The sequence below is a fragment of the Equus quagga genome, chromosome 15, assembly GCF_021613505.1.
Source record: "Equus quagga isolate Etosha38 chromosome 15, UCLA_HA_Equagga_1.0, whole genome shotgun sequence".
In the NCBI taxonomy this organism is placed as follows: Eukaryota; Metazoa; Chordata; class Mammalia; order Perissodactyla; family Equidae; genus Equus; species Equus quagga.
Genome location: NC_060281.1, coordinates 23,552,125 through 23,691,000, shown reverse-complemented (window position 1 = coordinate 23,691,000; position 138,876 = coordinate 23,552,125). Strand labels below are relative to the sequence as shown.

The following is a 138,876-nucleotide window of genomic DNA, read 5'->3' as shown; positions in this document are numbered from 1 at the left end:
GTTAATAGGGTTTGGTTCTTTTACTCTTCTTCTGGATTCATCCATGGATAGGCAGGAGAGAGTCAGGGATGGAAGGTAACTTGGAGGCCAGGTGGTCTAAGCCCCTGGAAGAATTTCACCTTCACCTGCTTGATTGTGATTAGGGTCATACTTACTGGACACCAGACCCTTTGCCCAATTTGCCCAAGACTCCCCCAGGCCCTGCCTTCTTCTGCCCCTCCTCTCCAACTCACGTCCTGGAAGGTGTGCATGGTGACGATGATCTCATTGGTTAGCGCTGAGCAGTACTTGCTCTTATCGGCTACAAGGAGAAGAGAACATGGCAAGTGAGAGAGGGAAAAGCCTGGCATAAGAGAGTGGGAGAAGTGAAACGACTCTACAACAAGGCTTTGGAAAGCTGAAGAAGCTGGGCAGGGCACTCCTCCTTTCTCTCTACAAAGATCTGTTGTGGCTCCTCGCCGTTAAGAGGAGGTCTGCGTGCATGGCAGAATGAGGAGCTGCAGAGCCCCAGGGTGACGAGGAGAGGAGGAGAGGGCAGGCGGTGGACTCGGGGCTCCTGGACTACCTGTTTTTCTCCGGAAGCAGAAGGAACGGAAGGGGCACTTTCCATGCCAGATGTGGAGATGCGGAACCAGCTGGCAACTGCTGTCATCCACATTTTCCCAACCTGGGAGGGGGCAGAAAGCCAAGGGCCTCAGAGAGTAGGACCTTCTATGAGTGTTTAAAGAGGCCTCCTCTGTGGCAGGTGCCGAGCAGGGTGCTATGGGTGAGGTCGAGGAGAGAGCCAAGGCAGGAGTGTGTCTCATGTGGATGGGAGTCCCCAGAACCTGGACAGGGGACCTCACGAGTGGTCTTCCTTCTGCCACCACATACAGACCTCTCCTCCCCCCTCCACCACTCCCAGAAGCAGCCATGCTCATGTGCCCAGTCCAAAACCACACGATGGGAATCTAGGCCCCATTGGCAATTCCAGCAGCCCAGGCCACAAAGGAAAGCGGGCAGAGAAGACTAGGAGGACTCCTCAACACCAGCTCCATCCAGGAGGGACGATAAAACCCCGGCCCTTCCCTCCCTGCTCCTGGGGGTGCACTGCCACTCCTCCCCCCTGCCCCCTCGTATCACCCTGTCCTGCCGGGGAGGGGCCAGGGCAGAATGGGCCACAGGAGGAGGAAGTGGGCAGAGCCTGGGGGCTCCCGGAGGCAGCAGCAGAAGCCAGAGGGTCCCCCTGAAGCTGCTGCCTGCCCAGGAGTCTCAGAAGGAAACTTGAGATTCCCAGATTTCCACCCCCGGGACGGCCCAGACCCCTACTCCGGCGGGGCTCCCCACTGCCCCGCCCCCTCACCCTTGGAGATGTAGCTGAGCTTCAGGTACTGGTCCCCTCGGGCCCCCGTGAAGTCGAAGAGCTGGCAGGGCCCGCGCAGGCACCCGCCGTGGGGCTGCTCGTTGGTGATGGCCCAGCGCAGGGCGCAGGGCGTGTTGTTGAGAAAGTAGACGCGCACCTGCAGGTGCGACTGGCCCGGCTCCAGCGGCGAGCAGAACACGGCCAGCTGCAGCCATTTGCGGGCTTCCCGACCCATACGCGCCTCCGCCACGCAGGTGAAGAGGCTGCGGAGGGAGACGGTGGCACGAGCTAGCACGGGGAGGCTGGGACCCAGCTCATCTGCCACCCAGCTCCCGCCACCGCAGGGACCGCTGGGGGCCCTCCAAGGAGCCGAGGAGAGCAGTGCAGGGCGTGTATAGGGAGGAACTGAGGGGGAGGGGTGGAATGGTAGGTGGACAAAAAGTGAGTCACGTCACAGTGACCATCACCAAGTAGGGAGAAGAGCTAGCAAGTGTCCTCAGGCATGAGAGAGCGCGAAGGTGAGCTCAGGGCCATCATGCTTGGGAGGGGTCCCACACACTGCTCTGGTCAGTGGGTGGCCAGGAGACTGAGAGGCAGAAGGGCCTAAGATCCTAGAAAGACAGAGCTAAGGACAGACATGAGATGGGATGCCGTCTCGGAGAACTGGAGGGGACAACCTGCTCTAGATAGTTTGGAGACAGTCCTGAACAGAGATCACGGCAGGATACACTGTCCTGGACAGGGTTGGAGTGAGACAAGCTGCCACAGACACTAGGACACGAGGACCAGGAAAGGACACAGAAGGATAAGGGATTTGCAGGCCATCTGGGACTGATAAAGGGGCAGTTCCATACAGAGAGATGAGGATGAGGCAGACAGAGAGAAGAGGCGGGAAGGACAGGCAGACGGGCTCGTGCCTACCTGAAGTGGGAGATGTGGATGCGACACTCATCCTGGGAGGTGTATGCCCCCGGCTGCCCCAGGGGCCTCCAGTCCTTGGCATCGAGCAGGGCTGTGTCACTGCTGTAGGCGCGGGCATGGCTGCGCTGCTGGGCACAGTGTTTGAAGGTGAGGATGCAGGGCTTCAGAAATGAGGCCCCATGAGGGCCACATGCCACCACAGGGCTCACCAGCCCCTGGGCTCTGGACAATGACGGGGCATCCGACAGGTCCCACACCAGGATCAGTGACACCTGCTCCTGGCGGCCCACAGCCACAGCACCTGGGGAGAAGGAGCACCAAGATGGGCCTGGCGGGCCGGCACAGCCCTGCCGCAAGAGAGGCCAGGCCAGAGTGGGAGGGGTGGTGGGGCAGGAGCCAAGGAGAGAGGGGGCCTAGCAGGGCACACGGTGGGCAGAGTGGAAGGAGAGCAAGACGACTGCGAGCTGATTTGTGGTGTCACCCCCCCTTCCCTCCAGGGCTTCTGCTGGCCCATGCAGGGCCTGTGTGGATTTGCAAAAAGTGCTCTTCCTCCAGAAACTTTCCTTTCCTTTATTGTCATAACATACTGTTCATTAGAACAAGGCACTTTACTTCCACCTGCCAGGAAGTTGTCATAAAAATAAGCAATATATCCATCTTCGGAGTCAATAAAGTCATCCTAAAAATATAAACAATTTTCAAAAGAATGAAGATGTCTATGCATGATGCTCCCTGAAATGTGGTGCCCTTGTACAATGCACAACCTGAACAATTGTATGTGGAGAAGGGAGCTGGGCACTGTTACCTGGTGGGATGAACAGGGAGATGCCCATGTCCTGGAGAATCAGGCAGTCTCCGTGGTAATCCACCTCTTTAGCCGAAAACACCAACAGCTTGTGCATCACCTGACGGATGACGGTCTGGCCTTCTGTGGGCCTCTGCAGTTCCTGGTAGAAGGCATCTTTCTCTGAGGATGTGGCTGGTGGGCACTGCCCTGGGGACTCATGTTCTGGTAGGGGATCAGCATGGGACACTGGCCCCTCTTGGCTATCCGGCTTCCAGCAGGTCTGCAGCAGCCAGCGAGGACAGTGCCATCGAAGGCACTGGACCAGGAGGAGGACACTCGCCACCGGGACCCCCACCAGCAGTAGGAATTGGGCAGGTTGGAAGGAAGTCTCATGGGAGCACATCTGCCTGGTCAGTGGATGATGCCAGCTCCTCCGTGCCGCGTGCCAGCCAAGGCCGAGGGCCTGGGGGAAAAGAGGGTCAGTGCCAAGCGAAGCCTTTCAATGTCATGCAGGCCAAGTCTTGGCTTCCAAGCGGCTGCAATGACGGAGTGAATTGTCTTCATTCCAGCGCACCCCACGCTCCCCAGTCAGATCAATTCCTCTAACAGAACTTCCCCCCACCCCTCACTCAAGAACCTGCCATGGTTCCCCATGACCTAGCACATCAAATTAAACTCCCTTGAGGCAGAAAGAGCTTGGGTTTGGAGTTAGAGGATGTGAGTTCAAATGCTACCTTGGTCACTGTGGTTGAGTGAGCTTGTCATATTGCTTAATATGCCTCAGTTTCCTCATCTGTCAAAATACCTACATGTGCTGATATAGAAAATTCTTTAAGTGGAAAAGCAAGTCACAGAGAGCTAGACATCTTCTGATCCCATTAATGTAAATAACAAAACTATATACAAGTATAGATATATATATATATGAGTGTATATATGTAAATATAGAGAAAGTCTGGAGCAGTGCTATGCGATAGAAATACAATGTGAGCCACATATGTAATTTTAAATTTCCTAGTGGCCACATTAAAAAAGTAAAAAGAAACAGGAGAAATCAATTTTAATAATATAATTTATTTAACTTATATTCACAATATCATTTTGACAGATAATTGACATACTATTAATGAGATATTCTACATTTTTTTCCACACTAAGTCTTTGAAATCCGTGTATATTTTACACTCACGGCACCTTGCTATTGGGACTTGCTCTATTTCGAGTGCTCAGGAGCCACAAGCGCTAGTGATCCCTGTCTTGGACAGTGCAGGTCTGGAAAGATATACCCCAAATTATTCCCATTGGTCATTACTCAAAGGAGAAATTGAGAGGAGGGAGGGATGAATAAGGACTTTCCATTTTCTTAAACCCTTTTTGCTGCATTCTTTGGATTTTTCTCACTGAGTACGTATTTCACGTTAATTTTGCAATCCTTTTTAGAAGCGATTAAAAGCAAAAAAAAAAAAAAATTACCTCAGAGTGACTGAGGATGGCATGAGATCATGTGAAAAGCATTTGTAGATGATGAAACACTGTCCAAATATGTTTGTTTATTTATGCCCCTCCTTTTGCCAAAAAGGTCAGAAGGTAGCCCACTGAGATATGTGAAATACAACAGTAACAAAAGTTAAAAGTGGAAGTGAGTGAGAAAGAAAAACAAAGGTGGGGGCCTCCAGGGAGGCTGGAGTGAGCAGGGCGAAAGCACACGCTGGCTGCCTGCTCACCTGTTCACAGCCGGAGCCTCAGCTCAGGGCTGGGCCTCCTAGGGGCCTCCCTGAGCAGGTGCCAGCTCTTCCTAAGGCCCTCCAGAATCCACTGCCTCCCCTCCTGCTTTCTCTCTTCCTCCCTTAATTGCCAACACCCCACACTCTCCTCACCCCTCATTAATTCTAGCCTCTGGCTTTTGCTCCTGCTGTCCTCTGGTTCACCCTTCACCTGCTCTCCCCACCTGCCTCATCTCACCACCTGGACCCCCTCCCGCTCCATAGCACCTCCCGCTGGCTCACCAGCGCCTGACCGTCTCGCCCGTTGGAAATCTCTGACGCCCTTCCCACCATCCTGAGTAACTCTTAACCATGTGCTATCCTCCATGGTTTTCCCACTCAGATGAACACTTCCTGAGCACGAGCTGCGTACCAGGTACTGTGGGAAGTTCAGTCCTGCCAAAGATGACGTCTTATTCAGCTCTCAAGGAGCTTCTGGGGGAATGGGATGCATTCACTCCACAGCTGAGTTCTGGGAGGCACGACATCCTCCTTTAAGGTCCTTTGGGCTCCCCATGGTTGATTCATTAGGGTCTGCACTAGAAAAGCTTCTGGCATCCATTTCTCCTACCCCCTTCTCTCAAACCACCCAGCTGGAGCTGAGGCCTCGCCCAGCTCTTCCCTGCCCCCTTCCTTTTCCCGGGGCCCACGAAACCTAAGCCCCGCTCCTAGCTCCTCCCAGACAGAGCAGGAACTCCTCTGTATCTTCAGGATTGAGGGCTGGGGCAGGATGTGTTTCCTCCGCATCCTCATTGAAAATGTAGACAGGAGGGGAAAGTGTGGCATTGTTCCTTTGCCCTAAAATCCAGCCGCAGCCCGTGCAGCAGCTGCTTCAGCCAGGCCTCTTGCGGGGCACGCGAGTGAGGCAGGGGAACTGGCGATGCCCCAAATCTGGTGGAGTCGGGGTTGGAGCAGCAAGCTTCCCTTTGCGTCCCATCCATTCCTTTAGGTTCTTCCACATTAAAGATAATTGGAATTATAACTGTAATAATAATAACTAACATTTATGGAGCTTCTCTGTGCCCCTGACTCAAAGCATGCTATGTGGCCTGTCTCCCTTGAGCCTCACAACAGCCTTATGAGCGGGGTGTTATTTTTATCTACATTTCACAGATGAGGAAGGCAAGTTTTCTGCCCACACTGAGGACAGATGGGAGATTATTAAACTACTTCCCCTCTGAAGGCAGAAGGGAAGGATGAGCAGGGGTGATAAGGACTTCCAGAAACACTCCCTTTCTCTCCCTGCCCCTTCTTTTTCCCTAAGTCTCTTCCTTTCCACCCCAGATGAAATGAAGTTGGAAGAGAAAGAAAGAAAAATAAAGTAAAAATAAATAGAAGGAACTAAAGGCATGTCGTTGGTTCCACGGTGAGTGACGCCCCCACCTTCTGCCCACCATGGCACCAGCAGTAGGGGATGGACCAGCTACTGTGAGAGGGGACCTACTCTGTTTCTACAGCAACAACCTTCCCAGGGCCTCCAAAGACCAGGGTCCAAATCCCCTCCACCCCATTAGGCGGTGCAGCAGAGTCCCCTTGCCCAGCCCCCCAACCTGGAGCAGTTGGTATGTCTGCTCCCCAAAGTCCCCTGGGCGTCTTACGAGGATCCCTTTCATTACCTGGCCTGGAGCAGGTTAACTCCTCCCCCTGCTCAGCCCCCCGTTTTCCCAGGCTGACAGCTCTCCAGGCTGTCACTCCCTCCCCCCCTGGCCCCAGGAGCAGGGAGGGTCCCGAAGCCACAGCACAGCAACCACCTCAATGTGAACTGGAGCTTCCCAACCCCAAGCCTGACTCCTTATTACCCATGCCTCCAGTCTGTCTTGCCCTAGACCCCAGATCATCTGGGGAGCACTTCCCCAAGATGAGGGTCCTCTGGAATGCTGCCATTACCTGTCCCTAGGAAGTTGCCTCCGCCGACAGATCCAGGCTCTTGCTGCAAGGCTCTGCTCATATCCTTAGAGGAAACTCTCAACCTTTCTCCCATGTCACTGGTTCTCACCATGTCTACTGAACCCCTGATACATCTCCAGTTATTAAGAGACATAAAAAGTACCAGACTGGATAAATTCAATCCCAAGTCATGGGCAGCATTCATCAGCATAGTATACATTTCCACAGTGCAGAGACTCGTCTCCCTGGTCCTCACACCCACTGGACAACGGCCCTCCCCCAAGCCCCTTTTTCCCCTCCTCCTCCAGCAGAGGGTCTCCACACTCTGGCAAGCCCTGCTGAGCTGACCTGCCTCCTCCTTGAGCCCCAGGTGACCCCTGCAATAATTGCAATAATGCCCACCCTACCCCAGCTGCCCCAGGGGGTGCTCACCTTACCGTGGAGGTGTTCCTAGAGGCTGCTGGCTTGTCCAGGAACAGTAGTTCCTTCCCTGAGGAACGGAGAGGTCAGCCAGACCTCGTCGCCAGGCCAGCAGACAAGAGGAGGTGGGCGGAGCATCCGGACAGGAGTGGCCTGGTGCTTCCCGGCAGAGTCCTGCCTCCCAACCGCCCTAAAGAGGGGTGAGGGAGTCTGTACCTGTCTGTTGACAAAGTCCAGCCAAGGTGGGGGAGTAGCTGAAGATTCCAGAAGTCAGTGGACTTGCCAGTCTAGGTCTGGAAGGGAGGGGTCAGAGAGGGAGACAACCTGAATGCAGGTGCAGCCCCAGGTACAGGTGAAGCCCCTCCCTACAGTGCCCTCTGCTGGTGAGTGGCCGTCCCCAGCCAGAGGCTATTGAAATGGCAGAAGGGAAGAGGAGGGAGCCCTAAGGAGAGCTTCTCAAACTATAATGTGCACACGAACCACCTGATGGATCTTGTTAAAATGTGGGTTCTAGTCCCGTCAGTCTGGGGAGGGGCCTGACATTCTGCATCTCGAAGAAGCTCCCAGGTGATGCCAATGTGGCCGGTCCAGGGAGCTTAGAGGATCTCTCGCTCCACCCCTTCCTGCACAGAGATGACAGAGGAGGCGCTGAGAGGGTTAACGACTCTCAAGTTGAGGCAACATGGGGCATGGCGTGTACACACATCTGCTCCCTACTCAGTGCTCTTTCCACTGCCCACACTCAGAGGTGGCAGGGACACTGCCACCTGGGGGAGAGCTGAACTTCAGGCCCTTTGCCAGCCCAAGTTCTTCCTTAGAAACTCTGCCTAGGAAAGATGCTGCCACCAGAAGAAAAGCTTCCTGTGAAGAGGGATTTTTTTTTCCCAGCTGTTTGCTGCTGTATCCGCAGCTCCTTGCACAGCGTGATCCATAGTCAGTGTTCAGTACAGACTTGTTGAATGAATGAGCAGACCAGTTGAGAGAAAAGAGGATGCATTTTGGGTCCAGACTGCCAACACCAAACCCTGGTGACCCACCCCTTGGCTATGGAATCTTAGGCGAGTTCCTCACCCCTCTGTGCCTCCCTGCCCTTGTCTGTCAAAGGCAGATAATAATATCTACCTGTGAGGGGTAATCACTGTTATTATTGAACTAATAAATGTAAGGCGCTCACCACAACATGGGTGCTCCTAAGTGGTAACTATTATCACGTGATCTGGCCTCCTGCAGCTGAGGAACCACAGTGAACTCGCTCAGCGCCCCACGGCCCCAGTTACCATCGCCCATAGAAAATCAGTAACTGCCACTGCTTTCGTCCCAGTTAATGATTCTCTAGCCTTTTGTCCCTGACTGCAACCCCCTCCCAGAGCTCTGCTGCCTCCCCCGGGGTGGAAGCGAGAGGATGGGATAAACACCTGCCAGGGGCAGCCAGGTTGCCACAGTGGAGAGATGTGCAAAGGAATGGCAGAGAGCAGCCAACCTGAGAAGACCTCGTGCCCAGAGGATGAGCAAGGAAGAGGTGCTCAGAACTTGGAGAGGGAACGTGGGGGGAGGTGTCCGTCTTTGCTGGAGAAAGCTCTGAGTCACACAGGAGGCTGCCCTCTCCTCTGAGTCATAAAGTTCTAGGGGTTTGTGAAAGCTTCGTCAAGCTCAAGTTCCAAGCCAGGAAGGGCCATGCCAACTAGCAGGCTATGAGCAGGGGCTGTGTGCACGTATCATGAACTCATTTCCAAAGCTGGTCCTTGCCTCACTTGGGGACAATCCCAGCTGCAGGAAAGTTCTGGGGAAATCTGAAGCTCCCCAACACCCCTGTGGATACAAATCTGGTTCACGGGATGCAGAGACTACAGGCATCAGTAGCCGTGCAGCCTGGGGCTAAGCTGTCTCAGGAGACCCAGGTCTCACAGTGCCAAAATGTCAGCTGTTCCATCAGGGGCCCAAGGTCTAGCAGACCAGGGGACCCCTGCTGAGAGGGACCCCTCAGAGCCATGCAAGTAACGACCTGGACTCCCCAGCCAATGTCACCACCCTTGTCATTGGAGAAAGGCTGGGAGCTCCACCCTTCCCACTGTCCCCCACCCTCCTCTGCCTTCCACACTTTGTATATCATCGGGGACCCAGTCCGGGAGGTGTGCTGCCTGAGGTAAGGGGACACAGGCCTGGGAATAAGGGGGCAGTGGGAGTTGTGGAGTACAGGAGAAAAGAGGATGGGGTGAGGAGGGGGACCTCCCACACTGGACAGAAAAGTAGAAAACACAGAGAGGGAGACAGGAAGGCAGAAGATGGACAAATGGGTAGGAAGGAGCAGAAGAACATGAATGGAAAGATGCACAGGCAGGCAGGCTGGTCAGCCCTGTGCCTGGAACCTCCAGGACGTGGTCAGGGGCCCTGGACAGGAAAGGATGGAGTGGGCAGTCACTCCAGGACACTGAGAATAACCACACTTTTTTTTTTTACTTCCAATCCTGTCACTCATGGGGAGGAGGCTGAAATATCACGTGCAAATGAGAAGAGTGACATTGGGTGGGGATCTCAGTTAGAGGAGGGTCTGTGCATCATCCCACAAATGAATGACACACAAAGCAACACGTAAATGAGCATGGCAACTTTTTAATCAAAAACCAGGCAGTTGTTTCCTTGAGAAGTGAGGCCACAAGAAATCTAGGTGCTTGTGTTTGAGGCCCTGACCCTCTGGAAGTGGAGAGATGGAGGGGGAAGCTCCCCCAGCCCCTGTGATAAACAAGAGCTAAGTTTTCAGAGAAAGGAACCCACAGTGTCACTCGGCTGGGTTTGAAGTGGGACAGGAGCTGGGGCTGGGAGGGCCCATGGAGTCTGCCAGTCTGGTGTAGTGAGATAAGCCCGGGGCAGATGGGTTGGCCCATCCTTGACTAGAGAAGACCCCCAGGGATCTCTGGCTCCTGCCTTCTGAACATGGTCCTTCTAGGTTGGTTGTGTCAGCTTGGTTGAGTTCAGTCTAAGACACTGTCCCCGCCGAGGGCCTCCTCTGGGTCTGGCCAAGTGCCGCCTACTGTGGGAAACAGAGAAGACCGGTCACATCTGGACCTGAACTCCAGGAGTAAGATACTTGTTGGGGGAGGGGAGCCCTTCGCTCCAAAGTAGTTATCAATAGCGGACAGTCTCCTCCAAGTGCCAAATGAGTGGTGTGGAGGAAATAAGTGCACAGAAGCCAGAAAAAGGGGCAAGGTGGTGTGGGCTCAGAGGAGCAGGAAGGAGCTGGCCCAAGGAGGGGGATGGCCTCTGTGACTAGACCTCTGAGGGGCGCAGGCCAGGGAATAGTGTTGGGAGGAGGTGAGGACAGACGGTGACACACAGGGGAAGCCTCACCATTAGCATGTTCTCTGCCTCCCCAGATTCTGCCCCCTGGAGGAGGATGAGGCCTCAAGGGGCCATCCTTGTGGCCCTTCCCCAGGTGGGGCTCATTGTGGTCTGGCTGCTCGCCCATCATCAGATGTCTGGTTGGTGTGACAGCCCGAGGAAGCTCTCCTGGTGCCCGTCCTACAAAGTCTTGTTGCTTGTGTGGACAACTGTCTACTCCGTCAAGGGGTGAGCACCCGTTTCTCACGCCTGCCTGGGGTGCGAACAGTCCCCCTGAAGTACTGTGGCACACTGGACTCAAAAGGAACGGCACCCCATCTTGCCTCTTAGGGAGGATCCCCTCTGCGCCTGCCTTGGATGCCAGATAGCCCTCCTCTTCCACCCTCCCCAAGTCTCCTCGCCCCCCACCTCACCGTGCCGAACTCCTCCTGCCACCTCCCTGCTGACCTTCGAATGATGCCTAGACCCACTTGCCCCCATTTCGGCTCACAAGGGTTCCCTCTTAGTAACAAGAGTCCTTATGCCAGAGGGCTTCCTCCACTTGCTATGGAACGCCCTCTCTCTGAGTGTTTCTGCCACCATGTCTCTTCAGGTATGCCTCCTACCTGGTGTGGAAGGACCTGGGAGGGGGCTTCAGGCAGCCCCTGGCTCTGCCTCTCGGCCTCTATGCTGCGCAGCTCACCCTCAGCTGGACCGTCCTGACTCTCTTTTTTGTAGCCCACACCCCTGGTCTGGTAAGGCGCACAGGGCTCGGCAGTGGGAGTAGCAGAGGGAAGGTGAGACCAGCAGGCCCCCAGAAGCAGATAACACAGCAGGTCAACCAGGCGCAGGCAGGGAGCGGGTGGGCAGATGTCTCTGAGCCCCTGTGGAATGCACAGAGCCCCGGGAACTTGGCTCGCTGGGTCCCAAGCGCTGCAGAAAGGTCCAGCGCTGGTTCTCAGGGCAGCATGCCTGAACGCCCCGCGCTCTGCCCAGGCCCTCCTGCTCCTGCTGCTGCTCTACGGGCTGGTGGTGAGCACAGCACTGATCTGGCACCCCGTCAACAAGCTGGCCGCCCTGCTCCTGCTGCCCTACCTGGCCTGGCTCACCGTGACCGCGTCCATTGCCTACCGCCTGTGGAGGGAAAGCCTTTGTCCAGAGCACCAGCCTCAGCCCACGGGGGAGAAGAGCCACTGAGAGGCGGGAGGCTGGCCTCCCCTGTGGTAGGGATGGACGAGCCTCCAGGCCGGCTGTAGGGCTGGGGCAGGGAGAGCGGAGGAGGGGCAGGCGGCCAGGAACTGATGAGTCCTTGTAGGTGGCACATCTCAATGTGGCCACTGTCCTGGGAGCCCTGCTGCCAGTTTTCATTAGGTTTCAGAGAAATGGGAAAGAGGGAGGAAACTTATTTTACACTTAATATAAATTATTAAATCCTGTATCAGTAAATATTTAGTAATATCAATTAGCAAAATCCTGTTACTGACTTAAAGGGTGTGATGTGGAGTGTATGTGGATGATGTGATGTGCAGGGTTGCAGAGCAGGGAGAGAAGTGTCTGTCCGTGTATGCGCGTGTGCACTCATGGATGAATGTGTGAACGCATGTGCGGGGAGGGTGGGCACAGCATCTCCACTCCACTCACATACTCTCCCTAAACTGGCCAAAAAATTTAAGACTTACATTTTTAATTACCTGAAAAACAAAATATGTTGAAAAGTTACATAAAAGCCAAACAGAAAAGAAGATAAAAAAAAGAAAAGAAGATAAAGATAAAGTAAAAAAATCTTATAATGTCAAGTTTATATATTATGTATTATACCTGTTATATTAATTTATATATAATATATAGTATGGTTATATGATGCATTATATTATACATTACATATGTCATACGAAGACCTTATGAGATTATCTCTAAGTAAGATAATAGATCATTTTTTATTTTTGTTTCCATATCCTCATACTTTCAGTTTTTTACATCAATTAATTACTATTATAATAAAAAAAAAACTTGGAAAAAAAGAGATGTCAGCCTCGGGGTGGTGAGGAGTGAATTCAGTAGGAGCTGCGTGTCCAGGCTTCTCTCTTGCTTCTCTCCTTCTAAACCTTCTCATGGCTGTTTTGTTTTCATCTCTTCCCTCCTCTTATTTCAAAGCCATGATGGTAGCAAGGAGTGACTGTCCCTGGGGCTGCCTCTCCAAATCCTGGACAAAGCCTGCTGGAAGACCCGGACGCCTTGCGGTAGGGGGTCTCCCCCTACTGCATGATGGGATCACAGAGGGAGCTTTTAAAACTGTTGACCAGCCTCTCTAAGGACGGGCCTGGGCATCAGTGTTTTTAAAACTCCTCAGGGCCTCCTCATGGGCAGCCCCCTGAGAACCACTGCTGAGTGTGTACCAGAGCCATTTGGGAGCTCATTAAAAATGCATATTCCTCAACCCCGCCCAAGACCTATGAATCAGAAGCTTTGGGGTGGGCTCCAGGCGTCTTTAGATTTAACAAGCCGCCAGCACTTTTGTCAGCTGCTCACTAAAATCTGAGCGCTCTAGGCACGGATGGTCTCTCAGGGTCCTTTTCGCTTTGATGACCTATGGTGCTGTAAGCTGAGTTCTGGGGCTGGAACTAACTATGCCCTCTCAGGTGGGAGTAAGGACCACACGGTGGCGGGGGCGAGAAGCAGCTGCAGGACACTACAAAGGAGACTGGCTCTTTCTGGAGCTCATCAAGCGGGAGCAAGCAGGTGGGTCTGCATCCTCCCCTCGTCCTAAGGGCGCGCTCTGCCCAGCCAGGCAGGCAGGCACCTGCGCTCCTGGAGGGCACACACAGTGTCCCACCCACCTGTGTATCCCCACCCACTGCACACAGCAGGGCACAGTAGATGTTCACACATCTTTGCCGATTGATTGACTGAATAAATGAACACATTGTCCCATTGAAAGAAAATGATGACCAGCATCCCACCAACACCTGCACCCTGCTCTGGACCAACTGAAAAAACCTCTCTTCAGGAGAAGGAAGGGCATTAGTAGTTTTTGAAACTTCTCAGGTGGTTCTAATGTGCAGCCAGATTGAGAACAGCAGCCGTAGGGCAGTGCTTCCCAAAGTGTGGCCCGTGACCTCCTGGGGCACTTGTCGAAGGCCTGGACTCCAGGCCTGCTCCAGGCCCACGGGATCAGCTCATCTAGGGGCATGAGAGCCATGGGGTGCAGTGGCTTGCAGTTCTGGCCCTGGAGACAGACCAACCTGGGCATGGATACTTTCGTTTACTAATTGCTAACTGGGTGCAACTTACGTCACTGTCTGTGCTTCATTTTCCTCATCTGTAAAATGGGGACCTCATGGAATTGTTGGGAGGAATAAATGAGTAAAAAGGAGTCTGGCACAGAAGAAGTGCTTAAGAAATGTTAGCTGTTGTAGGAGGGGAGCCCTGGAGCAGCCTGTTCAAGAAGCAGGCAGGGTCCGAGTCACACTACAGTCAGAGCCCCGCCCTGCTCCAAGACCCCACAGTTCTTCCCAAACTCCCGAAGAGCCAGGAGAGCGGGGGCCTCCCTCCAGGTCTGTGGGCTAGCCTGACCAGCGCCACACGCACACAATGACTGGCTCTTTATCTTATATATTCATGTGGATTTTGTCTTCACCTCAATCAAATTATTGAAGGCTGCTTTTGGTTGAATGTATAACACCATTTATACATGTAACTGTTTTAAACGTATAAACATAACCCATAAATACTGACTAAGGATGGGCTTGGCAGCACACTGCACGGGTTCTTATCCCGGCTGCACTATCGCTGTGTGACCTTGGGCAAGTGAACACTCCAGAAGTATCTGTCATTATCATCATCATCTCATAAGGGCATTATAAATACTTTCTACCAATCTTATTCACCTTGCCAACTAATTCTAGAAGTTAAACTGACCCTCCAAGATGCACCGTGCCTGTCGTGTGACTTTGACCTCCCCAGGTGAACTGATGCCACGACCCAGGGGTCCAGATGCCTCTAGTTTTGGGTACTTGGCCCTAGAAGGAAGCTTGATTTGGGCAGTGCCCCAAGCCCTGGAATAGCATGACCGTCTGACATGGCCTGAGCCAAACCAAAGGGCTTCCTGGCTTTGTGCAGAAACAGCCGGAAAGGGCAGGATCCCAACCCTAAACTCTCATCCTCTGACCCCAAAATCATCCTTAAAATCCTCCTCTGCACCGGCTCCCTGGTCCCTGGACGGGAGCCTCTAATCCTGCCGTCTCCCCACCTGCCTGGGCCTCTTGGCCTTCCTCTGCCCCACCTCCTGGTCCTGAGCACACACTGCCTTCCGCTCTTGTTACCCAGGGTTGTGCCTAAATAGAGTCGGAGCTGCCTCCTGTCTTTGCCAGATATATCTCAGGATTCCACCATCCAAATCGCGGGTGTGCTTCTCTGCCCTTGGTCAGTGGTGTCTGGACACGATCTGCTCAGTGGGTCAGGGGAGAGAAAAGCTCTTCTCAGACTGTGCAGATCTCCCACCCAATGTCTGGAGAGGTGGGGAGTGGTGCCAGGTAAACAGCAACCCCAGGAGGCAGGATGTGTCGTTCTGCTGTATCCCAGTCCCTCCTCCTTCCTTTGCCAGTGTCTGCAGAATGGAGACATACAGGGGGACACGACAGGGCGGACAGATAGGGGTTTGGCCAGTGGATGAGGGCTAGTCGGCTGGCTGGGGCCGGGGAGCAGAGTGCAGGAAGTGTTTTCTCTGTGCATCTGTGGCCCCTCCTCCCTCTGGGCAGGGAGAGGTGAGGCCCCAGTGGAAGCCTACGACCCTTCTGCTTTAAGGATTTATTGCTGATCCTAATTAGTGGTGCATAAGTTACCCGTCCAAACAGAGCCTGGCTTTGATCGGAACCCCTCAGATCTGGACCTCCTTCTTTTATCCTCGGGGAGAGTCCACCAAGGGCCCTTCCCCCTCCCTAGCTTTCAAGGACCTTTCACCCACTTAGGCTCCCTCTTCCAGCGTCCAGGCCAGGAAAAGCCCTCTTTGTCACACCAGCAGCCTCAATCGTGTCTATTCAGCATCATTCGTCCTTCTAGCGTCCATATCGTCAAGGTCCCCCAGCCCAGCCAGACATTATCTGCTCCAGGGAGGACCAGAAAAGCTCCTATCCCCTCCACTGCCCCACCCAGCCCATTTCTCATTCGAAGGGCTAGAATTCTCCTCTCAAAAGTTGATTGTTAAGTTTATCACTTTCTCCCAGTAGGTTCTCTGGCCCTGCAAACACCCCTTCAAAAAGAAACGCTATTAGTCACCTAAAATCTCTGAGGTTTAGTTTCCATATCTTTCAAGTGAAGTCATGAACATTCATCTTGTTTGATTGTCATAATACAATAATGAATGTAAGGGGCCTAGCACATTCTCATTTACTGGTAACTATAATTGTTAGTTTAGCCATTAGTTTATATTACTAGTGCCTCTTGTGAGACAAGGCAATATAGCAAGTGAAAAAATCAAACCCTTGTACACATTTCAAAAAATCTGTGACTCTCTTAGGATAGCCTATGTATGTAAGTATGAACCTAGATACTCTATAGCCATTATTTAACTAAAGGTACTTTTCTTGGAATTTTTCCCTGTGCTTTGCAATATCTGTATTGTCATGCCATTACCAGAAATATCAGAAAACTCCATGAAAAAACAAAATATAATAGCGGTTAAGTGATGATAAAAATAAATTTTAGTTCATGCAGGTAAAAAACAAAAAAGAAAAAAGAAACACTATTAGTCACCTTAATGTGCCTGATTCTTATCGGATCATTTTCCTCAAAGACTCAAGTGTGCCAGCTGCGGGAGCTGGGCGGCACCAGGAGTGGCCGCTGGAACAGAGGACCGCAGCCACCAGGACTAAAGTCCGAGGTGTCGCCATTTTCCCCGGGCAGCATGCAAGTCGCCATTTTCCCCGGGGCAGCATGCAAGTCGAGCATTGCGTCCCGCACAGGAGAGGACTGAAAGCCTTGGCCTGCCCTGTGATTCTGGTGCCTTCTCCGATACCAGTCTCAGACTCTGGGAGGCCCCCAGCCCCCACCCCCCACCCAGCCAAGGCTCTGGACACCCCCGTGTTTATGTCAACAGAGCGGTTGCTGGAGGGTGCAGGCTCTCGCCCGCCAGGGGGTGTCTGGTGCCCGTGGCCTGTTGTTTGTGTACCTCGTCTCGGTAGTGACCGGGGGTGGGGACACCCAGGCTGGGTCTCTGGGGCAACGGGCTGTTGGGGTCCCAGCTGTTCCTGCACGTAAAGCGCCCACTCCATCGACGTGCTCCCGAGGTGTCTTCTTTCACAGAGCGAGAATTTAAACCTTCCCCTGGTGAGGTTTCTATTTTCCGCCAGCCCCCCGCCCGGCCTCTCCACTCCTTCCCAGGGAGGGCAGCTCGGCATCCGGCCATGCCTGACCCTGTCCCCTCCTCCTCAGCCACCTCCTACAAACCTCCGAAAGTTTTCTGAAATGACCATGGGAAATGGGACAGGGAGAGGCAGGCTGCAGTGTGTCCTGGGCCTAACCCAGCTCTGTCCAGCCACTGCCGCTTGACAGAAGGTGGCTGTGGCCTGCAGAGACAAATTGAGAGAATGCCCTTTGTGGTTTCTGTCCCCACTCACCAGATGGCTGGTGCCTCTATTCCTAAACACACACACACACCCCCTCATAGACCAGTTGCTTCCAGAGCTCCATCTCCTTGCAAGAACTTGCCCTCTAGTCCCCTTCTCTCCCCTCCTCCCTCAGAGCCTGGCCTCAGGGGTGCTGGCAGCAGTAGGGATTAGATGGTAAAGAGGTTGGAGCATGACTCTGGAAGCACACAGCTCTGCTCTCATTAGCTGTGTGACCTTGGGCAAGTCACTTAACCTCTCTAGTCTCAATTTCCTCACCAATAGAATAAGGATAATAGTACCCCCACATTCTTGTGAGCAGTAAGTTAATTTACACAAACTTGCTCGAGCAGCGTCAGGCCCCCAGTAAGGGCTGTGCTAGTGTCAACTCTCAATGAATTCCAGGCAGCATAACACATGGAGCTTGGAGGCTCACAGACCTGGGTTCAAATCCCAGCACCCCACTGACTCCTTGTGTGACCTTGAACTAAATACCTTATTTCCCATTTTCATCCTGTGCAGGAGGGGCATACTGATAGAAACTTACCCAGACGTGTTACCATGGGGAACACCTGCCCTAAAAAGAGGAGAGTGGCAGTGCAGGGGGAAGAGTCAGGCTCCCCGCACCTGATCCCTCAGATTAGCTGCTGCACTCTGGGGCCCGCCAGGGAAACTGGTCTGACTTGGAAAGGAGAGCCAGGGACCAAGCAGGAATTCAGGCCCCCAGGAGGTGCCATAAATAGCCAGAGCAGTCAGAGGGCCTCCGGGGATGGGGGGCCAGCAGGGGGAGGCTGGAAAGGAGCAGTGGAAAAGGAAGCTGTCAATCATTAGTCCAGGGGAAGGCCCAAGGCACTCTCCCAAGTGTCAAAGGAAAAACTAGACGGGGTGGAGGGAGTGAGGAGTCACCTCTTCAAAGAGGACCAGCCTGGGACCACCTCTGCACCATCTCCCAACATGACTCAGAGTCCGAAAATGTTCACTGCACTGTTCATTTCCACCCAGCGGGTCTGCAGGAGCCAGCCCTGCTTCCTCATTCTCATCCCTCTGACCAACCTGGAATAGAGAGCAATAGCTTGGCCTGTGTCACAGGTGGGAAACTGAGGCCCAGAGATGCTAAGTGATTTGGCCAAGATCATACAGTGAGTGAAGGGTTGAGATGGGGATATGAACATAGATTTTTTCCCCCTCCCAATGCAGGGTTATAGACAGCCAAAATATAAGAAGCTTCCTCAAGATGGAAGCCTTTCCTGTGGGAGAAGAGTGAATTAAAAGGATCCTCCTCCTTGCTTCTCCCCACCCCTGCAGACATTTTAGTTTTCTTCAGCTGACCCAAGCACATCACTTTAGCTGTGACCGGAAGCAGGAGAGGGACACGGTGATAGCGTGTTAGAGATGTCTTCATCAGAGCTGGCCGGGTGCAGCCCTGGAAATAAGGCCGACGTAGGCTCAGAAGACCTGGACTCAAACCCTCGCGTGAGCTTGTGCACAGCGCTTCGCCTTGCTGAGCCGCAGGCCCCTTACTTGGAAAAGGCGGCCAGTGTGAGACTGCTGTGAGGACTGACTGAGATAACGCACGCTCGAGTGCCTGAGGAATGCCCCAAAGGTCATAAAGACTGGGAGTCCCGGGGCAGGCAGCACCGCACTCATCTCTGTGTTCTTGCCTGGCACATAGGAGCCCTCGACAAACGTTGATCAAACAAAAGCATGACGTGAACTCTCTGCATTTAAATGCCGTGTGTTTGTGTGATGATGATAATAATAATACTGTCTGTTTGCTGCAGATCAGCTATCGCTGCCTTTTCTGTGTGGACACAGGCACTACTACCACCACCCTGTGTTACACCCCTGGAAAAATGCCTGAAGAAAACAATCTCTGGATAAGCATGCTCTTAGTAATACGCCCAATGGATAGGGTGACCATATAGTGTATTGTCTACACTAGGACACTTTGGGCAGTGAAAGGGGACGCTAGTAGTAATTTGGCCTGGACAGTAGGTATAAACTAAGACTGTCCCAGGTGAATCAAAATGCTTGGGCGTCTTACTCACGGGGCCCCGTGCTGCTCAGAACTCTCTGGAGGAGAGAGCCCCAAACCCTCCAAACCCTCTGACTCCTACCCTCTAGTCAGACCCGGAAGGGGAACCCTGCCTCCTCACCGCCCCACCCAATGCCACTGGGAGCTGTGTTCAGGCCAGGTCCCCAGTGTTCTTAGCTTCCTTGCTTTCAACCTGTAGGTGACTCTGACCCCACCCTTCCATTGCCCTGAGAATGTTCTAGAGTGTTTGCACTGCCCCAAACTTGAAAACTTGTGACTCCTGCTAAGCCATCATGGGAACTGGAAAAATCATCTGGCCATCTTTCAATGCTGTTCCAGCTCAAGGATTTTTCTAGGGGCACCAGTCATCTCTCATTAGGTTCAACAGGCTTCTAACTGGCCCCTCTGCTTCTGTTCTTTCCCACTTTTAGTCTATTCTCAACAAAGCAGCATAGGTGATCCTGTAAAAGTATAAATTGGACCATGTGTCTCATCTGTTCAAGGACAGTGGCTTCCCATATCACTCAGAGAAAAAGCCAAGGTCCTTGTAATGCCCATGAGGCCCCCACCTATTTAGCACTTGTTTATCGCTCTAGTCACACAGGTATCCTTGCTCGTTCCTCACATAGACCAGGGATGCCCCCACCTCAGGGCCTTTGCACTTGTTCTTCCTCTTCTTGGAACACCTTCCCCTTAGATAGCCACATGATTATTTCCCTCATCTCCTTCAGATCTTCTCCCAATTGTCACATTTTCAAAGTCCTTCCCCAGCCACCCTATAAAAACGTAACCCCATCCCTTGTCACTCTGTCCACTTTCCCTGCCTTTTCCCCTTAGCACTTAGCACCACCAAACATACCACATATATTTCTTATCCTGTTAGTTGTTCAACTCTCTCAAGCTCTGTGAGGCAGGGGTTTTCATTTGTTTTGTTCTTTGCCATTTCCCCGGTACCTGCAACAGCACCTGGCATATATCAGATGCTCAATAAATGTTTGTTGAATGAATAAAGGACTGACTGAGAGGCAACATAGCATGGTGGTTGAATGTTTGGCCTCTTGAGTAAAAAGGCCTGGGTTTTAATCCTGGCTCTGCCTCTTAGGGGCCTATGACCTTAAGCAAGGCCCTGAACCTTCCGTGAGCCTCAGTTTCCTTGCGTGTAACATGAGGATAATACACATTGTCCCCCAGGGCTGGTGAGAGCATTAAGTCCAATTCCACGTGTAAACCACTAAACCCACTGCCTGGCCTATTTCCAAAACTCAAAGCTTAGTAAATGACAGCATTGTTGCCATTGGAGGCTCCCAGTCGATTTGACACGGCATTATGTGTCTGTAACAGGCAAATCAGCATCCGCTCCCTTTGAGGAACAACTCCCAGTTTCTTTCTAGATCAGCAGTTCTGACCTGGGCCATCCCAGGACCCTCCTTTCCTGACCCCAAGTTTCCCCCACCAAACTGGCCTAGGTCTCTTTGCTGCCACCACCCGCTTCCAGCACAAGCCTCCTCCTGCTTAAACCTCTGAGAGGATGGCCGCCCTGGGCCCCTTCCACAACCCCCCAGTGGAGCTGGGAAAGTTGAGTGGGAAACAAAGGGGAGGATATACGATGAGGGAGGGGGAGAATATGAATATTGTGTGAGCTGGCGGGGGGGAGGGAGAGCAGGCCAAGATATCCCCATCTGCCAGCTTCCTGTCTTTGCCTACTGATAAATAGGGGATACTAATGGCCAGATTTTCCATTCCCCTCACCCCGCACCCACCCGTCACTCAATTAAAAAAAGATAGAGAGAGAGGGCTGGGGGGAGGGGCAGGAGGGCTCTGGTTATAAAGCCTGGGGCCCGGGGGTGAGCACAGTCAGCCTGGCCTGCCTGGTCCCCTTCCATCATCCCCGGGCAGATTTAGCTGCTGACAGCTGCTTGGGATTCTGCTGCCAGCCCCTGGCTCCAACATCCGCCTCTCCTTTCTCAGTGACTCCTGAGCCACAGCCTCCCCATGGCCCAGAAAGAAGAGTCCCCTGAGGCCGCTGCGCCCACCTCCCAGAACGGCGAGGATCTGGAGGACCTGGACGACCCCGAGAAGCTGAAGGAACTGATCGAGCTGCCACCCTTCGAGATCGTCACAGGGTGAGAGCCGGGTGTGGGCCAGGGTCCTCCTGCCTGGAAGAGTGTGCACTGGGGTGGGGCGGGCTGGGGAACTAGGAGGGCAGCAGCAGGGGTCACGGTCACAATCCTGCAGCCTTGAGAGTGCACAGGTGTGCAGGGTAGGGGCTGCAGGGGACCCGCAGTCTATCTCTTGGTTTCTCGGGGTGACACCCTGGACCCTCTAATCAAGGGAGGTAGGAGGAGCTCCATGGAGCTCAGAGCCTGAACCACCCCCCCACAGGCCCCCTGGTATTGGGACGTCAGCTGCCTTTCTGAGTAGAAGCTGTTTAGTCCCAGGGAGTTTGCTAAGAAGGTAGGATGACACTGATGCATTTAAATATGGCCCCAGTCAAAGGACCTCCCCCCTCAGCTCTCCTCTCTGCTTCTGTGTGGGCCTCTCCTCTGTCTCTATGTCTCACTCTTTCTTGAGAGCTTCTGTCTGGAGTAGAAGATCCTGAGACAGGGGAGACAGATCCCTCCTTTCCCACGGCGGAGTGAGAAGCAATGTTTTTCTTGTTGAATCTTTTCTGCATCTCCGCAGGGCCTGTCCACCTCCACCCCCACCCCCAGGGAAACAGAGAAGTTACAGTGCAGGTAACACAGGCCAGGGCCAGGAGCTTCTGGGCAGAGAAGGGGTTCCAACACCCTCAGCCACAGCCCGGAGGAGCCAGGACCCAGAGCGAAGGGTCTAGAGGCTCCAAAGAGGGGGGTACAAACAGGGGCCCTCTGTCTTGTCCAGATTATGTCATCTGCGGGCATGAAGCCAAGTAGCTTTCCTCCTCTTCCCTCTCTGTCCCCTGAGCAGAAGACCCTGCTAAGTTCCTGAGCAAAGAATAAGACGGGGATACGTGGGGCCACGTTTCCTTCTGGAGCCCCAAGTTTCTCTTCCTGGGAGTCTCCAGCAATGAGACAGGCAGAGTAGGGGCCACACCAGCAGAAACTTCTGGAAGAATGGAGGTGCGATGCCCTCAGGGGGCAGAAGGAGCCCTGGGTGGCAATTTGGACTGCTGTTCAAGCTTGGCAAGGGGTTTTCCAGTCCCAGCCTGTTTTTTCATTTGTAACATGAGGAAGTGACACTAGTTGATTCCTAAGATCCCTTGCAGCTCAGATACTTTAGGATTTCTAAGAGAACCTAAGAGAAAATGCATCCTAGTTCCTGAGGCAAGAGTTCAGGTAAGAGGCCCTGGCCCAAAGAGCTAATGCCACTTTTTTCGAAGGACTGAAGGAGCAGCAGGGCACAGATTAATATAGGCAGAGGGAGAGTGTAGGCCACCAGGCGAGGAAAGTCCTCGATTCCTTTTCTGACACCTAAGCGTGCTGGTCCAGGCTGCCCTTGGTCACACACACAGGCACGTGCACACACTCCACTCTGTGTCGTGATCTCCCCAGCACAGGGCAGGCCAGGTCCAGAACAGAGTTAGACTGTGGCTGTTGAGTTGAACAGGCCTTGGGGTCTCAGGGTGGTGGGTTTGAAAGGATAAAACCCCTGATGTCACTTAAATTTGTCCAGGGCTTTCTCACTACAGCATACTTTCACACAATGCTAGGAGAGGGAGACACATTATTGCCACACGACAGATGGGGAAGCTAAGTGACTCAATCAAGGAGATTGAGTGACTTGTCCAAGGCCACAGAACCGCTAAGTGGCAAGTCTTCTGACTCCAGCCAAGTGTCCTTTCCACTGGTCCCTTATTCACTCTGGGTCCCAGGTTTCCCACGCAGAGCTCCACCCATCTCCATCTACGAGGTAGCGAGGCTCAGAGGCTTCCCTGGCCCAAGGCTGAGAAATGAGGCACAGCGCGCAGCTTCCTGGGTGCTCTGAGAGCCGCTCTGGAGGGAGGTGGAGCCCTGAGTGTTTCCCAGCCACAAGTAACAGCTGTGGAGCTCTATCTCCTGGGCCCCTCCGGGTAAACAGACGGCTTAAAATAGCCCAGAGGTGCAGCAGTGTCTGTGCAGGGACAGGATGAGGGAAGAGCTTTCCTCCCCTTCTCCCTACTGATGCCCCAGAGGCAAAGGGGTCAGCTCCTCTCCCAGCTGGACCCTCCCAGGGGATGGGTCTATCCCCACTGCTCCTTCAGTTTGGGCCACAAACTACCAGAAGAGCTGGCAGCTTTCCAGGACACAGCGTGAGGCAAGGAGGGAGTCAGGCAGGAATAAGGAGAGAGACGCCCTGCTTGTTGTGATTCTGGTTTGAATAGGGCACTCAGGATAGAAAGCAGACCTAAGAACGTTAACAAAATAATGAAGTGGAAAGTGCTAGAAAAAGGTCTAAAACTGAGGTGGTGTGCCCAAGTCAGCTCACACTGGCTGAGTCGATTGTGTGCATCTCTTCCCAGCCCTGCATTCAGTGACTTCATGTTGGTTTCTTGAAATCTCTGTAGTGGGAGTGTTTACAGAAATCAACACAAGTTAGAAATCAGGGCTTTCTTCTTTCAGAAAGCTGGATGTTAAAACCAGCACATCGCTGAAAGAGAGAACCCTCTGAAAACAAGAGGAAGAGTAGAGAAGGTTTGGTAGTGCTTAAGACCAAGCTCTGTGGGGTGAGGTGTGAGGCCGGGAGAAGGCACCATCCATCACTACTAGGTTTAATTTCTTGAGTGTCGACCACTGCCCCAAACCTGAGAGGCTGATCACTCTTTCAGATGAGGAAACCAAGCCTCAGAGGGATGAGTAATTTGCCCAAAGTTAGTGGATGGAGTAGGGCGTGACCCCCAGGACTGTCTGACTCCAAATCACCACACTGTGTCTAAAAAAGCCATAAAGAGGAGTCTTTTTATATTCAACAAATATTTATTGAAAAGGGATAGTTTATTCACTGCCCGTTCTCCCCACTAGTATTTAACCTCCACGAGGACAGGGACTTTGCCTTTTAACTGCTTTATCTCTAGCGCCAAGAACAGTACCAGCTTCTAATAGGTACTCAAGAAATATTTGTTGAAGAACTGAACGAACTGATGAGGGAGCATGTTGGGCTCTCCACCAGGCCTCGGATAGGGAGTTAATGGGGGAGGGCCTCTTGAGGAGGGGCGTTCAGGATGTGTGGAGGGCCAGGAGCGCCAGGCTTAAAGGACCTTCGCTGGTCCCTGCTTCCTCTGAACCAGCAGCCACAGGAAAGCTCTGGGCACCAGAATCGTCGTCTCCTCATCCCTCCACCCCCGTGATGAGTGACTGCAGCTCTGCCTGGCAGGACCCCTCGATGAGTGTTTGTCTTTGTCTCTGGTGTGTTGTGTGTGCTTGTGCGTAAAGCTAAACCTGCTATCACGTTATCTCGGTTATCATGGAACAGAGATAAGTGGCACAGGCAGTGATTCTCTTTTCACCCACTTCTTTAGCTCCCAGTAGTTTACTTCAGCCACGTGAAGAACAGAAAAGAGGCAGGGTTCAGGGGAGAAGGGATGGGCAAGGAGTGAGGGACCTTCGACACCACTGTTAATGCCACAACCCCCTCACCCCTTGCCCTGGACCCTGGAGCGTGCTGGGGAGGAGTGCTCCATAAAGAATAGAAAAAAGCCACTGACTCTGGCCGCCTGGCCTCCACGGAGCGTTGTTGGAAGGTGTGAAGATGGTGCTTCCCAGGGAGAAGGGGTGGGCTCAGGGCTGGCCGCCAGCAGACTCCCTTCCAGAACTGCAAATCTGGAGCAAGCACTCAGCTCCAGGAAGTCTGGTTGATAGAACTCTCTGCTTATCCACACTCCTCCTTCTGGCTATGCCCACTCCTTAGCATCCACTTTGAAAGTGGTCTGAAAAAGGGAAAAGGAAGCTGAAACAGGCAATTCTGCCTCTTTCAAGCAGGTCATGAAAGGCCTAGAGAAGAAAGCTGGATCAGTCAACACTCAGTTCCCTGTGAGAAGATGTCCCATTCCATGGATTATTTTGGAGCAAATGTTTAATCTTAGATCAGCTTCTACTGTCCTCCAGTTGGCTTCCTTTCACTGTATACATGTATGCTTAGGAAATGCAAATGTTTCTTAATGTGAACAGGAGAAAAATACATATATGATTACATTTACTCACATCCCTTCTCCCTCCATCAAGCAGACCATCTTCTCAACTTTTAGATTTAGGATTCTTGGTTTCCTGCCAAGGGAATTGTGATGCCCAGCAGCCTGGCTCTGAGCAGATGAAGTGTGAATGACCTTGTTTGCAAAAAGTACAGGAATTGGTGCTTAAAGAGGTGCTGTCTAAGGCTAGGGGGAGGGAGTAGGAATAATGCTGTTGGTTTCTGTGCCTGTAGAAGTGACTGAGTCCAGGTGAAGAAATCTACCATTGGTATCTCTCTCCTGATCACCACTGCAACACACACACACACACACACACACACACACATTCCGCTTTAGCAGTAAAATATCTGCTGGGGTTGAGAGTAAAGGACTATAATATAAGTAAATATGTTACTCAGGTATATCATGCTACTAGAAAAAAAAAAAAAAAGATGATGTGATTATCCAGGATATTAATGTCACTATTTCCTTCCTTCCACTAGTGGTCATAACAGTGTTGACTGACTTTGTGATTCTGTAATATCACCAGAGATGGCCATGTTGTCTAGCTCCCTGGAGAAATTTCAGACTTCTACTACCTCTGTTCTCCTGGTTTCCCCCCAGGGCATGACTGTTTCAGCCTGTGGGAGTCCCAGAGAACCTCAATCAACCTTTACGCTCCTTCTAGAAAACCAAGAAGCCCATTGAGAAGCCAAGTAAGCTCAGTCTCTGAGCAAGCCTAAACGGAAGACTGGGAGCCTAGACCTTCCGTGACTTCCCTTTGCCCCTTGAAAGCACTTCCCTTCCCGAGGCAGTAGTCCAGAGGCCCTGCCGAGGGACGGAGCAGACCTTGGGGCTGCTGGCTGGAGGGGTTGGAAACTGATATTTATAGAGAGGTCAACTTTCTTTCTCTCCCTTGGGTTTCAGGTTTCTCTGGGTCCTCTCCTCTTGCCTAGGAAAGTGGAGGAGGGAAAAACATCAGAGCTTAAGAGGGGCTGAGAGAAGCAGCCGTCTCAGACCATCCAGCCAACTTGTGATTGCATGCTGGGCCAAATTCATACTCTTGTCTGGGCGGTACTTGGCAAGGTTGAAGCAATACTTTTGGAGGTTCCAGAAGGAAATCTGAGGGACCACATGGGCAGCTCTGGCTGAAGCCCCCAAGCCAACCAAGTAGCGATGAATACTTCCAAGGGTTCCACCTGAGAACCTATCACACAGGTAGCTCTGGATTGGACTTGGGGAGGGGGATGGTCTGGCCAAAGGTCTTAAAGAGCAAAATAGGGTTTGGGCAAGAAGGGTAAGCTCAAAAGCCACTTCAGGAGGTGAAGGTGCATTTAGCAACTGGGCAGAGTTCAGGAGTGGTCTGGTGGGGTGAGTTTTACTGGGCAGAGCTCACTATACGTGAATTCCCGGCAGGACTGAAAGAGGAGAAGGGAATCATCAGGCCATCCATTCTCCCAGAATGTTAAGTAAATAATAAACACATCCAACCAGGGACAGAGGGACTTAGAGAGCTAAATATAGTACCCAAAGGAATCCCAGGGCTGGGTCCTCAAACACATCCGTCTCCACAGTGGAAACTGAACTTGACAGCAAGGAGCATGGAAAGTTGGGTGGAAAAAACGTGGTGCTGGAGCGAGCAGAGGACTGCAGGGAGACAGCTCAAGTTTCCTCGACTCTCTGGCACCTGCTGCTTAGCCCTAAGGAGCCCAGGCCCTGGGACACCAGGGATTCCCCTGCAGCCCAGGGAGTTAGGTGACCTCTCTGGGGAGAGGGGAGGGGTGTAGAGAAGCGACAGCAGAGTTAATGGTTGCCATAGGGCATAGGGGCAGCCACGGAGATTACATTTTTAAAAAGAAAACATTCAGCCTCTGCAGCTGGTATTCAGCCCCTCCTCTCCTTCTGACATAGTCAATCTCTCCTGTGACAGCTTCCTCATTCTTCTTGGCCTTCAAACCTTCACATATCTTCCCTATTTTAGAAAAACACACATGTCCACATAAAGATAAAAACAACCTTCAACTGTGATGCCCTCCCTAGCACCTCTTCTTTTTTCTCTTCTTCTTATTACTACCAAGCTTTCCCAAAACCTGGCCTTTTTCTGCTGCTTTCGTTTCTTAATTATCCACCACCCCTTTGAAGCCACTGGGCATATTCATCACCAAGTCTGGTGTCCTCAGACACCAAGGGGGCTTTCTAAATTTTAGGCTTTTCCCCAGCTTCACTCTATCTGCTTAAAGCCACTGTTCCGGGCACATCATTTTATTGTGCCTTTCTTTACTTAAGAACATGTAACAATTCTCTTACCTCCTGAATCAAGGAGAACCTTTATCATATGTCCTCCACTCTACCTGCTCATTTTTAGCAGACTTCTAGTAGTCTCAGCTATCTTATCTTGTCTAGCTACAATCTAGCTGCTAGATTACAAGCATCTGGAGGGCAAAGGCCAAGTCTTTTACAATTTTGAAATGACTCAATACTATATACAAGCTAAATCATATCAAGATGCCCTTAGACAGTCTGACCTCAAAGATAAAGTTTCTTGGATAGTGATGTAACAACCCTTCTTTCAACTTGAGGGAAAAGACAGACCTGAGAAAAAGTCACTAGGAGAGCATGGGACTGCAAGTTGTAGGCCATTCCATATCTAAGATGCAATGTACATGAGTGACAAGGAGGAGAAATGAAAGCATCAAATGTTTTGCAAAATCTTGGTCTTGCTGTCATGAGAAATTTTACATGCTTGCTACTTGGTAAAATTACTATTTGCACAGTGCTTTTCAAACCTGGCCACATATTAGAATCATCTGGAGAGCTTTTGAAAAAAATGCTGATGCCTGCCCCCACCCCACATGTTCTGATTTAATTGGTTTGGTGTTGGGTGCAGGCATTGACGTGTGTGGAGTCTCTAGGTGTTTCTAACGTATAGCCAGGTTAAAGATTGACTGATTTAGAAATGTAGGAGTGTGTTGTGTGCTGGGAGTGATGGTGGAGTGTTTGGAGACCCTTCCCAATGGGGTGACCAGAATGCACACCTCACTAGAAATTCTCTCCTTTCCTCCAGATAAACCCTTCTGGATTCTTTCATGCCTTTTTGTCACTGGTGTTAGCGTAGGCAAGGCCCATTTTAATAGTAAGCATGAATATAGCTCTGAGGTACTGATCTTGGAGAGCTACCTACTCCAGGCTGGTCCTAGAAACAAGAACTCATCATTCTCCCTTCTTCCCTGTCCCTTTGTCTCCTTGACCCACAGGGAGCGGCTGCCTGTCAACTTCTTTAAGTTCCAGTTCCGGAATGTGGAGTACAGTTCTGGGAGGAACAAGACCTTCCTCTGCTACGTGGTTGAGGCGCAGAGCAAGGGAGGCCAAGTGCAGGCGTCCCGCGGCTACCTAGAGGACGAGCACGCCGCTGCCCACGCGGAGGAAGCCTTCTTCAACACCATCATGCCGGCCTTTGACCCGGCCCTGCGGTACAACGTCACCTGGTACGTGTCCTCCAGCCCTTGCGCGGCCTGCGCTGACCGCATTATCAAAACCCTCAGCAAGACCAAGAATCTGCGCCTGCTCATTCTGGTGGGGCGACTCTTCATGTGGGAGGAGCCCGAGATCCAGGCGGCTCTGAAGAAGCTGAAGGAGGCCGGCTGCAGACTGCGCATCATGAAGCCCCAGGACTTCGAGTACGTCTGGCAGAATTTTGTGGAGCAAGAAGAGGGCGAATCCAAGGCCTTTGAGCCCTGGGAGGACATTCAGGAGAACTTCCTGTACTACGAGGAGAAGCTGGCGGACATCCTCAAATAGGCGACCGGGCTCAGCCTCACGTGAGTCATGCATGGCACCATCGCTCCACTAACTGTCGGCTTGGGTGGAAGGCTTGAGGTCAGGTGGAACGAGCAGTATGTTTGATTTTCCTCTGGAAGGATTTCATTTCTCTGCTTTGGGTTCATTGTAAAAACATTTCAGTAGATCCCTCTTCTCTTCTCTTTCCTTTAAATCGTTCTCCCTAAATCCTTTTCCCTCCTACCCTTTTATGTGAAACTAACTTTCCCCATGACTTGGAATGCTCAAGGATGACAGAAATCTGAAAGCTCTGATGACACACTGACTGTCCATAGGAGGATTTAGATGGTGCAAGGACCTGTTCCCGAACAACCTCAGAGAAGATAGTTCAATCCCCCTGGGCATGCCCCCATGTACATGCGTCCGGACTTTCTAAGCCCTGGACACCTCCTAGATGCCCTGCTCCCACCATTTGTAATCTTATCATTCCATTTTTCTCAAAAGCAGATTTTTCATTTCTTCAGGAGCACTTTTTTTCATTTTTGGTACTCTGGAAATTCCCAAAATAGATTTGTATTCAACATTTTTTTTGGCGAGAGCAGCTTTCATCTTTTCAAACAAGTGGTTCCACTTTGAGGGAGATCAATAATTGCTGTGTGAATGTGCAATGCAAGAACATTTTTCTTATGTTGAGAAGACCTCAGCAGAACTCACAGAAGGCTGAATGTGGGATTGGGGATAATACAGCAACAAGTTCTTCTATGCATGAATGTTTAAAGTGTTAAAACAATATTTATACATTAGGTGGCAGCTAAGAAGTAGCCACCTACAGATATCAGGAGGTGATCGGAGAACAGGAAGTAAAGATTAGCTATTTAAGCAAATAATTAGGACACAATTAAGGCCAATTTGGCCTCTTGCTGAGGGTAAATTAGACTCTTACAGAAACAGAACAATTACCCTCAGGAAAGAGGGTAAAGGATCCTTCACCATCCTTTTTTGAATTTGGTCCGATCTGGTTTGCTCCCACAGAAATGCTATGACAAAGTCCCTTTACAAGGGCTCAGTTACTGATCAAAATCCTCCAGCAACAGAGAGAGGGTCTCCATCACCCTCTTATCCAGCTCTAATTCTGGAACAACTCACATATTAATAAAACACGAATGCAGCCAGCTTCCATGAAGATATTCCATTGATTTTTGGTGCCTCTTACTCTTAATACTCAAGAGAAGATGTCACTTCATAGACACGTTTCGGAAACATCGATGTTCCAGATCTTGACGGTGGCAGGTGTTTGCTATTGGGCATGCACACAGGGGGCCTGATGATTCTTAAGCTGAGCATTCGCCAATCTGCGAACTCACAATTTTCAGCCATTCCTTACAAAGAGTAGGACCCACTCACTGAATTCAGTGAGACAATGATTGGTGCTCCCTTCACATAAAAGAAGACACCACTCTGCGTGGTGGTGAGTAGTAATAAAAACAGATTTCTAAGGGTGACCTCTGGAAATACAGAATTAACTTTTAAATTCTTTGACGATTTTGTCAGTGTAGGTACTATCACTGTAATTATAAACTCTACATAGACTCTATAGGATGATGACTGCTAGCTTAATTTTAACTCCAGTACGCTTTCTTCTTAAACATATTTCACAGTCGGGGGCCACTTCTTCTAGCTGCCTAACTAGCAAGTCCTCAGGGATCTGTGTGTGTTGTTTATTTTTCCATTAAGTCAAATAACTAGGCAGCTGATTTTGCTATAAAAATCAAGCATTTCAAGAGGGATTAAAAAGAGCTTTTAATTTTGGCTAATTGAGGGCTGTATCTTATACTAATCTAAACAGAAGTAAAAGATAAATCTGTGAGGGGAAAAATCCATTTCTAAGTCAAATTATTTTAAAATAAAATCGTATTGGACATGTGCCACATTATAAGCCTCCTTCCATTAGTGTACATAATTGTATTATCTGGACACATGAACATGCGTCCATGTACTGAGTTGCTCATGCTCCTGAAGGGAAAGGTCAAAATGCACCAAGTTAAAAAAAAAAAAAAAATGTTGGCATGAAGTAGAGTTATAATCTAAACGCCAAAAAGAACAATTCTTCTTAATTAAAATACTCCCAAGAGATGGGCATTGGTTAAAGAAAACTTGCCTCACATTTCTTCTTCCATCTTTTAAAAATGACAGAACAGGGGCTGGCCCCGTGGCCGAGTGGTTAAGTTCGCGCACTCCACTGCAGGCGGCCCAGTGTTTCGTTGGTTCAAATCCTGGGCGCGGACATGGCACTGCTCATCAGACCACGCTGAGGCAGCGTCTCACATACCACAACTAGAAGGACCCACAATGAAGAATACACAACTATGTACCGGGGGGCTTTGGGGAGAAAAAGGAAAAAATAAAATCTTTAAAAAAAAAAAAAATGACAGAACAGGATTTAACCATCCCAACTGTTCTCTTAACTCAAGAGAACAGTTAAAGCAGATCTCTTCTGGGGCTTTCTGTGTGAACCACACCAAAAAATGAAACAAATCCAATTCTGGGTAAACTAGAAAGCACAGGAGACTACAGAGGAGAAATTCAGGGACTTGTTGAGCAAGGCACACAGAAACCCTAGCTCAAAAAGAAAACTCGTCATTGTTTGGGGCCAGTGGGGCTCTCGGTAACATGCTTTCTGTTCTCTCACTAAGGTCTGCCTGCTGCCACCAAGAGACAGCAGTGACATGTATGGCCATCCAGGACATGCCTGACTTCCTAACACCACTTGGAGCTGGACAACATTTGACACCAACCAATCCTACTGCGCAAGGCCTCCGAGGACTCAAAATACACTCCTCATATACACTCCTCATGCTGTAAATCACTTAAGCCATGCCTCTTTCTCTCTCTAAGGCTGCTCTCGGGAAAGAGGAAAGTGAGCTGCAAGAGGAGAAATGGCGACCATATATGGGCACTGGGCATCGTGGGGCTGAAGGTCCCAATTCTGCCCCAAATGGGCTGCTTAAGGTAAAGAGCCTCAGACTGAAGGTCTGCCAAATCTTTGAAAAATGTCCAAAAACACATTTTATGTTAAGTTGGTTTTGTTTTTTTTTAAGAAAGAAAAACAGCAACATTAATAAAAGAAGTGGTGTGGTTTTTGTGTGACCAGGTCTTTTGAGGAACTTGCACATTTACAAGTTATTATGGACAGTGAGCAAATCCCAGGAATAGGGATGTCCCAGGCTATAAACCATGCCATGACTTTGTATGGTGAGGCTTAACCCAGGACTTCTCTAGGCGACACAGGATGCCAGCTCTCCCATGCAGACTTCCCACCCTGGTTTTGACCTTCGTAAAATATTTTCTTCTGACATTACTTTTGAATTCCTTTTCCCTTCTCTGAAAACAAGAACTGTGACTGAGGGTGAAACAAAAGGCATGGGAAATCTGCTTATAAGGTATCAATGTCCTAATTGCCTATTAATAGGCAATTAGCTTCTTTTTTTACTGAGGAAGATTTACCCTGAGCTAACATCTATTGCCAATCCTCCTCTTTTTTTGCTGAGGAAGATTAGCTCCGAGCTAACATCTGTGCCAATCTTCCTCCATTTTTTTGTATGTATGATGCCTCCACAGTGTGGCTGGTGAGTGGAGTAGGTCTACGCCCGGGATCCAAACCCTCAAACCGAGGCTGCTGAAGCAGGGCACAGGGAACTTTAACCACTCGGCCACAGGGCCCGGCCCACAATTAGCTTCTAGATTAGAGAGGAGACAGGGGGAAGCAGGATTGCAACGTTCAGATACACAGAATGTAAGAGTAGTCAGTATGTGCTACTCAGTGATGGCAGGATGACATCAAAAGCCCCATTTCTTAAAAGGTCTGTTGGAGTCTTATATAGAGGCAAAACTTCACATGTGAATTTCTGGGGTATTTGCCAAATGCTAACCAGGTTTCCAGGAATAATGTGTTCATTCTGATTATCAGGCAATGCCTCCTTTCCCCAGGCTTTAAGTGTGATAAGTCATCGGAATTTGACCCCAAGACTATCTGCAAATGACAAACCACTTTATCACATCCCTGCCCAGTCCCAGAGTTCCACTTACAGCCAGTCCTCCAGGAGACGGGGTTTTGTTAAAGGAATCATCAAGGCTCATATTCTATGAAAAAAAATTAACCCTTAACCCGTTTAATGTAGAAGCTTAGAAAACCAGTGTTTTGAGCCAAGTGTTAAGATTTATTTGCATACTTAAGCAAAATACTTGAATTCTAAGTTTCCTTATCACCCCACTCTTATATTCAGTTTTACACAGACTTTCTCTCCTTTTCTTCCTTTCAACTTTACTGTATGGGTGGGGACAGAAGCAAAGCTCCAGGAAAAGCCTTAGCCTAAAAGCTTGACAAAGAACTTGCCCCTACACTGCCCCTACTCCAGCAACATGGAGAATTTCTGTTCCACGGATACACAAAAGAAGTGCAATAATTTTGGAAACTGCTGCCTCATATCAGGCTGAAATGTGATAAGAACCCAAGTCTAAAGTACAAAGATTCTATTTAACAAGTGTTTTCCTGGTGTTTCAACAAGCCCCTTCTAAAATCCACTTCTTTTATACGTGGGAAAGCAGCAAGTCCTGTGACAGACCTAGATTCACTCTAGGGAGAAAATCAATAGTAGGTCTGGCTATTTTAACTCAACACCACAGTAAGGGGAAAAAAAACTCCACTAGCTTTCCCAATGCCTCTTACACTGAACCACTGGCTAAATCCAGGACCCTTATGCTCCCACCATGAAAACATGAGTGGACAAAGTGCTGCTCGGAGCTTAGGAGGAAAAGGAGACTAATATTTACCATTCTTGATCCCAGCTGGCTGCACATCAGAATCTTCTGGAGTGTAAAAACACAAAGAAACCTGGCCATCGCCCAGCTCCTTCTACTACCAGATTAGATTTTTTTTGGAGGAAGTACACTTTCTTTTTCTATGATTCATATGGATTTTATTGTGAACCACTGATTTACTGAGTCATTACTCTGCACTAAGCACTTTAGACGGGAATTGCACATATTACATACTATTGAATTTGTTTCATGATTGAATTCAGACAGACTCAGTCACAGAAACTATGTGGTAGACAGAAGGGAGGAAGAGTTCACCGTGAGATTATAAAAACCTGCCTTTCCAGTATATTAACCTACAGCTCTTATCCATTCTTATTATTTCTCACCTAGCTGTTCTTTCCACTGGACCCTCTGTCTAACTCTTACAAATTAAGTGACAGGTAAATCCTTCCATCGCCCAAGTCCAGAACAACACAACACAGACATGTGCACAAAACCTCATTGGGCCCCAACAAAAAGATATTTATTTTTCCATTTTTGTCACCACAAATTCCTTGTTAACAACGTAAAACTCGTTTTTGTAATTTAAACAAAACCCATAATGCTCTCCTGGGATGAATTTGATGACATACGACATTACCAAATGCACAAATGACAGACAATGCAAAATTAACTGAACTATTCATCCTTCCTGAAATTTCTCTTAAACACCAGAGGAGTAGAATCAATGCTGCCACCTAGTGGCAAGCCAAACAAATCAGGTAGCATTCTGAAGCAAAACGGGAGTCAGGCCCAACAGCATGTTTCCCTGCCTATTATCAGGCCATCCACTCCTCACCTTCCTGCAGAAAAAAAAAAAAAAATCAGAGCAACATTTCCCAACCGATCCCTCCTTCAGAGTCCCAGAACCATGGGAATACAGCAACCCGAGTCTGGCCTGTGACACAGACTACTTCACACGAAACTTTCCTCTGACCATGCTAAGGTCAGTTTGCCCAGTCCTAGCAGGGATGACACAGGAGAACGTGGACACATCCAAAATGCTCCTCTGTTCAGAGTGTGTACACGTTAATTCTGATGTCTGTTGCCTCAAACACCTCCTCAATCATCGCGGATACATTTTCCCATTGCAAACGATCAAGACCACACCCAATCCTGAAAAAGACAAAACATCTCCATTGGTTGTGATGAAGGCATCTAGGAAATCGCTCCTTCCCTCTTCTTCAGGCTACAGCTACCCATAGCATAAACACTATCTGGCCTCACACCCACAGGCAGCCACGGTGGGAGTCTGGAAGTAAATTCCTGTTGTGTCACCCAAGGCTGTTCCTAGACAGCTCTATCATCCTATAGCTATCACTTCTCTTTTGCCTAATAAGGTACCACTTTCCAATTATTTCAGCTACATTTAAAAACGTATACCTGCCATGACATGAGACTCACTATCCCTCTATAGCTACTGATGAATACTAGCTGTGGGTGGATGGGAAAAGGTTGGTGTTTTTAAAATACACTTACGATAACAGAATGTTAAGGAAGATAGAAGAGAGAAGAGGGATAAAGGACAGGATCTCTGCAAAAAGAAGTCAAGATGGAATGCCGACAAATGCCACGCTGATTCCAATTTGGGTCTTTGCAACATCCTGGTGAGAAGCTGCAATCAGCCCACAAAACTCTACTACCTGGCACCTTGTTTTTATTGACCCTCAACATCCCTAGAGAAAAAAAAAAGGCTCAAAATTGCTAATTTCATACAATGTGATAATTAGGTCCCCCAGAAAATTGTTATTAAAAAAGAAAAGTTTTTGATACATAAGCCATGAATATATTAAAGACCAGTGTACGATGAGGGAGCCTGTAGCCACACTCATAAGTAACTTGGGGCTCAGAATAAACTGGCATGCATGGTCAGCACTGACTCAAAACTAGAGAGGAGAAGCAGTGACTGCAAGCCTGTTTCCTGGAAAGGAAGCAAAGGGGATACTGAACCCCCAACGTCATTCCCTTAAGTTCCCAACAGCTAGGGTCTTAGATGTTACATCAAGGACATATCCTCGGGCTACAACCCACACTGACCACAGACAAGCATGCAATTTAAAGTGCAGTGATAATTCGCAACTTTCTTCACACAGGACTAACAGGTTTGGGACCCTGAAGTGGCCCAGCGGGAAATCACAATTTCTCGGTCTTGGCTCTTTAGCTTCTACTGCCTTAGGAAGAGAGGCTACGCTTCAGACAGAGGATGCCCTGGATTCAACCAACATGACTGAACGATGGTTCCTCCCTACTAAGCAGGCTGAGGCAGGCGTGTGTTTTCATCACCCTGATTCATTCAACCCAGGCTAAGAAATGGGTGTGCCTTGGCCCAAGGCCTGACAACTGGTTCATTGGTGATTTTTAAAAGTTTTGAAATCTGCCCACCTTTAAGTCTATATTCCCGGGTAAGCTTTTACGTCATTTGTCTTTGTGTAAGATAGTAAACCCCACCAATCAATTAAGTCTTCACTTAGGGCAGTGGATTTCCTTGCCTGGGCATGGAGAGGTCAGTGACTCCATTCTTCAGACAATGGGACTTCATAGCCTCTAAACTCTTCTGTAAGTTTTCATAAGTTGGTTTGTGCGAAGCCCTTTTCTTTGTAATCTGAGTACAAAGAACAAATTCAAACTTCCATTAGTCCAAAATGATAGCCCAAGAGAAGCCATCACACTCTCCCAACATCCTGACAATTACGTATATTTTTACAGAATAGTCTAGAGCAAGGATGACAAATGTCACACTGTCCCTTCCAGTTATGGGAGGCCCTCAGGAAAATCGACTACATAGGGCCTGAGAAAACCAGACACTGCCATGTAATACTCTTTTCCTTCTCCCAAGAAGCCCAGGAGATTAGCAGGCTGTGCCTATCATCTATGGTTTTTAAGCAAGGTGGGTGAAAGTCTTTGTGCCACTTCCAAGAGATAAGCTGCATATCTGTAAGAACCCATACAACCTGAAAATTTCCTGTTAAGTCTATTTATTTAGAAACTGTGCTTGCTTGCTTTTTGTTTCTCTAGAAAAGAACAGAGAAACTGGTAGCATTCCAAACAAGAATTCATGTTGGTCTTAAGGACAGCATTCAAAGGGGCTAGAACATGTCCCCACTCAGCATGCTGTCCAAATTAGGCTTATAGTGAACTGGCCGTAAGCCACCCAGCACCAACACCAAGCTACACTCTTTCTGGGGCTGAAGACCATTTGGACGGTGGGAAAATCCCACACTGAGGCAGCGGGCAGGAAAGGAGCTGAGGATTATCCGGCACTGCATTTGATGGGGAAGAATGAGGGAAGAACCCCTCTGGACAAGCTGTCTCTTGAGACACTATTATTTCTCTCTTGCCACGATTAGGAAGGAATTCAAGCACGGAAAGCATCCCTAATTTCTGCACGTCTTAGAACACAGGCCTTCGGTGGGCATCACAGTACTCTTTCCCATGGAGCTGGGATGCAGCCTCGTGCTCCTTTCTAACCCAGAGCTCCAAACAGCCACCACCAGTGGATGGAGATCAGAAGCGTTTTGACATCCTTGGTTGACTAGAATGGAACACCACGATCAACACAACTGCAGTGCGGCCCATCTGTTCACCAATCCTTAGAACGTACTGAGAATTGGCCCCGTCTTACCAAGTAATATATATATCGCCCATCTCTCTTCAGAACAGCCACTTCTCCAGATTTCTTTTCTAAGAAAAACAGTTATTTAATAGTAGAAAGAAAAAAGAAAACCAAAACACTGGTCTCCATTCTTAGATTTTAAAAAAATCTTTACTGTCTCCTGAGAACACTTCGCCCCAGCAGCCTTCCTAAATACTGTACTCCTGAATTGCCAGCTTTCTTAAGCACGTTTTCCTCATACCCCGTCTTTTGTCCTGCCTCTATTTTCAAATACATCTTTATTTTGTTCACTAAAAAAACTAACGTCTATTGCCTTGAAATGTTTTAGAATGTACAGCATTTTTTACTTGCCAAAGGTGTGTTCATTTGAAAATGATCTTTTTGGAACATAGATGTATACAAAAGTTCCCAATTAAAGAGTTTTCAATCAAGAGAAGGTGTCATGTCTACAAATAACTACAATAGAAAGCAGCAAGAAATTGCTTTTTTAAAGGCTGGGCTCAGAATCACCGGTGGAGACTGACTCAGTAAGCCTGGACTGTGTTCTGAGCAACTGTTTCAGAAGCTCCACGTGCGATGTGAATAGCATCTCTGGTTTCAAACTATCAGTAGAAAAGTGATGGGACGAGCCTGTAGAGAAGAGGTTTCCAAACTCCTCTTTGAAGAACAAGTACAACGCAGATAAAGAGAGAGTCTTGAATGCTAAGCTAACACCTGTGGACTTTGCTAAGCGCTTCAGGTTTCAGAGAAGTGGAGTAATATTATCAGCACAGTTTTATGACAGAGGTGGAAGAGATTAAGAACTTTTACAAGAATTCAGATTTGGTGTGTTAAGGACCCAAACTAGAGACCATCTTTGTAGAGGAAACAGTCTGTAGAGTTAAAAGTCCTAAGTGGTCAGGAACCCCTTCTTTGCACGTATATTATCTTATTTAATAATTAAAGTACAACAGGAGACCAAGAGATGCTCTAGCCAGGGCGCAGGAGTTAAGCTGTTTCCACAACTCACGTTGACTTATGAGCTCCTGCACTCCTCCAAATTTCTTCTTGAAGAGGACAGCGATCCCAGCGCCCATTCGACAATCCTCACTGATACAGTGGGCTAAAGAGTCTGTTTTGGGGCATGCAAAAAGGTCTCCTTTCACGTAAGTGATCTAAAACGTGCAAAAGGGAACAAAATGTTTTATTAGATACAGAAAAATACTTAGCTGTTTCTTTCACTTTCCTTTACTGTGTCCCCCACCACTACCCCGCCCCTGCCCCTCAAGATTTAAAGCCAAATCCTCGGAATTTACTTTAAGGAGTTAACTACCACGAATTAAAGCATGTGTAAAAGGAAAGAGATGGACGGTCTCTGCCTAGGATTGTATTAGCCTTTCCGAAGTAAATCAGCTAGAGAGAGGGGGGAAAAAAAGCAATTCAATTATTGGTTTAATTAAAAAGTGTTTATGCTTTTGACCTCAATTATTCTGAATTTCAGTTCACCAATAAGTTAACAGTCGTTACGCACTCTGCTTCCTTCAGGATCTTCATTAGGGCTGCCGGCCATGATACGGAGTCGCTATTTCCAGATCGTAAGGGTATCTTCAGCTACGAGAAGGGAAAAGGAAGTAAAGATGCTCAGGCAGCCTATATATATTCTATTCAGATTGCCCTGACCACACACATTCATTTTCCCAACGTTCATCGCTGAAGGCGAGTTCGTTCGGCCTCTAGGAAGGCAACACTCTCCGGGTCAAGGAAGAGGGAGGAAGCCCGGCTCGGCTCTCGCGCTCTCCGGGGCGGCCCGCGGCACCGGCGCGGGGCCGGACGGTCCAGGGACACGCCTCCTTCCTCGTCTCTCCCGCCCGAGCCAGGCGGATTTAGGGCGATCGCCTATTCCCTGCACCCCGCCAAAGTATTTCCCCAGGGGGTCTGGCCTAGAAGCAAAAAAGAAGAACTTGGCCACAGTCCCCTTAAGTCACCACGAGGGATGCACGGGCGAGGGGGACCGTCCAGCCCAGCGAGACGCAGGCAAGGGACCGGGAGGGCTCGCCCCCTCCTTCCTGTGGGGGGAGCCTAGGCAGCCTCCCATTCTCCGTTTCCTACCCCAGGGCGGGTCAACGAGGGCGTGGAGCCTGTCCTGGAGTCCCGTGGAAGGGAGCGGGAGGCTCGCCCAAAGCCCCAACGTCCCGCGGCTTCACCTGGAAAGGAGTCGGCCGTTGGGAGTCCCGCCCCGCGGGGAAGGGCTCCGGATCCGTCCCTGGTAGGTGGGGAGCGGCGGACGAGCCCAGACACGGAACCAATCCCGCCACAGCCTTTAACTGCACGCGCCTAAGATGGCCGCCCACCACCCGGGAGCGGGGCGGAAACGAGCCCCTCTAGCTAGCTAGCCGAACCCGCACTCTTTGGTGGTGGCCGCCGAACTTCCGGCGGTAAATACCGCGGAGTCTCCAGCCGCGGCCCGGACATGCGTAACGACATAGCTGACCGCGAGGCGGGCAGAACGGCGCTTGCGCGTTAGCCCCAGGGGTGTGTCTCCAGCGGCCGCATAGAAGGGGGTGGGCAGTTGGCAAAGGAGGTAGTTAGCGCCTGCGTAGTACTATGTTCAGGGCGGTGTTTGAGTTGAAGGGTCTGGGGCTTCTAGAAGGCGCCTGCGTATTCCTTTGGCCTGAGGTGGTGTCAAATCAGAGAAATGGGCGTGGCCTCAGGGGACGCCTGCGCAGTGCTCCTCCGGCTGGGTGTGGGGCGAGCCCCGAGTTGGGGCGAGGGGGCGTGGTCTCAGAGGCGCCTGCGCGGAGGCGGTTGGAGGGAGGCCCGATTCCCCTTTGTTCGGGTTCGCCATTTTGCGAGGCAGCGGCAGTGGCGGCGGCAGCGGCGGCTGGAGCCTCTGATTGGGTTTCGGGGTCCGGTACTGGAGCCAATCAGCGCGGGCAGCGAACCGGGGGAGCGAGGCACGGTGAGTGTAAGGAGCCAATATCCAGCGGCCCAGAGCCGGCCCCAGCGCCCCGATTGGCGGGTCTTGCTGACCACTCAGGAGAGGCCCAGGCGCCCGTCGAGCCCGGGGAGTCGAGCTGAGCCTCGCCGAGCGGGGCGGCCGGTGGCCCCGGCCCGGAGGCTGCGAGCGGCCCGGGGCACTCCCGGCCGAGGCCTGCAGGGGGCCGCCCCGTGCGGGGATGGCGCCCTCGAGGGCAGGCATCTCGGGGTCCAGACTCCTGCGGGGTGCCTGTGCCAGTTGGGGCAGCGTCCTCGTCCGCCCGACCCTTAGGCCCCGGGTCTCAGGCCCCAGGCTCGGGGTGGCGGGCTTGCTTGCCGCGAACGCCCCTGCGCTCCGGTAACACACGTGCCCGGGGCCTCAGCCGTTTCCTCCCGGTCTCCGACCTCACACTTAAGCTCGCCCCTGCACCTTCCCCGCTCGGGCCCTCGGGCCGGGAAGTCTCCCCCGCGGGGCCCGCGCCCCCAGCTCTCCGTGAGCGACGGGTGGGTCCGTCTGCAGCCCGCCAGGGTCGGGCGGGAGGCCTGGGAGGATGCGCGCCGCGGCTGCAGGGCCCCAGGTGCGGCGGGCGAGGGGGGCCCCGGGCGCTCCGCCGGCCCGTCCCGCCGGCCCCCGGGCGGGGGAGGGAGCCGTTCGTGCGCCCACTCCCCTGCCCCGCCGCCCCTCCTCCCGCGCTCTCGGCCCGGGTCCCCGGCCCCGCGCCGTTACCACCCCCTTTTGGCTCGTCATTTCCTCTCCTCCCCGCCCCGCTCCCGGGCCAGCACCGCACACCTCCGTCCTGGAGTCCAACCCAGCGCTCTCCCTCTTTTGCCTGGGCTGTACGGCCCGGCCATTCGGTGCCTGGAACCTCGTCCTCGAAGACTGTTAGCCCTGCGCATTCCTTTTCCCGAAGGCTGCACAAGTTGCTTTTCATCTTAGTCTCATCCGCTGCTCGTCTTGTGAACCTTCCCGTCCTTGGGAATGTACTGTTCTTTCACCTCTGTCTCTTTGCACGTGTCAGGCTTGCCTCGTTAGCTCAGTCCGCAGCCATCTCTTGGTTAATTTTTTTCGAATGTACTTTCTAATCCCACGTTAACGTTTTCTCGGCAGATGTTTATAGAAACTTAGTGTTGTGGGGTATTCATTAGGGTGGAAGGAAATCTCCATTGACACCCACGTCTCCAGCGGTTAGTATGGAGCAGGCACAGATCTGCGTCCAGGGGAGGAAGTAGGTAGAGGTAGGTAAGAACCTTCCCAGCCTGGTGGAGATTGACAGGCGAACGACTGATTAATTCCTGACTGCTAGCGCAGTAACGGCCAAGTCCACTCCTGTGAAGGACTGATGTGTGCGCTACCAACAGCCTCCGGCGAAGGCTCAACATCACCACACTTTTGTTTGGCCTTGAATCTTGATGGGATTTTTGTACAGGACAGAATGGAAAAGCATGGCTGACAGAGAAAAGAGCGTATATGCAGAGGCACCAAGTCGTGCTGTGCCTTTAAGAGGGAAAATAGGATACGGCAGTGGGCCATAGTGGTGAGAGTTTAGGCTGCAAAGCCGAGTTGGTAAAAGCATTTGTATATCTTGATAAGGAATTTCTCAGAACCACTTATTTTTGTGGAGATTCAGAAGAAATCTAGAAGTTTCTTTCAAAGATTGGAAAAATGAGTTTCTGACTTGTGGGGTCTGCCCCATAACAGTGGCTGACTTCTTTTGGGGAAGAAAGGAAGATTTTTCCCCCAGGACTTTATAAGTTTTGACTCAAGTGAAGCACCTAGTGCAGTTGCTGGCTTCGGTATATGGTGCCCGTTTTTCTAATCACATTTACTAAGCTCCTGCAACTGGTAGGTTTCAGAAAACTAGTTCAGTGCTTTCTACTCCTAAAATTTTGGAGACAGTTTTTGTTTTCGCTTTTAATGATTTAAAATTCATTTCATTCTTACATTATCCACATTAAAGACAGAACAGCATGTCTTAGATATTTTTTAGAACACCTAGATTTGTCTTTGGAATGCATGTTTTAACCTTGGTATTTAAAAACGGGTATGTCTGGTCACTTAAACCGCCAAACACTGTCGCTAGACTTCTTTCTAAAGGGTTATTGGAGTCTGGTCACTTTTTTGCTAAACACCTAGAGCCTCGATCTCTCTGCAGAAGAACTTCTTTGCCTGGAGTTTTGAGAGACAGTAGTCTAGCCTCTGGTTTTCTCTTGACATGGGGCCTTTTAGTCTGCTGTTCCTATGCCGAAATTTTTCTATCCTTGTTGTTATGCGCTCTCTTCATTTGGAGTACTCGACCCCCTCCCACTTCATCGCACAGACGGTATAAACCATTCTCATGCTTACGACTAGGTCACATGCCACGTTTTCCTAAAGCCTTCCTTGATTTTTCTGTCCCCAGCTGGAAGAAATCTCTGTCCTCACAAAGGCATCTCTGTTCTCCAAACTCTCATATTCCCTTTCTCTCTTAGAGTTCTAGTACATTTTTACTCCTTTACTAAACTTAAAGACTCTTTCAAGTCAGAATCTTTTTTTTTATTTCTAAAACCTCCAGGAAAGTGTCTGGCACGTCGTTAGTGGAGGGAGGGAGCAAGTTAGGAATTCCAATCCAGAAACGTCTCAGACAGTAGGGAAACCGGACATACTCTGTGCTCTAGTCTTTTATCAAACACAGATCAGGACCCATTTGCTGAGTTGTGAAATCCGTTTAGTGGGCCAATGCTGGTGATTTTTTGTAATGGAATAGAAAATATCAGTGCATGTTATAGAAAGATAAGTATTTGTGAAGCTTTTGTTTCAGTTACTTTTATATTATGTGTGTAGTGATTTGTGACACGAAATGTGTTTCTTAAATGTGAATCATGGTCAATAAAGTTTGAAAGCTACTGTTCTAGTCTTTACCTGGTAGTGTTACCGAGCAGTGGGATCCCTCTGCTCACCGCGATCTGAGCCAATCAGTCACAACAAGTTAGGGATCAAGAAAGGAAGTTTTAATTTGATTAGCTGCTATAATCTGGAATATGGCAGACTGATGTCTCAAAAACAACCATCTTCAAAAATTACAGAATCTTGAGGCAGGTAGATAGGGAAAATGGGCAGGAAGCAGGGGGTTTCCTTCAGGCATGATGGACTCCAGGGTCTTTGATTGTTCCGTTCTTCTCTCAGCTGGGACGGGTGCCTTGTAGGTGTGTTTCCCACCTATGCTCATCCTGTTCCTGGAGAGAAACTCATAGAACAAAGTTTTAATTTATCAAGCTATCGGGGAGTACATATGTAAGCAGAGGCCATAAGTCCGGAGAAGATGTGAATTTTTTAGAGTAGTGCAGAGCAGCGAGTAGTCACACGGAGGAGGGGCTGGGGCCATTTAGAGTAACAAGATGGCCCCACTTGCTCAGTTAGAGTAGTGATTGTCAAATCCAGTAATTTCGAGGAGGTTTTCACATGTGTATGCTTGAGTTTCTGGAAGTTTTAGCTTTAAAATGTGTGTAGGGCCATATAGAATGGGTTCCTAGTGGTTAGCTGCGTTTCACATTCTGCACCTTGAGTTGGAGGGGAAGGGAATTTTCATGCTAGCCAGAACACATACTTTGTCTCTTTGAGAAGAAACATTCAAAACTTAGAGTTAGGAGCAAGAGCTAGGCAGACTAAATCTGGCTAACTTAATTTTGTCAGAATCTTGGGCAGAGAAGCACTTGAGGAAAGAATAGTGGATTGTATTGCAGTTCTGCTACCTGATGCTCACAGTAGTGGGAAGATAGAGATTCACGAAGCTAATTGTATACCTCGCTCAACATTAGCAGTCTGTATCGTGCTCCAAGCTGAATGACTCCCTGGTTCATGTGAGAATTGCTATTAGATTTGAAGCTGCTTCCTTTTTTTACCCTTCAAACTATAGTGGATTTGAATATTTTAAAATTGGAACATTTGTATTACCAGGATGAACTAGTTAAGAAAATCTGCATGACAATATATTTATTAGTCATTCCCATGTAAATGATATTTATTTACATTTCCAGATGTAAATTTATGGAAATTAGTGGTCAAGGAAATAATCTCCTGCAGGCGGGGTTTTGGGGTGGAGGAGATGTTGAAATATTGAGGACTTTCCTTCATGATCCTTATTTGTTAAATCAACTTTATTGAGATGTAGTTTACATACAAGGGTAATCATTTTAAGTGTACATTTTAATGCATTTTGAGATATTTATATACTTACACAACCACTACCACAATGAAAATAAACATTTTCATCACCCCAGAAAGTTTAATGCTCTATTCCAATCAACTTCTCAGTTTCCCCTCTCCCCTCTTTTCCGGTTCCAGGGAACTGCTGATCTGCTTTCTGCCTCTAGATTACTGTTGTCTTTTCAGGGTTTCGCATAAATGGAATCCCATACACTTGTATCATGATCTTTAATTCTTTAGTTTGATTATTTTAAAAACACAAGTGTTGTATGTACTACAGTTAGAGACAAAATAGAATTTAGGGAAGACCATGTACTTCTCTGACAGAGCCACTTTGTCTGGCTGAAAAACCCACTTTCTATACTGTTTCCAGAATCCTTCAGGAGCCGACTCAGCCAACAATTGAGAAGAGACTGGTGTAAAAATCAGAAAGCCAGTTTGTCAGTATGCAATGAGAAATAACTATCAAGTTTACTTATGTTGCTGATCATATTTGCTCCCTTTGGCTAATTTATATGAAAATCCTAATTATAGTTAGATACTTGCTTGGTTGCTTGGTGAACATTCCCTTTACAGCGAGGGTAGTGAGTTGAAGAACTGTATGGCCTCAGGTCATTGTGCTGTGATGGCATAGTCATCCTGTCACTTACTTATGGCTCTTTTACACTACATATGTTTTGGTTATGAGTAATAGGCTTGATTAATTTTTATTATTATTTTTCTCGCCAACATTTTAGTATAAGAATTTTCAAACATAAAGTTGAAAGAATTTTACAATAAATACTTGTATACTCATCACCTAGAGTCTACCATTAACTTTGTACCATACTTGTCTTATCAGATATCTGTCCATCTCTCCAGCCATTCATCCATCAATCCATCTTATTTTTTGATGCATTTCAAAGTGAATTTTAGGCATCAATACACTTCCTAAATACTTGGACATGCACTTGAATATATTTTGATCCCTTTCACAGCATAATGGGACACCTTACAAGCGATTAATCTCATCCACCATGTTGGATATATGGAAAGTGGTGCATTGTTTGCTGCTGTAATGTGCAGCTCTTTTAGCTCACGTAACTTTATCATTTAAATTTTAGAATTTATGAAGGCCTGGAGAAAAATTGGGGGCAGAGATTGCTTTACATTTTGTTTGTATGTACCTATACCTTCCCCACCTTTGGTAATTTATGTAATTTTACATTTTTTAATCAAGTCTGTCTTTTAAGGTTCTCATTGCTTCAGTTTATCTAATTGTATCCTTATTTCAAAAAGGAATCTTCAGCTGTAAAAAGCATATGAGAAGGGTAAATTTAGACATTGACTGAATATTTGATGACAGTAAGGACTTACTCATTTTTTAATGTTTGAAATGATATTGTAGAGACACGGTATCATTGTGATAAATGATAAAGACCAAAGTGTCTACTCTTTAGAGATAGAAGCTCAAGTACTTATGGATTTTTGGAATAATAGGGTCTTGGATTTGCTTCGAAATAATCCAGGGGTATGTAGAAAGTGGATGAGATATATGTGAAACAAGATCGACCATGAACTGAGAATTGTTGAAGTTGGGTGATGGCTATGGTGGTTCATTAAAATGTTCTCACTACTTTTGTATGTATTTGAAAATTACCATAATAAAAAGTTAAAATTAGGGGCCGGCCTGGTGGTACAGTGGTTAAGTTCACACGTTCTGCTTCAGTGGCCTGGGGTTCACTGGTTCGGATCCTGGGTACGGACCTATGCACCGCTTGTCAAGTCATGCTGTGGCAGGCATCCCACATATAAAGTAGAGGAAGATGGGCACAGATGTTAGCTTAGGGCCAGTCTTCCTCAGCAAAAAGAGGAGGATTGGCAGCAGATGTTAGCTCAAGGCTAATTGTAAAAAAAAAAAAAAAGGTAAAATTATACAGTAAAGGGTGGGATATTATTAGGCATTCAAATTCAAGAATGGGGAAGACTTAAATTCCTTTTAGAAAAATTATAGCCTTAATATATCATGTAAAATTTTTCCTTATGGCTTGTCTATAAATAATCATTTTTACCATTAGTATAATTCCTTTTTATTCCTTGCTCTGGATTAAAATGTAAACCTAAACCCTCACCATGGCTTGCTTTCTTAACACTATTTAATGGAGGGTTTTTTTTTTTTTTTTTTTTTTTTTGCTTTTTCTCCCCGAATCCCCCAGTACTTAGTTGTAGGTCCTTCTGGTTGTGGCATGTGGGACGCCGCCTCAACATGGCCCGATGAGTGGTGCCATGTCCGCGCCCAGGATCCGAACCCACAAAGCCCTGGGCCGCCAGTGCGAAGCGTGCAAACTTAACCACTTGGCCATGGGGCTGGCCCCCCAATGGAGATTTTGATAAGCAAAATGTTTGACTTCAGGTCTAGATAATATATTTAGTAAATCATAAATCTTGAAGTTTTAAATTGCTTACCGGATGTAGTGGACTAGAGAATGTGTTTGGTATGACCAGCAGTAAATGTGTGTTATAAATTAAAGAAACAGTTTATTCTCTGAAATACACGTGCAGACTTGAAAATCCTATTAATTAGGCTTTGTAACAAAGTGATATTGTAGCTTAATGAGTATTTCTAACGTGCAAGTGTTTTTCTAATAGTATTGAAAGGTAAGGTTGCTGATAAGAAATGACTAAAAATATTTTTAGAACATGCAATAGCATTGTGATATTGTTGTCATGATTGTGCCATGTAATACTAGTTCAAAATGATACTGAATGTAAACATTTTCTCTTCACTTACTCTGCTTTCTTGAAAATCAAGTACATCTATCAGTTATCAAGGTTAATCATCTGGCAGGGCCTTTGTTGACAATCTCACTTTAGTTTTCCTCCCTGACTTTCTAATAGGGGTGCATCTCGAAATTTTCTGAGATCTCCAGAGTGAAACTCACTGTGGACGAGATTCTACCTTGGAGGGACCATGGAGCAGTATACAGCGAACAGCAATAGTTCAACAGAGCAGATTGTTGTACAGGCTGGACAGATTCAGCAGCAGGTATGATTTCAGCCGCTTTAAACATTACGTTAGCGGAGTGGTAACAGCACCACTCTACTGGGGAATCGTTTGAGAGGCACCACGTCTTACAAAGAACGGGTCTGATGACTTGTGCCGAAGTACTTGTTGAAGATTGGATTTGTTGTGGTTTCTCTCATGTTCTGTGTGTTCTGAACTCTATCTAGTCCACGACCACTTAGAATTTGCTCTTCATGGGAGCCTGGTTAATAGTGAATTGTCCCTCTTATCTTATTGAAAGTCAAAACACCTACTCTGTTTTCACCTGGAAATTTGGAGTTTTTCTCTTTTCTGGATTCAATTTGGTTGTTTCTCTTCTTGATTAAGCTAGCTTGTGATCTAGTAAGGCTTTGGCCACAATAAACAGACCAGGATAGCTTCCAAGAAATCCACTGTTCCCTGATTTGATCCACCACAGTGCTTACTCTGAAAAGCTCTGGTTTAACTTGAGGGTAATATTCAGACAGGCACTCTTAATGGATAAGCGCGTATTAGAAAGGAATTCCCTGCTGCTGGTTTATTCTTAATTAATATAGGCTGGTTTCCTGAGTTATACACAGATTACATTTTCTGATGTTCTCTGCCTGGCTTTATTTTAGTAAAACTTCACTTATTTTTTTCCCTAGAAGAAAAGAAATTTATTATGCATCAATCTGACCTTAGGCCAAGGTTGGGAATGTTTTGTTTCCAAAATGGAATTTACATAATGTAGAAAAGTAGTTAGTAGGGAGGGCAAAGGAAGTTTGGATGCCAGGTTGTTCCTAGCTAATGATCAAAGGAAGGAGCTACTCTTGGGTAAACGAGATCAATGACTTAAATTCCTTTGCTAACTTTTCCTTCCACGCAGCTGCCGCGGCTCTGGCAGCTCCCTTCAGCTGCCTTAGAAGAGGGGACTCCACAAGGGCCCATTCACCAGTGCCCTGCTGGGTGGTCTTGTCTGTCAGAACTTAACATTAGAAGATAGAAAAATTAGGTTGAATCTCTGAAAACGTTGCTTCTAAAGTAGTCTAGTTGAGTAGAAGTAATCTTAGATTTGAGGTAGAAGCGCAGTGACCTCACGAAGATGATTTTGGTTCACAGTGATTGCTTGTTCTTTCTTTCTGCTGATTGCATTAAGTCCCAGAAATTCTTCGTTGTAGCTTCAAGGCTGTTAAAACCTGATAACTTTGTTCTTGTGAACTCATTTGAGGAAACAAAAAGAACATTAAAATAACTGTATAAGCAGAAGGATCAAATGCCTATTTCTGGAGGGTTGGACTGCGTTAAAAATTTTTGTGTTAATGATGACAACTATTTTGATGTTTTTTGAGTCATAGAAGTGTTTTGAGTTCCACCTGGGGACAAAGGGCTAATATCTTTAGTCCTGCTACCTTCAACAAAACAGCTTCAGTATAGGGAGTCGGTACAGGTTGAAAGTCCTGTGTAGGGTGGGACTGTTGAAAGAAGACTCCCTCCCTGTCCCACAAGAGGTAAGGTGATCTCATGTCTTGAACTATACATTTCCTTCCTGACACATTTCAAGCTCTTCCTGTTCCTGTTCTCAGCAGCAGGGTGGTGTCACTGCTGTCCAGTTGCAGACTGAGGCCCAGGTGGCATCCGCCTCAGGCCAGCAAGTCCAGACCCTCCAGGTAGTGGTGCCCTCTCTGATTCTCTGTAAGCACTGCATGAACTTCTCCTCTCCTCATGTCTGGTGCTGTTTGTAGTAGGATCTCAAGGAGGAATGGCAAAGTCAGTTGCATGTCTTTGATGCTGCTAACTTGTCTTTGAGGCTTATAAGCTGCCAGTTTCTAATGTTTCATGACAAGTTGTATAGTGACCCCAGAATCAATTTTCTGAAAGCTTCATTTGGCTCGTGTGTTTCTTTGGGAGTGCCTGGGGAAGAAATGGTATGAGTGACAGGAAGAAATTCTTACAAGTGGCATTAGAACCTTTTTAGAGCTCAAACTCTGTAATCAGATTGAATGGTAAAATTTCATAAATTTGTATTATAATGGATAAAATATATGCACGTTAACTAGGCTAGATTGTGTTTTATTTTTATTAAAAAGGCAGCTCAGCTGCAAAATAGTCATTGTCCTTGGCAAAGTTTATCTAATCTCTGAATCTGTCAGTCTCTTAACTGCTGCCTTTTCACTACCTTTTCCTTGGAAATCCATGACCTGTTTTATTACTAAATCTGCAAAGATTACCCCATACCTCTTGGTTGGACAGAGGTGGGATATGCCTTCTCTAAGCCTTAGGTGTTATAGTAACCATAGGAATTCTTAGTTAACTAATGCAGTTCCCTAACATTATGTATCGTGAGCTTAAACATCCTAAATTAGGGTTGTGTTTTGGCCAGTTCCTATATAAAAATAGGAGTAGGAACATTAGTCTTTTCTCTGTCTATACGTTACTTTGACTCAAATGACCATATTTTTGAGAACTTGGCAAGATTTGAGTGCCTTTTTCTCCTTCCATTGAATGGAAAGGACTCAAAGTAGGACGTAGAATGTAGAATTGGCATCTCACTTTATTACTAGTGCTCTAAGCATCCTGCAGTTAACTACCCTTTATTATAATCATTTCACTTTACCCTTTCAGCCCCACCCCTACACCTGCCACCCATAGTGTTTGATGATGGTATAAAGCAAATTCTGAAGATAAATTAGGCTGAAAGAAGCTGAGCCTGTAGGTACTCCCAAACTATATTCAAATCTCAGAGTTCGATAGTTTGTTATTCATGTTTTACATGCTTGCTTCATCTTATTGGTATGTAAAACAGTATTGTCATTAACCACTTGTGGAATGGGAATGTAACATGCTCTTAACTGTATGGCTTCTTGTCTGATGCATGTGTCCTTGTAATCATTCATATGTTATAAACACAGTGGGCTCCTTAGAGTCTCGGATGGCTTATTACGTGCACATACAGCATGTCAGTGAGGGGAGAAGTTAAGATGATGGATAGCCAGAAAATTATTAATAGTTGTGCCTTAAAACTTATGTTTCCCACTTAGGGAGATTTTATTTAAAAGAAATAGAAACACTTTATGGAAATAATGGAAACGTTTCCTCTAGGGGTCTCATTATTTTGGAGAATTTTAAAATAGTTCTTTCAGTTATTCATGCAATAAAGATTCTAAAAAATCTTTCCTGATAGAGTACATGCCAGCGTTGATGTAGCAAACGGAATTTGATTTGGGATGGGCATGTAAGGAAAGGAGAAAGCGTGAGAAAGGGAGATTGTACAGTCCTTAAAAGTAAAGTGGAATTTCTCAATGAACAGTTTAACAAAGCCTAGGATTTGAATGTTCCTGAAGATTCTGATAGATTGGTGTTGGTGGTGAAAGGAGGGAGTCTTAATATCTAATATGCTCATCTAGGACATACTGATCTTTTATTTTAACTAATTACCATTATTTGAAGATATTTTCTCTGTCATTAAAAATGAATATTTTAGTCATAAAAATATTCTTTTGTTCTGTTACAAATAATTCCCCAAAACAAAGATAGAATCTGAAAGTGAAAGTTTCAGATTTGTAGCTGTTCTGTTGAACATTCCATTTCGCTTCTAAAGTGGCTTGGGTTTTTGCTTCCAGAAAGCATTCTGTTAGCTAAATATTTTTGTATTGCGACTCAAGGTGTTACAGAGCACTTACAATGTCCTGGCTTTTAGAGTATTCTGTTTACTCATAGTAGCTTGAAAGTTGGGAGTTTTTTGGTATAGTTGAGTGCTCTGTGTAATTTCCATATTTGTCATTGCTTCTGTTAAATTTAAAATAATTGTACAGATATTGCAGGGTCCAGCATGAAGAATTACTCTATGGAGATTGCAAACTGACCAGAAAATATTTCTAGGTGTTTTTACTAGTGGGCTCTTTAAACAACCATGAGACTAGAATTCCCAGTGTAAGGTGAAGAGGCTAAAAGATGTACATTTCATTTATGCTTGAGAGACTGGAGTGGAAAGGTCTTCTACGTAAGCTTCCAGAGCTATTTGCTGCCCAGCCTCCTGGAGTCCTTGCTGAGTACAGTTTGATTTACTCCTTCCAGGTTATTTAGAATTTGCGCTCAACCACCGTCACCTATCCCTCTCATGCCTCTTCTCCAGCCCTCACCGGAGCTCATTCCTGCATATTGATCTAAAAAGGCAAATAGCCTTGATGTTTTGATTAAATGCTTCTCATGGACATAGCCTGTATTTGGTAATAAATGCCTTATATATATTGAGACTTCCGAGAGACTCTGGGTATACTCCATTGTATCTGACCTTAAAGTATTCAACAGGCATTTAGTTAAAGATATCAGAGATATTCGAAGAAGATAACTTGAGGACAAGGACTCTAGACTTATTTTCTTAGGGTCTCTCCTACCTTTTCCCCTTCTAGCGAGGCAGCATAATACTTCCAGTGATTGTCTTTTGGTAAAAACACGTTATGTATTATGTTATTTCATTGTTCTTATTTTATTTCATTCTAGGTCCAGGGGCAGCCATTAATGGTACAGGTCAGTGGAGGCCAGTTAATCACATCAACTGGCCAACCCATCATGGTCCAGGCTGTCCCTGGTGGACAAGGTCAAACCATCATGCAAGTACCTGTATCTGGGACACAGGGTTTGCAGCAGGTGAGTAGTATTAAAAAAAAAAAAAAACGTTTAGACAGAATATCAGAACAGAGATTTTAAAGAATAGTTTGTCACAAACTGTTTGACAATTGATATTGCATTTAATTGCTTCCTACCCTCTATTTGCATTTAGTTGATATTCCACCTTTGTAGTACCAGTGATATAAAGCAGAACTGTACAGAAATTGGACATCTCTGGTAAGGACTGAGATACTAGGCAAGATCTTGAAACAATGTAAAGATTATATATAGAGATGAAAATCTGTTTCATAGAAGTATTTCATTAGTGTGACCTTGGGTGGCACTTTTAGGCACAGGGGAAGGGAATTTACAATCTGCTTTGGAGATTGTTGTTTTTGGTCAGAAATGTCATCCTTTTCATTTCTTTCCGTGTCATTTATAATTTGAATTATCTAGCAAGTGATGAAAAAGAAAATATTTGAGTCCAAACCCATCGCACACACCTAAAAGCTATACTTTAGAGTAAAATTTGTAACCTGAAATACTTTATTTTAAAAGAACTGAAAATAAATAAATGATATTTCTCTGAGGAAGTTAGGACAAGAACAAAATGAACAAAAAGTATGTTAAAATTAATGAAGTAGAAAACTAATAAAAATGTAGATAGGGTAAATAAAAGCTGATTCTTGAAACAGACCAGTAAAGTAGGTAGATAAATCTACTAGAAAGACTGATTCAGAAACATAAAACAAAGGTAAACAAGACAAAGATGTAGAAGAGATTAAAAGTATGTACAACTCTTTGGCATCAAATTTTAGGATTAGAGGGATAAATTGGCAAAAAATTAATTGAGTGATTATATCCAGTGCTAGAATGGGTCTGGAGAAAAGGAAACACTCATTAATTTCGGTAATTGCAGATTCTGAAGTCATTTTGGAAAGCCATCTCACTATTGAGTACATAAACCTTCAATCTACCTGGCTCATTTCTGAGACTCTCTCCTATAGGAAGAAAAGCATCAATACATAGGGAGAAATGTACAGAGACATTTATTGCAGGACTGTACTAACAAAAAAAATATTTTGTAACCTGAATGTCTATTAATAAGAAAAGAATAAGGAAATGGTTGAATAAGTCATACTATATTCATGTATGGAGTATTATGTCCTTGATGGAAAGGGTGAACAGTAACCATGGGGGCGGTTAATGGTGAAAAATAAATTGCAGAAAAATATGTAAAGTGTGATTCCCTCTTCATAATTAATAGCCAAACCCCCATGGGTATATGTTTATGAGCATGGAAATCGGGATGAGAAAGAACTATTAACTTTTTACTATGTCTGTGTATTTTGTTTTAAGAGTTAGAATGATCACATGAATGTCTTAGTTTTTCAGGAAGAATTTAATATCAGTTGAAATAAATCAACCATATCATACTGTTTGATAAATCAAATTTTTAATTCTTGCTTATTCCCTTGTGATTTTTATGAGTACTTTTTGAGCACAATTGTACCGTGCATGTACTTTCTTTTTGCTTTTCTTTTTTTAAAATTTAACTTATTTCCACATGATTTTATTATTTTTAATTCCTACATAATCATCAATTTGATGAATCAGAATTTACACTTTACAGAGTGTATTTAGGGTTGTGTTGGTTTTGTTTTGTTTTTTTGCTTTTATAGGTAAGATTACTTAATGTATTTGAGTGTGGTAGCTTTATTTTTCAGTTGAGTTAATTCTTAGGGTAATTTCTTTGGACTAGAGTGATTGCTTGAGCAAAAGGTAAGAGCATTTTTAAGGCTCTTGGCATATTTTTGCCAAGATGGAGTTGTAGTTAGGATTAAAAATAGTTTCCACAGTTCTCCATGCATAAATGTATGAGGCTTTAAATACATTTTCAGTGTGTGCTCTCTTCACTTCCACACTGCTATTCCATTTCTGCCCATCCTCTCATTGCCTCCTCTCCAGCCCCCCTTGCCACGCCTTCCTCTCCACTCTCAGTGGGCTATAGTGCTAGGAACAGTGTGCTGTGACTGTGGTGACCTGACTTTCATTCCCAGGTTTGCCATTAAACAAGCTTTCTGATCTTGGCTAAGTCGTTTAATTGGTAGTTTTCTCATTCACAAACCCAGTTTATATCAGGTGATTTATAGGGTTTGTTCCAGCTCTAAATTCTGTGATTTTTATGGAGGTTTCTTTGTTTGGCTTTAAGAGAGTTTGAAACGGTTATTTTATTCCCTCCTTTCCAAGTAGCACTGTAACCAATCAAACCATCCTGGTAAAACTATTTTTTGTCAACGTACATAACAAAGCCTCTAGGTAAGATTCCTTAGCATGCTGAAATTTCAACCCCTTTTTGTAAGAGTTGGCTTCTCATTAGTGTTTTTTGAATAACTATTTCATTTAGAACAGTACTTGTTCACCTTTTTTGAGTTGCATTCCCTGTTTTAGAATTCCAGTGAAACCTATGCCCTCTTCTTAGAAAAGGTGCAGATGTCCAGATATGTGCAAAATCTTGCATACAATTTTAGGTTAAGATCCTTGGTTTAATATAGATAGTGGAACTGGATTAGAGAGTGCAGGCATAAATACAAGAGTATTGGAAGTTGATCTATAACAAATATAATATAAAATATCAGTGAAGAAATGGTTTAAGAATGATAAAGAAAATTGATCTCTACCTTTTTACTATATACAAAAATACTTGCTAGATAGATTAAAGATCTAAATGTAAAAAACCATACTTGGAAACTTTTAGATTCTCTTTATAGAATTTTCTTTATGCAGTGGGGTAGAGAAGGATTTCTTAAAGACATAAAAAGCAAATTTATTTGACTACTTTAAAATAAAAACTTGTATACATCAAAATGTGTCATAAATGAAGTTTTGTAAAAGACAAGATGCAGACTTGGAGAGATATTTTTAACACACATAACTGGGTTTGTATCCAGAATACAGAAGGGACTTTTATATGTTGGTGTGAAAATAACAGTCCAGTAGAAAAATGGGCAAAGAATATGTATAGATGGAAGAGGAAACCCTAATGACCAGTAATAGGTATTCCTTGCTATCCAGAACACAAAAAGAAAATGGATTCAGATCAGCAAGTAAATTTACTTATTTCTTCATTTACCAACACTTTCTAAGTACCAAACCTTTCTAACTATGAGCTTAGTATTTGGAAAAAGTAGTTAAGAAGACTGAGGCAGAGGATACGGGGGAAGATTGTGGATGAGGAATCCCCAGGAGTCTGTCTCCCCACTTAGACAACAATTGCACTGGCAGAATCTGATGCAACTGTTTTGGAACTCTAGAATCTATTGAAGGCTTGCAACTTCTACGAGAAAGCTTGTATGTGAAATTGAGGTCAGTTTCAGTCATTTTCAATGGGTAGCGCAGTAGCAGCTACCCAGCTCCTGGGTAGGCAGCTGTACAGTGGTTCCTGGAACAGCTTGCACATAGCTTATAGGGACTGGGGTGGGCAAAATGAACCCTGTCCTCCAAATATCAGAGATCACTGATTGCTGCTTCTGATCACAGAGATGTAGACAGAGGTGGGCAGCCACCATTGTTGCACTTCCCCCGTTACTGTAAGCTCCTCCACCTCCAACTAAAGTGACTTCCAGAGCATTTAAAAGGCCAGTACCCTTCCCCCTCCCCCAGCCCACTTTCTATCTTTTTCTCTTTTTCCTCTTTTGGGAGCCAGATACTAAAGACAAGGATGTTCAAAAGCAACTGCATATATGGGGAAAATTAGAAAGTGACTGTACATGTCCAGGGAAAGGTGTGGGCTCTGAAAAGACCTGAGAAGATACTAAGTTTATACCTCAGGCTGATTCTTGGTACAGAGACAGCCTACAACAATTAGAACAATAACCAAAAAAAAGAAAATCCTGGGAAGGAGGAGAATCTGATTTCCACAGTTACCGCATTATTTGATTCAAATGTCTAGTTTTCAACCAAATATCACAAGGCATAACAAAGAAACAGGGAAGTACAGCCCATTCAAAGGAAAAATTAATCAACAGAAACTGTTCTTGAAAAAGACAGATATACTAGACAAGCACTTTAAGATAACTGTCCTAAAGAAACATGCTCAAAGAACTAAAGGAAATTGTGGAAAAAGTCAAGAAAGCAATGTACAAACAAAATGGAAATAGCTATAAAGAGATAGGAAACCAAAACGAAATTCCACAGCTGGAAAGTACAATAACTGCCTAGAAGGATTCAAAGGCAGACAAATTTGAGCACACAGAAGGAGGAATCAGCAAGCTTGAAGATAAGACAATGGAAATTATGGAAACTGAGGAACAGAAAGTAAAAAGACTAAATAAAAGTGAACAGAGCCTAATGGACCTGTGGGACACCATCAAGTGATCACCATGTGCATTTGTGGGAGTCCCATAAGAAGAAAGAGAGAAAGGGGCAGAGAGACTATTTGAAGAAATAATGGCTGAAAACTTCCCAAATTTGATGACAGATATGAATATAAACATCCAAGAAGCTCAACAAACTGCTGGTAAGATGAACTCAAAGAGACCCACACCAGGAAACATTATAATCACACTTTCAGAAGCCAGAACTAAACGGAGAATCTTGAAAGCAGCAAGAGAGAAGAAACTTGTCACCTACAACAGATCCTTAATGTCAGCAGATTGCTCACCAGAAAGCTTTGGAGGCCAGAAGGCAGTGGGCTGATATATTCAAGATGCTTATAGAAAATAATTGTCAACCAAGAATCCGATATTCACCAAAAATGTCCTTCAAGAGTGAGGGAGAGATTAAGAGATTCCCAGACAAACAAAAGCTAAGAGAGGCTATTATGACTAGATCTGCCCTGAGAGAAATGCTGGAGGGAGTCCCTCTGAGTGAGATAAAAGGACACTAGATGGTAACTTGAAGCCATCTGAAGGCATAAAAATCTCAAAAGGTAAACGCATGGGCAATCATAAAACTAGCGTTATTGTAAACAATGGTTTTTAACTCCACTTTTTTTATACATGATTTAAGAGACTAATATTTTTTTTAATTATTAGTCTAAAAGCTAGTAATATTGGAATGTTGACTTGTAACTCTACATGTTGTTTTGTATACAATATTAAAGACACTAAGACATCTGAAAGAATTATTTATGTTTGGGGACACATAATGTATAAAGATGTAATTTTGTGACAACAACCACCAAAAAGAGTGAGGACGAAGCTATAAAGGAGCAGAGGTTTTGTATATCATTGAAGTTAAGCTGGTATAAGTTCAAATTAGAGTGTTACAACTTTAGGATCTTAAATGTAATCTTAATGATAATCACTAACAAAATAGCTATAGAATAATCACAAAAGGAAATGAAAAAGTAATTTAAACACTTTCAGTACCAAAAAATCAACTAAACACAAAGAGATGTAGTAATGCAGGAAATGAGGGGCAAAAGAGCTATACAGCATAATAGAAAACAAATAGAAAAATGTCAGAAGTAAGTCCTTCCTTATCAGTAATTACTTTAATACATTAAATGGGTTAAAACTCTCCTATCAAAAGACAGAGATTGACAAAAAGGATGAAAACATATGATCCACCTATTTGCTGTCTACAAAAGACTCACTTTAGATCCAAAGACACAAACATTGAAAGGGAAAGGATAGGGACCGGCCCAGTGGCGCAGTGGTTAAGTTTGCACATTCCACTTCTCGGTGGCCCAGGGTTCGCCAGTTCAGATCCCAGCTGCGGACGTGGCACCGCTTGGCACGCCATGCTGTGGTAGGCATCCCATATATAAAGTAGAGGAGGATGGGCACGGATGTTAGCTCAGGGCCAGGCTTCCTCAGCACAAAGAGAGCAGGGGTGGCTGTACTGGTATCTGACAAAAGAGACTTTAAATCAAAAAGGCTTACAAGAGACAAAGAAGGACATTATATATTAATAAAAGGTCCAATACAACAGGAAGATACACAGTTATAAACTTTTATCACCTAATAACAGACCAGCAAAATATATAAAGCAAAAACTGATGAAATTGAAGGGAGAAATAGCTCTACAACAATAGTTGCAGACTTCAGTACCCCCCCTCAATAAATGGACAGAAGTAAGGAAGTAGAGGGCTTAAACAGCACAATAGACCAGTTAAATATGACACAGGTGTACAGAATACTCAACCTAACAACAGCGTACGTTTTCTTCCCAAGTGCACATGGCACATTTTCCAGGATAAGACCATATGTTTAGGTACAAATTAAGTCCCGATAGACTTTAAAAGATAGATGTCATATAAAGTATCTTCTCTGACCACAATGGGATGAAGTTAGAAATCAACAACAGGAATGAAACTGGAAAGTTCACAAACTTGTGGAAATTAAACAACACATTCTTAAATAACCAGTGGATCAAAGAAGAAATCACAAGAGAAATTTAAAAATACCTATAGATGAATTAAAACGTAAACAACCTACCAGAACTTATGGGATGCTGCATAAATAGTGTTAAGGGGGAAATTTATATCTCTGAAGGCTTTTACATTAAAAAACAAAGAGAGACTGCAAATCAACAACCTAACTTTACAACTTGAAGAATTAGAAAAGGAACCTACTAAACCCAAAGCTAGCTGAAGGAAGGAAGTAATAAAAATTAGAGAAGAGACAAAGAATAGAAAAACAATAGAGAAAAAGTCAGAGAAACCGAAAGTTGGTCTTTGAAAAGAGCAACAAAATTGACAAACCCTTAGCTACATGGACTAAGAAAAAAAGAGAAGACTCAAATTACTAAAATGAGAAATGAAAATGGGGACATTACTACTGATCCTACAGAAATAAAAAAAGATTATGAGAGTATTTTGAACAACTATATATCAACAAATTGGATAACCTAAATGAGTGGACACGTTCCAAGAAACACAAAACCTCCCAGGAAGAAATAGAAGATCTAAATAGACCTGTAACTACGAGGGAGATTGAATCAGTAATCAAATAAAAGCCCTCATGGTTTCCCTTGTCAGTTTTATCAAACGTTTAAAGAACTAATGCCAGTCTTTCTCAAACTTTTCCCAAAAATTAGAGGGAGCACTTCCTAACTCATTCTCTGAGGCCAGCATTACCCTGATACCAAAGCAAGGCAAAGATACTACAAGAAAAAAAAACTAGACAAAAAACTACTACAATATCCTTTAAGGACATTGATGCAAAAATCCTCAACAAAATACTAGCAAACTGAGTTCAGACTATATATTAAAAAGATTATACCCCATGATCAAGTGGGATTTACTCCTGGACTACAAGATTGTTCAACATACAAAAATCAGTCTACCGTGTAATACACTGTATTAACAAAATGAAGGAGGGAAACCACATGATTATCTGAATTGATGCAGAAAAAGCATCTGGCAAAATTTAATACCATTTCATGATAAAAACACTCAGCAAACTAGGAGTAGAGGGGAACTGCCTCAACATAGTAAAAGCTATATATGAAAAACCTGCAACAAACATCATACTCAATGGTGAAAGATTGAAAGTGTTTGCTCTAACATCAGAAACATGGCAAGGGTGTCTGCTTCTACCACTTCTATTCAAGATAGTACTGGAAGTTCGAGCCAGAGCAGTTAGGCAAGAATGAGAAATAATAAGCGTCCAAATTGGAAAGGAAGAAGTAAAATTATATCTGTTCACAGATGGTATGATCTTAAATGTAGAAAATCCGAAGGATTCCACAAGAAAACCTGTTAGAACTAATAAATGAATTCAGCAAATTGGGAGGATACAAAAGTCAACAAAAAATCAGTTGCATTTCTCTACATTAACCACAATCTGAAAAGGAAATTTAGAAAATTCCACTTATAATAGCCTCAAAAAGAATTAAATATTCAGAAATTAACCAAGTTGGTGAAAGACCGGTATAATAAAAACTACAAAACCTTACTGAGAGAAACTAAAGACATAAGTAAGTAGAAATACATCCCATGTTCGTTGGTTGGTAAACTTTATATTGTTAATATGTCAATACTGTGCACTGTTGGTGGGAATGTAAATTGGTGCAGCCGCTATGGACAACAGTATGGAGGTTCCTCAAAAATTTAAAAATAGGACTGCTGTATCATCTAGCAATTCCACTTCTGGGTATTTATACAAAGAAAATGAAAACTCTAATTGGAAAAGATATGTGCACCCCCCTGTTTATTGTGGCATTGTAAATAATGTTTCCAACACATGGAAACAACCTAAATGTCCATCGATGGATGAATGGATAAAGAAAATGTGGCTTGTGTGCATGCACACACACACACAGTGGAATGTTATTCAGCCATAAAAAAAAATGAAATCTTGCCATTTGTGACAACATGGGATGGACCTGAGGGTACTATGCTAAGTGAAATAAGTCGGAAAAAGATAAATACCAAATGATCTAATTTATGTGTGGACTCTAAAACAAAAACCAAGCTCATAGAAAATAGATTGGTGGTTGCTCAAGGAGCAGGGTGGTGGGTGAAATGTGTGAAGGGGGTCAAAAGTTACAAATTTCCAGTTGTAAAAGGAATAAGTCATGGGAATGTAACGTAAAGCATGGTAACTGTAGTTAATCATACTGTATTGTATATTTTGAAAGTAGCTAGAAGAGTGGATCTTGAAAGTTATCACAGCAAGAGTTCTCATCACAAGAAAAAAAATTTGTAACTGTGGATAGTGACAGATGTTAACTAGACTTACTGTGGCGATCATTTTGCAATATATACAAATATTGAATCGTTATGTTGTATACGTGGAACTAATATAGTGTTATGTCAGTTATACCTCAATTTTAAAAAGAAGTACTACCCAAAGCCCACATGCAAAGGAATGAAATCGGATCCTTATCTAACACCATATACAAAAATTAACTGAATGGATTGAGGCTTAAATGTAAGACCTAAAACTATAAAAGTCTTAGAAGAAAACATAGGGCAAAAGCTTCACAACATTGGATTTGGCAGTGATTTCTTGTATATGACACCTAAAGGCACAGACAACAAAAGAAAAAGGTAGGTAAATTGGACTTCATGAAAATTTAAAAATTTTGTGCATCAAAAGATACTATCAACAGAGTAAAGGCAACCCACACAATGGGAGAAATATTTGCTAGTCATGTATCTGATATAGAGTTAATATCAAAAATAATAGAGAACTTCTAAAATTGAGCAACAAAAAGCAAACAACCCAATTTAAAAAAATGGGTAAAGGACTTAAACAGATTATTTCCCCAAAGATGATGTACAAATGGCCAATAAGTAAATGAAAAGATGCTCAGCGTTGCTAATCATCAGGGAAGTGCAAATCAGAACCATAATAGAGATACCACTTCACACCCATTAGGATGGCTACTAACAAAAAGACAGAAAATAACAAATGTTGGAGAGGATGTGGAGAAGTTCTGCACTGTTGGTGGGAATGTAAAATTGTGCAGCTACTGTGGAAAACAATATGGTAGTTCCTCAAAAAATTAAAATCAAAATTACCTTATGATCTAGCAGTTCCACTCTGGGTATATACACAAGAGAATTGAAAACAGGATCTCGAAGAGAGATTTCTACACCTGTGTTTATAGCAGAATTAGTCACAATAGCTAAAACTTGGAAGCAACCTGACAGATATGTGGATACACATACAATGGAATATAATTCAGCCTTTAAAAGGAAGGGAATCCTGACCTATGCTACAACATTGATGAACCTTGAGGACATTATGCTAAATGAAATAAGCTAGTTACAAAAAGACATACTATGTGATTCCACTTATATAAGGTAGGCAGAGTAATCAAAATCAGAGACAGTAGGTAGACTTATGGTTGCCAGGGGCTGGAGAGGGTAGCGAATGGGGGAGTACTGTTCAAAGGCTATGGAGTTTCAGTTTCACAAGATGAAGAGAGTTATGGAGATGGATATTGGTGATGGTTGTACAACATTATGAATGTATTTAATACCACTGAACTGAACACTTAAAAATGGTTAACATGCTAAATTTTGTGTTGTGTATTTTACCACAATTTAAAAAAAAAGACTTAGGCAAACTATCCCCTAACAAAGGAGGATCCATGAGTGTCTCTGAGACATGGAACACGCTGGCCTGATTCCTGCCCTTCCATCAGCAGGCCTTTTTCCTATCAGCTGGTAAGCTCCATGGTAACGTCCTCTTCTCTTCAGACCAGTGGCTTCCCAGGTTGAAATCATGGGTGGAAAGCAACCTGGCTATAGAAATCCATCTCTGTGAGAGTACCCTCTCTGCTTCCAAACGCCCTGTTCTGTTGAAACAATGCTCAGATCAAAATTGTCTCGTGATGAAATGAATGAATGACTGATTAAAGAGCTATTGAGGGAGGTGTCAGGGAAAACTGTTTAGTAGCTGTGTATTTGAGAGTGTACTTGTATATAAAATAATAGCAATTTTGAACTGTGGGACGTTCCTATAAAAGCTGTCTCTTTTGATCTTAAAAAACGTGTCCAGTAGCTGTTGTATGAAAAAAGAGAATTCTGTATACCCAGCAGTTAGTGTTGTTGCAGTTTTTTTAATTACAGAAAATTTCTAAGAAATTTTTCTGAAGTTACTTGTTAGGTTTATGATGGTCCTCCTAATAGCCATAGCTGTTAAACGAGAGAAAAGAAAGAAAATAGATTTGGATAGCACAGGATCACTCTCTGTTCAGAATTACTGTCTGAGGTTTAGCTGTCTAGACCCAGGAACCAAAAAGAAAATGCAAATTAAATCAACAAAAGACTAGGAAACATTAATGACAGTACTGGGTTTTGGTGAGGATGTTGGAAAACCTAGGGGGAATATCATTTGACACATTGTATTAGTTATCTGTTGCTGCATAACAAATTACCCCAAAAGTTAATGGCTTAAAACAATAAACATTTCCTCGGGGGTCCGGAATCCTGGCACAGCATGGCTAAATAATGTGACTCAGTTCTCCCTTGACGCCATTGTGGGCTGCAGTCAATGCGAGATTCTCTGGGGGAGGATCTATTTCCAAGCTCACTTTCATGGCTCTTGGTGGGCCTTAGGTCCTTGCTGACTCTTGGCTGGAGACATCAGTTCCTTGCCATGTGGGCTTCTCCATGGGGCGGCTCACAACATGGTAGCTGTCTTCTCTCAGAGGGAGTGAGAGAGGGTGAGAAGTTGACAAGATGGAAGTTATGGTTTTAGTTATAATGATTACCTATTAGATAGGAAGAGAATGTTAAGTGAAGCAAATGGGGCAGAAAGTTAATTTGTTAAATCTAAATGGTGACTGCAGGGGTGTCTAATATGATAGTTTCAACTTTTCTGTATGTTTTAAGGATCCCATATATACATATTTACAGAATCCCAGCTTAGAAAAATTAGAAATAACTTAATTTTTTCAATACTTTAATATAGAAAAGTTCAAGCATAGACAAAAACAGAGAATGATATGATGAATCCCCATAACTCAGCTTCAACAGTTATCGGCACATTATCAGTCTTCTTTATAGTTTCATCTGTATTCCCCTACTCTGTCAAGGATTGTCTTGAATATATATTATATCATTTCATCAGTAAAAAACACTTGAGTGTATTTTTAAATGAACATGCTTTTAAAAATAGATAACTATGCCAGCACTATCTTTTAAAAAACTGACATTGATTCCTTAATACCATCCAATATCCAGATATTGTATGCTCATATTATTAGTGGTCAAATTATTTAGTGGTCATAATTCCTCCATTGTTTCATAAATGGAAAACAAGTTATCTCTAATTCATAATAGAATTTCTGTCTTTTTTCCTCATTAGAGCATCTCCTGCTTTCTAGAGGAATTTTGTAACTAACAGTCCAGAGCCAAAAGAGACCATTGTCAGCAGGGTACTAACCTTTCTCTGTGCTCTCTCCCACAGATACAGTTGGTCCCACCTGGACAGATCCAGATCCAGGGTGGGCAGGCTGTACAGGTACAGGGCCAGCAGGGCCAGACCCAGCAGATCATCATCCAGCAGCCCCAGACAGCTGTCACCGCTGGCCAGACCCAGGTAATCCACTACCTCTGTCCATACACACACACACACACACATAACACAACACAACACAACACAACTGATTTGGAAGGGTCAGACAGCTGAGCCAAATATTTCACATATGGTAGAAATGGGGAAGAAAGCCATGAAAAATGTTTTTTTAAAAAAAAAAACCTACATGGTCTTGTTCTTTGTGGTGTCTTTGGAATCTGTTAAGTTTTTTTGTCATGATATATTTCCTGCAGACGCAGCAGCAGATTGCTGTTCAAGGGCAGCAAGTGGCACAGACTGCTGAAGGGCAGACCATTGTCTATCAGCCAGTTAATGCAGACGGGACCATTCTCCAGCAAGGTAAGTGTGCCCGTTCATTTCTGTGGGACTTGGGGGCATCTTTTTCATCTCTTGGGCAAATGACTGCTTTAGAAATTTTGCAGTCACCTCTATATGACATATTTTTGAACAACAAAAAATATTTCTTCTAAGTCTTCGTTGATGGTTCCTTGTCACCAGTACATGATCAACTTTGATTCTATCTGTAGGAGTTCCTACTGTGGTGGTTAAAAGACTAGTGCTAGGGATTATAAAGATTTTAATCCTTTCTGGGAAGAAATGTTTCTAAATAGAAGATTGGAAATCTGGAGTGAGTTTATTGCTAAAAGGAGAAATAGATCAGAAGTCAAGTTGGCATTTGGAGTGTTGTTGCTGCTTATGTTTTTTTCCTGAGCCACTTCATTATTTATTATCACTATCATCATAAAAAGACTTATTACATGCCTACTATGTATGTAGCAGTTTGCTAAGAAAGAAGTGTTTTCTTCTCAGAGAGCCTCTGGTGTAACAAGGGAGACACGTGTGAACAAATAAATACAGTGCAGACCCCTTATAGAGGTATGTTCTAGGAATAGATCTCGCATAAACAAGGGAGAGAGGAGATCTGTTTAGCTTGGGAGGAGAATGGACTTCAGAGAGGAGGAGATGGCTCAAACTGAACTTGAGAGCTTTTGCAAGCATTTGTCAGTTAAATCTAGAAAGGACATCTCAGTTAGTTTCCCTAACTAAAGTTTTGGCTTGTGATGAAAATTTAGCAGTATACACGATGCGGTGAGTGCAGTAACTGTGCTCTCACATGACTCAGGAGAGGGCCTGAAGTGGATTGAGCCCTGGCAAGAGCTCGAACAGAGAGCGGTAAACAAAGCCTCAAGTGCTGCTGTTGATGGTGTGGGGACTCGGGATGCTTGATTTAGTTTAAGTTTTAGTCCTGCAGCTGGCTGACTCATTGTCAGTTTGGGTTAAACAAATTATAAGTTTATAAAGTCTCCATCCCAAAGCAGGGTGTTCATATGTAGAGGAACAGTGGGTATAGTCGTAGTCAGACTGATCCATAGAAGGGGAGGACTCCGAATTTTCTCACCACCCGTTGAAAACTGTCACTGGATTGCCGAGGGAAGTCCATTTCAAGGATAGATTTATTCAGAACTGGAACCCGGACAGTGAATGGAATTTCAAAGATTGTGATTACTTGAATTATATGCAGCAAACCAGGCAGAGAGTGGGAGAGTGCTTTTTCTCCCCTTGTGCTGTTTAGTATGTTTTTCCAGGGTGAATGAGTGTGTGCCCGATGGAAGAGGGACTAACTGTGTTCCCTTCTTTCTGTATACCTGTGTTTTGTTTGTTTTATATTTTATTTTCTTAAAGTTACAGTCCCTGTTTCAGGCATGATCACCATCCCAGCAGCCAGTTTGGCAGGAGCACAGATTGTTCAGACAGGAGCCAACACCAACACAACCAGCAGTGGGCAAGGGACTGTCACTGTGACACTACCAGTGGCAGGCAATGTGGTCAATTCAGGAGGGATGGTCATGGTAAGAAAATTGATTCTTCACTTCACTGTTCTTATCTGTAATTTATTTTTCCATATATCTCTTTGTCTTTGAAAATTTCTTAAACTTGCAATTTGCTATCTCTCATTATAAATAGTGACTTCATGGGATTGAGATTGATCCTTAGGGCACTGACAGAGATCTACTTTTACAATAAACATTACAACGAACCATAGTTCATTCTAAGCACCTACTATGTGCCAGGGACTATTCTAGGTGCTGGAGATACAGCAGAGGATAAATAGACATAAATATGTGCTTTTACGTGATCTTACTTAGAATTCAAATAACAAAGGGAGGGATAGACTAATCTTTGGGAAATGGAAAATATGTTACCCACAGTGAATGAAAGAAGAAATAAGCTAAAAATCAGAAAGATTGTAATCAATAGAGAAACGAAAAAATGTGTGATATAAATATGTAGGGATGATAGGGAAGGAGAGTTGAGTGGTGTGAGTGAAAGTCAAAATTGGATGTCCGTATACAGTACCTAAGATGGATGAAGGAAGAATGAGTAGTAGAAGCTTCTGCAGAGGTGGAGGAAGCTCCCAAAAGAAACAACATAGCCGTTCATAGTTGTTAGAGTTGGGAAGGGAGAGGGGCACAGGAACCTGTTGTTTCCTTGTACATTTAGTACCGCGCTTTGTTTTTGTTTGTTTAGAAAAATTAGGATTGAATTATATAGTAAGTTAACTATTTGATTAAATTATTTGTGCGACTATAGGCATTTGGAATCACTTGGTCAATCTGTACCTATCTCTGTACTGTTTTACTGTCTTATGATTACTGTTCCTGACCATTAGATGGCAGCAGACATTCCTAGAAAATGGAGCTGTGGCTGGACAAGAATTTGGACATGGTTGTGTCGTTTCTCACAGTGGCTTCTGGGACCCCTATGACATAATCATCTGGAATGTTTGTTTGAAATGCACACCTACGGTGTAAATTAACTAAATGCCCTGTAAAAGTTAACTCTTTGTAGCATTCAAAATAAAATAGATTAACAGGGACCAAGAAACTGTTTCCTATGTCAGACTTCATTGCCACTATTTCATATTTCATATGCTATGATGTTCTCTTCACACAGATGGTGCCTGGTGCTGGGTCTGTGCCAGCTATCCAAAGAATCCCTCTGCCTGGGGCAGAGATGCTTGAAGAAGAGCCTCTCTATGTGAATGCCAAGCAGTACCACCGCATACTTAAGAGGAGACAAGCCCGGGCTAAACTAGAGGCAGAAGGGAAAATTCCAAAGGAAAGAAGGGTGTGTATAAACACAGTGGGAAGGATATAGGAAGAGAAGGGCAGGGTTCTGCTTTTGAAGTTACTTTTTATTTATATGGTTTGTTTCCTTAAGTACCTTGCAAAGAATTGAAGTTATATAGCTGCTAATCTTTTGTAAAAGTAAGCATTTGTTATTGCTATATGCAGCTGCAACTACACTAACAAAAAAATAACAGTGGCTTAAATAAGATTTCCTTTTTCTCTTTTTTTTTTTTTTTTTTTACATAAAAGGAATTCAGAGATTATTTGGCCTGGGCTAGTAGCACATTTCCACAATCCTCAGCACTCATTCTCCTCCTGTCTTACTATTGTAATTTTCTTCGAATGCTATTATAGTCCATATGGCTGCTTGAGCTCCAGCGTAGAAACAAAGGGAACCTCTGCTTTAACGAAACTTTCAAGAAGTTCCAAACACCTCGTTAGCTAAAATTGAATTATGTGGCCACACTTAACCTGGAAATAAGGCTAGGAAGTGCATTTTATTTACAGAACAACCATTTAGCCAACTAAAATTTCGTCTGTTATTAAAGGGAAGGAGAGGCTGTATATTGAGAGGTAGGTAGTGATCTCTGCTATACCTTCAGGGAATCTTTTCTTAATTATTATTCATTTAGCATTCACATTCTTATGATTAGCTGCTATCTAGTGTTTTCTCCATAACTCAAGGTCATAATTACCCCTGGTGGCTTTGATCACAGTTTTCCCAAACTTGTGAGGATGGAATTTGTGCATTAGATAACTGTCTAGTTACCTAGTAGTTTTATTTCTCTTCTTTTAGAAATACCTGCATGAGTCTCGGCACCGTCATGCCATGGCACGGAAGCGTGGTGAAGGTGGACGATTTTTCTCTCCAAAGGAGAAGGATAGTCCCCACATGCAGGTGAGAAGACTTGTACCTTTCATTCTTCTCTTTATTGCCTTGTATTTTCTTGGGTGGAAGCCTTCACCTAAGGCTTACTATTTTCACACTAGGGACCAATCACATTCTCTGAAATGTGTGACATTGTGTCTCTTAGATTCCCTTTCCTCTTACAAGCACTAAAGGTCTTTAATACAGTGGCCGTTTTTCTCTTCCTGATCTTTGCCAGTTCATTCCTATTAATTCTTTGAAATTCTCGCTTTTCTTGATCTTCAAAGAACACATTTCATTGTCTCTTAGTATAATATTAGCAGCAGCAGCTAACACTAACTGCTGTGTGCTGGCCATTATGTTAGCACTTTTATAAGCTTTTTTTTTCATTGAATCTTTACAGCAGCCTCAAGCCCCATGAGTTAAGATTTATTGTTTCCATTTCACAGTTGAATCTGAGGTTTAGAGAGGTTAAGTAGTTTGCCTAAGGTAGAATACTTAATAAAATGGTGCAACTGAAATTCAAACCCAGGCAGTATAATTCCAGAACTTACTCTAACTACTATATTACTGTGGTTCTTAGGACATACAATTCCACTGATTGTATCTTGTCGGCATTTCTGAATCAATATATCCAAAATAAAACTTGGTTTTTATTTTATTTTTTTATACATAGACCATTCATTTATCGCAACAAGTGACATGCCCATCCACCCAGTTATTAAAGCTGGAATTGTTCAATTCCTGAAGAAATCCTCTTGGTTTTACCTCTAAAATATAATCTGAATCAGTTTACATTTTTCCCTCCCAACTGCTGTCAGCCTGGTCTAATCCTCTCTTCTTTTGCTTCACTTAATCTAACAGCTGTCTACTGGTCTCCCTTCTTTCATTCTTGTGCCCCTCTCATCCATTCCCCACATCTTCGTGTAATCTTTTAAAAATGTATATCATGGCATATCACCATCCTGCTTTAACCCCTTCCACCCGCACCCTTTCTCATTTGCACTTAGACTAAAATCCAAATTGTTTACCATGGCCAGCAAGGTTCCACGTGGTCTAGCTCCTGTCACCCTCTTGTTTCATTTCCTCCTCTTTGGTCTTTATGCTCTTGCTATACTGTTCATTGGTTTGTCTTCTGCCATAGGACCTTTGTCTTTAAAATAGCCAATCTGTAAAGCTTTTCACTCCATCTTTTTGCGTAGCTATCTCCTTATCTTTTAGGTCTTGGTTTAAATCTGAGAAGCCGGATCTAGAGTAGGTCTCTTCTACCCCATTATTTTCTCCCATCTTCCTTTTCTTTTGAGTGCAATAATAATTGAATTGTTTTATTTGTGTAATTGTGCAGTATTTCTCTCCTTCACTAGACCCTAAGCTTTGTAGACAGTAGAGGATTGTTTTGTTTTCCATTGTATTTATTGGACTTAATGTAATGCCAGTCCAGAGCAAGCACTCGGTAAATGTTTGTTGAATTAATGTATTCCTTCCATTTACTGGTAGTTTATTCTGTGTGACCATTACATTCCACCTGAACTGTTGCCAAATCGATCTTTATGAGATAATGCTTTTTTTGGAGGAAGATTAGCCCTGAGTTAACATCCACCGCCAGTCCTCCTCTTTTTGCTGAGGAAGTTTGGCCCTGAGCCAATATCCGTGCCCATCTTCCTCTACTTTATATGTGGGATGCCTGCCACAGCATGGCCCAATAGTGGTGCATAGGTGCACACCTGGGGATCTGAACACATGAAGCCTGGGTTGCCGAAGCAGAGTGCGTGAGCTTAACCGCTGTGCCACCAGACCAGCCCCTATAATGCTTTTTCAATCACATCAGTCCCCTGCTCAGAGAGGCAAGCTAGTTCCTCATCTCTTATCTAAGCACCTTTGCCTCATCACGCGTCTCAACAGTCAGAGTAGATTTCCTCACACGTGAGCACTAACTCCTCCTTTAATGCTATTCCTCCTTGCAGTCTGAGAACCCTTCCTTTCTCATTATTCTCATATTCCTCATTATCCATGCAGTGTATAGATGTAGAGTGCCATCTATGGGCATTGTGCCAGGAACTCCTAATTCTGTGTGCTAATGATAGCCCTATGTCTAGTTACTTAGCCTCTTTTAGCCTCAGTTTCTTCACTTGTAAAGTGAGGTGCTCTTGATACTTCACAGGAATGCTGTAGGGATTTCATGCAGTAAGCCACATTAGGTACCTACTTAGCACAGTACCTAGTACCTAGTGAGAGCTCAGTAAATGCTGGTTATTGTCTTTGCTCATTGATTAAGACCCAGCTCCCAGGGCCGACCCGGTGGCACAGTGGTTAAGTGCACACGTTCCGCTTCAGCAGCCCGGGGTTCGCCAGTTGGGTGCGGACATGGCACCGCTTGGCAAGCCATGCTGTGGGAGGTGTCCCACATATAAAGTGGAGGAAGATGGGCATGGATGTTAGCTCTGAGCCAGTCTTCCTCAGCAGAAAGAGGAGGATTGGCAGCAGTTAGCTCAGGGCTAATCTTCCTCAAAAAAAAAAAAAAAGACCCAGCTCCCCTCCTGCCACCTCCAGAAATCTTTCAGCTTTTTTTTTTGGATCACACCATTTGAGGCTTCATGGCCTGGTGTGGAGGCACTGAAGGAGTTTATTGTGGAGTGTTGTAAAAAGCTTCCGAGGACTGATCCTAGTCTTTACTCTGCAGATTTTAAGTGACAGGCAGCAGGGGAGTTTATTGAAAAGATTAAATGGGAGCCAAGAGATTTAGCAGTTAGTCCTTGCTGGGCTCCTGACTAACTTTTTTAACTCTAATCCAGGCAAATCACTTTACCCACTATACTTCAGGTTTCTCTACAAAATGAATGCATTAAGGTAAATAAATTCCAGTGCCCTTTCCAGCCCTGCTAAGTGCTCAGTATTTTAAATATGATCAGAAAATAATACCACACAATATAGCCTGACATAGTTCTCTGGGTCTTTTTCTTAGCCACCTAGGGACCCTTAAACCTTAAGGTAGAGCACATTACAGGTTCTTAGGAGAGAGATACACTGTCAACTGTGGAGTGCCAAGCCAGACTTGAAATCTTTTGACGAATGAGGTTTATTGTCTCTTCTTCCGTAATGGAGCTGCACTTCAATCCTTTTATGCAGACTTTGATGCGTTACAGGCCTTTGGTTTACTTAGCAAAGTTGTGTGTATTCCCTTGGTGATAAGTAGTGAGAAGTCCCTGTTGCTTTTGCAAAGGACGTTAATCATTATTATGCTTTCTTTGTCTCTAGGATCCAAACCAAGCAGATGAAGAAGCAATGACACAAATCATCCGAGTGTCCTAACCCCAGGCCATGTGATGGAGCTGATCAAGGTCATGTTCCTCACCACTGTTCCAGGAGATTGATCAACTCTTCCGATGGGACACTGATGATCACATTCTGCCCTTTTCTACAGGACAGAAACCACTTAAGTTTTTAATAAGTGGCTCAGTATTATAATTGCAGCAATGACTGGCAAACTGAAGTTGCAAGCCTTTGTCTCACCCTTTCAGTCAGGACCTATTTCTGACTGTTGATGACAATGACATTTCATGGATTGGGATGATGCAAGGGAGCCATGCCAGCCTAGCAGTACCACACACAGCACTTATGTTGACTGGTGAAGCCAGCCAGCCATCTCAGCAGGGGAGAACAACCTCCTCGACCTAAACTGCAATCAGGGAAGCCGCAGCCCACTCCTTCCCGAGGAATCTAAGCAGCATCCATCCCTCTGAAGGGAGGTCTCAGGCTGAGGAACTGAATGGACACTTTGTATTCAGAGATGGCTTCCAGGCAAGGAAGTTCCCTCTCACAATATGGAAACAATAAATTCTCTGAGATACTTTCATCTAATCTGTGGTAATGAGAAGAATCTCTGTCTGCCCAGATGATAGGTTGGTATCTTTGGACTCCGGCCAAGAAAAGCTAACCCTGGGGATAGAATGATAAAAGACTCAAGCACTAAAAATTTAAATTGCTCAATCTTGTTTTTAGCTTGACAAGTTGTGGTCTGCTTGTCCATCTGTTGACAGGTCATCTGGACCATAGTTCTTGCTGTGGCTACTTTTAAGACAATGTAGAGGGTGTTGAACCTTGAAACTGCCTTTCCTGAGTAGAGAACAAAACTATACAACAATTTCTATGCTGAAGTGCTGAGGACATTTGTAGTAACTCCTAAAGAGAGCTAAACTAGAAAGCTTCAGTCGTAGGCTTTGTGACAGCATTTGGGCAATAGAAGGGTTCATATGTGTTTCAGTCTAGAAGAAGAGAGAGAGTGGCATACATACCCATGTGTTGTCATATAGCATGATTCTCCAGTGGACGGATGCCTGGGATGGATCATTAAGAAAAAGAGAATAATTTACATTTATGCTATAACCTTTAAACAAGCATGGAAAGGGAGAAGCCTGAGATTTGGTCCTCGACAATTTCTGGAAAGCACTGTTCATTCACGCTATCTTGGACATATTCCAAGTTACCGGCTAGAAGCTGAGGAGGATGTTGGCTTCATCTTGCAGCGCTTTGTGCTGGCCCCAGAGAGTAAACTTTCTCATTCTTCCCATGGCAGCTGATTCTTTGGTGCCAGTTTCCATTTGTTTCCCCTTTTCTCCACAGGCCTTGTGCAGAAGGCTTTTCACATTGCATCCATGTTCTGGGATAAATTGCAGACTGGAAATAGAGATGCCTGCAGGGTCAGGAACTGGGCCACAGTTCCCAGAATGGGTTGTGCCTCAGAAATCTCTCTCTTTTCTAGATGTTAAACCTGGGAAAACTAAGATGATATTTTGGAGGAGTTGCTGCCTTCTCTGGAAACAAAGAAGGAAAACCTAATTCTTCTGAAGAACATTTGCGTTTCATTTAAATACCAAGAGAAAAGATTGGCTCTTTCTTTGATTTCATTCTAATTGTATTAAGAGGGAAAAGAAATTAAACCTTCTAAAAGAAAACATCACAAAGGGAAATCATTGTAATGTTAGAAATAGAGGGACAGAGCTGTGTAAGGAAGTGAAGTGTCTCCTGAGTCTCTGGAATCTAGTTGTCTGTCCTGGCTTCCAGATGTCAGGAGGGGCTGACTCTTTGATAGGCTCACTAGAAACTTCTGGCTCTTTGTATGAGTTTCAGATATTAGTTTTATTCAGTAAGCCCCAAATTTTTCAGATGATAGATTACTAAAAACAATAAGGAATTTATATCGCTTGTTTCGTTCAGAAGTCTTTAAGATGCAGAGTTCAGAAAGAAATCCTCAGACCTAATTTCTAATACTTAAGCCAACAACAGTTCTAAAATGTTATTTATTTGTGTCTGTAAGTTTGTACATAGTATTACCAACCTCATATTGTTGATTTTTTTATCAGTTTTGAGTTTTGTTTTGTTTGAAATGATATGCTTCAGTTGTCGTTTTGTCATTGCATTTCAGATAGCTCATGGCCCTTTTAGCACACCGTAATACACAAAGTTTGGAATTTTTCTTTATTTTTACCAGTTCTTTTATTCATTTGTCATTGTGACTCTAAGTGATGACTTCACAGATGCAGAAAGAGTGAATGGATGAGTGAATAATTGGTTTAATGCATCGTTATTTCACTTCTTGAGTGCTTTTTTTTTTTGCAGGATAATTGTAAATGTATATATTTTAATTGCACTGGTACATTGAACATGTCAGTGTCTTATACCACTGGACCAACACAGCATTTTCTGGCTATTGGGTGCCTGATGATAATGTTTTGATTTTCCTTTGGGACTCAACTATGTAGAAGGCTTTTCCCCCAGCAGTAGGGGGAGTACAAAGTGATCGATCATTGATGTCATTGCAATTACTATTTTTTAAAATAAATTTATAAAAACACTAAAAAGTGATTTGGATATTGAGGAGTCTAGAATCCCCTGGGTTCTAGGTTGTGTTTATAATGTTGAAATTGTGATCTCTGTGGACAGTGTCACACTTGCAATGTCCAGGTGTCTCTTTTCCTTCCCTTTTGGCCCTCCCACCCTGCTGAGGAGATCTTTTCTGTCATCTATGGGCTGATCACATATTTGGTCTTACTGGAAGTGTTAATCAGAATGCGATGAAGTAATTCCATGAGTAAAATAGCCCTTTAAACAGCATTAATTTATTAGGTATTGTAGAACTAAAGATAGTAAAGATGAAATTTTTAGATTTTGTTTTTATTTTTGCAGGAAAACAAAACAAAGATACTTCTCTGTTAAAAATCCACAGCATGCTCATCCTGTTAGTGCTTTGTGTGCTCCACAAATCTGAGCAATAGGCTGGCAGCCTCAAATGGGCCATTATCACACAAAAAGTCAGGGAACCAGGAGCTAAAAGAAAAACAGTCCCGGGGAGCACTCGCATGAGGCACTCAGTAAACCTGTCCTGGCATACAACAGAAATAGAAGAAACCCCCTAACAATTAAGGAAAAGGCCTGTTATATAGCTTTAATCTAATTGTGTTAAATTTAAAAGTCATTCTGAGTTTGCTTAAGTCTGATGCCAATGGAACTTGACCTAAGTTTCTACTCCAGTGATATGAGGAAAAGACCACCCTGTTGATATTTATCTCGGATGGTCTGTTTTAAATAGAAGCATCTTCACCTCCATGTTTCAAGGAGATTGAAAACGTCGGCTTTCTCTTCCGAACTCGCTGCCCTGCCCCGCCTTCCGCCCCTCCCCACTGGAAGCCCGAGCCAGGGCGCAGGCGGTGGGAAGCGGGTGGGGCGGGGCTCGCGGTCCCTTTCGATTGGCGCTCCCCAAGGAGGCCCGCAATGATTGGTTGCTGGGAGGGGCCTTCAAGGGCCGGCGTTGCGGATTGGCTGCTACGCGAGAAACCCTGTTCCCGATAGCTCGGCGGCCAAGCCCGCCGCCGCCATGGCGACCAGCGAGCAGGTGGCGGCGCCGCCTCTGTGGCCCATAGAGGCCCGGTTGGCGGCGCTGCTTCCCGACTTGCTGGTCTTCAGGAAGCCCAGGGGGTCGGAACCCGAGCTCGCCACGGCCCAGGGCGTCCTCCTCGGTGTCCACGTGACGGGTGAGGGGAGGCGCGTCGCTCTCCGGGCTTGCCTGAGGGCGGCCGTTGGCCTCAGCTCGGAGAGGCGGGGCGGTCGCCGGGCGAGCAAGGCGCGGTGTAACTGCGCGCCGCCGCCGCCGCTCGTCTTCAGAACCGGAGGACGCCTTTCGGCGCGATCCGGCGAGCCCTCCTTGAGGCCGCTTCAGAAATGATGGAAGTGGGACTCAGAAAGGGGAAAGCACTTCTCCTGGGCTGCACGGCGGGCCCTGAACGCAGGCTCCTCCCAGACCGAGCCTTTGCCGTTAGGCATTCTGCCTCGTCCAGTGATTTCATTCTCTCAATGAAGCCGCTCTTTGGGTCTATAATTATGTGTCCGCCATCGTTGTAGGAGTTAGAGATTTAGCAGCTACTTTGAGAGACGTTAGTTTAACAGCCGTCCGTGTGTCAGGGCTGGGAGATGGGCGACGCAGGGGCCGGTCCTCAGGGTGCTCTCCGTACAGCTGTAACCCGTTCCCCTTGCCAGGGCTTTCTCTGTCCCGATTCCTGTGGTTTCCCTTGGCCAGAGGAGCCGTCAGAGGGTTTGGTGGGGAAGGGGTAGCTGGCTTCAGATGGAGAGGGCGCCTGTGGGTGAATCTTCACCATCTGGAAGCATGGCGAGGGTGGCCCTCCGGATCCCCAGGGGCAGCAGCAGCCAGCCTGGCGCCGCTACTGTCTACCGACTGGAGTGCCCCTTACTGGGAGGAGATGCTTCCAAGACCCCCAGCGGATGCCTGAAACCGCAGATAGCACCAAACCCTATATCTACTATATTTTTTCCTGTACAAACATAGCAGTGATAAAGTTTAACTTATAAATTAGGCACAGTAAGAGATTAACAATAACTAATAATAAAATAGGACAATTATAACAATATGCTGTAATACCAGTTACCGTAGATGTAGATCTTAACCTCAACGCACGGTTTTTTCCTTTCCTTATGTCAGGAACTTTCACCTTTTCACTTGAAGGAAGCACTTTAGCGCTTCTCTTTGCATATGCGAATTGCCAGCATCACTAATCTTGCACTTTGGGGCCATTATTAAGTAAAATAAGGGTTACTTGAACACAAGCACTGGGATAGCACAACAGTAGATGTGATAACTCAGAGGGCTTCCAAGCGACTAATAGGCAGGTAGCCCATAAGCAAGGAAAGGATGTCCAAAGGGATGGTTCACATCCTGGTGGGATGGAGCGGGAAGGCAAATTTCATCAGGCTACTCAGAATGGTGCCCAATTTAAAACATGAGTTGTTTATTTCTGGAGTTTTCTACTTAATATTTTTGAACTGCAGTTAAATGTGGGTAACTGAAACCATGGAAAGAAAGGCTATGGATGTGGGGGGCCTACTGTAACAGCGTGTTAAAAGATAATGAAATCGCTCATCTCAAAGAGGTCTGCTTCCTTTACACTGCCCTGTTGGGTGGAGGGAATAGGACCTAAAAGTTTAGGATTTGCAGCTAGCATAGTAATTTTTGCTTTGTTTGTCAGGGTTTACAGCATTGATGGACAGGTTCAGCCTGACCTGCAAGTCGGAACGTGACATGGACAAACTGGCCCACATCTTCAGTTATTACATTAGTGACATCGTGGAGCGTGAGTGACCATTGTAGTGGAGCAAGGAGGTGTAGTGCCGGGCTCCTGAGGGTTTGTAACAGAAGGCGGCCTGGGGTACTTTAAAAGGGTAAACCAAAGGGTCATTCCGTTAGTGGTGCTCATCTTTCATTTCTTCAGGTTGCCACTGACAAGCTGGATCTTTGCCCGTATCTGCCGTTCTTCTCAGTCTCGCATCTCGTAGACTTGATGTTCAGAAAGGGGGAAAAAAGCTAATTCTTATTCTTACTTTGCGTGTTTGCATTTTATTTTAAAATAAAGTATTCCTCAGGTTGTCTCTTCTAAAAGTAATGTAATGTGCCTCGTGTGTATATCAGATATAATTTACAAAACATCTTCCCTTTCTATTAGTGCATTTTGATCCTGTGAGGTGGGAATGAGTGTTTTCTTTATTTTCTGCCAAGTATTAAGTTTGTGGATATTTGCCTAATGTGGAAAAAAACACCCTCCTTATTTGTGCAGTAGACATGTTTTGAGTACCTACTCTGTGACATGCACTGTAATAGGTGCAGGGGGTGCAAAACCTATTCTTGAGGAGCTTTCAGTCTGGTTAGGCCTACTCAACAGAAATTACTCTGGCCCTATGCCCTTTAGTGCTTGTGTAATATTCCCTTCCTTTACTGGCAGGGCCACATACAGTTAGGTCCATCATTCTGAGATTCACCAGAATAAATACTTTGTGGCATCTCCTTTAGGAATTTGATTATTTGACTCACCTCTTACCCCAGAGGAACAAGTATAAAAGATATTTCAATTTTTCTCAATAAGTTTAGATGAAAAGGGGAGACAGAAATTATGTATTATGTGTGTGTTGTAACATCAGGAACTGATGGGTACTGAAATACAGGGGAAAATAGGACACAGTACCTGCCCTCATGGAGTTTCCATTTTAGTGAGAGAAACATAATAAGTAAACAACTAATTATAGATTATAGATTCTGTAAAGGAAATAAATAGGGTGTAGTGGTAAAAAATGTAAAGTAGTTTCTGTATTAGATAGGGTGGTCATAGGTGGGTCCTCTGAGAAGATGTTGTTTAAGCTGAGACATAAAGGATGAAAGGAACACCTTGTGAAGAGCTAGGGGTAAGCATTTCAGGCAAAAGAATGCCAAGTACTAAGGTTCTGAGATGGGAGAAAGCTTATCGTGTTCTAGGAACTGAGAAGGCCAGTGTGGCTAGAGCATAGCTAGCAGTGGGAGAGCGGCTTGAGGTGAGGTTGGAGATAGATCATCAAGCTCTGGAGTTTGGATTATATATTTTCATACAAATGGAAACTTTTGAAAGGTTCTAGCAGGGAAGTGATGTGATCTGATTTCCATTTTTTAAAGCTCATTTTGGCTGCCTCATGGAGATTGGATTATAGAGCCTGATGGAGAGTAGGTAGTAAGAATGGAAGCTGGAGGAGTCAGTTGGAGCAGTTGTGGAGAGATGATGGAGATTCTGTCTAGGGTAGTAGTTCTCAACCTTGGCTGCAAATTAGATAACCACTTTGGGAGTTTTTAAAAATCCTGCTGTCTAGTCTTCACCCCAGACCAATTAAATCAGAATATGTTGGGGTAGGCCCAGGAATAAGGATTTTTAAAAGTTTCACAGGCAATTCCAATGTGCAGTCAAGGTTCAAACCATTGATCTAGAGATACTGCAGTAAAGCTATGTGGAATGGATTGATTTGAAATCTCTTTTGCAGGTTCAACAGACAGGATTTGCTGATGAATTGGATTTCAGTGGGAAGTGGTGACAAAAGGGACTCTCAGTTTTTTGGCTTTCATAACTGAATTGATGGTGATGTCACTGAGATGAGAAAGACTGGGCTTTGAGAAAGAAAACCAGGGGTTCTGTTTTGAATATATTTAGTTTGGGATGTCAGTAAGTCGTTCAAATGGAGAAATGAAGTTAGGAACTATGATTGAGCCTGGAACTCAGAGAAGTCTCTGTTAGAGATAAAAATGTGAGTTGATGGCATAAAGATGGTAATTAAAGTTAAGAACTGATTGTGTCCACGTGGGGACAGTGTAAATAAAGACAAAGAGCCTAAGACTGAGGCTTGAGCAACTCCAGGGGAGGATTATGATTAGGGAGAAAGAACCTACAAAAGAGATTGTAAAGTGGCCAATGAGGTAGGATGTTGTGGTGTTCCAGAAGCCAAAAGGGAAGTAGGTATCTAGAAGAAGAGGGCCACGGTTTGGTGAGTTGAAAATGAAAGGTGTCAAGTACAATAAAGTAAGAAAAATATTGAACTTAGCAAGATGAATACTGTTGATGATCTTGATAATGTTAGTGAAATGGTAGAGATGGAAGTCACATTGGAGTAAGCAGAGAAGAGAATGGTAGAAAAAGCATTTCACAGTGAATAGGATGTGAGGAGAAAATTGTATATAGCTGATTCTTTTGAGAATTTTTTTTTGCCTTGAATGTAACAGAAAAATGGAGGTAATGGGGAAAAAGGTAGAGTCAAGAATAGGTGGGTTAATTTTGTAGTTTGTTTTTTAAGATATTGATGGGAATGACCCAGAAGAGAGAGGATAAGGGAGGAAGTGAAGTTCTTGAGAGGGTGAAGGGAGCTAAGATCCAGAGCACAGATAGGAGGATGGCTTTGAAGAGAACAGGAGTACTTCTTCCATTCTAGAGAAGAAGGGTATAGGTACAGACAGATTTAGGGAGAAGCTAGGAGGAAGGAAGAGGAAGCCTGAGCCTCGGAGTGAACAAATAGACCAGAAAAGATATGAAGAAAAACCCAGTAGTAGGCCATTCTATGATTCTGCCGTGATCTTGTATATATCTGATTTTGACTCATTTTCTTCTTTCCCCCTTACTTGATTTCAGATGTGCTCTGTTTTGGAGGGGATATCCTAAATATCACAGGTATTTTTCAGTTTTTCTGAAAATTTAAATGACTGTAGGTAAGGAAGACTATATTTAGGTGGAGTTTGGCATATTTTTTTATTCAGCATTGTTTGGTTATTTAATATGTACTGGGCTCTGGGGAAACAAAGATGGGGAAGACACAGTCTCTGCCTCAAAGGATCTCCCAGTCTAATGGAAAAGCCTTGCCCATAGTAAGCTCGCATGAGCTTTACATTTTGTTTAGATTGAATGACAGGAAAATAAGTGCTTATAAAGCATTCGTGAGAAAACTAATGAGACACTTGATCATTAACAACAGAAGCTAAGTGTAAGATAGGGAGGAGTCAAGAGTCTCCTATCTGAAGAACTCTGAGGATCTTTCACAGCTATATGCCGCAGCGTCAGCCTATCTTTTTGTTTAGTCTTAATTAAACCAGCCATAAAATTAGATTTGAATGTGAACCTACATTTTGTGAGCGTCCTTGCTAGTACTTCTCCCCTTCTGTTAGTATTCTGGTGGAGGGGAAGATTACCAAAAATATCCTTAAACCTTAGGAACATTTCAGCTTCTACCTAGTTATTTTTTTATATGCTGAATGGTTTCAAGGATCTATGGTGTATTTGAACCTAGCTTAATGTATAGGGCCAGGAAAATTTGCCTGACACTTTGCACGGTGTCTTCTGCATCACTGAGGGCTTTGCCCTGGTCCAAGTGAGTCCAGGTGTTTGACCTCTGTTGGCCTATCTTGTGTCTCTGCAGGGAATGTGCTCCTGGCACTCTGGACAGTGGAACAGAATCAACTGAGTGACATCATTACTCTGGTGGCAAAATGTAGTCTGGAGATACAGGAGAAATTTGGGATCTACCATACCAAAGAAGGCCACGACCTGCAGCTAAAGATAGGTAGTAGCTACTAAAAGAGTGATTCAATTGAAAAAGAAAAACACTATAAAAAATTCAAAAGATAAGTGACAAACTGGGAAAAATACTTGCAACTCATCATATAGACACATAGACAAAGGGTGAATTTTGCTAATATTAGAAAGAGCACCTAGAAATTAAGAAAAGACTGATATTCCAAGAGAAAAATGGGCGAAGAACATGAATAAATAGTACGTGGACAAAGAAATACATCTCTTTTAACATGTGAAAAGATGGTCACCTCCATAATAAGAAAAATGTCTATTGAAAGTCACGTTGAGATCATTTCTCACCTATAGATAGGCAAAAGTTCAGATGCTGAACACACTGTTGGTGAGGCTGTGAGTTACAAATAAGCCTTCCTGGGAAATTCAGCCTGCAGACAGACCTGTCCAGAAAAAAGCCCAGTATATGTATAATTGGACAGAGGAGAAGGGGGACAGAAAAAAATTCTTTGAAGAAATAATGGCAGAACATTTTCTAAATTTGATAAAAACTAAAAATCTGTAGCTCCAAGAAGCTCAATAAGCCTAAGCACAAGAAAAATGAAGAAAACTATACCAAGGCATATCATAAGCAGATTACCTAAAACCAGTGATAAAGAAAACATCTTAAAAGCAGCCAGAAGGAAAAAAAAAAGACATTATATACAAAGAAACAAAGATAAAGATGAAAGCAGATTTCTTGTTGGAAACATTGCAAACTAGAAAACAGCAGAACAGCTTTAATGTAAGAGATTAAAAATCCCTGTCAACCTAGACTCCTATACCCAGTGAAAATACCTTCAAAAAAGAGAGGTGAAATAAAGATTTTTTCAGACATATAAAAGCTGAACTAATGCATCTCCAGCAAACCCACACTATGAGAAATGTTAAAGGAAGTTCTTCCAACAGGCAATAATGAGTGTTGACAAGGACATGGAGAAATCAGAACCCTCTTACATTGCTGGTGGGAATGTAAACTGGTAGAACCACTTTGGAAAAAAGATTAGCAATTTCTTAAAAAGTTAAACATACGTCTACCATATGGCCCAGCCCTTCTACTCTTAGGTATTTACCCAAGAGAAGTGAATGCATATGTCCGTAAAAAGACTTGTACACAGATGTTCATAGCAGCTTTATTTGTAATAGCCAAAAGTGACAACCACCACATAGCAGAGCTCGAGGAACCTACAACTAGAGTATACAACCCTGTACAGGGGGACTTTGGGGAGAAGAAGAAGAAGAAAAAAAAAAAGAAGATTGGCAAAAGATGTTAGGTCAGGGCCAACCTTTAAAAAAAACAAAAAGAAAGAAATCCCCCAGGGTAAGAAAAATGGGAGGTACAATAAAAGTGTATAACAAAGCCCATGGCTGGTAAAATACTGATGATCTATGCACTCAGCCCTGGTTACATGTGAGGAGGGATGGTGTGATCACCGTGGCAGTAATTTCTGAGCGTAACCATTTGATTTCTACCATTAGGACCTAGCTGTCCATTAGAATAGCAATTTAGAGATAGGATTCTTGGAGGCCTACAATCTCTTGTTTCTTCCCCCATACAACCCAGGCTTGTTTGAATGTCTGTGTCTAGGTGTGTTTAAGACAGAAGGAAATCTGGGGCAAAAGACTATTTTTGAAGGTGAGCTCATGTAATCTGCAACTGTGGACAGTAAGAAGACTGGCATGATGCATCGAGCAATGTGAGGATTCCAGACCCCACCCTTTGCAGAGTTTTCCAGTTGAGTTTGGCTGTTCATCACTTGTCTTCTTTTTCTCTGGACAGGTCTGTCTGCAGGTCGGATTTCCCAGGTTATTGTTGGAGATGAGCAGCGACAGTACCTCTTGGTGATTGGGCGAGATGTAGACGATATCCAGTTAGCTCAGCGTTTTGCTCAGGCAAATGAGATTGTCTTGTCCTGGAACTGTTGGAAGCTCTGTGAGCAGTATATGTTTGAAGTGGAAATCATGAGGGAGGATGAAGCTGTGAAGGTAGGAGGCTGGTCCCATCCATTGCACATCCTGAAAAGGCCTTCCTACTACACAGGGCAGTGCTCTGGTGGTATTAACATATTGCCTGACCAAACCAACAACCATTGGAACTCGATTTTGGAGGGAGGCAGGGGATATTCTCCCAGGAAGATAGACGAGGCAGAAAAGTAAGGCTGGAAAGATAAATAATAAACAACCTCAGCCTCTCTGTTAAGGAAGGTAATCCAGTTGGAGGGTGGGCACAGAATTGAGCGCTTTCCTTTCTATAGTTAAGAGATATGCGGATCATTGACCCATTTGATTTTGATGAGCATTTTGACAAGTGCCTCGATTATCTGCCACATTACCGGACAAGTGCTGGTAAGTTACTTTGTCCTTTCTACCCAAGCCCAAAATTATAAAGATTAATTTTCCACATGGCTGGAGATACTTTGTTTTCCTTTTCTCAGACACTCTAAGAACTGCCCTGGAGTTGGATCCAGACTCCGCACTTGAGCAAACCCTGCGGAAGCACATCATGAAAAACCTTTTGAAGAAGGTTATTTCCTACTTCTTGAGTCATTGTGTAGATTGTGTGTGTGTTTGTGTAAACAGGCATACATTTATAGTGTCTACCTTTTTGCGTTGATCCAGTTCATCTCTGGCTCCCCATTGTAATACCATCTGCTTTCCCCATCTACACCAACTACTGTGATGACATGTCTTATAACTTTAGATTTCTCAGTCCTAGAAAATAGAAGCCACGTTTATTTTTCAGTTTTTCTCTCAAGAAGCTAGTACACTCCTAACAGAGTATAGAGTATATGCTTGGTAAGTATGTATTGATTGATTGTGTATGTATGAATCTATGTGAATCCCTTAGTAAGTCATATAATGACTAATGGAATTGGACATATCAAACTAACTCTTAGAGAGAAAATATAAAAGCCTGGCAAATTTCATCAATAAATTAGATTTAAAGTCAAACAGTTTTAATTTCAAGTGTACTGGTGTGTATGTCTTCTGTCCCTCTCGAACCTGAATTCTAGGTTGTTGACATCTGTAAGTTATTTGCTTATACTCACCATGCAATGTAGAATTAAAATGCCTAAACATGATCCTGGGAGTTGAAGACACAGGCAAGGTAACTCACTGTGTCTTTGTAGATTGATGAAGGCCAACCTATGGAGTATATATCTGAATTCCGTACCGTGACTATGGTTTTGGTCAGCCTAGAGTTCCACAAGACAGCATGGATGTTGCATTTGTGTCATCTTATCCAGGAGGCTGTCTTATACATCTCAACAGTCATAGAGAAGGGGGGTGGCCAGCTGAGCCGGATCTTTATGTTTGAGAAAGTAAGTACAAGGGAACTTGACCCATCAGCATTAAAGGTGAGTGAGGAATAATAGTCTTGTATGACCAGTTTATCTCTCACATAACACAGGCATAAGTCAGATTTCCTGCTATTAATTTTGTAATAAGCTATATTAAATTAAAACGTCAACTAATAGTAGTTAAGGAATTGGATGTCCTAGTTAATTTAATTTTCAAGGTATCTGAGAGTTACTTTCCATATCCTTTTTGATTCTATTCCTGTTGAAAAATCCTTGTGAAAGCATGAAGAATGTTTTTCTGGCTCTATTAGTACACTAAATGTAAACAGATCTTTCTCAGATAATTGAGGAGCTTGAAAAAGAACAGTATCATAATGCTTGACATTATAAGTGAAAAAAACGTGGGTAGATAGACTTAGCTCAAGGTGTACACTACAGATTGAATTTTTGAAAAGTTCTTGACATTAATTTTTCTTGTGTTTTAAATTTCAGTTTTGAACAGTTAGTTAAATTAAGATTTTATTTCTTTTTTCTTAATCATCTCCATGTTGATGTGGCCCAGAGTGTCCATTTCATGAATCTTGTAGAAGCCTACATTCCTAACAGAAGACCTGTCAGGAAAGGGTCTGGCTTCATTCAGGGGAGTTGGTTCAGTTGAGGCAAGCCATATTCCTTCCCCAGGTAAACGTCTCTTTTCTTTCCTTGTCATCTGTCCCAGGGCTGCATGTTTCTCTGTGTTTTTGGCCTTCCTGGGGATAAGAAGCCAGATGAGTGTGCACATGCCCTAAAGAGCTCCTTCAGCATCTTCAGCTTCTGCTGGGAGAATCTTGCTGAGACCAAGTGAGGAGGAAGGTGGGGCAGAGAGGAGCTTCTCAGGCCCCAGGGGGCTCTTCCGGCAGGGTAGGAGGCAGTAGCAAGTAGCAGGGATTGAGGGCGTCCACAATCTGCCTACAGGGGAGAGAATGTGCCAAGTCAGAAAACAAGATCTATTAAGAAGTCACTAGGTACAGAACTATGTTCTAGGTACCCAGAGAAAATAAAGATGTTTCCATCCATTGGGGTGGGAGAGGGGGAAGAATAGAATACACATGGCAAGATCAAGAACACTGCAAAGGAACTAGCAAATGTGTAAATTAATATAACACAAATAATACATCTGTATGTGGATGGAATGCCGAACAAAGTCTGCCTGTCTACAGGGAGGAGAAGTGTGGGAAGAGAGGTTGTAGGGCAATTACCTAGAAAGGAAAGGACCTATAAATGATGAATAGATTTGAAAAAGTTATTTCTAATGTTAACATCAAGTCGAAGATTTGTTTGCTTGGTATACTTCTTCAAGATGAATAAAAATTATGTCACACATTTATATAGTGCTTTCACATTTATAGAATACTTTAGTATATGCCACCAGTGTGAACACTTTTATCCCTCTTTTACACATGAAGAAACTAAGGCCACAGAAGAGAATTTACTAGCATATAACAGAGCTGGTAATGAAGCCCAGACCTTCTGTCCTCAAATTTTGTGTTGTTTTCATTACTCCACAGCTGCCTCTTATAAAATGCAGATAGTCCCCAAAAGAGATAATATATATTATTAACATGATACCGTTGTAGACACATACTCATGGAATCTTAGTACTGAAAAGAACTTTAGAGATTATCTGATCCAACTCCTTCTTTTACAGATAAGAAAGGTGCTACAGTTGCTTCATAGATACTTAGACTCTTAGCCCAAGGCAGATATGTATTGGCACTTCTTTCAGGCTTGGTAGGATCTGCAGATACTCCTACAGCCTACTTCCCAGTCTTATCTCTAGTATGGTGTGCTGGGCCATCCCTTCCAGTGCTGGTCTCTTCCGCTCTTGAATTTTGCGTTGACCTTTGGCCTTCAGAGGCTATCTTACAATGCCTTTAAGGATGCCTTCTATGACTCTAAGGCCATAACTTGGTCTTTTCAGTCTTACTCTAGAATATAGTAGATGTTAAGAGCTAGATAGGATCTTAGAGTTCATCTAATCTGACCTCCTTAATTTCAGGAGACTGAGATCCAGAGGTTATGTTGGTAAGCCAAATAGCTTGACGATGTCAGAGCCTAAAAGCTAGTTTCCAGGTCAGTGTTTTTTTCCTTAAAGGTAATTACTAATGCAGTAATTTCCCAAAGTATGTGTGGTAGAGCATTAGTCCCTAATAATTCATGAAAAAAAGATTTTTGTGGCCAAATTTGTTTGGGAAGTGATGTAAACTATATTTCCTTCTTGGAGGTTCACAATATACATTAACATCAAAGGTTCTGAGTAGTCCTACAGTAAAGAAAATTGTTACATTTTGTTTTACTCAACATTTCCCAAATTCACTTCATCATGAAACACTTTCCTCCAGAAATACCTATAAACATCCAGAAAAATAAATGTTCTGAGGAGCATATTTTGGGAAATGCTGCACTAACCGGATGCTGAAGTTTGCCTTCTTCAGCCATAATTCACATGTAGAGACATAGTCTCATTGGTGCCTGTGTTCAGGAGCAGATAATATTGCTCATGCCTCTCTGTATCACATCAGCCTGACCCAGACCTAAACCACACCCTGTGCCTCCTTTTTCAATGAACCTCTTCACCTTGTCTTCTAAGTTCCCCTTTCTCATCTGAGAAATACTTTCAGTTTTCAGCTCATGTACAGAAGAAAAATCATTCTCTGAGTCCATCGATTGATCAGGCTTTTCTGGTTTGTGACTAAATCTCCAGGATATTTTTAAGACTCAGGGAGTGCAGTCTCAGAATCTCATCATTATAGTTTTTTCAGGACCAGAAATACTTTGTTTATTTATATATATTTAATAAAGAATATATTCTTCATCAATGAAGAAAAACTTTTAAAAAAGGGAGGAACCTGGACTGCCAAGAAGAGCAAGGGGGAATTATAAAGTACAATAGAAAGAATTAAGAAACAACCAAGTGAGAAAAGTATTATTTGTTTCATTGTCACAGTCTTGTTAGCAGTTGAGTTTCTCACATGCATGAAAGCACTCATTCAGCAAGCATTCATGGAACACAGTTATGGGTCAGACACTGTGCTAGACCACTCCTCAGCTCAGTAAACAGCTGACTTTAATACAATGAGATTTAAGTGCAGGAATCAAATCCTGGCTACCTGCTCACAACTTCACAGTGCTATGGGAAGAAGTAGTTCTTTCCATGGTACCAGAGAATTGTTGACTATAGACATGAGTTTTGAGCCAGGTTGAAAACGAAAGGAGTTCAGTAGGTGGATAAAGTAAGAAAGGGCATTTTAGGCAAAGGAAGCACCGTGAAACATTAGAAGAGTTTTAGTCTTGTTCTTAGTGTGGCAGCAGAACCAACTGCCTGGTTCTGTCTTGGTTATCTCTTATTCATCCTGGGCAATGGGCCCATTGAATGAATGGTAAGAGTCCTCAATCCTGTCCTTAAAGGAAGGCAGGAGAATTTTGATGCCCAGGAGACAGTAATGTTAGAATTATTGTCACTTTTCATGCTTTCTGTGAAAAACTGAAAATTGTTTATTTGTAGAATTAACTTGAAACTAATTATGCCTTATCACACCCTCTTTCTCCAACCACATCTTGTTATCTGTCACATGAAATTTTCACGTCAGTCAAGTAAATCTGCTTATTCTCTGTTATGTATGAATTGTTCATTCCCACCTTTGAGCCTTTGCCTCACCTGGAGCAGTATATGCCCTCTCTTTAAATAATTCACGTTCCCAGTACTTTTCCATCCCTGGCCTAGGTAGGGTCATTTCTCCTTTCACCTCTCCCTACTCCAAACACCTATGCGCTAGCCATCTTGAACTAATTAGTTTTGCACACACACACCAGGCTTCTCAAAGTCTACGCCTTTTCCCACTGGACAGAATGCTGTTTCCGCACTTTGGCAGTACTTCAACTTTCAAGATCCAATCAAATGTCCTCTCCTTTATGAATATTCTTTGTACTCTCCAGTATGAGTGAGTGCATCCCTTCTGTTTGCTCTGTTAATTTGCTATACTGATCTCTAATATGTAGTATTTGTTTTGCTGACGTATAAATATGTCTCTTCACCTTCTTCAAACTCTACCACCTTCCTCCTCAGACTGAACTTCTTCAGGGAATGGTATTTTAAACATCTAGTGCGGTACTAGTGCTGTACATACTTCCCAGTCTTGCTAAATGAATGAATGTACGCATTCATGAATGAATGAAAAAAATGTTACTCATTTAAAAAAAATTATCCAAAGACTAATTTGCTTCAGGAAGCCTTCCGTCAGCCTGATATTCTGATTATTCCTTTACTCTGACATTCTAGCATTATTTGGTCTGTTAACCCTGTATCAACATCTGTTGATCTACTTTTCATTTTTGAGTTTTATGTGAGGCAGCATGGTATAGTGGAAATAACGTTGGTCTAGGAGTCAGGAGGCCTGGATTCTCATTCTGACTCTAGTAATGATTTTTGCTGTATAACTCTGGGAAATTTAATTAATTCCTGCGGTTTCTTTTGTCAAATGGGGTAAAAATATTTGCCCTACATACCTCACGTTTGCTGTTCATTATCCTTCAAACAATCAGATGAGGTAATCAATTTGATAGTACTTCAACAAGCATATATAAAGTATCTGACAGATACAGGGTATTTTTAATCTTTTTTACTAATAATAACTCCCCAACTAAAAGTCCTGGAGTAAGGGGATCATTTTTTCACTTTTGCTTGTCTCCCTAATATTCAGTACTTTGTACCCATCATGTGATGTAGATTGACAGTAGCCTCTGGCCTTTTCCTTTCTGAGCTCTAAAACTAGACTTTTGGGGGGCTGGCCCCGTGGCCGAGTGGTTAAGTTCGCGCGCTCCGCTGCAGGCGGCCCAGTGTTTCCTTGGTTCGAATCCTGGGCGAGGACATGGCACTGCTCATCAAACCACGCTGAGGCAGCGTCCCACATGCCACAACTAGAAGGACCCACAACGAAGAATATACAACTACGTACCGGGGGGCTTTGGGGAGAAAAAGGAAAAAATAAAATCTTAAAAAAAAACTAGACTTTTGGATCTAAGGAGTGGCAGATCTGGTGCCCGACTTGGAGACTTCTGACTGTGTATTTACCCACTGTTGCTTTTCTGATCCCCAGGCTTGTTTCCATCAGTATCACCAATGGACCAGTATTCTGTGGCATGGTTGGGGCAGTAGCAAGACATGAATATACAGGTAGAATAGGACATTGAACTGTTAACTCTGTGACTTAGTGGGTGAAGGTGGAAGAAGTGGTCCAAAAATTTTCCATCCTTTTGTTTCTGTCTCCCTGACACAGTTATTGGCCCAAAAGTCAGCCTAGTGGCCAGAATGATAACTGCTTATCCAGGTTTGGTGTCCTGTGATGAGGTAACATATCTAAGATCCATGCTACCTGCTTACAACTTCAAGAAACTCCCAGAGAAAATGATGAAAAACATCTCCAACCCAGGGAAGATGTATGAATACCTGGGCCATAGAAGATGTATGTGAGTGTCATTGTGTGATAATTCATCCCCATTTCTTTTACAGCATCAGGGCGTAGGAATAATCAGTGTTTGGTTGTATGAAATTAGAAACATGTAGTAAGAGGAGGGTTTAGTGTCTGAGATCTTTAGCTCTCAGCTAGTTCTTTAGTAAACTTCTTGCTATCAAACAGGAAGAGAATAGCAATCAGTCACTAATCTAGATATTCTTTTTCTTTGTGCACTTCACAATTTATTTACTTCCCTGGGCCTGGAACAATCAAAAGTACTTCTCCTCTCCAACCTCCCCCAAAATTTTAGCTTTTTTAAAACTCTTTTATACAGAACTCTGTATCTCTTCAGTTATCTGAAAGTACTTGCTTTATGAGGACAACTTTTCCTCTATTTGGATATATATTATCTATCTATGCTAATCTATTTTTAATAGACACATTTCCCTTTGTCTTTTTTCCCAGAATGTTTGGGAAGAGACATTTGGCCAGAGAGAGAAATAAAAATCACCTTTTGTTAGGTGAGTTTTCTTTTCTACCTTAAATCATATTTTTTCAGCTGTAGATGGTTAAATTTGATTTTAAAAAAACCAAAATGGAAGACTAAATGCTTCTAAGCTTCTATTAAAAAACAGAGAGCAGCCTTCTTAGTGAATTTATATTAGTTTTGAAGAGGACTTGCCATTGCTTTTCCATGTTGAATGTTCAAATTTCAAGTAGAGTCCTATCACTTTTCCTGAGAAGTACCACCATTTAGTAAGAATCTTTGTAAGTCAGAGTTCAGCTATTGAAATTTGACCAGCTTCTTGTGGATCATCTTTAGAGGGAAATTCCTCATCCTTACGTAGTGAAAATGGCCTCAAGACTGTTGCCACCCACACTATATATTCCCTATCTTTATATTTATCTGTATCTATTAGTCCATTATCTTTACATAGCAGTGACAGACTTTGAAGACTAAATTGTTATTATGAAAATTTTTACAAAAAGCTAAGAAGATACAGTAGCCCCCAGGTCCATGTGGTACCTAATTGTTCTGAATGGTATTACCTAGGCTGTGGAGTAAGCCCCAAGCCCAGTATACATCTCTGTATAGTCCAGAGTTGATTTTCTGGAAAGAGAATCTCATCGAAGAATGGGATTCTGCTAAGGATCTGGGTGAAAAAGCCATTCTGAGACTTACCTTTGCAAATTAATTCAAATAAATAGTGTCTACTAAAAAACACAGGAGTATTAGGTGCTCCTTGTCTCTCTACAGACCGGGAGAAAGAACTGGAAGCCTTCCAAATGGCCCAGCAGAGATGTTTGCACCAGAAGAAAGGACAAGCAGTTCTGTATGAAGGTGGAAAAGGCTATGGAAAAAGTCAGCTGTTAGCTGAAATAAACTTCCTGGCCCAGAAGGAAGGGTACAGGTAAAGACTCTTGCTTTCTGACTTAGGAGTCTACTTCTCTTGGGGCTCCTTTACCTTATTGGTGAGATTCTTGTATCATTAGATTCGGTATCCTTTGGCTAGTGGAGTGAGTGACCCTCTGTGCATCAGGGGACTCCCAGTGACTATAGTAACATTCACCAGGGTGTTGCCATTGAAGCTGAAGGAAGCAGATTCCACACAGTGCTTCTATGCCGTCCAGACCCTCATGGCCATCTTCTTCGAGATTGATACATGCCCAGCCTATAACCGGCAAGAGTGCCTACGCAAACAGCTCCAGGGGATGGTGCAGGAACCACTTCATTGCCTGTTTAATGACCTCTTCTTTGTGAAGGTAATGAAGGTAGTGGGTTTTTTAATTGGATTACTGATGGTGTTTTTGGCAGATAGTTGGACCTTGAATCATCTTCTAATCTAATACACTTAGGCCATATAGATAGTCTAAGAACATATAGTTAGCAATGACAGAGCTGAAATTTGAAATCCCTTTGGCACCAAAACCCAGGCTTTCTCCTTTTTGAGGAGAGTGGATTCTAGGACTGACTTTTACACTTTCTAGTCATATGTCCTGGCACAAATCACTTAGCCTCTCTGAGCATCAATTTTTTCACCTGTGAAATGACAATTATAGTACTTTATATGGTTTTAGCATGAATTTTAGAGGAGATAGTATATAAGAGATTGCATTGTAAAAGTGAAAGTGCTGAATCTATCCAGCACTGCCTGAATCTATCTCAAAAGCTTCCAGTGGTTTAGGATTTATATGGTACCCAATAGCGAGCAGGCTGAGATTCTCTGGTCCACAATTCCATTTATTCATCCTCCATCACTTCTCCTAATCTACCCAGCCTGCCAGGCATTGCATTTAATGGAAAATAGAGAAATGGAAAATTTGTCCAATCCCTCAGCATAGCCCTGTTTTAAGACATGCCTTCCCCTGGGCTCTGGCCTTTGCCAAAGTGGTTGAGGAATAACCTCACTTTGGCTCTCAGGACCATGGTAGCTCATGTGCCTCACCCTAGTACAGGAAACAATGTTAGGAGATGTCCATTGCAGTTCTTTCTGATGAGTCTCAAGCACACATTCATCCTGGTGTACGTGGCATAACTAGGCTACCGCAGCTGTCCTAAGTGACAGTACCAAGCCTGACCTGTTACTTTACTCCTTGGTCATGACCCTGTAAGGGTTTGCCAGAGTCTAATATGGAAAGGAGCTATCTCTAATGGTCAGTGGACTTTCAGTCTCCCCTGTGAACTATATATTGATGTTGGATTGGCATTTGTAACCTTGTGCCCAGTCCTATAGAAACCCATTCTCACTCGAAATAGAATCACTTGCTATTTCCTCTGGAGAACCTATGTATTTTTATTAGGCTGTTGTTTTGAATGCTAATACATGAATAATTTTCCTGGTCAGTTTCCCTTATCCTTCGAAGTTTCACACATGGATGACCTGGCCAGACAAAAGAAAGTTAAAGCATGTTTTTTTCAAGTGCTTCAGAAGGTGGGTACTTTTGCTACATACCATTTACTCTTAGTATGTGGAGATGCTTTATGCTGTTTTTAAGCTGTCAACATCACACCTTGACTTAGGTATTTCTTGGCCTGCCTGTTGTTGATATCTTCATTGTTTGTATCTATCTTTAACCTTGAATCCATCCTACAACACCACATACAAGAAAAAGCCTTTGCCCTTTACTGATCCTGTTTCTTAATGAAATTTTAGTAACGTAATTTAAAACAGTGGTTTCTAACTGCAGGTAGATAGCTATTTTACCTACTATTTATTAAGGATACAGATACTCAGGCCCCCTCCCAGGATTATGGAATCAAAAATCTGTGTGAGCAGAAACTGATATAGCCATTCTGGAAAGCAATCTAGAAATAAGTAGTCAAATTTTAATAACACGCATCCTCTAGACCCAGCAGTTCCACTCCTGGATATATATCCCAGGGAGTGTGTTCACTGCAGTGTTTGTTTGTGGAGGCTAAGGAAGTGCTGGCATGAACTCATGGATGAACACTATGAAGTATAATGCAGAAGTTAGTCCTGAATATAAAGAGAGAGGAATAATGAGATCTGTAATACGGTAGCATTTACATAAAAACAATTTACTTGATAAAACAATGATGCATGTTTTATAAGAACACAATACAAACAAAAGGTTAAATGATAAATACATTAGAATGGTTACCTGCAGCAGTGGAAGTAGAATAGGACTGTGGAATGTGGATAAAAGTGAACACATATTTTTAAAGTCTACATGAGTGGGTCCTGGTACTTGGTGGTTTCAGCAAGTACTGCCAGGTGATTCTGATGTGCAGCCTGGTTTTGAAATCACTGGTTTAAAGTATTGTGAATTCCCACACACTTTGAAGCCTTTGCCCAAATGAAATATTTGAAAGCTTCAAGTTTGATCTGGAGAACATGTTGAGGCTTATTTCATTTTTCATTAGAGTATTTTCTTGTCCAAAGAAACTTGGTATATTTCTTTAGGAATTAGATATACAGGCCATATTTTGTATTTATAAAGTAGAATATTACTTGGACTTAGGAAACATTTTACTCCGAAAACCCCAGCCCATGTTGACATTTTATTTAAGTTGATGATGGGAAATTCATGGTAGACTTGAAAATCAGGTGACTTCATTTCTAATCAGAGGTTGTCATTCTTTCTTTGCTGTTATTTCCAGGCAGTGAGGGAAACACCACTGATTTTCCTCATTGATGAGGCCCAGTATATGGATGCAGCTTCCTGGGAGTTTTGGGGAACGTTGCTCTCCAGTGTGCCCATCATCATGGTGATGACATTGACCCTTCCCTTCACCCTGTGTGGCTGGGCCCAGCACTTCCTGCAGAGCCCTCAGGCTATCCTTGTGCCCATTTCGAAGTTGGCAGCGACCTCACTGTTGAGAATGGCATGTTGGGAACTGGGTGTGGTGAGCATCCCCCAAGAGCTGCAGATGTGAGTGGCTAGGACTAGCTGGGTGCTTCATTAAGGGCGGAGCCAGTGCCATAATATAAGTGAGAAGGCTCAGGTCTCACTTACCGAGTTGGGGGAGAGAATGGCGTTAGTAACCATGGTGAGGCCCAAGACTAGGTTTAAGGGTAGACAGTCTCCTCATAAACCAGAAAGGGGCTACGTCACTGGGCTATCCACCCAAGTTTTCACAGGACAGTTAGGACTTAATGAATCAGTTATATGTGGTCAGGCCAGTTTCTGCCAGGCCCTTTAACAAGGGGATGTTAGTTCCTTTTAACATCAGTAGAAGCAAAATGGTTAAGAAAGGAAAGTTACTGCCAAAATAACATTTCAAAGCCAATCAGAAAATATGTTTTTTTACATTTCTCTTCTCCTGCTTCCCTCTGTTAGTATGTATCAGCAAGAACTGACTTTTAGCAAAAAGAAAAAATATTCCTCAGTATGAAATACTCTTATGCTTGGCTCTCTTCAAGTCGACTTCTTTACTTGGTAGTCCCCTACTTACCTCTCTACAGCTACCTTCTCCACAGGTGCTTTGGAAACCCCCTCTACTGTGAGGTCCTTTGCCAGGACCTTCTCTCTAAGGACATATTGCTGTTTCGTGACCTACAAAAGGAAGAGGAGGAGAACAGCAAGTGGGAGAGCCTCTCAGGTAAGCTTAGCTTCCCAGGGTTTTACCCTGGTCCAGCTGCTGAGGTTCATTCTTCAGCATGGCATCACTTGGCCCTTATGAGGCACATGCCTATTCCCTGCTGACATTATAGGCACGATGAGGCCTTCCTGGCTAAGCATACTATACAAATAATACACAACTATAGTGAAAACCTAAATACCTGCCTCATATAACTTAAATTGAGTCAATCAGTCTACCATAGTTCCTTTCTGAGCAGCCCAGGAGGTAAGGATAGGAAAATAGGATTTATAAACATGAGAGTCCAACAAAAGAATTCCATATTACTGATGAGGATGACCTGAGGATCTGGTTGAGGGGTGGGAGAAGGGAGGTGGGTGGGAAAGGAGGAAAAACGTAGAAGTATGTATAAATCCAGAAAGGTATCCTAGAGCTGTGATGTAATAGAAGCAAGGGCTATTGGAAGGTAAACAGGAAGAGTGAGCATGTTGGATACCATATAGTACAGAAAATGTTGTTAGTTTCTAAGAGAAAATTAGAGAACAGGCAGGGTGGGTGGGGTAAACCACTTTAAACATGAGATGTTCCATTCATCTTCATCCTTTTAGTTTCTTGACTAAATTCTTGTATTTTTGTGCCTTTAAAACTAAAGTCACTGAACATAGCATTTTCCTGATTCAAAATGTTCTTTTTCTACAGCCACTGCTATGAAATCCACAATGTACAGTATTTCTCCTGCCACCTTTGAAGAAGACCAGGAACTTTATGTCTGCACAGTCAAGGATGATGTGAACTTGGATACAGTGCTTCTCCCACCATTGTTAAAAGGCAGGTCCCTTAAAGACCTCAAGTGAATTAATTACAGATGTCATTACACTTAGTAATTTGCTGGGTGATTGAGTATAGATCTCTCATTATCATGCTAGCTTCATTTTCTTCTAAGAAAGAAATCTGCCTTCCAGAAATAAGTTCTGGTACCTCCCAAAGAGCCCTTTAGAGACTTGTAATGCTACTTGAGTAATGTTCTCTTTGAGGCTGACTGAGGACCTGGAAAAGTGTTCTAATTATTTAATAAAAATTTTGTCCAGAGTTTCCCTTTGTACATATTCCTGTGCTGAAGGAGACAGTAAGGAAGGGAGATAATGTTGCTGAGATTTAAGAAAATCCATGATGCTAGAGAAGAGACAGGAGTTTAATAAAAAGAGTACAAAGTAAGTTTATAATGGCTAAAGGGAGAGAGAATAAAGAAACCATCAGAATTGGGTAGGCATAATTAGGTAGGGGATATTTTTCTTTTTAGAGATCAGGAATTCTTTTTTTAATGTTCTATTCACGTGTTTGGTGGGCAGGGTACTATATGAAAGCCCTCTTGAGGGATATGATGATGAATAAGCACACCTTCAAATCAAGTGTGGTCTTGTTGAGAATATGAGACATGCATATGAAATAACAGTACAGAACACTTTGGTAGTTAAGAGTCAGCTCCCCGCAGTCAGAAAAATCTGGGTACCATTGGCTCCTCCACTTAATGGCTCTGAAACCTTACGTAAACTTATCTAAGCCTTAATCTTTCATCACTCAAATGAGGATAATGATGGTCCTTACCTCTCTGGAGTTAGTTGAGGATTAAATTGGTACATAATAAATATTCCATGAATGTTAGCTATTGTAAGCTTTTCACTCTGGAGGTTTTAGGTTTATCTAGACAGTTGACACTCCTATAACTATGATAGGCCGCACTTGGCATTGGCTTTACTGACTTAGAAGCGTATGGGTTAGGAAACACAGCATGCCAGCAGAACAGCAGCTGGTAACCAGCAGTTTTCACTACTATTCTCTGGAGGCTAAAGGAATGGCTTAGATGTGATGGAATGATACCATGATGGTACTTAGAAGCCCCATCTCCCAACTAGCAACTGGTATCTCTTATAACAACCCCATAGACATAGTTTCCAAGCCCTGCAAGGGAGGTAAACTGTTACAAGCATTACTACACCCAAGGAAGCCCAAAGCTGTGGCTCACCACCAGGTATTTATAGTTCATTCAAGTTTTCCTAGTCCGAATTCAAATTCTAATTAGGGATCATTCTTAGCATAAACAATGTTACCTGGTAATTTGGCTGACATTCTTATTTTATCAGGATCCTGGGAAACAGAAAGTTAACCCAAGGTCAGCACTATCATCAGGGAAGGCAAAAAGAATTTGTTCACTCATAAAGCTAAAATGAATAGCTCAGTCAGCAATCCTTGGTCTAAAGGAAGAGGCCAAAGCTAGACTGTGAAAGGCCATGTAAGTTATAAAAGTATTTAAGAAGGGGACTGACATGACTATATTTGTACTTTAGATATATAATTCTACCACTAGTTAATATGTTATTGAGATAAGAATGAGAGGAAATTAGAGATATTCAAAACAAGGTATTATAGTGATCAGGTGAAAATGACTGCTTATACTAGAATTGCTTAGGAGGAAACATATTCAAGAACATTTAGAAGGAGGATGAGTAGGCAACCAGTTGGTTGTGAGGGAAAGGAAAAGGTTTAGAATTACTCCGGGATTTTGGGCTTGGTGACTTACTAGTTCAATATTGACTGCTTTAATGAATGGGTCAGAATATGGAGAGATTTACTAAAAAGTGGAATTAATTAAGATCTTTACAATTATTAGAGATTTGGGACCAGGAAGCCTGGCCTCCGTGTTTAGCTAAAAGTAAGAAGAAAAGGGTCTGGGTACTTAGTAGTCATGAAGATGGGAAGGATTGTTAGTATAGCTGAGTGATTCAGAGCATGGCTTTGGGTCTAGCAACAAAAGGTTTTGGTGACCATGGGGAGAACAGTTTCAGTGGTATGGTGAAAACCTGATTGTTGTTGGTTGAACCATGAATGGAGAATGAAGACAAATGAGGGCATGGAGTTTAAGAGGTTTGGCTGAGTGGAAAAGGGATGGACAAAAAGCAAGCCTTTTTTTTTTTTTTCTTTAAATGAACAGATTATCAACACAATGTATCCTATGTTTGTAGAAAGCTTGTTCATTGCTGATTTTTTTTTTTTTTTTTTTGCAGAAATAGCAGTAAACCAACTGGATCAGTTAAGCCCAGAGGAACAGTTGCTGGTTAAGTGTGCTGCAGTCATTGGTCACTCCATCCACGTAGATCTGCTGCAGCACCTCCTGCCTGGCTGGGATGAAAATAAGCTGCTTCAGGTGCTGAGGGCTCTTGTGGATATGCACGTGCTCCGTTGGTTCACCCAGAGCCAGGAGCTTCCTGCTGAGCCAATTTTAGAGCCTTCCTCTATTGAGATTATTAAACAAACCAAAGAGAAGGAAAAGTCAGGTAAGGAAGAGCTCCTCCTTTGTTTTCAGGCCTGAGCAGAGAGCCTTGGGTGGGAGTAGCTGTATATCAAGGGCCAGTCTCTTAAAGCCTATGGCTAAAAAATGGGGAAAAATTATTATTTTAATCATGAAGGAGTCATGGTTATAGTGAATGAATAGCCTATATTTTTCAGAATTGTCTTAATTTCAAGAATTCTAGTTCCTTGTTAACCCCATGTGTTAAATATTTGTGTTTTGATTTTTGGTTCAAAAATATTGCCATAATCTTTTATTGGCTTCTGGGTATAAATAATAAGCAAAAAAGGATAAACTTCCTATTTTTAGAAAATCACAAGGAAGATAAATACATGTGGTATTGAAACATACATGAGCAAAGCAAGATATACATTAAATAGCTTGCAATCTCAAATTCTCCACATGAAAGAATAAAATTGTGGCATAGACTACCCAAAACACATGTAATGCACAAATAATTTCTCTTTGATTTTGAAATGTGTTTGGGCCTTATTTTTGAACAGAGCATTTCTGATGATTTGACATTTATAACAATTTGTAGTAAAAAGTTCAATTAGGAGGAACAACTAAGAAATCTATTCAGTGTACTTCTATACCACTGATCATTTCTTCCCTGTTGTACTTTGTGCTAGATGTGGTCAATATCACTCTGATTGGTGTAAAATTCTTTATACCAAGGAGGCAGTAATACCAAATGGAATTTGTAAATAAATAAAATTTTCTTAAAAACTAGCAGCATATGCTTGGGAGTTTGCTACATGGTAGCATAAAAAAACTTTAAGGGAGACTTTCACCTAGATTTTCCTATGTTTCAGATCCTGGCTTTCCCCTCAGGCTACAAAAGGAACTCTCCCTACCTCAGACTGAGTTGCTAGAATTTGGAGTGCCTCTATTAAGGGAAGCTGCTTGGGAGCTGTGGCCCAAAGCACAACAGATAGCCCTGCACCTTGAATGTGCCTGCTTTCTCCAAGATTTGGCCTGCCGCTGTGGGAGCTGTCATGGGGGGGACTTTGTCTCCTTCCACCGTTTTGCCATCTGTCCTACTAAAAGCTCCAGTGGGACCTCCCGGTTCTGTAGTTACAAAGATACTGGCTCAGTACTAACACAAGTGATCACAGAGAAATTGCAGCTGCCTTCTCCCCAAGGTAAACCCAGGGGGCAGAGGGAGGACATGTGGGCAGCACTTCACTTCTCTTTCTTCATATACTTGGAGCTCTTCATCCAAAGGTGAAATCAGATTAAGGGAGAAAAATAAGTGGGAAGCCTAAAGTATCAGAAATGAAAAAAATGCAATCTCAGAGTTAAAAGGAACTTTAGAGATCATACTTGCTTTGGTTGGCAATCTTGGTCAAGTTACTTAACCTCAATTAATTGAGGAAAATAATACCAACTTTATAGAGTTGTAAAGATTAATGAGTTAAAATGTATAATGTGCTTTGAATAGTGCCAGGTACATGGTTAGTGCTCAATTCATTTGAGTTATTTTTTAATTATTATTATAATTATTCAGCTCAGTACATATATATGGAGCTTTTCTGTGTATCAGATGTTGCAACTAGGAGTTAAGCATACAAAAATGAATAAGCTTTGGTACCTGAAATTAACAGGTTTTTGGTGTGATACAGACATATAAATAGAGAATCCCAATATGGCATGATAAAGGCAATGAAAATAGCATGCATAGGGTTTGGGGTATCTACAGAAGGGGCATTAGTCCAGCCTGAGGAGTGAGTAGGAGAGGACTCCCTTGAAGGAGATAATGCCAGAAGTGAGACTTGACGGATAAGTAGGAGTTAGCTACTTGAAGAAGCTTGGAATAGTGGACAGATGTTACCCGAAGCCTGTATCCCTTCTACCACATCCCAGGTAAGAGTTCACCCTCTTTGTTTTAACATCTTCCGTTAGCTTACCTTGCAAGATAGTCCATTTCATTGTCAAGAGCTGTTAGAAATCTTCTTTCATCAAGGTGAAATCTACTTTCTTGTGACTTCACCCATTTTTCGTTGTGCCTTCTTTCATATTTGAAGACAGCTGTCAAGACCCAACCAAATCTTCTCATTTTCTACTTTGATAGGAGAGAAGTTGGTGTTGGGTCGGGGAGAGGGATACTGGAGAGATAGTGAATTGTTGATAGTAAAGGACTAAAGTGAAGGAATTGATCTGTGATCCCAATACCATCTCTAGGTGTAACATTCTGATAACCCTGTGAAGGTGGACCAGTGACTTGGAGAAATTGGTCATTGACTGATGCACTCTATAGGCATTTGAGCTTTTGTACTTTTGGAAGGTGAAGAGAAAAATAACAGTGAATGTCCTGGTCTGGTATTGTGAAGAAATTACGCTATCATTCATATTTCCTATGTGGCCTTTTGCTTTTGAGAGATCACTGTCAGCTTTAGATTAGACAGTGTGGTCAATATACACGAGAGGCTCAAGACCGTCCTCACACAGCTGAACCCCTGAGGAGGCTTCCAGACCCAAGGCCTCAGTGCATGGCCACGCAGAACTGCACAAATCTGGAGGCTGCTGTTCACTCCGGCTGTGATGTGATGCCCCTGGGAACTGTACATTGCAGTAATGCTGCCAAACTCCACTTTCCTTAGTAGCTTAGCCTTACTTTACCTTACCTTTTTTGATCATTAACGAATCAGAGAGCCAGTCCTTTTACTTAACACAAATCCTCCCTATAACAGTTCTCTTAGACTCCTCTTCACTCCCACCACCATGCTTTTGAGCCCTAAGAGGTACCATCTCCACATCATTCCCAATCTTTGCTTTTTGATCTGTAAGAAGGCAGCTGCAGAGGAGAGTCTTATCTGGAGGATAAAGGCTATTCAAGGCCAACTAGGTAAAGCTGAAAACCTCTGCTGGCCACTGTCACTCTAGTGCACTGTGGCATCTTGTGCCCTCACGATTTTCTTCACTAGGATTTAGGCTCTGTGGTTCACTCTCATCTGTCATAAACCTGATCCAAATGTATTCAGGGATTTCTACTGTTAGAAGTAGCCATCAAACCAAATGAACACTTTCTTTATTCATTTCTTTAGTGAAGAGAATTAGAAACTGGTTTGGGTGGTTTGAGAAGGAAAGGAGTCACTATTTGAATCACAAAAAGTTGCCATTAAGGAATTTGCAATCTACCATCCTAATTTTGTGTGTAGGCTGATATTAACCTAAACTTGTCATTTTTTAATGGGGGAGGCAATTAGGTCATAAACTAAGCTGCAGAAGAAAGGTAATCAGGAATTTAAAATGTCCTTAGTTAATACAAACATAGATAATTAAAGATAATCATATTTTTCTACCTACAGATAGTTTTCAGTTCCAGACAAAACCATCCAGAAGTCAGGAGGTCTTCACAAGTGAACACTGCAGGTAGATGGAGATGCTGAGAGTGGGCATGGAGGGGGCCAGAAAGTGAGACACAGATGACCATTAAACTGGTGCATTCACCTCACCTGCAGACCAGGAAGCCATCTGACCACCCAAGAGTAGTGACTCTTATACTCAGCCCAAAATTCAGGTTAACAGAGATTTGGAAAGGCAATTTTTTATTCTTTGTAGGGAAATTATTTCTTAGTGGTTAAGAAAAACTTTATTTAGTAGCTGTCAAATGCATTGTACACATAGCAGATCTTTTCAGCTATAAATTTGCCTTCTCAATTATTTTTGACCCCAGAAGATATTAAAGTGAATTTACATTTCCTAACCATGTACTTCCTGGCTTTCTAATGCCCATCCCATCAATTTTAAATGTCCCTACCTTGAGTCTACCAGCCACGCTACAGATTCCTATCTCATTTATCCAGCGTGATTTCCTACACTTTTCAAAGAAAAATCTGTATTTGACATGAATCACCTCCACAATCACCTGTGTGTCTTTGCTCATACAATTCTCCATTTTATAAATACTAAGTGGCCTCCACATCCTTCCACTTATCAGAATGTTTATCATCCTTCAAAGCCCTCCTCAAGTTCCACTTTTTTCAGTCGGTCTATCTCACAGAGATCTGACCTCTTGAATTCATGTTGCCTGTGGACAGTGCACTGGTCTAGTAGTCAGAGAGGTGAGCTCTATTTCTGGTTCTACTCAGTAGCTGTGAGGTCATAGATAAGTCACTTAAGCATCTCTGAGCCTCAATTTCCTCATCTGTAAAAGGTAATTTTTGCCTGCCTGAATGACAGGGTTAGGATAAGATGGTGGTATTTGTGTAAAGTAATATTCGGATGTGCTGTGACAAAGTTCAAATATGCTAATAGATAAATGTATTATTACTTACTGCTTTGTATCATTTTTATGTTTTTATTCAACTCATTGTTAGTTTACTCTTCAGGTGTGGTTGTTTCCCTATTTAGTTTGTGACGTACTTGGATTCTTTAGGTTTTTAAAATCCCTAATAGGGCTTTGCCATTATAGATCAGGTCCCTGACTTTCAAAAACTTACGGAGTGATGGAGGAGAAGGATAGACATAGAATTAATGAATTATAAAGGAAAGCTTCCTGGAAAAAGTGGCTTTGAGACCTGACAAGAGTGGCTACTTTGTAGCCACGCTCAGTTCTTCATCTTCTCTCCACAAAGAACTGAGGAAGAGTTCCTGGATCAAGTAAACAGGAAGCTGGCTCAGGGCAGCCCCGAGAAGGATGTATTGACCACGAAGCCCTGTCACTGTGAGGAAATCCTGAAATTGGTGCTGTCACCCCTCACCCAGCACTGCCTGATCATCGGAGAAACCACTTGTGCATTTTATTACCTGCTGGAGGCTGCCGCTGCCTCCTTGGACCTGTCAGACAATTACATGGTGAGCAAGCTCTGCCCTCTGCCCCTGAGTGGACCCCTTTTACTTGGGGAATTTGGTTGGGATTTCTTACTATCAAGTAACCTGGAGTGAAAAGTGGAGGAAAGTAGGAGAGGGAAAGGAGCTGGAAGGGGTGTAGGAGAAAACATGAAACGGGAGTGTGGTAGTGTAAGAGCGCCGCCCACTGCTGGCCCTGCCCCTGCCTCCCACGCGCAGTCCGGCTCCCCGTTTCTAACTTCAGATCCAACCCTGATTCACATTCAGATCCTGACCCTCATCACAAGCTTACTCCAGACTTTGCCCTTATCGCACCCCTAGCATCACCCAAATCCTAATCCCGTTTCTCCGCCCCTCGTCTTGTTTGGAGGCCTTCTTTTATCTGAGGAAGGCAAGCAGTCTTCTGGGACAACACTCAGCATTCTCATTTTTGAAAAAGCACAAGGTGAAGATCTGTCAGTTTGAGGAGGCCGCTTTCTGCTCTCTTCGGTCAGAGGTGAGGACAGGCGGTGACCTTGAAATTTGAGTTATTGCTCCTTGAGGGTTACCCTATTATTTCTTTTAAAATCTCTTCATTTTTTGTGTGAGATTATAGGTGTGATAATGTGATAAAAGGTTATCAAATTCAAAACATAATACTATACAATAGTAGAAAGTGAAAGAGCACCAGCTAATCCCATGCCACTCCAACAGAGTTAATAATTTGGTGCAGATTTCACTAGCCATACACACATAGTCATAGCATTATTGTTTTCTCTTATTCTTAAAATAGAATCTTAGTCTATGTTCTCTTTCTTCTGCAGCTGACTTTTATTTTTATTTATTTATTTTTTTTTTTGAGGAAGATTAGCCCTGAGCTAACTACTGCCAGTCCTTCTCTTTTTTGCTGAGGAAGCCTGGCCCTGAGCTAACATCCGTGCCAATCTTCCTCTACTTTATATGTGGGATGCCTACCACAGCATGGTGTGCCAAATGGTGCCATGTCCGTAACCCGGGATCCAAACCGGTGAACCCCGGGCCGCCGAGAAGCAGAACGTGAAAACTTAACCGCTGCGCCACCGGGCCAGCTCCTTATTCTTAATAGTACAGATTGAACATATTTGCATATTGATGTACTTCCAGTCACAGTTACAGCTGCCAAGTACTCCATTGTATGCATATATCAAAGTTCACTTAATCATTCCCTTCTTCATGTGCACGTAGGTTGTCTCTAATTTTTGGTTATTATAATATTGCTACAATGAATATTCTTGTAAGTATCTCTTTCTTTCCTTGTCAGAGTATTTCTGTCAGAGAAATTTCCAGAGGTGGAAATGCTAAGACAGAAGATATGAATGATTTCACACTTAATAAATATATTGCCAGATTGTCCACCAAAAATATTCTATCAATTCAAGTTTTTCCATTTCTTCACATTCTTACCGTCAGATATTATCAGTCATTTTTAAACTTGTTAATCCATAAATGAAAGTTACATTGTATTTTAATGTGTATTTCTTAATTAATAAGGTACATTATTTTCATATGTTTGTTGATCATTTATTTTTCTGTGAATTGCCTATTCATGTCCTTTGCTCATTGGAGTATATATAAACTAATTTCAGGAGGGTGGGGGGTGGGCAAAATGGGTGAAGGTGGTCAAAAGGTACAAACTTCCATTTATAAGATAAATAAGTCCTGGAGATGTAATGTACAGCATGGTGACCATAGTTAAAAATACTGTATTGTGTATTTGAAAGATGCTAAGAGAGTAGATCTTAAAAGTTCTCATCTCAACAAAAAACCCCTGTAACTATGTGTGGTGACGGATATTAACTAAACTTATTGTGATCCTTTTGCAATATATACACGTTGAATCATTATGTTGTATACCTAAAACTTAAACAGTGCTATGTATCAAATATATCTCAATAAAGCTAGGGGGAAAGAAGGAACATACAGTTGAAAGTCTCCCCCACACCACCCATCACTCAGCCATTGTGTCCCCTCCCCAGAGTTATGTATCTTTCTATATTCTACTAGAGGAGCTCAGCATACATAAATGTGTATAGTCTCCCCCTTCCTTTTTTATACACAAACAGGAGCTCTCTATACTCCATTCTACATCTTGCTTTTTAAAATAATAATAATAATATACCTTGTAGATCATTCTATATCATTTATAACAAATTTCCTCAGGGAATGAGATTTGTATAACAAATAGAAACTCTGGGGAAAGCATGCCATGACATTCCATTTCAAAGGCATATAACTTATTTATTCTGTATCAGTAACTCAGGACAGCTCAGCAACTTCTCCCAGCCTTATTACTATTAAATCCAACAGAACAAAATGTGTTGGGGTAATTATCAACTTATAAATAATGATTCTCTAATATCATGGGGAATGTTTTGTTAGAGCTGCAACCTAATGTGTATAATGCCTTTGAATGCCAAAGAAAATATTTGAGTTGTCCACAGTGTTGTGTTATTTGTCTTTCAACCAAGAGGTCTTTGGAGCAAAGTTAAATAATTATTTCTTTCCTTTTGTAAGAAGTTATTGTGCAGTCTTCCCAAGATTGTTCTGGAATCACCATAGACTTTATTACTTTCTTGGAGGGTTTAGCCTTAGAATGTGAAGGTATGATAACTTCAAGGTAGTTCCCCAGCTCCTACTCCCGCATGCACTATGGTGGTGCAACCTATTTAGGAAGAGAGATACGGAATTTGGTAACATTCCAGATGCTTTCTGTTCCATCTGAAGTATCTGAATCTCTGCCCAAATGACAATCCCATCTCACTCTAGCAGCATCACTTTCTAAATCACAGCCTTCTTCTACTGCTCGCTGACAAATGCATGGGAAATGACAAAGGAGGGTACTTTCTCTGTAATCCTATTTTCTCACTCCCTTACTTGCTCAGGCCCTACTGGTGCTTGTTAGTGTTGCCAGGCTCTGCTCCACCTCAGCCCACTCTAGCACCTCAGTGGCCCCAAGAACACCTCCCAAAATAAAAGAGCTGGTGTGCTATATCTAGAACCTTGTCCATAGTACTCTTCCCACATTTACATTACTGTTTCTCATTTTCCCATCTCCAGGTCTGTTTCAACATGGGACAGATCACCTTGGCCAAAAAATTGGCTAGGCAAGCCCTTCGACTGCTGAAAAGGAATTTTCCTTGTACCTGGTTTGGTGTCCTTTTCCAAACATTCCTGGAAAAATATTGGCATTCCTGGTCCCTGAACCAACCTCCAAACAACCCTAGTGAGAAGTGAGAAGCCTGGCTAAGTTGCCCTGGTCTACTTTAGGGCCATAGAGAACTAAATTAGGACCCAGCCTGGAGTTTTGCCTATATTGACCTAAGACTCCTCTTTTCAAGCAAATAACAGATAGTTCTAGTTCTTCCACCTTACTCTCCCAGCCAGTTAAACGTAGGAGAATGTAGCAGAGGACTTCTTTTGTTTCTGGAGTGTGATGTTACCCTGTCTCTTTCAAATAAAGACACAATGTGTATAAACACACACATATGTATGTGTGTATATGTATATGTATCTAGGTAGCAATTTAATATTATTTCTCTGAGATATATATTTATATATATTATTTAATAATTATATATTATTTATATATATAAAATATTAAATTGCTACCTAGTTTTTGAGCTGTAATAATTTGTGGGAAATTCATTCAACCAAAATAGCAATTCAAAGAATGAATCTTTTTAAAAAACCTCTTGAACGTTTCCTGGTCAAGAGGGATGAATTAAAAAGGCCTGTGGGGTTAGAAGTAGTGGGATTCCAGGAACATTTCTGAGTTGGCAAGTCTGTAGATGGCCCCATGATGAGTAGACTTGGATTTCCTGTGGGGAGGGGCAGTTGGGTACTGGTGAAGAATAAGGGTATGCTAACCACCCTGTGCTTCACGACAGTAAGAAAAAGTTGGCCATCCTGCAGCAGCAGGTACACTGCCTCTCCCTGCTCTGGCAGCTCTATAACCTGGAGGCCACAGCCAGCAGCCGCAGGTTTGCCTGCCTGGCCACTCTTATGCAGAAGAATTCAGCTGAGGAGTTTGCAAATGAAGCCCAGGTAAGCAAGTCCTGGCTTTACCTCTGGGCCTCACTCGGAAATGTAGAATGCGAGGGAGAGAGACCCTGCCTAGTTCCTGGTTTTAGCATGGTTCCAAAATAAACCAGATTTAAGGGACACCACTGATCGTGTGTGTGAACAGAGTTTCTTAATTTGAGGTTTATAAATGGGTTTCCAGGTGTGAGGCTAACTGAGCACTCCTTGAACTGAATCTAGCATTTTGTGTGCATGGTCAAAAGAGCATTTGGGCGCTAATGGGAGGTAGGGAAGGGGTCATTGCTTTCATCAGATTCTCAAAGAAGTCCATAATCTAAAAAAGGATTAGAATTGCTGACTTAGGAAAAAAGAAGGAAGGGAAATGTGTCTTCCTAATTGTACTGTCCATCTCTCTCTCTCTCTTTTATCCATTTGTTCAGCAAATACTTGATGAACACCTATTATGTGTCAGGCACTGATTTGGTTCCAGGGAAGCAGATAATAGATAAGTGAACTATCTAGTCTGTTAGGTGATGATTAATGCAATGGAGAAAAATGAAGCGGAGGCAGGGGACATGGGGTTCTGGGGGCTGGGAGGTACAGGTTTAAACAAGGGGGGTCAGGGAAAGCTTCACTGAGCAGGTGACATTTGGGCAAGTATCTGAAGGAGGCAAAAAAGTAAGCCTCATGGCTATCTGGGAGAAGTGTTCAGGCAGAGGGCACAGTGAATGCACAAAGCATGCCCTCTGTGTTTGAGGAACAGTGAGGAGGCCAGTGTGGCTGGAGGGGAGGAGAGAGGAGTCAGAGAGTCTAGGGAGGTGTGGCTGGCAGATAGTGCAGGCCTCTAGGCCATGGTAGGGGTTTTGACTTTTATTCTAAAAAAGATGGGAAGTCATTGGTGGGTGCTGAGAAGAAGAGTAACCGGGTCTACTTCTATTTTAATAAGATCATTCTGGCTGCTGTATTGAGAATAAACTGAAAGGGGCAAGAGAGGAAGCAGGGAGACCAGTTAGGAGGCTATTGCCATAATACAGGCAAGAGATGGTTGGCTTGGACTGTGGTGGCAGACGAAGTGGGGAGGAGTGTCTTCTGTCAAAAGAGAGCCAGTAGGATTCACTCATGGATGAGTTGTGGGATGTGAGAGAAAGAAGAGAGCTAAGGATAATCCCAAGATTTGCAACCTGGACTTCTAGAGGGATAGAGATGCTCTTAATCAGCTTGCAGAAGTCTGCAGAAGGAACAGGTTTGGAGAAAGATTGGGAGCCAGGTTTTGGACATGTTTGATTTAAAATACCTATTAGACATCCAGCTGGAAATGTTGAGTAGGCAGTTGAATGTACAGTATGGGGTCCACAGGAGAGGTATGGGCTGGAAATAGAATGTGGGAGTCATCAGTGTATAAGTGGCATTTAAAGCCATGAAACTGGTGAGATCACCAAGGGGATGAGAAAAGGTCCAAGGACTGAGTTAACAGCTCCAGTGTTAAGAGGTCAGGGTCATAGGAGAAACCAGGAAAAGAAACTGAGAAGTTGCCAGAGAGACAGGAGGAAATCCAAGAGATGTGGTGTGTCCTAGTCACCTGGTGAAGGCAGAGTTTCAAGAAGAAAGTCATCAACTATGTCAAAGGTGCACATGGTTATAAGAGAGATCTAGGCAGCACTTTTCTAAGGAGCAAGAATCAGAGGCCTTAGAGAAAACACAGAAGAGATTTGGTAAATGTTTTGAAGGGGAAAGTCTTGGGTTGGAGAAAAAGAAGAGCAGCAGGTGGAGAAAGTGGTTTGTTTAAAGAACAGGCAGTGAGAATGGTCAAATTAGAAGTGCCGGGGCGAGAAGGGGCATGTTTTCATAGCCAGAGAGGAGACGAGCGGTAAGGACACCAGGAGTCCTGACTGAGTGAGCAGCAAGGTACCAGAGTGGGCACTTAGGCAGGAGGGGACACGGTGGAAATGTGGCGTGAATGTACAGTTGGAATATTCTGCCCCGTGTTTTTGCCCCGCAGGTTGTCTCTGCCTACGTGGCCCTCTCCCAGTTCTCCCAGAACATGGGTGACAGAGAGAAGTGGCTGCACTGTGAGCAGATGGCCATTCAGAAAAGCAGCCTGTGTTGGTTCTCCAGGGAGGGGTTGTTGGCCACAGCCCAGCTCATGCAGGCCTTGGCCTACACCAAGCTCTGCCTTGGCCATCTTGACTTCTCCATCAAGTTGGGTAATGGCACTCGGGGCTGTGGGGCCAGGGCTTTTAGAGAGGCCAGGTTCACAGCTAGACCTCACACAATACTCTTTAACCTCCTTAGGTTTTCAAGCTCATGAGATATGCAGACACCTCAAGAAACCAGCTCTAGAGAATCTGGTTCTCTCAGTTCTCTTCAGATCTGCATTTCTGAAGAAGAAGTATTAAGATCATTTTCTTTCATTTTTATTTGTTGCCTAAGAGGGGAGGGTATGATTTCCCGGAGAAATTTGGAGTGGTGAGGGAGATGCTGTTCCATTTCCACAGGCAGAGCTGTCTCTTCTCTAGTCACGCCAGGAAGCATTGTCTTAAGTGTGGAGGGGAGGTCAGGAGTGGAAATACAGTGTCTGAGCTGCTACATATTCCTGTTTTGTTTTGTTTTCTTTTTTTCATTTTTCTCTAGAGAGGTAGGGACTTTCAGTAGCTCAAGACCCTGGAAACTGTCTCAGAGGCATTTTCCCACTTCGTTTCCTAAGAGATAAGTCTGAACCCAGGCCCAGATGCTCTCTATAGAGCTGTGGAGAGGAGATCTAGGGGCTGTTAGGCTGCTTTGATGGCGTAAGATCCCCCCCTCTCCTGCACCATCCTTCCTACTCCCTCGCTGGTCCCAGTAGCTCTGTCTCTTGGCAGATTTGATCTGTGTGTCCATGTGCTGGAGAGTCAGTGGGCGCTCATTTCCCAGGGTCATGATGTCCTTGGCCTGGCCTGCTTCTATTCTGCTTGCTTAGATCTGCTGCTCTATGGAAAAGGTAAATCCTGCGCAGGACTCTGCTGCACTCCTGAGGTATTCAGACTTCAGGTGGGGCCCCAGATTTGGAACACAGGCGATCATGAAACTGTCCCTCGGGCATGGTCTCTGCTTCTAGCCCCCGGCCTTAAAGTCTAGGAACCATGTTGTGATTCAGGGGTGTCTGCCTCTCAGGTGTTGTCTCCTCCCCTGTACCACACACCTTCTGTACCAGTTCCTACATGGACAACTCATGCTAGCCTGGTTACCCTCTTTGTCCACAGGATTGCTGTGTCGTCCTTTTGGGGAGTGTCTGCGTTTCATTCAACACTATGAGCACAGCTGCGTTCTAACCTCGCAGAGCAATGTCATGCTGGGGGTCCACTCCTCTCTGGCCATGTGGTAATATGGGGTACCAGAATCTTACTCAGGAACTGTGGGCAAGGGTAGAAATTTAAGGACACCATGAAGTCATTTAAGCAATCGCCTTTTACCCCTCCAGGCAGGACTATTCCACATCTCTAACCCACCTCCAAAGACCGTTCACCTCCCATTCCCCCCATCTTATCGGAAGGGTTCTTCTTGTCCTGTAACAGGTTCGGGCCTGTATGTTGAGGGTCAGTTTAGGGTTGTATTGAAATGCTGGGTGACCCACGGCAAGGCTGAAGATCATTGGTCTCCTTTTAAGTCTCCTTGCATGTGAGTTAGTAGCCTTGGCTACTTTCCAGCATCACAATTCTGACTGTCCAGGAGGTCTTAGAACCATGAAGAAATGATGGTTCTGTGAAAAGCCATGGTTGGTAAGCAGGGGACAGAGCTGAGAGCTGCGATTCTTTCCCTCCAGGTTTGCCCAGGGCTCGCAGTGGAACCTATTTGAGCACCACTTCTCCAAGGCTCGCCAGTTGGTGAAAAGAACCAATGCCTCACTGTTTGGTTCACACGGCTTTGTTCGATTCCTGGAGTGCCACGTGCTCATGTTACAGAAAATGCCAGAGGGTCTCTTCATGCGTATTCCCCCAGAGACTCATAGCCACACCCTTAAGGTGCCTGCTTCTCCACTGTCCTTCAGCTAATGCCTAAGTTACACTTTGGCCCCGTGGCACTCTTTCTGCCACCTGTGTCTCTCCCTTACTCTTCTCCTTGCTGCCTCTGTCTCTTTTTACTCCTTGAACCCTTTTCTCTCCACCTAGAAAGTCTTTCCACCTACCTCCTGTGCCCTCCCAGATATTCTTGGATGTAGGTCAGGACTGGATTCCTTAGCTTTCTACCTAATACCATTAAAACGTTGACATTTAGTCCTTCTCAATGGACCCACTCTGGCTCAGTCTGTAATTTGACACATCTCCCTACAGCCCTGTCTTCTGAGTCTAAGACATTCCAGTTCCTCTGTATCTCAAACCAACTTTCTGAGCCCCTTTGCCATCAGTAGCTCCTCCCTGTTCCCCCAGCCCTGAGTGAGTATGCTGAGTGGGGACTGCTGTAAGTTCTGGTGGAGTGGAGCGGAGGGAAGAGAGTACTAACCCCTGGGGTAATGGACCCTCCTTTCCTTTCAGTACTTTAAGGAGTTCTTCTCTCGATGTGTGACCTGCCCTGTCTATCACCAGTGGGTCTCTGAGCTTAAAGCCTCTGTAATGAGATATGGAAAGAGAGAATCCATGTCCATGACCAACATCATAGGACCTTTTGACACCTGCTTCACCAGGATTTGGATAGAGGGAGACTTCCCGGAGGAAGACATCTCCTTTGAAGGAAATTTAGGAATACAGAGTAAGCAGTCTTTCCTGGAACCCTTGTCTGAGAACAGTCTCAGAATCTTACTCACAAGCAGTTGAAGGCTGCACCTCCAAAGTAGGGAGGTGCAACCCTTCAAAGTAAGGACACACAGGTATATGGAGTTAGTCCTTGCTCCAGAGGTAATTATCATCCTCTCACTAGTGCTAGATCCAGCCTAGACAGACAAGGATCCCTTATATTGTTAAACAGCATAACAGCCTTTTCCCAGCTCTTTGTTTCAGTATCTATAATCCTTAGGTGTAGAAAGTTCCTCCTTGGTCCCAGCTTCAACAATAAGATTGTTCCCTTGGAGTGGCTGGATGGTCACTAAAGGAGAAAGAAGGCCCTAGATATCACAATGTAATGTCTGTGAAGGTAAATGTTAGGATGTGGGCAAGAAAAACAGAGGAAAGAATATAGCTCCTTGCCTCAGGGCTCAGCAAATCTCCTTTTTCAGGGCCATGAGTTAAATTTGTAATTTGTAATTCTTTGTGTTTGTGATATTCTTTACGTTCCTGCGTTCAGGATTTGACAGAGTGGCTGATGTCAAGGAGAATAAGGATGAAGAAGAAATTCAAGAATGTATATGTTAAAACAACAACAAAAAATCATCTGAAGGGATCATGATTCTCTTATTGTATAGAAGACAAAGAAAATGCCCCAAGTTCTCCTTTTTAAGATACTGTATAGTGTACATATTAAATATGCTAGCCTTTTACAGTCACCACTGTCTATATCTTTGTCAAAATAAAAGCCTGTGTTTCTGAAGCGTGAGACTTAGATCTTTCTTAACTCCCAAGTCATTAGCACGACTGTGGAGAAATGAGAACCAGAGGTGGACCAGAGGCCCGGGAAGCTTTGAGGTGAATGGATCCCATCTTAAGTAAGGTGGGATCCATCAGCAGACGGAAACTCAGCCCTAATGACGAGGTTGTCGATACTTAAGGCAGGCCGCAGTGCAAGTGCTTTGGTGAGGCCCTCTTTGGGCACAGGTGTGGTAATGGGCTCCGAAGAAGTCAGAGTGTCTTTTGAGAGCTACAGAGGGCTGTGGGAATTGTTTCTCCTTTGCACTGTGTGATTTGGGCATTCCCACATGAATTCCCACATGAATTTCCATGTGTCTAAGTGCCAGAGAGTATATGACTCCAGCTCTCTTCTTTTTGTTCTCCCTTTTTGGAGCTGCCATCTTTGGCCTTTATTTGTTTGATAGTCTTCCTTCCACAGAGCATAATCTTCCCATGGATTTTACACTTTACAACTCAGTTATCTGGCATTCGTAGTCAGTTAGCTAATGTTATGATAGCCACCATTTAGTGTTCACTTCCTCTGTGCCAGGCACTAAGTGCTTAAAATGCAGTCTTTAAATCCTTATATTAACTCTGTGACACAAGTACAAAGTTATCCTGTATTAGAGATGAAGAAACTGAAGCTTAGAAAGGTTTTACCTCAAGAAACACAGCCACAAAATTGTGGAGCTGGGATTCTAACTTAAATTTGATTCCAGAGTTTATGGTCTTTACCACCAGGCTGCACAGGCTTTCATGGGACCCAGCCTCTAGTAGGCTATCCTGTACCCAGGATGCTTCAACACTGGAAGGCCGGGCAGGGAGACGTTTGGGAAAAGGAGGCTGTATTTGCCCTCTGAATCATCCCGTCTAGTCTGTACATTCCCTCCTCCCCCGCTTCTCCCTCCTCTCGTTACCCTTCCTCCTCTCCCTCTACTCCCCGCTTCACCCCTTCCATTCCTCCATCTCATACCCCCTCCTTCCTTTCTCCTTCTCACCCACCTACCCTGAGCTCTTCCTCCACCCCTCCTTTAAATATAGAGTAGTGGTCAGGAGCAAGGACTCTGGAGCCAGACAACCTGGGCTCAAATTCCAACTCTGCTGCTTACTAGCTGTGTTCTTTTGGGCATGTAATTTATCTTATTTATGCTTCAATTTCCTTTTCTGTAAATGAGGATAGAAATAGAACAAAAGAATGTCATTGTGAAGATTAAATAAATATAAAGCACTTAGAACAGTACCTGGCACACAGTAAGCACTCAATAAATGTCAGCTGTTATTATCAATTTAATTTTTATATTTAAAAATAGGTAATACATTTATGTGGTATAAAATTCAAAAGGAGAAAAAGTGTATAACAGTGAGAGTCTTTCCCATTCTTGTCCTCCAGCAACCAGTTCCCCTCCCCAGAGCTGATCTGTTACCACTTCCTTGTGTATTGTTGCAATATTCTATGCACATGCAAGCAGTAGTATGTATTTACTGCATCCTTCTTTGCCGTAAATGGTACTAAGTAGACTTACTGTGTTGCTCCTTCCTTTTTTTTTTTTTTTTTGGTGATTATTTTCCTTTTGGCAGTTTTTAATATTGAGATAAAATTCACCCTTTTAAGGTTCAGTGGCTTTTAGTATACCAACAAGTTGTGCAACCATCACGGCTATCTAATTCCAGAATTTTTTTTTTTTTTTGAGGAAGATTAGCCCTGAACTAACATCTCCTGCCAATCTTCCTCTTTTTTTGCTGAGGAAGACTGGCCCTGAGCTAACATCTGTGCCCATCTTCCTCTACTTTATATGTGGGACGCCTGCCACAGCATGGCTTGATAAGTGGTGTGTAGGTCTGCACCTGGGATCCGAACCGGTGAACCCCGGGCCACTGAAACGGAGCTGGTGAACTTAACTGCTGTGCCAGCCCCTCCAGAATATTTTTATCACCCCAAAAAGGAACTCTGTGCTCATTAGCAGGCACTCCCCAGTCCCTTTCCCCCAACCCCTAGTAACTGCTAATCTATTTCTGTCTCTACAGATTTGCCTATTCTGGATATTTCATATAAATGGAATCAAAACATATGGCCTTTTGTGTCTGGCTTCTTTTACTTAGCATAATCTTTTCAAAGTTCATCCCTGTTGTAACATTCCTTTTTATGGCTGAATAATATTTCATTGTAAGGATATGCTGCATTTTATCTATTCATCAGCTGATGGACTTTTGAATTGTTTCCATTTTTTTAACTATTATGAATAATGCTACTAAATATTTGTGTACAAGTTTTAGTATGAACATATGTTTTCAGTTCTCTTGGGTATATACCTAGGAAAGGAATTTTTGGGTCATACAGAAATTCTTTGTTTAACTTTTTAAGGAATTGTCAAACTCTTCTCCAAAGTTGCTGTACCATTTTACATTCCCACCAGCAATGTGTGAGGGTTCCAATTTTCCACATCCTCCCCAACACTTGTTATTGTTTGTCTTTTTGACTATAGACATTGTAGTGGGTGTGAAGTGGTATCTCATTGTGGTGTTGATTTGCATTTCCTTAATAACTAATGATGCTGAGCATTTTTTTATCAGCTTATTGGCCACTTCTATATCTTCTTGGAGAAATATCTTACAATCATCAGCCCATTTTTTATTGGGCTATTTGCCTTTTTATTGTTGAGCTTGAAGAGTTTTTAATATATTCCGGGTACTAGACCCTTATCAGGTTTGGTTTACAAATACTTTCCCTCATTATGTAAAGTGTCTGGCAGTATCATTTTGCAGCACAAAACTATTTAGTTTTGATGAAATCTGATTTATCTGGTTTTCTCCCTTGGTTGCTTGTGCTTTAAGTGTCATACCTTAGAAACCATTACCTATTCTGAGGTCACAAAGATTAACTCTTCTCTTTTCTTCTAAGAGTTTTATAGTTTTAGCTCTTATATCTAGGCCTTTGATTCATTTTGAGTTAATTTTTGCATATAGTGTGAGTTAGGTTTCCAAATTTGTTCATTTCCAAGTGGATATCCGATTGTCTCAGCACCATTTGTTAAAGACTATTCTTTCCCCCATTTAAATGACTTGACACTCTTGTTGATGTATGGCTTTATTAGATGTATGAGTTTATTTCTGAACTGTCAGTTCTATTCCATTGGACTATATGTCTGTCCTTATGCCAGTATACACAGTCTTGATCATGGTAGCTTTGTAGTAAGTGTTAAAATCAGGAAGTGGGAGTCCTCCAACTTTATTATTCTTTTTCAAGATTGTTTTGGCTATTCTGAGTCCCTTGCATTTCCATATGAATTTTAGGGTCAGCTTGTCAATTTCTAGAAAAAGGACAGCTTTAATTTTGATAGGGATTGTGTTGAATCTATAAATCAATTTGGGGAGAACTTCTATCTTAACAGTATTAAGTTTTCTGATCCATGAAAGTGGCATATCTTTTCCACATATTTACATCTTAAGATGCTTAATTCTGGGGCCGGCCCAGTAGTGCAGCAGTTAAGTTCACACGTTCTGATTCTCGGTGGCCCAGGGTTCGCTGGTTCTGATCCCGGGTGCGGACATGGCACTGCTTGGCAAAAACCATGCTGTGGTAGGTATCCCACTTATAAAGTAGAGGAAGATGGGCATGGATGTTAGCTCAGGGCCTGTCTTCCTCAGCGAAAAGAGGAGGATTGGCAGTAGTTAGCTCAGGGCTAATCTTCCTCAAAAAAAAAAAAAAAAAAGCGTAATTCTTGTTTAATATGTGAATTTTCCTCTGAGAACTTCTTAAGCTGAATTCCAAAGGTTCTGATAGGCAGCAACTGTCTCATCATGTTGCCTGCATTTTCTTTGCCCTGTTTATGTGTGTTTATTATAAAATTTAGAAGGTCAGTATTTTCATCTTAGAAGTTACTTTTATAAACTATGACTTTGGTTGTATTAATAAAGTTAACTCCTATATCAGGACCCAGAAAATGGAGGCCACTCCAGTGGCCTAGCCCCCATCAGAAATCTAACCCTAAGATCTAAATCTAAATGTAAGCCTGCACTCACAGAAACACCTGTGAAGGGAACCTAAAATATCACGGTCACAATCCTCCAGCTCAGCTTCAGCAGCGTTACCGCGCGCTAGAAAACAGGACGCGCAGCCTTAGAAGGAAATCCCTGACCCCCAGCCCGTCATGCCCTGTGTCGGAGTTGCCTCTTCTAGCGCTCCATAAAAACTTACTCTTGCCCCAATTCCCTGGGAAGAGGGCTCCACCGCTTGTGAGGCACTGCGCTCCCCCAATCCATGGACTGTTTTCCCTTGAATAAAAGACATCAAACACATTACTAAATTGTTTTAGTTTTGTCATTTGACAGTATTCTCAGACTTTCTACCATGAGCAATGATGGAATTAATATATTTCCCTTTCCTCCTTCCCTTTTCTCCACCAGCCAACTGATTATCTTCCTTAGTATCTTCCTTTGTGCCATTAAATATACTTTTACTTCTGTCAGGTCCTAAAAAGTTAAAAATACATTCAGACCAGGGTAAGTTGTTCCCAGAGGGGTTCTCTTTAGATTTTATTCGGCCCTTCCCCTGCATTCTCCCCCCACCCCCACCTCCCCTCCCGACCAGGAAGTCCCCAGTGGTCTTAGCCAGGGAAAAGGAGGCTTAGCTGATTGCACAGGGGACAGAAGTAAATTTAGGTTCTGTCACAGGCTGAGACTCTTTGGGGAAGCTCGGAACATCCTGGCAGAGCTCCCTGAAAATAGCATCAGCAGGCTTAACACAGCTGGGGCCTAGGGCACAGCCCCTGCCTGTCCCTTCTCCTGAGGTGCGTGGACCAAGCTTAGGACCCCTCCAGAGGGTGAAAGCCCTTTATGCCTAGCTCTCCGTGATTTTAAGATGACTGGGTTCCTGAGCATCCTCATCCTCCCATCTCAATATGGGCAATACTTTCAAATTGAACAGTTTCAGAAGAAGTCCTGGCATAGACAAAGGCTGCCCACCCCCAGCCTGGACAGCTTTCATTTATGCTTAGCCGTGGCCACATAAGTTCATTCCCCTTCCCTCACCCCCAGGCTCCAGAGTTCAGGCCAAAGGGAACAGTGATGCTAGATGGCCACCGCGTTGAGAAGAGCCAGTTCCGGTAAAACTGATGTCTCCTGGTGTTTGAAAATCCTTTGTCCTGCCAAGGAACAGCTTTGGCGCATATTTCAGTTTCTGTCCTTAATACTGTTTCTCTTCAGCCGCGTCTCTCACACCCCATCTGTCCTGAGTAGTCATCAACCCCCTCCTCCCACCATATGCTGTCGCCTCATAGCCACTTGTTTAGAAGGTGTAGAGCAGACAGCAGAAGAGGTCCTAGACTCAAACAAATGAATCTGTCCTTTCAGGTATCATGGGAATACTTGTGAAGAAGCCTTCTTGGTGTCCCTTAAACTGCGCTGCAGTATCCTGACGGAGTGAAACCACTTCCCCACTGGCAGCACAGGCAAGAGATCTTAGGGCACAAACTCTGGACCAGAGTCTTTTCAGTTCACAGACCACCTGAATAGTCAGACTCGAGCCTTTTCCTTGCCCCTCAACCATCAAGAGCTCATATATCATAATGTAGAATTTATTTAGCCCAATGGTGTAATGGCAGAGGAACCAGCATGGGGGGCTTTCCTGAGACACCTCCATCATAAGCAAGCATCACTTTCCAGGTCAGAAAAGACAAGACAGTAGATTAGATCCTAGTCCCTAGTTGCTGTGACATGCTAAGGATCTAGGGCATGGGCTGGCTGGATGGATGCACTGAACCCAGGGAGGTCTCTGTGAGCATACAGTGTGGTGAGCAGCTTAGCTGGGGGGAGTCTGGCTATTAGGTAGATCCTGGGCTGGCTCACAGGAGGCTTCTCCACCCTCGTCCCCTCCAGGGAAGATGACTGTGGCATATGTCACAGGCTTGGGGCAGGTCAGGACCTTAGGAGGCAGAGCGGGCAATGAGGATGGGGCTGGGAGTGGGGATTTCCCTGATGGGGGATCAAGAGGTAGGCTGGTGTAGGTGGTATTGTCGAAGGAAGGTGGTGAGTCGAGCCTAACATATGGTACGTCCGATGGCAAACTGACAGCCAGTTCAGAGTCACTGATGTGGTGGACCACTGAGGAGGGGGTCTGGAACAAAAGCAGGCAAGTCAGGCAAAGAGAGAACCCTCCCTCGGCCCCAGTTCCCTTTGGTGGGAAGCCCAGGACCACAGTGGCTCCGTCTCCCAAATCCTGAGGATGTCAGTGGGTGAGAGGGCTTCACTCTGAAGATTTTGAAGCCCCAAGTTCCTCTCCTAATCTGGGAAGGTGGGAAGGTGGGAGGCCACTGATGCCAAGTTTACAGAATTTAGGAAGGGAGTTTGGACCCTGACTGGTCCAAGTCTTTCCTCCACCCCATCCTCCTGGAGCTCCTCAGTGAGCCTGGCAGATGGAGGGTCTGCAGAATCTGGCTGGGGGCCGACAGAGACCTCTTACCGTGCCTGGAACTCCGCTGCTCTGGAATCGGCCACAGGCACCACGCCTGTTCCCTGGCAGGACAGAGGACAGCAGGACAGTCTGCTTCCTATGCCAGCTCAAAGCCCATCCCCTCACTCCTTTCTGAAACCTCTTTCCTGGTCCACCCTCCCCACTCCCACCAGCAAACATTTACGCGCCCCCCCCGCCCCTCCCCCTCCCTAGCCTGCCCTAACTCTCCCACCCACTTCCTGCTCCTGCAGCTCGCTTCAACCTGCCTCAGCACTCAATCCAGCTCCTGAAACCCTTTCCCCACCTTCTCCAGTCACCTGTCCTCAATCCCACTGCCCCACCCTTTCCAGTCCTTGTCTTTCCCCAGGCCTGCTCCCCCTGAATCTCCTTCCTCACCTCCACCCCTCAGTCACATGGATTCTAGGGTCTGGGGCCCTTGCCAAAGCCCAGACAAGCCCAACTGTAGGGGAGCAGACCTAGGTTGCCGGCCTCGTCTGCAAGACTGGTTGACGCAGGACCACCAGGGCCATGCTGGGACGGGCAGGTGGACAGCCACCTACCTTTCCTTTTGGCCATCACAGCAAATAGCACCGCCGCCGCCACCAGCAGGGCCAGCAGGAGCACAGCGCCCCAGATCAAGGGGATGCTGAGGGACACAAACGGATAGGTGAGCTTAGCCCTGAACCCGGCGGGAGCTGCTCGCCAAGAATCCTGCAGCAGTGGCAAAAGGTGCAGTTCTTGGTGAGCCATTGTTGGGAGAAGGAGGTTTGGGGCATGGAATGAGGAGGGCAGAAGAGAGATACACTATCAGGGTATCCTGGCTGAAGACCCACCAGAAGGAAGGGACCATTGCTGAACTGGGATAGACAGGTATGTCTGTCTGTCTGTCTACACCTGATCAGAAGGTCCCCAGGCAAGGAAGGAATGATAAAGTTTCCCTTTGATTTAGTCTGGGGCTCTAAACAAGGCGTGTCTTCAGCACCGCCCTTTCCCGGGCCCCCAAATACAGTTCTAGTCAGTACCTCTTATCCTGGCTGGGTTCCGGAGGGCTGGCGCGGCCTGCAGGGTCTGAGGAGGGGCCGTCAGCCAGGCTGCCAGCCTTATAGTTCTCTTCCTCCTCCCCACTGAGGCCAGGAGCTGCGTTACATGCAAATATTTAATGAGCACATACCCAGTGGGGCAGGGTTCAAGGGCCCGTTGAGGTCTGAGGGATGGGGAGTGGACCTGACCAAGGAGAGGTCCCCAGTAAGAAGTTCAAAGAAGGGGGCCTTAGGATATTCCTCAGGGGCCTCTCATTCTGGGGGTCACGGAATGGCGCTCTTTATGTCTTTACCTGATTGTGAATATGCCCACTTTCCCCTCTACCACTAGCCCCCGCCCTCTTTCCCCTGCATTTCATCTCCTTCATCTGCTTCCCTGCACCCCTCTGGTCCTATCAGGCTGCTCACACGTGTGGAAACACCAACCGGGTAATCTGTGCCCACCTCCACTCCCCACCCCAGAATAGGTTTCTCCACTCTCATCCTCTGTGGCGACCTTGCACCTGGCTCTCATCAACTGGTCTCCCCAGCACAGCCTGTCAGGCCTCTCCACGCACCTGCAACCATGTGAACCCCCTGCAGGCTGGTTGAGCCCCATCCCGAGCTCAGGATCTAAGGAACTCTGGGGTCATCCCGACCCTTGCTGAGAGCCTTGCTTGGACCCCGAAACTCAGTTTCATAACAAGGCTTCCATCATCCCTACACCACACTCGACCGCTGGCTGGTGGGCCCAGGGTTGCTTTCTCTGGGCCTGAGGATCTGTCTCGGGAATCTGGCCAGTCCTTCTAGACCCCCTGGGATGGGGGCCTTGCCTTGTTCTTAGAGACTCATCATTCCTACGCCCCACTCCACGCCAAACCGGGAACTGAACCTGCTGAGGCCCCAATCCTGCTGCATTTGTCCTGCCCTCCCGGTGCCTTTTAAGCCACTTTGGATGAAACTCTCCGAAGCTAAACGCTTGCCTGAGCTGCCACCCACATCCTCCCTGGATACCATGCTCCATCCATCTGCCCGAACAACCATCATCTGCAGCTGTTGGGGTCCCCAGCACCTACCCCACTGCAGGGACCCGTCTCCCTGCCCCCTCCTCCCAGTGCATCTCGTCACATTCTGCTCTTTAGGGAGGTATAACCTGGAGTTCCTGGACTTTAGAGGGTCGGGAAAGAAGAACAAAGGATGACTGGGATTAACAGGAGTGTATTTATAATACGAAATAATAATCGTGGTCTCGAGATGAGAGCGATCCCATGACAATTTAGTTCATCCTCACAAGGAACAGATGGAAAAGAAACCAAGAGAAGGGAAGTGCCTTTCTCATTTCATTAATTGAGGATTGGGCACAAATTACTTGAGAAAAGGAAGACCTTAAAATGAAAAATTGTCACCATCCAACAGAGAAAGTTAGCAACGGTCTCTGCTCCTGCAGGTAGCTGACCATTTCCCTCTAGAATGTTTTTTTCTGCACCTTATTTTTCTGAAAAAAACTTTTTTACTATTTTAAAATTTTCTTTTAATAAATGCTTAGACATAAGAAAGTTGTAGACCGTGAAAATGAAGCCTGCAGAAATAAAGTGCTTTCTTTTTTTTTTTTTGAGGAAGGTTAGCCCTGACCTAACATCAGCTGCCAATCCTCCTCTTTTTTTTTTTTTTTTTTTTTTTTGCTGAGGAAGACTGGCCCTGAGCTAACATCTGTGCCCATCTTCCTCTACTTTACATGTGGGACGCCTGCCACAGCATGGCTTGCCAAGCGGTGCCATGTCCGCACCCAGGATCTGAACCTGCGAACCCCAGGCCGCCGAAGCATGTGCACTTAACCACTGTGCCACTCCCCAAAGTGCTTTCTATACTAAAAATAGGGTTGAGAATATTGGCTTAAATGTTAATGACACTTTTCCGGTTTTCAAAATGGAATGAGTTGAAGTAGTTCAGGCACTGACTGTACCCCGCCTGGAGGTGAGGGGCACGCTAGATACTCAGTGAAGACTTATAAAATTAAATCAGATACGAATTCAGTAATTTTTAAGCCATCAAACCCATTATTACAGAAATAAAAACCTGGAAGATACAAAAAAATTAATTCCAGAATTAAAACTTGGTTTCAAACATTTCCAAGAAAAGAAAAAGTAGCTTCAAGCATGGTGAAAATGCTGGAGGAGGCGGCCACGGCCACGGTGAGGGAGGAGGATACGCCTTCCACGGGGAGACCCGCCCGGGCCGAGGGGAGGGCATTGCTGATTGGCTCATTTATCTCAGACTCCTCACCCGGTTTGGTTTCCGTTCCCTGAAGAGCTGTCAAAACGATATCTCCCCCCAGTTCCTCCCCCAGTGACCCCCACCTCACAAGGACCCAAGAGCAGCAGGCGGGGGGGCGGGGAGGGCGGGTCAGAGGGGCAGTGGCCGGCCTAGGATAACTCACCCGCAGGGAGCACCTCCAGAGCGACTCTGTGCACCGTCTGGGGCCCGGTGGTTCCCTCCACCACGCAGCCGTACTCCCCCACATCCTCCTCCCGCAGGGTAACCATCTCCACCTGGAGCAGGCCGCTCCCCATGTCGGTGAGAAACGTGCGCCTGTGCCCTGGGGCTCTGCGATCCACAGCCGAGGTCACCAAGGGCTGGCACCCCTCTGGCCCGAAGCGACACCACACCTTCCGAGCCTTGATGTCCTGGGGTCGGTAATGGCACTGCACCAGAATGGAGCCCCCCACAGGTGCCTGCAGTTTCTCGGGGAGGCTGTCAGCCGAGCCCTGGCCTAGGGAAAGAAAGGACGTGGAAATTCTGGGCAGGACCTGGGAGCACCTCCCAGCCCACCACTAGCACAAGGGCACAGGGACCTGGAGGCCCACCTTCTAGGCCCCACACATGTTGCTGCTACCACAGTAACGCCAATCATTCTTGGGCATGAAGTGAAGTCTTTGGGCCCAGAGTGCAGCTCCGTCTGAACCTTACCTGCTAGTCCCGGGAGCAGCAGCAGGAGCAGGTGGGGGCCCATGGCTGGGCAGGGAGATGTCAGCTCTGGGGCTTGCCTGGACACTGACACAGCAATGCCCTGGGGGCAGGAAACATCTGCCTCAGACTGTCACGTGGGGCTGTCAGTGACCAAGGGGTGGGAGGCAGGCACTGGTGGGCCCCTCTATGGTTGGGTATGAGGAGGCTTTCCAATTCCTGGTTGGCTCAGTGCTCAGGAACTGACCTCGAGGGTGGGGGTGGACAAAGCAGGGAAGAAGGCCTGAGGAAAGGCAGCCGGCTGGGCCCAGCTAAGGGATAAGGAGGGAGGAGGATGGCAGCCACCAGAGAGCAATAGAGAAAGAGGGAAGGTGATCTTCAGGGTCCTCCCTGTGTGGAATCTGAGGACGCAGAGCTGTGAAGGAGGGCTGTCAAGTTTCCCACCCACAGTCCAAGGCCATTCTGATTCTAGGTTCTGTGCGAGTGCCCCGCCCAGGCTGTCAGGAGATGGTCCTTCTCCTGCAGCACACCCTCGCAGCACGAAGTCCCACCTCGACGGTGTGCGGTGGACCGGCCTGTCTTCATTTGTTGGGCTGGGTGCTCTCCAGACCCTTTCAATGTGGACCCGTACTCTCCACTTCTGGGAATTGCATTATTTCTTCAATAATTACTTCTCCGTTTTCTTTTTCTCCCTCTCTGTTTTTCTGGAATTCCTTGATTAGTGGAGAATTGACCCTCAGGTATTCACCTCATTTTCATACCTTTTTGCTCCCATTTTCCATCTTTCTGTCCATTTTGTTCTGATTTCTAGAAGGGATCCTTATCTTTTTCTTCTGTCCTTTCTATCATTGTCTTTTAAATTTTTTTCCTTAGTGGTTTTTTTTTTTAAAGATTTGGTTTTTCCTTTTTCTCCCCCAAAGCCCCCCAGTAAATAGTTGTATATATTTTTCAGTTGTGGGTCCTTCTTGTTGTGGCATGTGGGATGCTGCCTCAACATGGCCTGATGAGTGGTGCCATGTCCCCGCCCAGGATTCAAACCGGTGAAACCCTGGGCTGCCGAAGCGGAGCATGCAAACTTAACCACTCGGCCACGGGGCCAAACCCCTCCTTAGTGTTTTTAATTTACAGGATTTCTTATTCTCCAAGCACTTCTTATTTACAGCGTATTATTTTTGTTTCATGAATCACTCTCCTCTCTGTTGGGAGATAATTCTCCGTGAAGATTTTCACATTTCTGCTTGGTTCCAGGGTGACTGAACAGCAAATGTGCCTCAGGTGCTAGACATGGTGTATCAGCTCCAGAGAGCTCTGCTTACATCCATGCCTCCCCCACTCCCACCGCCCCCATGAGATCTGTTCATGCTCCAGACTAAAGGTCTCTCTCTCTCTCTAAAGAGGAAGATAGGCCAGTAGGCCAGACGTGCTATATAAGCTCTAAGTCTCATAATTTGGGGTTCCTTTCCCATGACTCAAACCGACTGCCTGTCCAGGAAACATCTGGCCCTCATTCACATCCCTCTGTGTAGAATTGGGGTTGGGGATCCTGCGCAGACAGTGAGTAATAAACCTCCTGACCTGGGAAAGCAGGGGGAGCACTGGAGCTCGGAGAGACAAGAGCAGGCAAGTAGGGGGTGGCGGGGAGGGCACATTGCCCCGACCTGGACAGTTGCCCTGCCTCCTCCCTCTCCCCTGCGCTCTCCCTTCCTTCCCTCTCTCTGCCTTTATCTTCCTTCGGGAACAAGGGAGTCAAGAATGGGAAACTTGGAGCAGGAGCCTGAGAAAGGTGGCTGGTGTGGTAAGCTGAGCCTGGTGCAAGTGGTGATAGGGTGACCAGCAGTTCCTAGTGGCCCAGGACGGAGGATTTTCCTGGGACACGGGACTTTCAGTGCTAACACTGGTGAAGTCTCGGGCTAACTGGATGGGTGGGTCATCGTGGTGGGTGATGCGGAAGTACTTCTCTCTGTCCTGCCAACACGTATCAGGCTTTCTTTGATTTCCTTACAAGAAAGTTATTTTCACATTAACAAGCCTCCCGGGAGTGGTGTGTGGAGATGAGACCTGTCTGCAATATTTAACCGAATGCCTAAAATGGATTCAGTCCTCTGCTGGGGACCCAGGACAGAGGTGACCAGCAGGAGCCTGGCCTCCAGGGAGGTGTCATAATGTTGGGCGTTAGAGAAGAGGAAGAAAGCCAGTGTTTATGGAGTACCTACAGCCAGACAGTGGGCCAGGGACTGTCACTAACGGTATTTCTTTCAACCTCACAGAAACCCGGTGAAGTAGGGTTGTTTTGTTTTGTTTAATAAGAGAGGACCCTGAGACTCAGAGGAGTTAAGGAACTTGCTTAACGTTTCTTAGTAGGAGGCAAAGCTGAAGTTTGAAACCAAAATATCTGACTCCCTTCGGTCCAGTGTGCCCCCAGTGTGCCATTCAGTCCAATGGATCCCCACATTGGGATGCGAGGCAGGGGAATCCTGATGGCAATCCAAATCCAGAGGTGGATGTTTCCGACATGGCAGAGCAGGAAAGAGAAAAGGCCGAGTGCCCAAGAGGAGGAAAGTTCCAGCCGCGCTCCACTGCCAGGCACCCCCGGGCGCCTCCTCTGCCACCTCATCAGCCCTGGGCACCAGACGGGGCAGGAGGGAGGTGGAGCCAGCTCAGTTTGGGCTCAGCTCAGTCTTGGTGCCTAGACCCTGCCTGGGGACACAATGAGGAAGTATCACGCGCCACCGAATCAGGAAGGCCAGGGAAATAGATTAGACCAGAGTCCTGGAGCTCCGGGGCAGGGCCAGCAGAGCAGCCTCAGGGAGGTGGGCAAGTCAGGGTGGGGGCAGGGCTGGGGCCGGGGGAGTGATGTTTCGATGTGAGGCTGGAACTCAGGGCTGCATCAGGGGCTCTTTCCCAACCATTCAAAACCCCAGGTGCCCACGGCCAGGTTAGAGGGCAAAGCAGCCACATGCAGCCATGGCCAGAAGGGCTCCTGGCCTCCCAGCTCTCTGAAACCCAGGACAGAGAGCCCAGGTTGCGGTCAACTCGTTTCCTCCTCTTCCTGGCCGCCCACCTGGGGAGGTCTCCATCCTTCACTCTTAGCCCTGGTGCTGAGTGTGTATTAAAAAGAGAACGGAGCTGCCCTGAGCTGCCCTGGCTGTCCCCCCGTCCTGAATGCTCTCCCCGTGCTGTGCTCGTGGTTCACTTCCTCGCCTCCCCCAAGTATTTCTTAAGTGGGACTTCTGACCACCCTTCAGAATTGCTTCACCCCCATCCCTTCTGAATTCCCCAGGCTCCAACCATCTGACTGACTGATTTATTGTGTTCGTCTGTCTTCCTCTCCTCCCGCCAAGACGTTGCTCTGTGTGGACAGAAATCTTTGCCTGATTTGTTCACTGTTGTGTCCCCAACACCTAGACTAGTGCGTGGCACAGGGAATATCTGTCGAATAAAGAAATAAATACGTGCGTAGGATTGAGCTAGAGGGAAGGCCACCTTGAACGCCAAGTGAAATTTGAATTTCCACCCTCTACTGGGGACTTCAGGTAAATTCTTTCCCTTTTAGGCCTCAGTTTCCCTTCTGCACAGTGAGGGGCTTGGACCAGGAGCTCCCAGCTCGGGTACGCTGCACTGTGTAACTTAAGCCCTGGTCGTTTCTCTGGAGGGGAAGTAACATGATGAAAGCAAAGCTCCAGGGAGACGGATGGATGAGTCAGCTGGGAATTGGATGGATTTGGGGGTGGCGGGGGGCGGAGGGAGGCCAGCGACAATCTTGGGGAACTGATGGACAGGAAGCAAGAGGAGATGAAGCCTAGATACTGGAGAAATTCAAGAGGGAGAGGCTGGGCTTGGTGATTAGCTCTAGGGAAGGGAGAGAGAAGAATAGAAAGATTGGCCGATGTGGAGCCTGTGAGGATGGAGAGACGTGGTATCCTAAGACCCTAGGCCTCAGGAGCCAGACCTTTGATCTTGCCCTCATCCAAATTCTGTCTCCTAGCCAGAGAAAGCCTTCGTGATGCCCCAAACCATCCACGTAAACACGGTCTCTTGGATTTATTTGTGAGAGTGTTTAATGTCCAATGTCTAGAAGTTGATAGATGTCCTTTCCACCTTCCAGGCACACACATGCACGCACATACACACATGTGCACATACGCATCCCTGCTTCCAGGGTCCAGGAGAAGAAGGATACAGGCAGAGGAGCCTTTTGCCAAAGCAAAACCAGGAGTGTTGATGGCCTAGAGGTGAGTGTGCAGACTGCGGTGGTCTCTGCAGACCTCTCCCAGACCTCTCCTTCCATGTGGGGTCCTCTTCTCTCATGTGTCTCTTTCCCCTGCAACAGACCGAGTACTCACTCTCAGCCCCACCCTCCATCCCTGCCCGGTCCACCCCCAACCACCGCTGTGCTCTCCAAGCTTACCTGTCAGGGTTTGGAGCTGATAACCTGGGTCATGGCCACGGTCTGGCTCACTGGCCGGGGGTGTCTCCCGTTTCTGCCCATGCCAGGCCGCAGCCCAGATGGCACTGGCTGCTAGAAGCTTGCTGAGAAAGATGCAGGCCAAGAGGAGAAGGATGGAAGTGGGTAGGGAGGGGATCTTCTCTTCCACGAGGCTCCTTGGAGAAACAAGGAGGGCATGTGGGAGGCCTCGAGATGGCCTACAGACTGGAATCTGCTCTTGGAGAAGCAATGGGGAGACACCAGAAGCATCCAGGGACTCAGGGTACCTCCCCACCCAGCACCATCCCTGGCACAGGGTCTTGTGGGGCTTGGGGGAGCCTGTGGACAGGAGACCTGAGTTCTAGGCATGGATCTGCCTGCTGAGTGCGTTTAAACACATCACCTTCCCTCGCTGTAGTCTTCTGTCATGCGTGATGGGGTGGTGTGGGGTGTGTGTATGCATGCATGTGTGTGTGCACATGTGCACTCCATGGTTATAAACAATGTTTAAACGCCAGGACACAGGCATGAACCAGTCAGAGCTGATTCTGGTCCTACCAAAGGAGCCGGGATCTGGGGTCCTCGGTTTATACTAAAATACTACAAGTTTCATTGTTGCTGAATTGTGGGGATGTCCAAGGGCTGCCAGGGGAGACCGTTCCGGAGTCTTGGAGCAGCCACTATTTCCAAACTGTTATGGAAGAATTGCAATATTGTAACAACTGGCACAGTCATACCAACACCCACTGGCTGGTCGGAGGAGCATTTAGACAAGATCCTATCCAGGCCCTTTCAGGCTCTAATTGCCTTGGAATTTGTGGTTCTGGGACCCCCAGCCTCCACCCATGCCCAGGCTACACAAGGTGGAAGCCTGCCCAGGGGTCTCAGGAAAGACCCCTTCCTGTACCTGGAGATGCTGTGCTCCACCTGGGCATCCTCGAAGCTCTCAGACTCCTTGGGTATCCAGAGATCTCCAGGCTCCTGGTGATCCAGGGGGTCTGTGGGAGACAGAGCCTGTGAACTTCTCCTTGAGGCAGCCCACTGCAGAAGAGAGAACACTTCTCGGGGGTGAGGCCCCCGGACTCTGGTCCCGTACAGATCAAGCTGTTAACCTCGCTGAGCCTCACTTTCCTCACCTGTAAAGTGGAGTGATTGGGAACACCTCCTTAATAATAGTGTCACAGGATTCTGTGGGGGCATCCGACAGTGCCCAGCACCTCCTAGGAGGTCAGAAAGTGCAACTCCCACCCTCCCGTCGCTCAGGGTCTTTGGGAAGATCAAATGGAATGATGGATGTATTTGAAAGTCCTGTGAACTATCAAGCTGCCTACCAACTATGGATGATGATGATGATGATGATGATGATGATTTTACTGCCACCCTCTTGGGAGTTGGCTGAGCCTTAGACCCTGATAGGGCTGAAAATTCATGTCTCCTCATCCCCTATTTCCATTTCCTACTTAGAAAAGTGGTGGAGGTGGGTTTGGGTCTTGGGCAGGCGGTCTCCCCTACCCTCCCCACCTTAGACAAAAGATACTCTGACCCTCATTTCCATGATAAGGGGCCATATTGGGGGGGAGGGGTTGAGAGAGAGTCGAGTCAGACAAGGGATACATAGCCCCACATTTGTTCTTCTTTGGGTCACAATCACGCTCTGGAGATGCAGGCAGAGGGATTCCCTGGAGGGCATCCTCTGTGCAAAGCTCAGGGGTGGGGAGGACTCCACTGCCGCCCTGTCTCACCCAGTCAAGCCTGGAATGAGGATCCCAAGTCAGTTCAGCAGCAGGAGGCTGGGGCGCGAGCCGTCACTTACCCCCAAGGACTTTTAACTCTCTCATCTCATTTGTGCTTCCCAGGAGCCCTGTGGGGTCAGCAGGACAGACACCATCATCTCCACTTGAAGATGAGGAAACAGAGGCCCAGAGAGGTGAGGTGCATCGCCCAGGGTCACAAGCAGTGTGCCTTTCTGGGGTCGGTTTTCTATACCAGGTGGGTGCTTAATTTATGCTGGTGGGTTGGTCGGGTGGTTGGGTCGGGTGGATGGAATAAATGAATCTCCTCTTACTCCTTGAGGACCACCTACAGTGTCCATCCTAACTGGATGCCAAGTAGATAAAGCCATTTGGAGAAGCAGGACCACAGCTAGCTCATATGGTGCCTTGTGCAAATTCAAGAATAGTACCCTTCCTGCAACGGACGCAGTCCTGCACCAGGGAGCACAGCCTGGAGAGGCATCAGGGCTGCCCCGTGGCCCCCATGTGCAGTGAGCAACCTGCATAACCATCCATGGTGGCCACGAGTTGGGGAACAAGATTCACACTGTGGGTTTTCCCAGGGTCCCCCAAAGCCCAGAGGGTAGTGCTATGCACAGACACCAAAGACATGAGCCCCAGCCCAGGGGTGGGCCGGAGGTGTCAGCTGCCCACTCACCAGCCAGCACCTCCACCAGGACCTTCCTGAGGGTGTCAGCCTCGCCACCATGGAGGCTCTGACACTGGTAGAAGCCAGCATCGTGGGCTTGAAGATTCCGCAGTGTGATGGTGAGTATGCCACCCAGGGCATCGTCAGTGATGACTGTGCTCCCATTCCGCCTCTTCAGGAAGGACAGCAGCCACAAGCTGTGGGTACTGACCACCTGCTGGCACGGGCCATCTTCACCCAGCTGGCGACACCAGGCTTTGCGTCTCCCCCAGTGCATCAAGGAGTTGTAGGGGCAGGAGACCTTCAGGGACCGGCCTGCCGTGCCCTGGAACACCGTGGTGTTGTGGCCTCGGGACAGCTCTGGGGGAAGACATTCATTCACGCCTTCATTCATTTAGCAAGTGTTTCTTGAACACCCACTCGGGGCAGAAGGGGCAGAAATCCTGCCCTTCAAGAGCTCAGGTTCTCACACAAGTTGGGAGAAGGTGGCCCAGCTCGGGCGTGTGTTTGTGGGAAATGGGGAACCAGGAAACCCGGGTCCTGGGTCTGGCTTGATCACTACTGGACTTGCTGGATGTCTTTGGAGAAGTAACCCACCCTCTCTGGTCCTATTTCCAGAGACACTTGTCTTGAAGTTCCCTCTGGTTCTAGTCTGCACATCTTCTCCTTGTCATGTGCGACCAAGACCCCTGCTCTCCCTCGTCCATCTCAAGAGAGCACGACCAGTGACCCTTTCAGGCCCGGGGCTGGTTCCAGGGGGCTGGGCTGGGCACCCTCTCCCTGCCCGGCCATGCTTGCTTCCTCTGCAGCTGCCCACGCTGGAACCAGCTCGGCATTCTCCTCTTCCCTGACCTTTAGCTTCCAGCTTCCCTATTTCTGTGGTTTTGTTCCCCTTTCAGGAGGGACTCGTCTCAGAGCTATTTTTGGGGAGACATGAGCCTGCTATTTTGGGGACCCTCCTGGGGTGGGGAGATGGGCTTAGAGCGCCAGCCTACTGCCTGGGCAGGGGCTGCAGGGGAGTCCCCCGGACCCTCTGCCTCGGCTTGCCCTCTCTTGGTTCTCCCTTCATCCCATCTTCAACCACATGGTGACAGAAACTTTGAAGATAGCATCAGGGCGCCGGTGCCTGCCTTTTGGAACCAGACAGACCTGATGAGCTGTGCCCCCTCCACGTGTCATCCTGTCCATCCCTCTGCCTCTGACACCCCCCACCCTCCCCACTCCACCCCCAGCTGAGAAGCTGCAGGAGCAAGACTCCACTGGGACCGTCTCTCCTCTCACCCTGGTTTGCCTATTGCTCCGGGGAAGCAGGCGGCCCCCTCCCCCAGTGGGAGGAGGCAGTTGTGTGTGAGAATCTGGAGTGTCAATCCCCCCAACTCAGTGACAGAACACTCCAGTCCCGTCACCTCCCATCCAGGGCTGAGGACAAGAGGGCCTTCAGCACAGGAGGGGGCACCCCGGAGATGCAGACACCCATCCCAGGTTCTCGCCTCCTGCCGTTCCTCCCTCACACCCTGCTGCTCCTCTGGGGCTGGTCTTATGCTCAAGTGGTTCATAATTTTAGGGGCTCTAACCAATGCCCCCCAAAACTTCCCCCAACTGTGGCTAGTGCCTGAGATGCCATAAGAACACTTTCATGCCTCCACAAGCATGAGGAGTCTGATGGTGGGTTCTGACACTGGGAGGGAGGGAGCATGAAGAACGTGGGCTGGGATGGGGGAGAGAAGGGTGCAGAACACGCCATGGATTTCAACCGCCTTCCTGGTGCGGCTCGGCACTCCCCACCCACCCACCCGCTCTAAACTGAAGGAAGGGAAAGGAAAGAAGGCATCGACGGCAGAGGGAGGGGAGCCTACCTGCAACAGAGAGCAGGATGAGCAGCAGGAGAGGCTCCATGTCACCCTGCGCCTGCCGATCCTTGTGCAAGATCTCGTCTTTCCCTTGCCTGCAGAAACGAGAGGGTCAGGCGCTGCCCACAGGAACTGGCTCCCGAGGATTGAGCAAGAGTCAGGACTGGGGTCTGGCTTTATGATCCAGGGAGGGGGTGTGAGGGTGGGGGAGGAGGCAAGAGGAGGAGCCGGCCGCTGCAGGCTGGCAGCAGGCGGCCGAGGAGCCCAGACCTCTGAGAGGCCAGCCTGCCCTTCTGCCCTTGCCAGCCAGAGTCACCCCACATGGCTGGGGCTGGTCAGGGTCCGAGGCAGCTCTGCCTCCTCGCAGAGTCCAGCCCAGGGATCCCTGTCCTCACAGCCATGTTCAGACCTTCCTCCAGCTGCAGAGCCTGCCATCCTCTGGCTCCAGCCTTGCAAGGGATGGAGAACAGCAGCTCCTCTTGGAGGCCAGGACTCGCACACAGTCCCTTCCAGTCCTTCCTTCCGGGCTGGCATCCCTGCAATGTGGCAGCAATTAAAGAACATAGCTCTGGGGGCCGGCCCTGTGGTGCAGCCGTTAAGTGCACATGTTCCGCTTCAGCGGCCCAGGGTTCGCTGGTTCAGATCCTGGGTGCGGACATGGCACTGCTTGGCAAGCCGTGCTGTGGCAGACGTCCAACATATAAAGTAGAGAAAGATGGGCACGGATGTTAGCTCAGGGCCAGTCTTCCTCAGGCAAAAAAAAAAAAAGAGGAGGATTGGCAGTAGATGTTAGCTCAGGGCTAATCTTCCTCAAAAAAAAAAAAAAAAAGGAACACAGCTCTGGAGCCAGACTTTGTGGCTTCCAGTCCCTCCTTCCTTGCTTCCTGTGTGTGTGACCACACATTTGTAAACTCTCTGTGTCTCAGTTCCCCTATCTGTGAAATGGGAATAACAATAGTGCGTTGTGTCATTGGGAGGATAACATGGATTTCTACAGACAAAGTGCTTTAGAACAAGGCCTGACGCACAGTAAGCACTCAATAAATATTAACTAGTACTATTGTCCTAGTTAGCAGGGGAACGGGAGAATGGGCCTTCTGGGAGAGGGAGAATTTTCTCCCTGGAATCTCCGGCCCACGTTTAGCCTCCTTTGCACACTTGGGCACCTCCTGTGTGCACACGCTCACACGGGCATTATTTTGTGCACACACACATACACACACCTTGAACTCCTGACCATCCTATAGGACGGGAAAAGACAGGACATGTCCTGGAGTTCTGGGGGTGGGGTGTGCTTTTTCCACAGGTGCGGGTCCTGTGAAGAGTGACTGAGGCACAGGGACCTGCATGTGCAAAGGCACACAGCGATCCAGTCAGGGATGGGGTAGGGGGGAGGGGAAGCGATTCCCAGGGGCAGGAAATTGAGTTGTGCTGGGGGAGTAGCAGCAGAGGCTGGAGGAGCCCACAGGGCCTGTGGATGATCAGTCTGCTCGGGTTGCCTGCCAGCCTTCACTGATTTGCTCTTCTAGTCACTTCTTTACCCATATTTACTGTGCATGTGCCACATGCTCAGGGAATGTGCTTAGAGATGGGGACTTCATGGCGACACCAGACAGTCCTCCACTTAGAGAGCTGACCGCCAAGCCCTGACCTAGGGGCCTGGGAACTGAGGACTCTGAGGCCACCTGATCGCTCTATAGATACCCTTCTAGGTCTTTCTTTATAAAGTCAGGATTATTGGCATATCATTTATGTACACAAAAATTCATCCCGCTAGGGTGTCCCGGTCTATGGATTTTTATAAACTCATACATCTATGTAACAACCGCTGCAATCAAAATACTGAACACTTCTATCAGCCCAAAAAAGTCCCCTCGTGCCCCTGTTCGCCAGTCCCTTCTTTGCTAATCCAGGCCCCGGCAACTACTGACCTAACTTCCGTTCCTGTAGCTTCCTGTGCTTTCTGGCACGGCGTATATGTGGCATCACGCAGCATGCAGCCTTCTGAGTCTGGCTTCCTTCACTTAGCGTGATGCGTTCAACATGTGTGAGGTTGCGCTTCTCAGTAATGCATTCCTTCTTATTGCTGAATAGTATGTCATCGTATGGATGAACCACAGGTGGTCTATCCATTCACCAGCTGACAAACATTTGAGTTCTTTCCAGCTTCGGGCAATTGTGAATAAAGCCACTATAAACATTCATGTACATATATTTTGTGTGGACATATGTTTTCATTTCCGTTGGATGGAATCCTAGGAGTGAGACTGATAGGTTATGCGGTAGGTATATGTTTAACTTTATGAAAGCTGCCACACTCTTTTGCAAAGTGGCTGTATCATTTCTGCATCCTTGCCAAGACTCAGCATTGTCACGGTTTTTTGGGAGCCATTTTGATAGGTTTATGGCGACATCTTATAATAGCTTTAATTTTATTTTCCTAATGAGCAATGATGTTGAACATCTTTTCATCGTTTCCTTACCATCTGCGTATCTTCTTTGGCGAAGTATTAGTTGACATCTTTTGTCCTTTTTTTATTGTTTGCTATTCTCATCATTATGGAGTTGTGAGAATTCTTCAAAGATTCTGGATACAAGTCCTTTTTCAGATATGAGACTTGCAAATATTTTCTTCCAGTCAGTAGCTTGTTCTATCATTTCCTAACAGTGTCTTTCAGAGGATAAAAGATTTTAACGCTGATGAAGTCCAATTTATTGATTTTTCATTTAGGATTTGTGCTTTTTCTGTTCTACTAAGAAAATTTTGCCTACCTCAAAGTCACAAAGATTTTCTCCTATATTTTTTGTTAGAAATTTTTTAGTCTTAGGTTTTACATTTTGGCCTATGATCCATTTCGAGTTAATTTTTGCATGTGGTGGAAGACATAATTAGTGGTTCTTTTTTTGCCTATGGACGTCCAACTGTGCCCGCATCCTTTGTTGGAAAGACTATCTTTTCTCCATTGAATTGCCTTGATATCTTTGAGGAAAATCAATTGACATACAGGTCTATTTCTTGACTGTCCATTATGTTCCATCTATATGTCCCTCCTTCCACCAATGTCACACCATCTTGACGACTTTCTGTAGCTTTAGAATAACTCTTGAAATCAGGTAGTGTGGATAATCCAACTACATTTTTCTTTTTAAAAATGTTTTGCTCTTCTAGTTACTTTGCTTTGCCAAGTAAATTTTAGAATCAGCTGGTCAATTTATACCTACCCGCCACCCCCCAAAAAAGTCTGCTGGGCTTTGATTGGGGATACATTGAATCTGTAGCTCAGTTTGGGGGAAACTAAACATCTGAACACAATCGAATCTTCCAGTCCACGCACACAGTTTAGCTCTCCATTGATTTGTTTCTTCTATGGTTTCTCTCACCAATGTTTTGTGCTTTTCAGCATACAAATCTTGCACATATTTTGCTCAATTTCTATCCAAGTATTTCCACCTAAGTAGGATTTGGGTGCTATTTTAAATGTTTCTAGCTTTCTGTGTCTTAGGCAGAAGCAGAACTCAGAAGTCTCATGAATCTTTACCTTACTTTCTGGCCCATTTATGCTCCATTCTGACCGCTTCTTCCCACCTCCTTCCCACCTGAGGAAAGGGTCTTTTAATTCCTCTAAGCCTCATAGCAAAGGGCGGGCACCAAGAAATCATTACGGATTCCTCACAGTGCATGCATATCAAATGCTTGCACTAATTTGTGGTTCGACTCCCTGATCCTCATATCTGAGCACAGGAGTATTTCTGCACTGCCCCACACCCAAGCATGGGGTCTTTCCTTTCTCTTTGTTAAGTCTGAGTTCAAAGAGACCTGCCGCCTCACATTTGGGCACAGAGATCCTTTTCCCTCTCTCATTACATCTGAGCCCCGTCTTTCGCCGATGTATGCATTCATTCAACCACCACGTCTGTGCTGGTCACTGCACTAGAGAACTCAGGTCTCTTGGAGCCTCAGTGTTCCTGGATATGATGGTGGCCATTGCCGGGGAAGCCCCAGACCAGAAGTACGACTGGACACATGACATACTCCCGATGTCTGACTTCAGCTGAAACTTCACAGCTGCTGGGCAATCCTTTTCAGAATGCCTGGAGTAGTGAACCCCTACAACAGCTGTTCCAATCGTCACCCTCCTCAAACACACATTTCTCCCCGCCTCTCCTTCTTTCCTAGGAGCAAACCTAGGCAGTCAGATGTGAGCATCCTCACCCTCTTTTAGATCCTCCATTATCCTCCATCCCCGCTCTGGCCAGCCTGAGCTGCTAGAGAAGCACCAGAGTCTGGTAAGGACCATAGCCAGCACCCAGACCTGTGCTAGGCTGGGGCACAGTGTGGCTAGCACGGGAGTCGGCCTCTCAAAGCTGGAGCAACTCAAATTCTATCAGGGTACAGCGTCAGCCCAACTGGCCCTGCCCCACCTGAGAAGTGGGCTGCAGAGAGTAATCGATGGTGTCCAACCCACCCTTGGCTGGGCCACCAACTGCAAACATCAGAGCCTACAAATGTCATTTGCTGATAAGCAGCCACTTAGGACCTGCCTTTCTCAGTTCCCTTTTTGGTCCTGTCCTGCTTTTACTTGATCTCATCTTCCTGGGTCCAAACCCCTGCCTCCAAGCCTCAACTTCTCTCTCATCTCTGACCCCTCACAGATTGACCTTCTTCTCACCTCCTTGTGTCTGTACCATCACTCTCTGGCACATCCAGCTGAGGTGGTTCTCCCAATCTTTACATCTCATATTTTCTGAGTTGAGGATCTCAGCCCCTGTCCAGGGCCCATGACTCCCCTCTTCGGGGCAGGACACTTCCCCAGAACTGAGAGAGAGAGTGTGTGTGTCTGTGTATGTGTGTGCACATACACAGGGGAACTGGATTAGGTCTAAGGCAGGCACACAGCAGGCCAGTCTAGTAGCAGTTGGTGGGCGCAGCCGTGGTGATGCAAGATGGCAGACCCAAAGGGAAGCTCTAGGTGCTGACACAGGAGATGAGAGACAGGGACCCAGGCACTGACCCTGGCTCAGACATCACCGGCATCGTGGGGCTGAGTCAGAAGCATAGGGAACCTCACCCTCTGCTGGATTGGATCAGCACTGGTCCAGAGTCTGGCCGGGGTTGTGGAGAACACCTAGTCTGCACCTGGGGGAAAGTGTAGGGATGTGATGGCGGAGTGGGACAGACACCGGAACCGCAGAGTAGGGGTCAATCACACAAACCTTGGCTCCTTGCAGATCTGTGTTTAAGCCCAGCTCTGTTCTTTCCTAGCTCTGTGGCCTTGGACAGGTTTCTTCACTCTCTAGGCTGGCTTCACTACCTGGATATGTAAAGCTACAGCACATTGTCAAGTGCTCAGAAAAAAAGTGGTTGAGAGGCTGGCCCAGTGGCTCAGTGGTTAAGTTTGCACATTCCCCTTCAGCAGCCCGGGGTTCGCCAGTTGGGATCCTGGGTGCAGACATGACATCGCTTGGCAGGCCATGCTGTGGTAGGTGTTCCACATACAAAGCAGAGGAAGATGGGGACGGATGTTAGCTCAGGGCCAGTCTTCCTCAGCAAGAAAAAAAATGTGGTTGGTATTATTTTCCTCCCTCTTAAGTACCTTTCTCTCCAAAATCCTCCTTTCTTCCTCTGCCCTACCTCCATCCCAGAATTCCATTTTTCTTTTCCAAGATGACTGCTGTCTTTCTGTCTTTCTCTGCCCTGGATGATCCCCAGGAACCTGCTTTCTCACCCACGTCCTGTCTCTTCCAACGTCTTCGAGTCCTACCTCCCCATCCGCATGTTCCCCTCCATGTTCACCTGGGCACAGTTGCACCTGTTCCAAAAACCCCTCCCTTGTCTCTGCTTCCCCTTCAATTGCTGCCCTTTCATTATCACATATTTCTTTTATTTTTTTTTTTTTTGCTTTTTAGGGATGGCTTTGCTACTCACACTCTTCACCTGCTCCTTTGAGACTGATCTCTAGAAGTCACGAATGGCCTCCTCCCAGCCCTCCCCTCCTTGGCCCTTCTGCTGCTTTGACCTCCTTGACCACTGTGCCAGTCACCCTCCACTCCTGCCCCCACCCCCAACCCGTGCTGTCCCTGCTCCGTCCTGCTCTGTGCCTGGGAGACTGACCCCTCCGGACTCCACCGTTCAGGCTCCCAGCCCACTGGCTTACTGCTGGGTCTAGTCAAAGGGAGATGTTGGCCGGAGTTGGGAGGCTAGGAGAAGTAAGGGGGTAGGAGAAGTCTCCTACTCCCTCCCCCACTGCGGTGGTTCGGACAGTGGCTGCTTTCCTCTGTGGCCACAGAGCCCTCTTCCACGCCACCAGCTCTCACGTGGCTCCAGTAACACAATTCTCTCTGTTCTTTCAGCCTGGGAATGTTAACAGCTCCCTGTGTTTGGATACATCACCACCCCTGGCTGGTTCCCTTATCCTTACCCACCCCTCTGTACAGAACCCTGTTAAAATGATCAGCAATTGAACCCTTTTGTGTGTGTGCCATCTGTTCCTGGAAGGGAATTTGCCCTACAAATACCCGCTCTGTCTTAGCATTCCTTTCATGCTTAGAGGAGGAAGGGAAGAGCCTGGAGCACTCTTCCCAGGGGCACATTCGCTTATTCCACAAATATTTTCTAAGCACCTGCCATGTGCCAGTCACCCTGCTAGGTACTGGGAAGGCACAATAAACAAAAGAGGCACTGCCTCTTTGATTTTGGACGAGGAAGTGATGTTGATATTGTAAATCTGTAGCTCCTGGATTCTGGAAGGTCAATATCCTAGGTTTAAGGAGTGAAGGCCAGAAAAGCACATTTGGGTTCCGGTCTGAGCGTGAGTTGACAAGTCAGGATGCCCCTCAGAGTGGAGATGGGGGCCCAGGCTTTGACCACAGAGATCTGCCAACTGAAGATTGGTCTTGCTATGGCCAGAAGCATAAGCTCTAGAAATGAAAGAGGATTATTAGAGAATTGCAGCCTTTCTTAAGAGGAAGAAAACAGTTCCTCCAGGGACGGACTGATTACCACCCCCAGCACTGAGTGGACGCCACATGGTGGCACTGTTTCCCTGTAATGCCCTGGCCTGAGCGAGGTCACAGGTCCTTTCCTCTATACCCAGAGCACACTGGGCAATTGAGGATCGACAAGGAAATAAATCCCAAAACCAATATGCGTCTTAACATCATCTGGCCATGAAACCCTTTTAAAATTACTCTAGAGGCTGGCCTGGTGGGGCAGTGTTTGAGTTCGCACATTCCGCTTCTCGGCGGCCCCGGGTTCGCTGGTTCAGATCCCGGGTGCGGATATGACACCGCTAGGCTCACCATGCTGTGGTAGGCATCCCACGTATAAAGTGGAGGAAGATGGACATGGATGTTAGCTCAGGGCCAGTCTTCCTCAGCAAAAAGAGGAAGATTGGCAGCAGTTAGCTCAGGGCTAATCTTCCTCAAAAAAAAAAAATTACTCTAGGTTCCTGAGACATCAGCAAGGGCTCTGGAGTTATCATTTGTGCTTGAATTAGAGCAGAAAGCAAAATAGTCCTAAAGACAAATCTGTTGCTGCAAAATTTAATCAATTTCCCCAAAACTTTTAAGCAGAATCTATAAAACGTAATTTAGAAAAATGAGATAGTTTTTAAAGACCTAA

The 138,876-nt window shown here is 45.3% G+C and overlaps 9 protein-coding genes across 37 annotated transcripts in view; 5 read left to right on the top strand and 4 right to left on the bottom strand.

The window, feature by feature from the left end:
• UNC5CL (unc-5 family C-terminal like) overlaps positions 1–7,419 on the bottom strand; it is an 11,645-nt gene extending 4,226 nt beyond the window's left edge. For 2 of the 5 annotated variants that reach the window (XM_046639052.1, XM_046639056.1), the window contains exons 1-6: positions 7,133–7,419; positions 3,069–3,513; positions 2,264–2,564; positions 1,343–1,605; positions 566–667; positions 234–301 (exon numbers count right to left, since the gene is read on the bottom strand). In XM_046639052.1, the coding sequence (XP_046495008.1) occupies positions 234–301; positions 566–667; positions 1,343–1,605; positions 2,264–2,564; positions 3,069–3,453 (1,119 nt within the window). In that variant the 5' untranslated portion in view covers positions 3,454–3,513; positions 7,133–7,419. The remainder of the gene's footprint in view (positions 1–233; positions 302–565; positions 668–1,342; positions 1,606–2,263; positions 2,565–3,068; positions 3,514–7,132) is intronic. The other 3 variants (XM_046639053.1, XM_046639054.1, XM_046639055.1) reach the window with 3 other exon arrangements.
• Positions 7,420–10,416: 2,997 nt separating this feature from the next.
• On the top strand, positions 10,417–11,632 carry TSPO2 (translocator protein 2). The gene is made up of 3 exons (XM_046639844.1): positions 10,417–10,684; positions 11,049–11,190; positions 11,432–11,632. Exons 1-3 carry the CDS (start codon positions 10,473–10,475, stop codon positions 11,630–11,632), a joined length of 555 nt encoding a protein of 184 aa, XP_046495800.1. The 5' UTR covers positions 10,417–10,472.
• Positions 11,633–20,928: 9,296 nt separating this feature from the next.
• Positions 20,929–32,108, top strand: APOBEC2 (apolipoprotein B mRNA editing enzyme catalytic subunit 2). Its single transcript, XM_046640591.1, has 3 exons — positions 20,929–21,195; positions 28,448–29,011; positions 31,664–32,108. Exons 1-2 carry the CDS (start codon positions 21,065–21,067, stop codon positions 28,989–28,991), a joined length of 675 nt encoding a protein of 224 aa, XP_046496547.1. The 5' UTR covers positions 20,929–21,064; the 3' UTR covers positions 28,992–29,011; positions 31,664–32,108.
• A 2,178-nt stretch (positions 32,109–34,286) lies between these two features.
• OARD1 (O-acyl-ADP-ribose deacylase 1) lies at positions 34,287–41,349 on the bottom strand. Of its 3 annotated transcripts, none has more exons than XM_046639472.1 (6): positions 41,186–41,349; positions 38,951–39,030; positions 38,450–38,594; positions 37,450–37,508; positions 36,317–36,429; positions 34,287–34,943 (listed from the first exon to the last, which is right to left on the bottom strand). In XM_046639472.1, exons 2-6 carry the CDS (start codon positions 38,987–38,989, stop codon positions 34,841–34,843), a joined length of 459 nt encoding a protein of 152 aa, XP_046495428.1. In that variant the 5' UTR covers positions 38,990–39,030; positions 41,186–41,349; the 3' UTR covers positions 34,287–34,840. The 3 variants fall into 3 exon arrangements, with proteins under 3 accessions (XP_046495428.1, XP_046495426.1, XP_046495427.1); XM_046639470.1 differs by lacking the exon at positions 41,186–41,349 and adding an exon at positions 39,624–39,776; XM_046639471.1 differs by lacking the exon at positions 41,186–41,349 and adding an exon at positions 39,529–39,768.
• Positions 39,979–74,043, top strand: NFYA (nuclear transcription factor Y subunit alpha). 10 transcript variants are annotated; one of them, XM_046639462.1, is made up of 10 exons: positions 40,246–40,378; positions 47,456–47,603; positions 49,166–49,252; positions 52,083–52,229; positions 64,064–64,195; positions 64,426–64,531; positions 65,876–66,042; positions 67,148–67,321; positions 68,120–68,221; positions 71,447–74,043. In XM_046639462.1, exons 2-10 carry the CDS (start codon positions 47,529–47,531, stop codon positions 71,498–71,500), a joined length of 1,044 nt encoding a protein of 347 aa, XP_046495418.1. In that variant the 5' UTR covers positions 40,246–40,378; positions 47,456–47,528; the 3' UTR covers positions 71,501–74,043. The 10 variants fall into 10 exon arrangements, with proteins under 10 accessions (XP_046495416.1, XP_046495415.1, XP_046495418.1 ...); XM_046639465.1 differs by lacking the exon at positions 40,246–40,378 and adding an exon at positions 40,385–40,899 and having other exon boundaries at positions 49,169–49,249; XM_046639463.1 differs by lacking the exon at positions 40,246–40,378 and adding an exon at positions 40,385–40,899 and having other exon boundaries at positions 49,169–49,252.
• Positions 74,044–75,062: 1,019 nt separating this feature from the next.
• LOC124226500 (adenylate cyclase type 10-like) lies at positions 75,063–85,210 on the top strand. The gene is made up of 9 exons (XM_046639843.1): positions 75,063–75,219; positions 76,726–76,830; positions 79,672–79,710; positions 80,453–80,596; positions 82,379–82,584; positions 82,854–82,944; positions 83,034–83,122; positions 83,730–83,921; positions 84,619–85,210. The coding sequence occupies exons 1-9, from the start codon at positions 75,063–75,065 to the stop codon at positions 84,742–84,744; spliced, it is 1,149 nt and encodes a 382-aa protein (XP_046495799.1). The 3' UTR covers positions 84,745–85,210.
• Positions 85,211–89,033: 3,823 nt separating this feature from the next.
• On the top strand, positions 89,034–112,092 carry LOC124227451 (adenylate cyclase type 10-like). Of its 14 annotated transcripts, none has more exons than XM_046641481.1 (23): positions 89,034–89,112; positions 89,216–89,401; positions 89,858–89,913; positions 90,651–90,804; positions 90,967–91,156; positions 92,239–92,325; positions 93,516–93,787; positions 94,321–94,457; positions 95,136–95,264; positions 97,499–97,768; positions 98,598–98,927; positions 101,094–101,157; positions 102,363–102,582; positions 102,947–103,072; positions 105,652–105,824; positions 106,482–106,638; positions 108,614–108,818; positions 108,907–109,003; positions 109,473–109,591; positions 109,854–109,971; positions 110,414–110,612; positions 111,123–111,336; positions 111,868–112,092. In XM_046641481.1, exons 3-23 carry the CDS (start codon positions 89,859–89,861, stop codon positions 111,933–111,935), a joined length of 3,384 nt encoding a protein of 1,127 aa, XP_046497437.1. In that variant the 5' UTR covers positions 89,034–89,112; positions 89,216–89,401; position 89,858; the 3' UTR covers positions 111,936–112,092. The 14 variants fall into 14 exon arrangements, 12 of the variants coding, with proteins under 12 accessions (XP_046497437.1, XP_046497438.1, XP_046497433.1 ...); XM_046641477.1 differs by having other exon boundaries at positions 89,040–89,112; positions 89,216–89,405; positions 94,336–94,457; XM_046641476.1 differs by having other exon boundaries at positions 89,040–89,112; positions 89,216–89,405; positions 105,652–105,817; positions 108,614–108,813.
• Positions 112,093–117,924: 5,832 nt separating this feature from the next.
• On the bottom strand, positions 117,925–122,604 carry TREML1 (triggering receptor expressed on myeloid cells like 1). Its single transcript, XM_046638777.1, has 6 exons — positions 122,562–122,604; positions 122,028–122,364; positions 119,598–119,699; positions 119,136–119,221; positions 118,585–118,637; positions 117,925–118,239 (listed from the first exon to the last, which is right to left on the bottom strand). Exons 1-6 carry the CDS (start codon positions 122,602–122,604, stop codon positions 117,925–117,927), a joined length of 936 nt encoding a protein of 311 aa, XP_046494733.1.
• Positions 122,605–126,619: 4,015 nt separating this feature from the next.
• TREM2 (triggering receptor expressed on myeloid cells 2) lies at positions 126,620–131,377 on the bottom strand. Its single transcript, XM_046641212.1, has 5 exons — positions 131,262–131,377; positions 129,415–129,765; positions 127,892–127,982; positions 126,967–127,160; positions 126,620–126,879 (listed from the first exon to the last, which is right to left on the bottom strand). The coding sequence occupies exons 1-5, from the start codon at positions 131,299–131,301 to the stop codon at positions 126,863–126,865; spliced, it is 693 nt and encodes a 230-aa protein (XP_046497168.1). The 5' UTR covers positions 131,302–131,377; the 3' UTR covers positions 126,620–126,862.
• Between the last annotated feature and the right edge of the window lie 7,499 nt (positions 131,378–138,876).

Bases quoted from the DNA above. Each gene is read 5' to 3' on its own strand.
- LOC124227451 (XM_046641475.1), top strand. From the start codon at position 89,079: ATGGTTGGGGCAGTAGCAAGACATGAATATACAG. The intron at 93,788-94,320 runs GTGAGTGGCTAG...ACCTCTCTACAG, and splicing joins ATCCCCCAAGAGCTGCAGAT to CTACCTTCTCCACAGGTGCT. The intron at 97,769-98,597 runs GTAAGGAAGAGC...CCTATGTTTCAG, and splicing joins CAAAGAGAAGGAAAAGTCAG to ATCCTGGCTTTCCCCTCAGG.
- APOBEC2 (XM_046640591.1), top strand. From the start codon at position 21,065: ATGGCCCAGAAAGAAGAGTCCCCTGAGGCCGCTGCGCCCACCTCCCAG. The intron at 21,196-28,447 runs GTGAGAGCCGGG...CTTGACCCACAG, and splicing joins CCCTTCGAGATCGTCACAGG to GGAGCGGCTGCCTGTCAACT.
- TREML1 (XM_046638777.1), bottom strand. From the start codon at position 122,604: ATGGGCCCCCACCTGCTCCTGCTGCTGCTCCCGGGACTAGCAG. The intron at 118,638-119,135 runs GTAGGTGGCTGT...CTGTCCTGCCAG, and splicing joins TGTGATGGCCAAAAGGAAAG to GGAACAGGCGTGGTGCCTGT. The intron at 118,240-118,584 runs GTAAGAGGTCTC...CTTTTGTTCCAG, and splicing joins GCAGCGGAGTTCCAGGCACG to ACCCCCTCCTCAGTGGTCCA.
- OARD1 (XM_046639472.1), bottom strand. From the start codon at position 38,989: ATGGCCGGCAGCCCTAATGAAGATCCTGAAGGAAGCAGA. The intron at 38,595-38,950 runs GTGCGTAACGAC...TGCACGTTTTAG, and splicing joins AAGATCCTGAAGGAAGCAGA to ATCACTTACGTGAAAGGAGA. The intron at 37,509-38,449 runs GTGAGTTGTGGA...TGTTTTTCTTAG, and splicing joins GCAGGAGCTCATAAGTCAAC to AAAAGAAATCTGGAGAAGTG.
- NFYA (XM_046639459.1), top strand. From the start codon at position 40,115: ATGGGCGTGGCCTCAGGGGACGCCTGCGCAGTGCTCCTCCGGCTGGGT. The intron at 52,230-64,063 runs GTGAGTAGTATT...TCTCTCCCACAG, and splicing joins GGACACAGGGTTTGCAGCAG to ATACAGTTGGTCCCACCTGG. The intron at 64,532-65,875 runs GTAAGTGTGCCC...ATTTTCTTAAAG, and splicing joins CGGGACCATTCTCCAGCAAG to TTACAGTCCCTGTTTCAGGC.
- TREM2 (XM_046641212.1), bottom strand. From the start codon at position 131,301: ATGGAGCCTCTCCTGCTGCTCATCCTGCTCTCTGTTGCAG. The intron at 129,766-131,261 runs GTAGGCTCCCCT...GTCTTCCCCCAG, and splicing joins CATCCTGCTCTCTGTTGCAG to AGCTGTCCCGAGGCCACAAC. The intron at 127,161-127,891 runs GTACAGGAAGGG...TGTTTCTCCAAG, and splicing joins GTGGAGCACAGCATCTCCAG to GAGCCTCGTGGAAGAGAAGA.
- LOC124226500 (XM_046639843.1), top strand. From the start codon at position 75,063: ATGGCGACCAGCGAGCAGGTGGCGGCGCCGCCTCTGTGGCCCATAGAG. The intron at 80,597-82,378 runs GTAGTAGCTACT...TTCTCTGGACAG, and splicing joins CGACCTGCAGCTAAAGATAG to GTCTGTCTGCAGGTCGGATT. The intron at 82,945-83,033 runs GTAAGTTACTTT...TCCTTTTCTCAG, and splicing joins ACATTACCGGACAAGTGCTG to ACACTCTAAGAACTGCCCTG.
- TSPO2 (XM_046639844.1), top strand. From the start codon at position 10,473: ATGTTCTCTGCCTCCCCAGATTCTGCCCCCTGGAGGAGGATGAGGCCT. The intron at 10,685-11,048 runs GTGAGCACCCGT...ATGTCTCTTCAG, and splicing joins ACTGTCTACTCCGTCAAGGG to GTATGCCTCCTACCTGGTGT. The intron at 11,191-11,431 runs GTAAGGCGCACA...CGCTCTGCCCAG, and splicing joins TAGCCCACACCCCTGGTCTG to GCCCTCCTGCTCCTGCTGCT.